General features: G+C 32.8%; 9 protein-coding genes and 1 pseudogene across 20 annotated transcripts; 5 read left to right on the top strand and 5 right to left on the bottom strand.

The window, feature by feature from the left end:
• Nucleotides 1-18,361: 18,361 nt before the first annotated feature.
• LOC142520754 (transcription factor BIM1) lies at nt 18,362-23,324 on the top strand. Of its 5 annotated transcripts, XM_075623868.1 has the most exons (13): nt 18,363-18,645; nt 18,790-18,841; nt 18,924-19,087; nt 19,251-19,334; nt 19,951-20,310; nt 21,016-21,130; nt 21,251-21,381; nt 21,460-21,568; nt 21,674-21,743; nt 21,831-21,926; nt 22,146-22,597; nt 22,707-22,833; nt 22,947-23,324. In XM_075623868.1, exons 3-13 carry the CDS (start codon nt 19,051-19,053, stop codon nt 23,019-23,021), a joined length of 1,656 nt encoding a protein of 551 aa, XP_075479983.1. In that variant the 5' UTR covers nt 18,363-18,645; nt 18,790-18,841; nt 18,924-19,050; the 3' UTR covers nt 23,022-23,324. The 5 variants fall into 5 exon arrangements, with proteins under 5 accessions (XP_075479986.1, XP_075479984.1, XP_075479983.1 ...); XM_075623871.1 differs by having other exon boundaries at nt 18,362-18,645; nt 18,790-19,087; nt 21,022-21,130; XM_075623869.1 differs by having other exon boundaries at nt 18,362-18,645; nt 18,790-19,087; nt 22,950-23,324.
• Nucleotides 23,325-24,350: 1,026 nt separating this feature from the next.
• LOC142520638 (rhamnogalacturonan I rhamnosyltransferase 1-like) lies at nt 24,351-28,109 on the bottom strand. Its single transcript, XM_075623702.1, has 8 exons — nt 27,225-28,109; nt 26,506-26,573; nt 26,307-26,395; nt 26,039-26,204; nt 25,658-25,947; nt 25,364-25,568; nt 25,110-25,267; nt 24,351-24,930 (listed from the first exon to the last, which is right to left on the bottom strand). The coding sequence occupies exons 1-8, from the start codon at nt 27,547-27,549 to the stop codon at nt 24,684-24,686; spliced, it is 1,548 nt and encodes a 515-aa protein (XP_075479817.1). The 5' UTR covers nt 27,550-28,109; the 3' UTR covers nt 24,351-24,683.
• A 6,357-nt stretch (nt 28,110-34,466) lies between these two features.
• On the bottom strand, nt 34,467-37,809 carry LOC142521193 (uncharacterized). Its single transcript, XM_075624419.1, has 5 exons — nt 37,334-37,809; nt 36,009-36,109; nt 35,179-35,276; nt 34,824-35,035; nt 34,467-34,704 (listed from the first exon to the last, which is right to left on the bottom strand). The coding sequence occupies exons 1-5, from the start codon at nt 37,725-37,727 to the stop codon at nt 34,661-34,663; spliced, it is 849 nt and encodes a 282-aa protein (XP_075480534.1). The 5' UTR covers nt 37,728-37,809; the 3' UTR covers nt 34,467-34,660.
• Nucleotides 37,810-42,461: 4,652 nt separating this feature from the next.
• LOC142521290 (dof zinc finger protein DOF5.4-like) lies at nt 42,462-43,733 on the bottom strand. Its single transcript, XM_075624513.1, has one exon. It carries the CDS (start codon nt 43,609-43,611, stop codon nt 42,742-42,744), a length of 870 nt encoding a protein of 289 aa, XP_075480628.1. The 5' UTR covers nt 43,612-43,733; the 3' UTR covers nt 42,462-42,741.
• Nucleotides 43,734-49,069: 5,336 nt separating this feature from the next.
• On the top strand, nt 49,070-75,085 carry LOC142520108 (uncharacterized). 6 transcript variants are annotated; one of them, XM_075623081.1, is made up of 25 exons: nt 49,070-49,298; nt 49,591-49,896; nt 50,043-50,201; nt 51,714-51,782; nt 51,934-52,056; nt 52,150-52,299; nt 52,454-52,585; nt 52,681-52,760; nt 67,815-67,933; nt 68,034-68,101; nt 68,460-68,561; nt 68,674-68,747; nt 69,102-69,209; nt 69,308-69,383; nt 69,710-69,846; nt 69,935-70,094; nt 70,188-70,367; nt 70,640-70,756; nt 71,402-71,557; nt 72,122-72,289; nt 72,387-72,499; nt 72,642-72,765; nt 74,318-74,413; nt 74,488-74,550; nt 74,627-75,085. In XM_075623081.1, the coding sequence occupies exons 1-25, from the start codon at nt 49,143-49,145 to the stop codon at nt 74,684-74,686; spliced, it is 3,096 nt and encodes a 1,031-aa protein (XP_075479196.1). In that variant the 5' UTR covers nt 49,070-49,142; the 3' UTR covers nt 74,687-75,085. The 6 variants fall into 6 exon arrangements, with proteins under 6 accessions (XP_075479196.1, XP_075479200.1, XP_075479197.1 ...); XM_075623085.1 differs by having other exon boundaries at nt 67,824-67,918; nt 74,627-75,084; XM_075623082.1 differs by having other exon boundaries at nt 67,824-67,933; nt 74,627-75,084.
• A 922-nt stretch (nt 75,086-76,007) lies between these two features.
• Nucleotides 76,008-79,564, top strand: LOC142520749 (phosphoserine phosphatase, chloroplastic-like). 2 transcript variants are annotated; one of them, XM_075623858.1, is made up of 8 exons: nt 76,008-76,188; nt 76,692-76,932; nt 77,273-77,405; nt 77,526-77,633; nt 77,923-78,016; nt 78,606-78,755; nt 78,838-78,891; nt 79,201-79,539. In XM_075623858.1, exons 2-8 carry the CDS (start codon nt 76,701-76,703, stop codon nt 79,324-79,326), a joined length of 897 nt encoding a protein of 298 aa, XP_075479973.1. In that variant the 5' UTR covers nt 76,008-76,188; nt 76,692-76,700; the 3' UTR covers nt 79,327-79,539. The 2 variants fall into 2 exon arrangements, with proteins under 2 accessions (XP_075479973.1, XP_075479972.1); XM_075623857.1 differs by having other exon boundaries at nt 76,013-76,188; nt 76,696-76,932; nt 79,201-79,564.
• A 621-nt stretch (nt 79,565-80,185) lies between these two features.
• Nucleotides 80,186-82,919, top strand: LOC142521434 (transcription initiation factor TFIID subunit 11). 2 transcript variants are annotated; one of them, XR_012814187.1, is made up of 6 exons: nt 80,186-80,315; nt 81,048-81,367; nt 81,552-81,639; nt 81,798-81,897; nt 82,206-82,506; nt 82,647-82,918. XR_012814187.1 is itself a non-coding variant. In XM_075624638.1 (5 exons), exons 2-5 carry the CDS (start codon nt 81,057-81,059, stop codon nt 82,331-82,333), a joined length of 627 nt encoding a protein of 208 aa, XP_075480753.1. In that variant the 5' UTR covers nt 80,186-80,315; nt 81,048-81,056; the 3' UTR covers nt 82,334-82,919. The 2 variants fall into 2 exon arrangements, 1 of the variants encoding a protein (XP_075480753.1); XM_075624638.1 differs by having other exon boundaries at nt 82,206-82,919.
• A 12,441-nt stretch (nt 82,920-95,360) lies between these two features.
• Nucleotides 95,361-98,393, bottom strand: LOC142520584 (putative late blight resistance protein homolog R1C-3). The gene has a single exon (XM_075623630.1). The coding sequence runs from the start codon at nt 98,345-98,347 to the stop codon at nt 95,672-95,674; it is 2,676 nt and encodes an 891-aa protein (XP_075479745.1). The 5' UTR covers nt 98,348-98,393; the 3' UTR covers nt 95,361-95,671.
• A 6,668-nt stretch (nt 98,394-105,061) lies between these two features.
• On the bottom strand, nt 105,062-106,458 carry LOC142520411 (hexosyltransferase GAUT11-like; annotated as a pseudogene).
• Nucleotides 106,459-107,698: 1,240 nt separating this feature from the next.
• On the top strand, nt 107,699-117,608 carry LOC142520834 (uncharacterized). Its single transcript, XM_075623989.1, has 6 exons — nt 107,699-107,776; nt 107,952-108,004; nt 108,093-108,140; nt 108,255-109,136; nt 116,854-116,974; nt 117,066-117,608. The coding sequence occupies exons 1-5, from the start codon at nt 107,730-107,732 to the stop codon at nt 116,931-116,933; spliced, it is 1,110 nt and encodes a 369-aa protein (XP_075480104.1). The 5' UTR covers nt 107,699-107,729; the 3' UTR covers nt 116,934-116,974; nt 117,066-117,608.
• Nucleotides 117,609-123,200: the final 5,592 nt, after the last annotated feature.

The following is a 123,200-nucleotide window of genomic DNA, read 5'->3' as shown; positions in this document are numbered from 1 at the left end:
CATGAAATAGTACCTTTTGTGAACTGAAGCTACTGCCTCCATGGACTAATGCAAATTCTTTCTCTGTGGCAACCACACTGCTAACTTCCAATACTGCTGAACATAAAAGGGAAATCAAGACAGTCAATATTATAGCTAAACTTTTAACTTGAACCGATACCTTCGTCCCAAATCTTGCACGCATGCGCGTAAATTAATCGAGATCATGAGTTGAAGAACACGACGAACAATCACCTGGACGAGCATGCGAAAAAGACTTCCCAAATGTAAGCGAAACGAGAGTCAAAATTGCTAGCAACTGGGGAAAGCTAGTAACCATTTCTGCTCACTTTTTTTTCCTTTAGGGTTCCTTCCGCATATATATAGAAGATTATGGAATTATATATGTGTCTTTATTATAGAGTGTGGAAAGTGTAAAATCAAGTCAAATCTTGGTAAATTCAAACACATAAAATATGGGTTTTATAGTACAAATAACACTTTGGGAGAAAACAAATTCAAATGTTAATATAATAATATTTAGGTTGTAGTAAAGGAAAGGAGATGAATTTTCTTGGTCGGTTCGCTATGTTAGGGAAAAGGCAAATACGGGTGTTTTGGGTATGTTTGCCGCCATGCATGTTATGAGGGAACATTACATTATTCATTCTTAATATTTTATTTTCAGAGGTTGATTATATTATTTTTTCTAAAATCTCAATCTGATGTTATTTGCGATTTTAGTCATTTATGTTGTCGAACATTCAATTTTTAGCAATTTAATCATGTTTCGTCGGAAATTATTTGTGTCAGAGCCATGTATGCACCACGATAGGTTCCACGAACTAAAATTGCAGAAATAATGAAAATGTGGATCGAGACTGAAATTTAACAAGATAGTTGGCCGAAATAGCAGTAGAAAAAATTGATATTTAAAAATCTATGCATAATGTTTACTTATAACAATATTGAAGTAGTCGTCCAAAATCACATAAATACCGAACTTTGTGTGATCTACTAGACGCAAATAGTAAACATCACACAATGGTTAACATTCAGGAAAACACAACGGTCAACTTTATCAACTGTACTTGAACTATTAAATAATCATAGTCGACGCTAACATCAAAGATTACATTATATAGACAAGCTATATCACATGCAAGTACGTTGACATCGATCTTGTTGAGCAGCAATAACTGTCTTTGATAGAAGAACGATTGAAACAACATTTGAATTGTTCTACGATTTAAAATTTTGGAATTACACACATATTATTATCATGTTCGATCATATAACTTTTGATAAAACGATAAACGTGAGGTGCATGAAAAACAATACAAATCCAACCGGAATTGAAGAACATGGGGGGCAAAGTGGGGACGTGCCCGCATCGAATTGCAGACCTATCATATGACTTACCATAACAAACACAGACATTTTTTACTTTTATTAATTTGTCAAATTTACTGTCAGAAAATTACAGAGCACGAGGCCATGTTTTTAGACTTTAGTAATATGGGTTGCATGCCCCTTTGGTAATTGGGTCGATTTAAGTAAAATAAAAAAAAAATTTACCTTTGTTCATTTTGTGTTTATCTTCAGACAAATTTGCCATGTGCAAGAGCGTAAACAGCCAAAGATAAAAATTTGATATTCACTAGGATACAAATTGCATTCCCAACTTGTATGCCAAGTTAATTGGCTAGTGATCTTATTATACAATCGCGCCGATGTGGACGTGGACGACTAAAAATCAAGCATGTGATAGCTAGCGTCAAAAATATGCACCAGAACAATCATTCCCAAGATTTTTGAGTTGGACGGAGCAAGACGTTGCCGACATGGCCAATGACAGAAGCTGGAGCGAAGGGGAGCCGGTAGCACCGGCCGGCTAGGTTTTATTTTTATAATTCATATATGTTTCGAAAAATATATTAGTGTTTCCCAATTTCGTCACAGACATTTACATGGTGGATTTATAGATGCTTGCCATATGATTTAAAATAAAGGGGCATTTAAATATATATATATATATATATATATATATATATATATATATATATATAATTAATTAGATAGTTCAGCTACACTTGAGACAACCTACATTACCTAACAATCTAACGTTGGAAATTGTTGGAATTTAGTTGAATGCCATCGGGCTTCGCATAATTTATTTCCTAGTACACACATATATATATTAATTACCAAAAAAATATATTTATATAAAACGACCTCACGGATCATTTTGTAAGACAAATATTTTATTTCGGTCATTCATGAAAAAATATTACTTTTATTATAAATATAGGCAGGGTTGACTCGTCTCACGAAGGAGAGTACTTATGGCACAAACGGGCCAAAGTTAGAACTAGATTGAAAAGCGGAAGGAATAAAATCCGTGAGACCGTCTCGCAAAACAAATATTCATTCATTGTATCAATTTTTGAGTTGTGAGTCTAAATTGTAATTTTGTTTTAGAAAATTTGAGTTTCCTCGATAAAATCATAGAATTATTTTAAACTTTTTATATAAAAAAATTATGATATGGAACTCGTAATCGTTTCGTGTGCATCGGGTAAACTCTTAGAATCTTTTGCTTACCGGCATCTTGGTCCAATGGGTGAATAGTATTTTGTTTATAGGGCCCAACTCAGCTTCTGTCAAATTTTCACAAGGCTAAGCTCCAATGCTCCATCCTAGTAAAGTAGCAAAGCCCGCCCATTAAAGAGAATTAAAGTTTACACAAATTTGTAATGATTAAATATACATATGTGCCGATAATTTGTAATTCATCTAATACCAATATCTCAAGTTTGGGACGAGATTTCGAATGTGAGACTAATATAAATCTTAATTTTTGAATGCTCCAAAATTGTTTTCAAGCTAAACAATATGAGTAGGTCTCTTGTGAGACGGTCTCACGAATTTTTATCTGTTAGACGGGTCAACCCCACCGATATTGATAATAAAAAGTAATACTCTTAGCATAAAAAGTAATATTTTTCATGAATGACTCAAATAAAATATCCGTCTCACAAAATACGACCGTGAGATCGTCTCACATACGTTTTAACCATCAAGAAAGGAAATTTTACAATATCACCCTCATATGACAATTATAGTGTTACGGCTACCCCAATTGTGGGCCAGCCCAATTGAAAAACGTCGCATTAACAAAGCCAACTAACTGTGTCCCTTTAAGGGCATCCGCATCCGTAGTAATTAATGTATGTTATTAACTTTCCATCTCTTCAAAAAGTGTGGGGTCCACAAGACACATAATCATTATATTAACACTTTCTCATCATTAATACACACTCACATTCATTTAATATCAACTTTCATTATTTATGGATCTCACTGTCCACTTATTCATTTTTTTTATTTTACATTAATTAAATATCTTTCTAATTTTGTTTAAAATGTACAATAAATATTCTTGAAAATAAATAGTATTATTATTTTAAAAATAACTTAATTTCAATATTGATTAAAATATTATTAAAAAAATGAAAAGAGTCGTTTGATATATATATATAGTCAAAAGAGTCATTTGATTTTTTTGTTTTATGTGAATTAATGAGATTAATATTGATGAATTTTTATGCTGACATGACAGCCAAGATTAATAATGTGTATCTCCACATTGGTGCATGAATATTAATTGATATTAATAATTACCTATTAATGCACCAATCTGAATGCTCTAACACCGCCCAGAGTGCACGGGGACATGCAGCACGTGACATCGCCACGTCATCATCGCAACAATTTAGACTTTTTAATATTTAATTCATGAAAAATAATTATATATTTAATCGTCCCAAATCTTTTGTGAAAAGTCTAAAAAAAATTTAAAATCTAAGTATAATTAATTTCGAGTTAAAAAAATCGAGCATGTTTGCGATATTTATAAAGGCAAAAACTTGTGTGAGACGATCTCACGGGTCGTATTTTGTGAAACGGATATCTTATTTGGGTAATCCATGAAAAAATATTACTTTTTATTGTGAATATCAGTAGGATTGACCCATCTCACAGATAAAAATTCGTAAGATCGTCTCATAAAATATCGACTCTTTTGCAGAGAGCGTCGATGCAATTTACCCAACATTCATTTGGAAGTGGAAGATGAACGTATAATATAAAATACAAGTACAAAGAATATCTATTCCAATAACAACAAGAAAATAGGGTATTTTAGGAATTTTATAATAAAATCGACTGTAAAATAAATTGTGGTTACTGTATTTCCATCCTGTTTGAAACGATAGATATTATTGAATAGACTCATATGCCCCTACTTTGAAAAAATTTATACCGAGGATCAAATTTAATACAAGGGAATCTCTTATAGCATTCGTTCTCCATTCAAGTCTAAATTAATTTTAAGTTGACCAATTTGTTTCGTGAGTCTAGTTAATTGACCAATAAATATAATAGTTATTGTAATTGACTGCTCCTTGTTTGATATGTTTTTTTTAATATGAAATAAAGTAAAATTAAATTAATTTTTTTAAAAAAAATTAAAATTTAAGCATAAAATTGAGTAGTTTCATTGACTTATTGCTCATCGACAATAATTCTTCCAATAATTACATCGACTTTAAATTTATATTAATCGAGCACATACTTTAGTCATAATGTCGAAAGTAAGATGTAATATATCTCACGTTATCAAAAAAACTATAGTTGTTGATAAGAGTGTAGTTGAATAACCGCTTGTAAGAGAAATAGTTTATCTCAAACAACTCGAAAGTTAGACGATGTGTGATTAAGGGAAAACAAATAAATTGCATTAAAATATAAATTTGGATCATCTATCGTGGAGGTAAAAAAATGTAGATATGTGTACTTTTTTTTATACAAAATCATAAATTGATAATCTTGCGCACCCTTCATATTGTCAGATGAGTTGTGTGATGCTCGGGGCCGAAGAGGACAGGGTGCCAAGAGATTGCAAGGACATTGAGCGGCTTGTGGCATGTTTATAATGGAAGAAACATGGATGAAACAATCTAACATCGAAATGAGATATATTACAAGACTGTACAGGCATGGACTGTATAGTCGATGATGATTTAAAATATTTGATAGGTATTATTCATATCAAAAAAATATATTTTGTATTGGTATAAGCCCAAAGTTAAGTGTACTTGACTTGGAAAAATTATGAGATGTGTGACCCTCTGCAAAGTTTCATAGGATGCGTGCGAGTTACGACATAAGCGCGATGGACAGTTGTCGAGTTTGAGGTGTTACATGAATTGAGATGATCAATAACATCACCTGTTGTGCTTACTCACACATAATAATATCCACATATATATGAGAGATTATTGTTTTTTTATGGGATAGAACCTGCAGCCACGGCCTTTCGATGCATGTTAGGTAAATTTCTCAATTGATGCAGTAACTTGTAAATCACGCTACTCAAGTAAATCGTACTAGACAAATCTTTTATAGCAAACTCCTCTAGTAAAATATAGACAGAAGAAATCAAACTCACAACTAGTTACTAAAATCTGATAGAGAAATATTATTGTTATTATTTAGAAACAAGGCAAAAACTTATGTGAGACGGTCTCACGGGTTGTATTTTGTGAGACTAATATCTTATTTTGATCATCCATGAAAAAGTATTACTTTCTATGCTAAGAGTATCATTTTTTATTGTTAATATCGATAGGATTGACCCGTCTCACAGATAAATATTCGTGAGACCGTTTCACAAGAGATCTACTCCGGAAACACAGGTGCAAAACAACCGATGAAACATTGGTTCAATGATTAAGATTGATGTATAGAGACTTCTTGTTGTTAGATTCAGAGTTTAGTTGATTATGACTATTTTTTTAATTTATTTAAATTGATTTAATTATTTATTTATATTTTTTTCTCGAAATAAAACAAGTTTAGAGTCCCGCCAGGACAATGCTTTTCCTCCAAAAAAAAATGCCAAAAACCGTCCGTTTCTTGTATACATTGACTCCCACGTGACTTTGTCACGCGAATGAAAGCGACGCACCGCCTGCCCATCTTACCCCCACGTGCTTTCATCGGTTTCGCCTCCAAATTCAATAATATTTTTTTAAAAATAAAAAAATGTATATTTTCATTACTTATTTATATATATGCTATATTGTATATTTAATTTATTTTATTTTTATATACCATTATAGCTTTAAATTTAGAAAATCTTAATTACAACTCAATAAAAGTAATTTTTTGGTTAAATAAAAAAATTTAGAAAATACAGAAAAAAATATGCAACAAATAATATTGTGTAATTAATTGATTATTACTGAAATATCTGACATTAAAATTTTATATTTGAGATGATATTTTGGATTCGAAATCTCAGTAGACAATTTTTTTTTTCCGACTCAAAAAAACAAAATGCAATTTCACCCTTGAAATTTGGTGTTTTCATTTTCTTGGCATCTCACATTCTCTATTATAATAGTTCTGTGAGACGGTTTCACGAATCTTTATCTGTGAGACGGGTCGATCCTATAGATATTTACAATAAAAATAACACTTTTAGCATAAAAAATAATATTTTTTCATTGATGACCCAAATAAAATATCAGTCTCGCAAAATACGACTTATAAGATCATCTCACACAAGTTTTTGTCTCTCTATTATACTTAAAAAATGGAAGAAAAAATATTTAAAATATGAATTGATTTTCTTTATGCTGACTATTTGGTGCACGTAGTGTGTGCTATATTATATTTTTAAAATATATTTATTATATAAAATACTTAATTTAATCATTAGAAAAACTAAAAAAATTATCATGTGAACTTTATTAAATAAATATATAAATTCTAGTTTTTTTTCCTGATTTTGTTATTTCAATTTTTTTAAGATAAAAATTTAGTTAGCTTGATATTTTGATTAAAAAAAAATCATTAGATTTGTTTACTTTGCAAATATTTCTGTGCTTAAAACTTCGATATCTAATATGAAAGTACAAACTTGTTATTTTAATGTTTTCAATGTCCGGTAGTTCATCTAATTTCAAGATCTTAGGTTCGAAACGAAATATCGAATTTAAGACCAAATTATAGGCAAAAACTTATCTGAGACGGTCTCACGGATCGTATTTTTTGAGACGGATCTCTTATTTGGGTCATCCATAAAAAATATTATTTTTTTGCTAAGAATATTAATTTTTATTGTGAATATAAGTAGGATTGATTTGTCTCACAGATAAAGATTCGTAAGATCGTCTCACAGAAGATCCGGTCATTATGAAATTATATCAGTTTTTCATTTAATGGGGGTTATTATAGTGTCCGGAGAAAAACCTGACGCCGTTAAATTAGACGGGATTGGGAGGTGGGCCCCACCGCACGCGAGACGTAATGCTGAGGGTGGGCGCACGTGACCTGTTGCTCGTTTCCCTTATTCCTCTCACCTCACGTGTTACTGTTCTTTTCTTCTTCTACTTTTTTTTTCCTTTCAAATTTATCTCCTAACAAAAATAAATAATAAAAACAACCAAAATATGGTTTTTCTATAATTAAAAAACTCTCAATATTTATTTTAATTAGATCTCGAACTCGATATTCATTTCAGATTAAAATTTTGGGCAAAAATTTGTGTGAGACGGTTTCACGAGTCGTATTTTATGAGACAAATATTTTATTTGGTTCATCTATGAAAAAGTATTACTTTTATGCTAAGAGTATTACTTTTTATTGTCAATATCAGTAGAGTTGATCCGTCTCACAGATAAGATTCGTGAGACCGTCTCACAAAAAACCTACTCAAAATCTTGATATCACATAAACTACAAGTCACGGAGGTTTTTAAAAAGGTATTTTTGTTATTCCATCATATTACTCTTCTTGTCTTTTCCTTATTTAGTTTTAATTTTTCTATCTATTTTAGTTTTTCTCGATAAAAATTAGCTTTCAGCGTTTAGATCATCGAAAATGACATCAAATTTCAATTAAAAAACATGTACTCACGTGATTTAACGATGTTGTAAATTTTAAAAAATAATCTAAGTAAAAACATAGAATATCTAATCGACTAATTTAACATTTAATAATTTACAACACGGTCGACTTAAATGAAGAAAATTTATTACTAATAAAACATATAAATAAAATAACAATTATTATTTGTATTTTCTTTAAAATAGTATGAAAGTTAATAAAGAGTGAAATTTGTTTTAGGAAAAAACATAAAACAATTCATTTCTAAGGATCTCTTCCTTCATTTATAACTGGTGATTGCCTACATGCAATTAGTGTTTATATATTTAAATTTTCATTACTAAATATAAAATGATATCACGAATCAATTTTGTGAGAAAGGTATTTGATTCAAACAGACTCATAAAAAATATTATTTTTCATTACAAATATGGGTCAGATCGACTTATCTCATGGATATAAACTCGTAAAAAATATTTTATTATTATTTAAAGTATAATCATACTCGACCGCATATTTTCCTATTTGATTTTTGATTTGGTACGTAAACAATATTATCAATGTAGATGGATAACTATTATATTGTTTAACTATAAAATCTCTATAAGAACTACTTTTCTATAAAAAAAAATGATGCCAACCCTAAAATTTGTTTTTTGTAAAATATATACAAAGAGCGACATCCAAAGCTTTCAAAATTGGCTGTTGGGTGCAATAATTGTCTATGTTTAGTAGAGCGATCGAACCGTGGTGCTTGAGCTGCTGTGCGGTTTAAAAGATTTGAGCTGCACCATTACCACCAGCTATAGCTTTTGGTAAAGCGGCAAGCGCTCGGTCCTACAATTGGTATCAGAGCCGAGGTCACGAGTTCGATTTCCATTGATTGCAAAGAGTGCAATTATTGGGAGAGAGATTGTTGGGTGCAATAATTGTCCATGCTTGGTAGAGCGATCGAACCGTGTTGCTTGAGCTGCTGTGCGGTTTAAAAGATTTGAGTTGTGCCATTACCATCAGTTATAACTTTTGGTAAAGCGGTAAGCGCTCGGTCCTACATTGGCAGAGACACCTCAATCAGAAAACCGAAAATCAAAAACGTCAAAGTTGACAGAAATATCCCGTCTCAAAAACCGACATCTAAATGCGTCAAATTTGCCATAGACACTTCGACCTAAAGATCGACATCCAAAACATTCAAATTTATCATAATTTCGTCACAAATCATTAAAAATCTTTAGATTTGTTAAGTTTCTTTTGCTTTGAAATTTTCGTTCAGCCCCAAAAAAACGAAAATTTCAATAATACGACTATTGACTCACATTTCTACTTAAAAATTAACTAATATAACTCTATTAACTAAGTATTGAATAAAATGCAACAATTTATCTGTTTGTAGGTTTCATTCCGGTGATTTTTAAAACTTATGCGAAAATTTTTAAAAAAAATTATATATTTGAAACGAAGTTAATATTATTTAGACAAAAACTTGTGTGAGACGATCAAACGGATCGTATTTTGTGAGACAGATATCTTATTTGAATCATTCATGAAAAAGTATTACTTTTTATGCTAAGAATATTACTTTTTATTGTGAATATCGATAGGGTTGACCCGTCTCACAAATAAAAATTCGTGAGACCGTCTCTTAAGAGACCTACTCATTTATTTATAGATAATATAATGATTTATAATTCTGATTCCTTTAGTATAGTTTGGGAATAGTTAAAATCTGATTTTAGGTTATCTATAGTATCTATACTATCTATATTTATATACTATATTATTAAGTGTGAGTGGGTTAGAAAAACTGCTTGAGGATGACACCAAATTTTCTTCCCTTTTTACCCTCCTCTTCAACACCACTTATAATAATTCCAACCACGTCAATCTCACGTCCAAAATCTTCCCAAAAAATGGAAGCCCTAACCGTACCAACACATTTGAAAACTTCTCAATTTAAAAAAACCTTACGGTTAGTATTTTTAACGCAAAAAATCTTTCTTTTTTCTATCATAATATTATTATTATTTTATATTGAAATTATATTTAATAGAAAAATAAAATTTTTTGCCATAACAAAAATGTGTACAAACATTATTAAGTGTTATTTTACACGCAACGTATGTGTCTCAGCCGCTAGTTTAAATCAAGAGCATGTGTCTTATGAGACAATTATCGTAAACAAATCGACCAAGTTCGTACTTATCGTGAAAAATAATATTTTTCTTACATAAAAAATAACACAATTTCATGAGTTGAGTTTAGTCGAATCTCGATCTCATAAAATTGACACATAAAACAAAAGTTTTTTGTGTTAAAATAATGATAATACAATAATCAATTTGGTACATGCACGTAATACGTCAACATGAATTTATATTTTGTTATTGTAATTGTTTTTGCCAAAGAAATATGTCCTTTTTAAGTTGCGTAAGACGGTGGTGGCCTATCTCCACCCACTGTCATGTCCAACCTACTCTCGAACAATTTTTTTAATATAAAATTTTATTTGAAATCGTTTCACGAATCAATTTCATGAGATATATATCTAATTCGAATCTAATAATAAAAAATATTAGATTTTATAGTAAAAAATATTATTTTTTATTTTTGAAATTGATCAAGTCGATTCGTCTAACGTATTATCTAATGCGAATTCACTTACAAGTAATTCGATTGCGTAGATTTTTAACTTGATTGATTATTTATAAAAAAAGTTAAGTTAATGATTATAATTAACAAATTACTGAGTTATTTTTAGAATTTACAAAATATGGTAGTTTAATAAATTTATTAAATGATCGAAGGGATATTTTTCTACGTCTCCTAAAATAGCATGACAATTATTATAAAATTTGACGTATTATTATAATATAATAATAAGTATATATATTGTAATAAATACATCTAAAACTTATTTTATTTCCCATCTTAAGTAGTAAAAGATTATTAATTTTTTTATTAGAAATATCCAAAATTTATAAAAATAAGTTAATAAAAAATTAATTTGTATAACTAACGGAATTGAGCAGGTCTCTCGTGAGACGGTATCGAGAATATTTATCTATAAGAAGGGTCAACTCTACCTATATTTACAATAAAAATTATCTCTTAGTCTAAAAAATAATACTTTTTCATGGATGACCTAAATAAGATATCCGTCTCACAAAATACGACTCATCAGATCGTATCACACAAGTTTTTACCAGCGGAATTATACCCAAAAATAATATAACGAGTATTTAAAATAATAAAAGATTTATTAAATATAATTCTGTTTTTCTAAAAAAAAAATAATAAATGAATGTAAAGAGTGTGGATCGTGTCCTAAGTGGTGGGGCCCACTCGTCACGATGCCTTTAGTTGGCCACGTGATTTGGGAGGCGGATGTGGTAGGCATACTTTTTTAATCACGTGTCTATCCCGGGTTACACGGACTATTCTCCACGTGGCATTTTTATTTATTAAATACAGACTATATGTATAATTTATTTTTTTAGATTTATATAAAAGTACTTTGTATATTTCTCAATACATAAAAATTTTTTAAAGAATTTTTAAATAAATTTTGTGCCAAACAAAATGTAAATGACTTCACCAAAAATTAGTTTATACATACATACACACGCTGCAATATGTGAATATTTTGTATTCATTTTTTGGGGGTTTATTAAAAGAATATGTTTTATGTGAGACGATTTTATGGAGCTATATTCGTGAGACGGGTCGACCTGATTAATACAAGGAGTAAAAATTAGTTTTTTTTACATAAAAATTAATATTTTTCATAGATTAGGTAGAAAATTCATAAAAATATTATAATATTTTTTTAAAAAATACATTACTTATTGTGTAACATGATATATATTTCTTTGTTGAATGAGGTATTTTTTTCATTTGTAGATGTCATTTCATTTAAGAATATGTTTGAGTTATTAACTCTTTGTAATAATCTGTGTATTTTTTAAAATTTAAAAACAATTTATTGGATTAATATTATATTATAATATTTTGAAAAATACACAGATTTTGAAAAATCTGTTTTTTTTTTTTTGGTTTCGTTTTCAAAACAAAAAAAAAAGAAGCTTTTGAAAATGGAATCAGGCGTAGCGTATTCACTAACCACACCACTTAATATAATGTATTATTTTTTTAGATAGTTTTTTTATCAAATATGATATATATACATATATATATATACACACAAGTATATGAATACTATATTATTAAGTAGAATATCCATATAAAGATGTTCACAATTCGGTTAACTAAATTGAACTGAACCAAAAATCTGGTTTTTAGCTTTAAGATTATCGATTTTCTGTTCGGTTCAGTTATTTAGGGCGGTTCAGTTATTTAGCTCGGTTCATCGAATAAAAAACGATTTTTTTTTCTATTTTTAAAAATCATTTTAAATATTTTTAATAAAATAAATAAAAATTTAAAATAACCATAAATTCGGTTTAACTGAAAAACCGAACCATTGAATTCGATTCGAACTAACACCCCTGGATCCCTATAACAATACCTTTTGGACTTCATAGCATATTACATATGTTTGTTTGTTTGTTTTTTATATTGGTCATCTATTGTGTCAATTTTCAATCTTAATACGGTATTTTTGATTTTTGACAAATTTATTTATTTTTAATCAAATTTGCTGATATGATATCATACACGTCAACATCATGTCACAAAAAATAATAAAATGGCAAAAAAACATAGATAATACAATAAGATTAAAATTTGACAACGTAAATAACAAAAATCGCTAATGAGCGACAAATATACGAAACCAAAAATGAAAATTTTCTAAAAAAAATTAAAATAAATTAGAAAAAAAATAATCCACGTATGTTATTATATTAAGAGAATAATTGAAATGCATATTAATGGGGAGTGTTAAAGCTAGATGAGTGAAACACAAAAATTTTTATGAGATTGTCTCACAGATCAGTTATGTGAGACACCCGACCTGATATATTAAAAATTATTATATGTTATGTCAAGTTATTACTTTTACTGTAAGTATAAACCAAATTGACCTGTATCACAAATAATTATATATGAAACCGTACCATAAAGAGTATGTCTCTTGTGAGACGGTCCCACGAATCTTTATCTGTGAGACGGGTCAACCCTATGATATTCACAATAAAAAGTACTACTCTTTCATGAATGACCCAAATTAGATATATGTCTCACAAAATACGATCCGTAAAACCGTCTCACACAAGTTTTTGCGTACAATAAAAAAATATACTTTTAATGAAACTATATTATCTTAATCTGTGAAGGTAAAAGACAGCATATAATAATTGTTAACTGATCCCAAAGCTGATACCTAAAGAAAAGAATGTTAATGTTAGAGGGGAACCATCTTGCAATTTAATTAATTAAAAACCATACTTAATTTTAAATTAATCACCTTCGTCATTTAATTAAAAGTCGCAGCATAACAAATCATTGAAGCCTGCCATGTGCCCGTTTGTATATAATTGAGTGATTAATTAAAGGAGCTAATGCGCTTTTACGTGGCATCGTGACGCTTTTGCTTTAACCATGGTTAAGATTATGAATAATAACAACATATGTCTAGGAAAAAATAATAGAAATCGAGCGTCTGAATGGTGTTCAAGTTCGTGGATTATGTGTAATTGTTAAAAATTGGTCACAATTTCTATTCCCTATCAACATATTATTGGGCGAGCTTCTCGCACAAGATTTGCCCAATATGATTTACCTGATTGACATAGTTTGCAGGCTCCTGAGTTCAGCTCGAAAATTTATCAAATACGTACCTACGAGCATCAGCTGCGAGTTTACCTGATAAAAAATTAATAAATACCAAGCAAATCGGGAAAAACGGAGATATGCCTAGGAATGTGAACGAACGGAGCCAATTCACAATCTTTTTTCGAGTCGGTTCGAAAAATATTTGCTTCATACTCGAACTTATCGAATTTGAACCGAACTCATAAGTGTTCCAACTTTTTTCGAGCCGAAATCGAGCTCAAATTACTGTGTTCGATAGTTCGTGAGCCGCTCGCGAGCCTTAATATTTTGATAACAATATAATTACATATTAAATAAATAATTTTCGAGTCTTTTGATCACTTATGTTCGAGCAATAGTTCACGAATATGTTCAAATATTTCGAGCCGAACTCAAAATCGAGCTTTAATTTGAGCCAAAAATTTTAAAATATTCGAACTTCGAATATAACTAATTTGATCTGAATCCAACATTTCAAATTTCCGTCATATTCGACTCGATTCGATTCGTTTGCACCTCTTAACCTCCCCCCGATCTGGCATAGTTCATAGCCTTAACATCTCACAAGAGCATCGTTGTTGAGCACTTACAGGGGCCTAATTGTTTGATTGTCGTTAATGAGCCTACTTTGTTATTAATTAGAGGCAAAAACTAATGTGAGACGGTCTCACGAGTCGTATTTTGTGAGACATATCTTTTATTTGGGTCATACATGAAGAGTATTACTTTTTATGCTAAGACTATTAATTTTTATTGTGAATATCGGTAGGTTGACCCGTCTCACATATAAAGAATCGTGAGACCATCTCACAAGAGATCTACTCTTAATTAAAAGTATAATCTATGTGCAATCCATGTTTAGTTGTATTGATATTTAAAATGGACGGCTAAGATTTAGTGGAATCGGTTGCGAACCATGCACATCGTAGTTAGCCAGCCTGTTTCAGCTAACCTACGGTTATAGACATTAATGTGAAAGCTTACCTTAATTATCGGATAAACAAACAATTATTTATCCATTAAACATGCTTTCCTTTATAATTAATCAATCAGCTACTTAATAAAATTTACCCAGCATGTTTTACCTGATTGACGTAATTTACATACTATTGCATTACAACAAACAATTCGAAATATCTCGACTTTTTTAGAAATGTCCGAGTCAAATAACAATGATTCAGATGAGATTTCCGTTATATAAAAAAGGTGAAAAAATAAAAAGTTAAATATGATTAATTTTGTGAGACAGATATCTTATTTGAGTAATCCTATCTCTTATTTGGGTCATCTATAAAAAAATATTATTTTTTATGCTAAGAATGTTATTTTTTATTGTGAATATCGATAGGGTTGAATCGTTTCACATATAAAGATTCGTGAAACTGTATTACAAAAAAGCTATTCAATTTAATTTTATTTGTTATTAAAAAAATATAAATAGAATAGAAGAAAATGATAAAAAGAAAGATCACGTGGGTGAGTAAGGTCCCGCATTTTGCTGAAAGGCCAATGCAACTCACACTCAAAAGGCATGCACCACGTGACTTTACTTCCTTTCAGGGCCGATCCTAACAATATTTGGGTCTGAGTCTAACTTTTAAAAAAAGGTCTCTGAATCGTAATGTGTGTTCATATTTTTTTTTAGTTTCATAGTAATTTTTCAAATTAAATCAATACGTCAAAGACAATATAAAAAATTAAAAGAATAAAAATATCAACTATGTCCAAAATGATCACTAAAAAACAACCCGCCTAACAGTTTTAAAGCTTAAAATACTTATCAAGTCTGTATAATCAAGTTGTTCAGTAATTTCTTTATCAATCGATAACATAGCCAATCCATTCAATATTTCTTGTGACATGGTTGATCGGAGAAAAGTTTTGATGAGCTTTATCTTTGAGAAACTTCGCTCTGCACTTGCTACTGTGACCGGGACAGTCAACAAGATTTTATAAGCAACATGAACATTTGAAAGCCGGATAACCATTACATCCACCAAAATTTCAGTCAAAAAGCATAGATTATAGACACCACATAAAGCCCCGAAGAAAGTAAAAAACTACAATAAAAAATTAGAAGCCCGAACAAAGCAAATACAAGAAAATAGACTTATAGCTCCTCACGGGTCTTTCAATCAAACCTAGAGACGACGCAACGACTGGAGTCGATTAAGGCTTGTCCGCAGATGAATATTGGGGAATAAATCGATAACAGGCTAAACAAATTCCATTTAATAAATACTTGATTTTGGGCTATCTAGTAACTGGTATTATATATAATAATTTTTTTTTTAAATTTTTGGGCCCCAAAAAAGAGATGGGCCTTAGTCACTGGACTCATTTGCCTCTTAATAGGCACGGCCCTGCTTCCTTTGCTACCAATATCAAATTTTTATTATTTTATTATCATATATAATTAAAAATATTATACTTTTCAACGTAGTAAACATGGCATAAAATTTGAAATAATTAAAATTTCGATTGAACGGGATGCAATAACGTAGATTAATATCGTAATATTTAAAAAATTGAGATTACACCGTTACTATTAGTTATATCATTTAGTAAACTTAACCGGCAAACGAGTCAATCCTAAAATTTAATTAAGACGGTCTATCGTCACGGAGAACTTGTGAATATTTTTATAACCATGCTGTTGAAAACCTTGGATTCCGAAAGTTGGAATACAAGAGCACTCGTCTTGATTACCTAACGTTTACCGTGAACATGATATACTTTGATTAAGACATTTATCAATGATACAAAATTAAATCAAAAGCGAAAAATAATTATTATTATTATAAAAATAGTAGATCTCTTGTGAGACGGTCTCACGGATCTTTATCTGTGAGAAGGGTCAACACTACCGATGTTCACAATAAAAAGTAATACTATTATCATAAAAAATAATATTTTTTCATGGATGACCTAAATAAGATATCCGTCTAACAAATACGACCCGTGAGACCATCTCACACAAATTTTTGCCTAAAAAAAGGATGAGATAGTAAAATTAATTGATGGGATTTGTGATCCAATGATTGTATTTATATTAAAATTTTTGTTGTTAATGTCAACGGGTTCAACTGTTTAGTAAGCTTTCATATGCAACTTCTCTTCCCCACGTGACATGCTAACCCAATCCATTAACTAATGCAATTACACTCTATTATCATTTATTTAGTAGGAATAAGTAGATCGATCATACATATCCTTGTTCGTGAGACAATACAATAAAAATTTATATTTTTCACGAGTGATCTTAATAGATGATCTGTCTCATAAAATTGACTCGTCAAATCATTTCACGAGTACTTTTGTTTTGTAGAACAACGTGTTCAATTATATCACTGAGTCTCACAAAAATTTGAATTTATAAATGCCTTAGTTTGAGATCATGTAAAAGAAATACATAAAAACTAATATGAAAAACTCTCGTAAATCAATTTTGTGACATGAATTAAAAATACTACTTTTCATTTCAAATATGTATCAGGTTGACCCGTATTATATATATAGGTATGTGAGATAGTCTTATAAAAAACTTGCTCGAAGAAAAATAATTTTAATAACCTCAAATACAATCGTCTGATTAGATAACAACACATATAAAATATAATCATTAACCGATGTTTGTCACTAAATTGACATCAAGATCTTAAATTTGAGACGAGTTCGAGGATTCTTAGAAAAATAGTCATACGGTGGTGGGAATGTATTTCTGGGAGGGGACAAAGGTGGTCGAGAATGCACTGGAATTAAAGTCCTTTAGAAAGAATTCTATATTGTTTAAAAGTAATAATCAATTTGAAAATTTTATAATTTAAATTTTATTGAAAAAATATATATGTTATATGTGAACCTATGAGCTTTCAAAAAATATTTGATAATTTTTTTTAAAAATATTTTATAAAATATCAAAATAAAATTTTATCTTTTTTTACATCAAATTCTCCTTATATCAATTTTCATGAATATATAATTTTATTTCAAACAATAAAAAATTATAAATCTTATATAAGATTATTTTTTTAGTTTTTCAATTATTTTGAATATATACTCAGTTCGATGACATTTTTTAACAATATATTAATATTAACTAATTTGGGCAAAGATTTGTGTGAGACGGTCTCATGGATCGTATTTTGTGAGACAGATATCTTATTTGGGTCATCAATGAAAAAATATTACTTTTTATACTAAAAGTATTACTTTTTATTGTGAATATTTGTAGGTTGACACGTCTAACATATAAAGATTCGCGAGACCATCTCAAGAGACCTACTCAACTACCTATTGGAAAAAAAATGTAATAATTTTTTAATGAATTAAATAAAAATGAAATATAAAATTTTTTTATAAGGATTTTTTTTATTTGTTGTGTAAAAACAAATAAATATATATATGTAATATTTATTGATCATGAATTTTTTTTATTTATATGAAAAAACAAATAATTAAATATAATATTTAATAATAATTACCCCAAAGCAATTTATGCTCGGATTCCCACAAGATTTAGCTTCAGTAAATAAGGAGTATTAATCGGGATCACCAAAATATTCGCCAACGCCGTTAATTAACGTCGTTAAATTCCTAACGGCAACAACCCCATCTCTCCAAAACGGAGAACGAGGAACAAAAACCCTGTTCTTCGACTCTCTCTGTGTGTGTATATATATAATGGAGAAAAATATTCTCGCCATCTTCGGGAGGAAGAAGTTTTAGTGAGAGAGTTCGCTCGTTGTTTCTCTCACCTTCTTCCACCGAACACGATTTCCTCCTCCTTTTCTGGGTGTTCGGGAATTGTGTTGTTTCGAACTGGGCCTGCCGGCAATCTGAGAAAGTTTCTGCTTCGTATTGCTTTCATCTTAAATTTCTGGACTTTCGGAGAATCTGAGCTGAATTATGCGTTATTCGCCTTAATTGTGATTCTGGGTATGCGTCTTTTTTTTGTCTCCAGCTTTTCTTTTTTCTCGACCTTTCTTTCTGCTTTGTCCGATCTTCTGTTCGCGGTTCAATGGCTACGTAACGTGTTTTTAGTTGCATTATGAGAATAACAGTTGAGTTCTTTGCCTGCAGATTTGATGAAGAAGTGAACAAGGAATGGAGTAATGAACTGAATGGTCCGATATGAGATTTGAGCTGAATTCTTATGGCGATATGTTCACATGAAATTTTCTTCGTCAATGCTAATACGATCTCCACCGTGCAGACGGATCTGATTTAATTCACACCGTTAAGTTTGAATTCTGAATTACCCGTTCGAAAGGATTTTGAATTCATTTCCGTTATCTGGTTGAGAAAATCTCCACAATTCAGCTGAATTTTGGTTCGCTTCTCATGGAATTGCCTCGACCCAGAGCTCTTGAAACTGAAGGTAAACAAAGAATTTCTCAACAAAAACTTCTGGTTTTAATCTGAATCAGGGTATTTATTTTTTATTTTGTTCGTGTATGAAAGAAAAGAAGAAATTATATCCGAGATTTTCTTATTATGGATTCGTGTAACTGATTGAGACATGATTTTTGTTACATGAACAGGTAGAAAGGCAACCCATGACTTTCTCTCACTGTACTCATCGTCTCCACCGGTCCAGCAAGATCCAACACCTCAACAGGGTAAAAGTATTTGATCTCCACTCACGCAGAAATCCCATCAGAATTTTTCTGTTTAAATTTTATTCCAGCAGAAAAATCACTGTTTATCTTGGAAATTGTGTAGATTATCGTTTATACACCAGGCATATTTTCTAGATTTTTTCTTTTCGTTTTATTCTTATATAAATTTCAAGGCGTGCGAGGAGAAATAAAATAAAGAAAGAAAGAAAGAACAAAGAAAACCTGAATCGCAGATAACAATTTGCTAGATTGGGGACTGGTGAAATTTGCATGATTGTGGGTGGGGAAGAGGAAATGTCTGATGGCAAGCCACGAGTGCCATGATCCATCATGTTCGAATCACTGGTAATCATGGTATTTCATCGGTAGAATCGAACCGAGGAATTTGGCTGGGCATACCATATTTTGGATATGGAATTTATATTAAAAACAAATTCGTGTTCAATCTTTACTGGACTAGATCATGCTGGCTAACTTCAGTTTATATATTGCTAGGTAAGTAATATGGGTTTCATCTGGATTTATAGATTATGGATTTAAAAATTCAATATATATATATACACACACATACATATTCCCTATTGTTATGCTTAATCATCATCACGATAATCACAAATGGCAGGTGGCTGTCTTGAAACACATGACTTTTTACTACCACTGGAACGGGTGGGGAAGAATGGGACAAAAGAGGAAAACAAAGTTGAAATGAGTGTCGTCGATAAGCTTCCAACGCCAGCAGCGGAGCATCTTCTTCCTGGCGGAGTTGGCTCATACAGCATCTCTTATTTTAACCAAAGAGGTTTAAAGCTAGAAGGAGAAGGAAGCTTATATACGATGCAGGCAAGTAGTGCCATAAGAAATGATGAAAACTCAAACAGCAGTTCTCATATAGGGAGTGGTTTCACTCTGTGGGATGAATCTGCAGTTAAAAAGGGAAAGACAGGGAAGGAGAATTTTTCCGCACAAAGACATGTTCTGCAAGGTAACCCGTTTATATTCTGAATACGGGAATGAATAATAGGCACTTGCTGTGGGAATACTGAATAGAGCTTAGTTCATGCATGCGAATATGGTATCAAGATACATTTTTTTGCCATACGCAGTCCATGGTGGATAAACCCTTAATTGATTTTTTTTTAAATAAATCAATTTTAACTTGGCATTGTATTTTTGTGACCCTTCAAACATTATGAAAAGTGTTGGTTAAAAATTTTACTCCCTCGACCTCAGAACGCTAGCTCCGCTCCTCATGGTAGCCCTTGGAACTTTCCTAGTAATAAATAGGTTCTATAAAATGCTTGGCCTGAGGATCAGCATTACAATTTCAGTTTTGGGTTAGATCTTTTCGTTTACAATCAAGCCTCATGCTTCTCAAGAAGTCATGCAGCTACATGATCAAGAACTGCTACCATTTCTATTCCACCAGTTTCAAAGTTTCGTTGTCCTCAACATTGATATGTGGCAAGTTATCTCAACTGTGGGATGGATTTTAAGAATTTTCTCTATGTCAAGCGATAGACTTTTCTTATCTCAAGCTTGAAGTTTAAATTTTTTAGTACTTGGCCTAACCGAATGTCAGCGAATTGTCTCTTTGTTTGTTTGCAGTGGTCTTCATGTTGTACTAATGATGAAATTTAAAATTGAACCTTCATGATCTCCATCTCAAAATTGATTTAATGTTTGGCAGAAGCAGGTCTGAATATGGTGGGTGGGCAATGGACACCAGCGTTGGAAAGGCCATCACAATCATCTTCTAACAATAAGCAGAACACCGCAACCTTGGGCTCTTTCTCATCTTCTCAGTTAGTCATTTTTGTTTATCAATTTTCATAAATTTTTAAATGTTTTAGATATCAAGAACATATATTGTTTACTTTTCAACTTTTTAAAGTCGTCTATGAATTTTTGATGTCATTTTATAGGCCAACGTCGTCTCAGAAGAACCACTGTTTCATGAGTGTGATAAAATCGTCTAAAAATGATGAAGAGGAGTGTGATGACGACGACGACAAAGAGTTCGTTATTAAGAAAGCGCCTTCATTTCAATCAAAAGGTCTCCTTTTATTTTGTATAATGGTCATTGACTGCCAAGTGCTTGTGTTTGCACTTGTGATTAGATAAAATTTTGCAGGTAATTTATCAGTGAAAACTGAAGCAAGGACCATAGATCAGATGCCTAACACACCACGTTCGAAACACTCAGCAACTGAGCAACGTAGGAGAAGCAAGATTAATGACAGGCATGTCTACGAGCTCTCAAACTTCAAACATGAGCATGCTTGCATCCCAATGTGTACTCAGATTTTTAACTCTAGCTTGTATGATAATTTTTCCGTGTAACTCAGATTTCAAAATCTAAGGGAGATAGTTCCTAACAACGACCAGAAGAGAGACAAAGCATCGTTCTTATTAGAGGTGCAGATCTTAAAATAAAATTTTCTTCTAACATCAGATATATATGATTCTTGGCTTTCAAAATTGAAGTTCACAATATATTTGCAGGTTATTGAGTATATTCAGTTCTTGCAAGAAAAAGTAATCAAATATGAAAGTTCATACAGTGTCTGGAACCACGAAACATCCAAGATCATCCAAAGAGTAAGCTTATATTTTCCAAATAGCATTTTTTTGCTTTCTCGGATACAAAATTTTCAGGTAATCCGGATGATTGTGAGTTCTATGCTTAATATAGTGTTGCATTTGTAATAAGAAAAAAATACTCACTTTGCCTATAGCTTGAACGAAAGAATCTGCTTGTCGATGCTCTTAACATCTGCAACCAAATTAAATTAGTAATTTCATTTCACTGGTAAACAGAGGAACTGTCATATGGGTGAAGGTGTTATTGATCATTCACAATGGGCGAACACTGGTTCTGGCCCAGCATCAGCGTTCGCTGTGAGGTTTGAGGAGAATAAAATCCGAGTCTCCCCTGCTATGCCAATCAACGGACAAAATTTAGTTGAATCGGACACAAGCACTGCTACCACATTCAAAGAGAAGGCTCAGCAACCTGAATTGACTTCTAAGGCAGCACCAGTTCATTTACCAATGCAACCAAGCATTTTCAATTCAGGCAGAACAAGCGCTGTAGCTTCCCCGCTCTCACCGCAACATGCATCAGATATGAATAAAGCCACATCATGGATCCCATCTCATGTTCTTCAGAACAGGTCATGTACAGATTACTGGACCGGAGATAAGCTCAAAGACCAGAATTTGGCCATTGAAAGTGGTACTATCAGCATCTCAAGTGCCTATTCACAGAGGTGAGCCTCTTTAGTTCTTTCTGTCTTTTTTGATGGAATGAGCCTCTTAGTTGTGATAGTGTGGCTTCTATGATTTGGTGATAACTTCATGAGTTTATTGTATCAACAGGTTGTTGAGTACACTTACACTAGCGTTACAGGAATCGGGAATCGATCTTTCTCAGGCCAGCATCTCGGTGCAGATTGATCTGGGAAAGAGATCTGACGGTGCTAATTCTTCCACATCCACTGTCAAGGTTAGGTGCTTGGGCACCTCATTCACGTAATCTTAGCAACAAAAATGATCTCATCCTACTGCTTTGCTCTTCTTTTCACCCCATAAACTTTCGAATTATTGCACATTTTGCAGCAGGATGATGTTCCACGAGATGCAAGTATGGGCGATGAATTCGGCCAAGCTTTAAAGAGGCTTAAAACTATCTGAACTGAATCCTAATGCAAGTGTAACAGTACAGTAATATTCTTTTGTGCTTTTATTTATTTTCCTTTTCCATCTTGACAGAGAGAAACTCCTAACTGTATCAGGAGCTGCTGTACATGTATTTTTGTGTATCTATATATATTTTTCCCAGGAGTCTTGGGGGATGCACAGATTCTCCGAGCACACATTATATACTACCTTTAATATTATTATTTTCATTACTGATATTATTAGTAATATCTATTTTGTTGTAACATGGACAAACCCTTCTTTCTGTTTCAAGTTCTAAATATGAAGTTTCCTATATTTTTGTCGTAGGCCCTTCTTTCAGCATTATACATGCATGGTGAGTCTACATATTCAACGAAGAACTGTTGTGATTAATGATTTATGTATTTATTGAAAATGGGAAAAAGGACTTTTTTTTTAACTCAAATTTGTATCCTCTGCTCATTCTCGGCCATATCGATAATAGTCAAAATGGTCATGTAAATTTGTTCATTTTATATTTTGATCATGTAAATATCCAATTTTGGGTTTTGGTACCGTAAGTTATGTTATATTTTGGATTTTAGTTTTTTCATTGAGAGATGACTTGTCACAGAACACATCAGCATTTCTCGATGTCACATTATTTTATGATGCCACGTCAGCACTCCACGAAAAAAGACTAAAAACCAAAATATAACATAATTTATCGGGCCAAAAATAAAATGTACAAATTTACAAGACCATTTTGGTTATTTTATCTTGTTTATACAAAAATATTAAGTTGTTACTTATATCATTTGGCGCAAAAGATCACACTTTAAATAATTGGGTAGTTCACATTTGCCTTCCTTATATTTTATGTATTTGATACTCACATCTCTCGACATGTTATAGTTTTTACATTTGATAAAGGATACAAGTATCAAATGCTTAAAATATAAAAGAGGTGAATATAAATAACCCTTAAATGATTACACATGTTTGTTTCATTAAATGATTAACTTAAAATCTTTAAATGATCAGATTCACATTATTTTATTATTCATGTATAAATTTATCATTCATATATTATGCATCATTCATTATATTATTACATAAACCAAGCGGTTCATGTTACTTGGATGGTCTTACATCACATTTAGTATATTTTTAAAATTCTCTTTTTATATCTATTTAGGTATATTCATAATTATATAAAATAAAAAAATTATTTGATAATATTTAACCTAAAATAGAACACCAAAAGTATCAAGACTTCCAGTTCAATATATAGATATTAGTACTTGCCAATTATCTTTATCCAAAACAAATTTGAAGATGAGAATAAGAGACAAAGGTCACAAAGCAGAAGAAAAGAATTGTGATAAAGCTTCAATGAGTCAAAAGCTATATGTGCAATAATCCGTGTACAAAGCAGACAAGTTTATGAACCCCTTCAATTACAGGGTAGATTCTATACATGAATTGAAACAGTGTTATTGACATACAAAAACATGAACCAATCGGACCACCATTCGAACCCTCTCTCGGTTCGTTCAGAATCATCTCATCCCCCTAGAAACTTGAAGAAAATACCCATATCTTCAAGATCATGTTGAGAACTAGAGTCCCCGATTTCGACACAACTTTCATGTATTTTCTGATCAAACACATCAAAGAAGGTTTCATAATATTCTACTTAAGGGGCTCATCTTGATCCATCGGTTGCAAACACTCGGATGGGTTGGCATAGAAGTAGTCCTCTTCTTTAGGTCTATCCGGAATTACCAACCTTTTGGTTGGGTTGCCCATGCGTTCAGCGTGAGCATCCTTGACTGCAGCAGAGAACTCGTCCCAATTCAGTAATCCTGAATTGTATCGATCTATTAGATTGACTAGCAGCCTTCGGTCGAGTAAAATTGTTTTCTTGTACCCAAGATATCTGAAAGCAAAAAAAATCAGACGTGAGCAGAGAAAAACATTAATTTCATAGGCCAACCAAGATTCCCGAACGGCACTTTTCTGTGTCATTACTGGCAAGGCAAGTACCAAATTAAGGCGAGCAGTCATAGCATTCTCGCGGATAAGGAACTAAAGTAACTAATTTACCAGAATTAGTACCTGCGATGGCCTTCAACGACCTTAGCCATGTTCCCATCATAGGTAGGAACAAAAATATCGCTTTGCAGCGAAACAAGATAATCCAGCGCTGCCATTTGAGATGAGTGGTTTTGAAAAAATTTAAGATCTGATGGCTCCAATAGAGTCTCCTTCCTGACCTGAGACAAGACGACAAAGACATCAGAGATCAGACCAATACAAGATAGTGAACCCATAGAAGGCCTATAACTATAGCTTCTGCACCATCTACTGACCAAATTTGGATAAGATGATTCAAGACTACGCAATCTTCTCTGTCCGCCGTATATTTCTCCAGCTGCTATGTAAATCTGGATATTATGATCGATGTCCAACGCTCTTAATGTTAGCACAGTTTCCTCTGGAGTCAAAGGACAGAGACCGTCTTTCCTTTTCAAATCGGAGTCGATGATCTTCTCTTTCCACCAGGGATACGCATATCTACAATTTAAGGATAATTTAGCAGGAGAACTAAAATTTAGTTTGTATGTCGGATTATATACTAGAAAAATACCCAGAAAGAGGCGCACCTCATTCTTGTCAACTCTTCCACCTCCTCGGTATTGCAACCCTGAGTACAGCCAGAAAAGGCCAACATATCCATTTCGTACCGGAGATGAAGTACCAAAACAGGGCCTTTTTTCCTGAGCAATTTCACAACTTTTCTACCCAATTCTTCTATTTCAGGCGTAAACTTTAAAACATTAAAGTTTACACGGCAACGAAGCTTTTGAATCTCTAAAGGCAGGCCATTATTGGCTAGACGAGCATCAGTTCTGTTCAGATGTACGACTTTATACTTCTGGATGAGAGGAAGAATCTGCATGTAAGGGAAAAAATATAACTTAAAACCATAAATCATAAGAGGGACAAAAATGGAATCAAAGAAACGCCATAAAAAACCTGCCGACCTGAGTCTGATAATAAGAGATGTCAGACCAACTAATAGGGGGCATGTTATAGATTATTCCTTGCTCTACTCTCTTCTTCACCCTTGCTGGTAGATCCTTAAGTATCCGAACTTCGTCTCTCAGGGACGTAACAAAATGATCGATGTCAAATATGTCGTGGAACTCACTGAGCAATCCAGACAATTTTGTTTAGAATGGACAAATACAATCTTGAAACGCTTGAAGAAAGTATCAAATTTCAAAAGAGTTATTCATCAGTTGGACAAACCTCGGATCATTCCAAAAGGAAGTTCTATCGAGTTCAGGAACTATGAGGGTAACATTCAAATATCTTGCAATTGCTACCATGTCACATATCTGTTCGCAAATGATAACAATGTCAGCCATTTGATTTGGTAAACTAACTCAAGACATCAAATATTTTGACACGCGTCAATATGTCATTTAATAATAAAAAAACAACCTACCGCTGCCCTCATTTGATTGAGCCCTCCATTGCATGAAACCATCAAGTAGCCGTTGTTCTTGTAAACTCCTAAAGTTGAAAATTCGAGTTCAAATTGAAGATTTAACACACCATAATTAATGGAGGAAAAGAGATAGCTGCTGTTAAAAATGTAATATCACGCAAAAAAAAGTTAAAAAACACATGACCGTCGATGAAAACAATATCCAGCTAACAAACATTTAAACATATATATAAACCCAATTTTGGAAAAAGGTCAAAGACTCAAGGCCTGCAACACATGACAAACAAAAATTTGCAGAATTATAAAGCACCACACAGCATCTATATGAACAAGCACCATCCAACAAAAAGGAGAATTTGAATGGTTAGCAACTTAAGCTAACAAAACACATTTCACACTAAAATCTTTTCGCTGAAGCTAGCAGATTTGCAGTAAGTAACAGAAGTGCTACATACTCCACAGCAAGCAATAAACAACAAACTAAACATATCCAAGGTTACAGACAACTCAAATTTGTAGAAAGAAAATAATCAAGGCATACAATAAGGCATCTAATAACCCAAAACCACAAAGAAAAACCTCTCGGAAGAACATTTTTTACCAAAATTTTGCCAAACATTCTATGCACTAAATCAATCATCTTCCTTTTATGTCATCTAAACAACAAATAATTCCAAGAATTCTAACGCGGAACAGTAGAGCCTTGATATACTAACTCTTTGGTGGAAGAACTCTAACGGGGAGCTCGGGCGATGAATAAGCATTCAAGGCAACCGATTCTTGTGAAAAGCAAGATGGCCATCCATTCAACACGAGAGGCCCCCACGATTCACCCAATGCCGTCAACTGAACAATGCAAGTCCACAGCAAAACCGTGGTCGTTGCCCTTATGATCCAGAGCTTGATTCTCGACCGTGACACCACCCCACTATTCCTCAGTTTTTCCAATCTTTGCCTACCAAATGCCGCCGGTTTCATCCCCATTATCCCCCAACGTCTCCTCCTTCTATTGCTCTCCTGACAACCCTCTATTCTGCACATTTCACCAACCCATACACACTCCACTATTCCACCCAAACAACAGCAATTAGCTCGAATTTCGTCGTTCTTGGATCTATCTTACGATCCCAACGTTGGCCCTTCTTGTCAAGGAAACAGTCCTATTAATTAATACCAAGGAATGGGAAGAAGGGAAGTTAAAATGTCAAAATCTACAGGGACAAAGAAACAAAAATTGTTCCATGATTACCCCAAGATTCCTTCCCCTAAAAAAACACCAATAACAAACGCGTATTATTCCAGGGATAAACAAAACAAAAGTCACGATCTTGAGCAATCCCAGGTCAAAACATTGAAATGTTCAATGCTTTTACGGACAAAAATGAAAAGGGCCGAAGCAAAATGAACGACGTAAGAGATCCGGGTCAAATCCCAGCAAGATTATAGGATTCACGGCGGCGGAAGATTGTGGGTAAGCCGATGATGCGACTGCGAATTGAGGACTCCTGTTCCCATCGTATTCTTAACCATGACAGCCTATCTGGTTACTACGAGCTCCGATCCAGTGTGGGAAGCTCCTCCTAAAAAGAATCACCTCCGATTTAATAGAAATTAATTCATTTTATTTTGCGCAATTTTTCTATATTTCTTCATATTTAATAGGTGAGTGACATCTAATCGGTATTCATATAGATGTACACGATAGGTATACAATATATCAAAACTGTATATATAAATATATATGAGTATGTAATACTTAGACTGGAATGATTTCGACTATATGATTTAGCTTTTATTATAATCAGTAGCTCTTCTGTGAGACGGTTCTACGAATTTTTTTTCGTGAGATTAGTCAACCATGTTCATATCTACAATAAAATTAATAATTTTTCGCGAATGACTTAAATAGAAGATTCGTCTCACAAAATTGATCAATATGACTATTTCATGGAATTTTTGTGTATGCTAATTATTTTTTGTTTAAACATATCAAATTTTATCCTCGCAAATCCATAATTTTGTTATATGCAAAACTATAATGTTTTATATATGATGTAGCCAAATAAAGATGTTATTTACTGCGTTTTTAACGTATTGCTCGTGATATAGGTATATATATATATAATGAGTATATATTCGATCAAAATAAAATAGAACTCCATTATACAATTAATATCCAATTGTTATTTGATATAGAGTTTCGACTTTGTCAAAAACTTTAGTGTTTTATCTTTACCGTTGACAGTTGAGACTGATACCGGAGGTATTCCCGTTGTCAACCAATACATTTAAACAAATGCAACATTAAATTAATTAATCCAATAAATTATAGGTCAAATTAGAGTTTCATAGTAAATTAAATCGAGTTCTCTTAAAATGGTCCTTAAAAATAGTTAGTCAGAGTTTTGAGTAGGTCTATTGTGAGTCGATCTCACAAATCTTTATCTGTGAGACGAGTCAACTCTACCGATAGTCACAATAAAAAGTAATACTCTTAGCATAAAAAGTACTACTTTTTCATCGATGACCTAAATAAGATATATGTCTCACAAAATACAACCTGTGAGACCGTTTCACACAAGTTTTTGTCATTTTCATATATATTAAGAAAATCATTCGAAAAACAATGTTAGAAGCAAGCTTCTTGTTTTGTCACTATTTAATTTACAAGAAAAAATGCTGCTAAATGTAGAAACTTTACTATATATTAGAGACAACCGAAAAATGAAAGAAAACTTATATAATTGAGACGTATGGAGTATCATTAAACATATTTTCCAATTTTTTTTTAAAAAAAAACGAATAATTCAAGCTAATTTTAATTGTCCCGATAACCATGATTTGAAAACCACAAGACTCTTAATATATATCGTAATTATTGTATAAATATAAATAATAATGTTGGGTGCAATAATTGTTCTTACTTGGTAAAGCGATCAAACCGTGGTGCTTGAGCTGCTGTGCGGTTTAAAAGATTTGAGTTGTTCAATTACCACCAGCTATAGCTTTTGATAAAGCAGTAAGCACTCGGTCAGTGCAATTATTGGGAGGGAGATCGTTGGGTGCAATAATTGTCCTTGCTTGGTAGAGCGGTGTTTGAGCTGCTGTGCGATTTAAAAGATTTGAGTTGCATCATTAACACCAGCTATAACTTTTGGTAAAGCGGTAAGCACTCGATCCTACAAATAAGTGGTCTATTTTCGATTTTGAATTAATTATGTAATTAATGATTTTCATTAAATCAAATTTATGGCTATTGTCGGTAGGATAATAAATATTCAAATTCAGGACCATTAATAAATTAATTTTCAAATGAAATTTTCATTTTCAATTATTAGTTTTCGTTCAAATGTCGAAAAAAAAAGAAAAGAAAAGAAGAGAATGTGATATTTAAAATTTTGAATTTATAATTATTTCCGATTATCGACAAATGTCGAAAAAAAAGAAAAGAAAAGAAAAGAAAAGAAGAAAATGTGATATTTAAAATGTTGAATTTATAATTATTTCCGATTGTCGATTTTTATTTCTAATGTCGACTAATAATTAATATATATATATATATATAATTTATTATGATTATTAAACTTCCATTACCATATTTTCATGTACTTTTTGACTTGTAGTTACACACGCAAGAAATATGTGTCAAATAGTCGATAAAATATAAATTCATGCACATATTTATTCATATATTAACTTTTTTATGCTATAAATAAAGGGAAGAAATTTATTATTATTATTATTATCAGAGAGAAATAATATAAACACTATAAATGATTGACTATTTTAGATAATTTGAAAATAATTATTAATATTAACTTCTTTAAAATAAAATTTGAAGTATAAAAACTTATTCTTATAAGAGTAGGTCTCTTGTGAGACGGTCTCACGAATGTTTATCTGTGAGACGGGTCAATCATACCGATATTCACAATAAAAAGTAATACTCTTAGCATAAAAAGTTATACTTTTTCAAGGATAATCCAAATAAGATATATGTCTCACAAAATACGACATGTGAGACCGTCTCACACAAATTTTTGTCTCGTTATAAAAATGTATATAACAAATTTCCCATGATAATTTTTTTTATTGATTATATTTTATAGGGTGAAAGTAGTGGAGTATTTTAATAATTAAATTTCAATTATTGATGAGATTATTAAACTAAAAAATAAAAATATTTTAAATTTTAATTTCGACATATCATATTCATTTTTAAATAAATTGTATTATCACTATAATTCTATAAAACAGTGAAATTTATGATAATTAAATAGTTTTGTTTACTTTTTTATTTTTTTTAAATATTTTCTCATTTCCACTTTCATTTATGATTTTTTTTCTCAAAAATAAAAAATCATTAATTGGATGCTATTAATTAAAATGTTAGAAAAAAAAACTGGAGCTTGCCGCACCTGATAGATACCCACTGCCAACTAAGGGGTTGGAATACAGCCAATAAATTACAGCCACCTAATCATGCAGGTCCCACCAGAATAATATCCGTCAGACGTGTCAAACATTGAGCCGTTGCACGCCACGTGGCGGTATTTGATAGGGGGTGGTACAAGTTTCCAATATCGTCGAGTTATGGTGCCGACAATTTCTCGTGATAAATCGGGCCCTACATATAATTAATTAAGTGATTAAACACGATTATCTTGGAAAATATTTGTTTAGAAGTTAAAGTCGACATGATAAACGAATCATCGTCAATCAAATATTACATAACGAGTTATCTCGACGACGTTAGAATCATATTCATGATTTCGTAAGATCATAGAGTAAAAAAATTCATCTTTCATTTAAGGCAAAAACTTGTGTGAGACGATCTCACATGTTGTATTTTATGATACATATATCTTGTTTGGGTCATCCATGAAAAAATATTACTTTTTAAACTAAGAGTGTTATTTTTTATTGTGAATATCGGCAGGGTTGACTCGTCTCACAGATCGTGAGACCGTCTCATAAGAGACTTACTCTTCATTTAATCTTCGGATATGTCCCCTTGCTAAAATGAGATCGAATGCTTTTTATGTCTAATTTATGAAGAATGGGTGCTTTTATAGGAGGCAAAAAGATGTTGTAAGAAGATCAAGTTTTATACAATAGATTATGCATGTAAATATATATATGACGAAGTTTTTTGAATATATATCCGACCTGATTCGATTCATGAAAAATATTACTCATTATGTGAAAAGTATTATCTTCATTACAGATATGGATCAGATCGATATGTCTAAAGTGTATAAGTCCGTGAAATCGTCTAATAATATTAAGAGTATGTCTCTTGTGAGACGGTCTCACGAATCTTTATCTGTGAGACGAGTCAACCATGCCGATATTCACAATAAAAAGTAACACTCTTAGCATAAAAAATATTACTTTTTCATGAATGACTCAAATAAGAGATCTGTCTCACAAAATACGATCCATGAGATCGTTTAATACAAGTTTTTGTCTAATATTAATATTTTGTTTTATTTGAAGTAATTTAAGAGTGGTCACATCCAATGTTTATGTGTGTGTGATCCATGCCAATCTGCCGTGAGACAAAGGTACTTCAACGAAGCAAGTTCTACTTTTTACAACGTAAGATACCTTTGGTGGTAATTTTAATGCGAAATATAAATTTTTATTTTTGAAAAAATATACCATTTTAATTTTTTTTCCCCAACTTCCATATAATTTGAATTTTCAAAATATTTATAATACTCTAGACTGATTTTACGCCTCTTCTTTTTATTATATGTACTAGTTTTCTTCGATCGATATAATTAAATATTTAGTTTTTTTAAAAAAAATTTATGCAAGAATATATCATCCTATAATATTTATATTTATTACGCAAGCATCGAGTATTTATTTTAGTTGAGGGAGTGTATTTTGATCGATGTGAATTAAATAAAAAACCGAAAATCGGGGTAGACAAATTTAAATATTTCTACATTTGATTTATTAGTCCTAAATAAGGCCATAAATAATCTGAAGAACGATTTTACAAGTACTTATCGTGTGCATAAGAGCAATAGTAGTTCTAAAACAGGTTGTGACATTATGGCTCGACCCACCTATTTTGAAGTAGGTCTCTTGTGAGACGGTCTCGCGAATTTTATCTGTGAGACGGGTTAACTCTACCGATATTCACAATAAAAAGGTATTACTCTTAGCATAAAAAGTGCTAATTTTTCATGGATGACCTAAATAAGAGACTCATATTACAAAATACGACCCATGAGACCGTCTCACACAATTTTTTGCCAATATTTTGACATCACATATATACTTCTGTCAGATTATAAATTTTACTCATACAAATCAAGCCATATGAATTCTATTATTTTTCTTCTTTTTTAAAAAAAAAAATCCATGGGAATTCTATTCTAGTATTTTACCATTTATTTAAATATGTAAATTTTGAATACTTTTTAATGTGAAAATTTAGAACTTCACATGGACCAAAGCAATAAGGGGCATGTGATATGTTGGCCCCAGTACTGAAAGAGAAGAATCTATGCCTATTTTCATGTCTGAGGCATTGTACCATAGGACCTCCGTAAAAAACAATAATAACTTCTTACTCATTAGACTTGCATGCTATTCTTAGTTTTTCTCCCCCTTATTTTCTTATATTTACCATCCGGGCGTGTTTTTTTTAATGACGTGAGAACCCACAATTAATATTCTTCGGTGCTTACTGAGTAAACCCTGATATTAACGCAATAGCTTACAAACCATGTTAGTCAGATAAACTGCATAGAGCAAGTCATGTGTGACAAGTTCGTCCAAAAGAATGTTGGCATGAGGAATCAAACTCCTGATTATTGATCAAGTGCTCACCTAACACACCAACTAAACACTCGTTCTTCATGTTTCTTGAACACATTTATTGTTGATTTCAATATATTTTAGGTCCTTAGATAGAATTTTCAGGTATGTGAAAACTTCATTACCTTTGTTGATATCGAGTGAAGTAAATAATCTTGAATTCTCGTCCCACATACAAGTAGGACATGGGAACTGTGAGATATTTATGGATAAAAATGATCAGAAATAATACCATACAAAATAGACAATTATTTTATTTTATTTTTTGAAGAGAGAAAATGGACAAAATTTTCATCATCGTCAATATTTTTGCATATTCATCATTATAAATAGTAATTTGGCATCAACAAAAAAAAAATTAACCAAAGATAAGTTTGTTACAATTAGATCTCGATTTATTACAATTAGATATCAAATATAACATCGGTGTTATACACAAGAGTACGTCTCTTGTGAGGCGATCTCACGAATCACGAATCTTTAACTGTGAAACGGGTCAACCCTACCAATGTTCACAATAAAAAATAATTCTCTTACATTAAAAAATAATATTTTTTCATTAATGATCCAAATAAGAAATTCGTCTCACAAAATACGACCCGTGAGACTGTCTCACACAAATTTTCACATGTACGTGATGATAAGAAGGGTAGTTTGAAGCTGATAATAATAGAAAAATTCCAAAAAGAAAGGGGACCTCATTTCAAAAAATTAAAATATTATTTGACTTGTAATGGATGTTCCGTCCTTGATAAGGAAGACCGAAAGCCAAATGAAAGAAACCGGTAGCCTGGAAATTGAGCATTGGGGCTTGGGTCCAGCCAGATTTCGTCTCGAGTCGGATCTTCAACTGGGGTATGGGTATGGGTATGGGTATGGGTTAGACAACACTACCCGGGGAAATTTGAGTTCATCAACGGCAGAGATTTATTCGGCCACATGAGACCCATCTATGGCCAAAGAAATCTTGGCCATCCATTATAGTCGGAGCCGTTACCCACCCACGGCCAGCATTTGTAAGTATGGATGGACCCGGCAAATATGAGAACAAATCCAGTGGTAAAGGGCGAAACTTACATTTTTGTACAAAAATAATACAGAACTCTAATTAAACTCCTGCGTGAAAATAAAATCATTTCTGGAACATTCAATTAAAATTATGGCTTGAAAATTCGCATTAATTGAAATTTTCTTGCTAAAAAATATAATCCATTATTCCATTGCTTGAATTCCAACTTACTAACTTCATATTTAAATGTTGTGTGGCGGAAATTTGGCAAAGACATACATGTAACTGCTTCACTTCACTCCCAAACTATATCTTGTCAAAATCATCGTCAATGTCGTCGCCAGCATCATCTGAATAAACCAAACAAGAAGGATGTGAGCCAGCAGAGTGTAAAAGAAAAGTAAAAAATTAGGAACAAATAGCAAGGGCAAAAGCAGAAAGTAATTTAGTTTGTGGTATGTTCGGATACCTGGACCATCGTCGCTATCCCCGAGATCTCCGAGGAGAAAGACATCTAAATCTTGTTCAGAAGTTGATGATTTAGCATTATTGCTATTTTGTTTTGAAATCCCCTCTCCCTTTTTAGATGATGTTCCGTCCGACGAAACCTCCTTCACTTCAGTATCTTTTGCCTTTTCCTCAGATTTCAGCTTTAAATCATCCAGGTATCTTTTTTCATACCTATAGCAGATTTAAGTTAGACAAGTTCAAGGTAGAGCCAACTGATTCAAGACACATCAGATATTTAAATGATGAGTTTGATGGTTAATAATACTCTAAAAAATTTCTTAAATAAAGGACACTGCTATGGGGAAGTAACTTACGGTGCCACGTGGCTGTTAACAAGAATGAAGTATATCCTCCAAAACTTCCTCTCTTTCATCGCTTTTGGGCATAACTGATACCTTAGCTTTGACATCTCCTGAAAGAGAGAGGGAAAAAAGGAAGTGAGAATTGAACCAGACTGATGTTAGGATACAGCTTGAGGTCATTTCCAATTTATTCATATTAAACCATATCAGAAATAGAAATATTGGCATGCACGCTCTGCCTGCCTGCCTCCCTCCCTCCCTCTCAAGGTTGTTCACATGATATATATGATATCTTTCGGTGCCAAAATCAATGATAGGTAAAGCCTCACAACATTCATATGAATTCATAAACATGCGGATAGCATATGCTGTTGAATTTCGTAGGAACTTCAATATACTCATTCATGCCATGTTAAGGTCATATTCACACAATTCTTTATATGCGGTACAGGTTAAGATAATGTTTGAAGTTCTGAATCTGAGCCCTTCGGCCAATTCGTAGTTAAGCATATTATGATCTTGAGCTCAAACAATAACCGAGCAATTTTATCATGAGAAGAAATTTAAGTTAATTGTTAATGTTAAGAAAAGTGCAAGAGGAAAAATTTCATTGATTTTTGAAAGAATATAAAGTTCATTCATCGTATACTCGTACGCTATTCATCCATAGAGATAAAGTAACAATGAAATCCCCAAGCCAGTCCATAAAACTTTTGAAACATAAAATAAAAACTCAAGCTCAGCTCAGTTTCTGAGTGGAACATCTACTAATAAAAAGTTATTTGTTTTTTCTTTTTCTCTCCTATTCAGCTACAGAAACAAAGAGGCAAGAAAAATCTAACCTTCACCGTAGAGAGAACAAGTTTTGCATGCCTTTCTTGCCATTCATTGAGATCCTGTCGAACATTTGAAACTGCAGGAATATCTATCATCTCTGAGTCATCTGCAAATGCAAAATGGTTACAAATATAAGCTTTTGCATCAAAGTCAATCAGCCTTTATGAAATGAGATGGTGATTTTGGTACACCCATATTCCAAGTTGGTTGATCTACCCTTCTAAAAAAGTTGCTTAATTTAAAGTTAAATTTACCCAAATGGTGAAAGCCTGTCTGCAAGAAAATGCAAAATAAGTTGGTGAAAGTTAATGAGTGCTTCTGCCTAATCCTTGTGATTTAAAGCGCACACTCATATTTTACTTTATTTTCTTTCATTTTCAGTTCCAGAATTTCTCCTGTTCTTCGACCTATTTGACTTGACACTAGATTTGAGTAGCAGCATGCATTACCCGAGACTGTTCCACATCAGCGTGGAGCCATTAATGACTTTAGTTTGATGGTTCAAGACACCATAACCAAGATCTATTGATGCTACAGATCATTCTTTTATGTCATTCATTAACCATGTGATGCTACCTCTGAAGATGGACATCAGTCACTACATCGAGAGGTTTGTTTGCGGTAAGACTGGAAATCTGATTATTTCATTTTGCATATGATATTAGTATATAATCCTAGTTGATCACACCTTCATTTTACATATGCCATTGGTCCCATCAGTAAGGCAAAGATCACCATTTTTTATAAATATATCACACAAAGTCCACAAAAGCATGTGGCTCTTTGTTCCTAATTGACTGTCTATGGCTCTATACATCTTCACTTGTAGTTTGGTATGGTCGTCACATATTGATATCAATGTTCAAATTGCTTTCTATTTTGATGTTCTCCTTTTGTCTCATCAATAAACCAAAACTTCCTAGGACCTGACATAAAAAGGAGGAATGCCATACTGATTAACTTTCAAAACGGATCAATACATTAATAGTGCTTCCCCGTTAGTGTGACTCTCAACAATAGCATAAATATAGCAGTGATCGAACTACAAATAGTATCCACTGAGTTCTTTCTGTGTCTACTCGGAGGCAGAAACCAGAACCACATTTGTTAAAACAGGATCAATTCGCTGAAAAGCAGCAGAGAACATCATGATACATCACAATCAAACGGAAAATTCAACAACCTTCTCTAATATCGATTAAACACGCAAACGGATGATTTTCCAACCCCGATAATTTCAAAAAGAAAAAACACATTTACCAGCATATAAAGCAATTCACCACAAAAAAAAAAGAGCAGATAGATCAGGTAGTAAACGAAAGAACAACACCTTCAAGCGGGAAATCCTGGAAAGTACCGATCGTAATCCCTTTAATGAAATCCCTCAAATCATCCGTAATCCCAAACTTGTCCAGATCAGCAGCCTCATTGCCCTTATGAGACGAATCCACGAGATTAGTGAGCACCGTGGCGGCAGGGGGAATCTGAGCCGTGAGCTGATCGGCGCGCTTAATAGCCTCAGCTGCGAATTCTTTCGACTTCTTCGACGCCTCGTTGGCAAACTCCTTCGACCTCTTGGACGCCTCGGTGGCGAACTCCTGGGATCTCTTCGAAGCCTCGGAGACTACGTCTGAGAAATTCATGGAGCCAATGCCCTGCGTCAACTCCTGAGATCTCTTGGCGGTTTCCTCCGCCAAGCTCCGAGCTCTCTGCCACAAATCCATGGCAGACAATTCGCAGAAACGGAATTCAGCAGCTAGATTTTACGATCAATATATATATAGGAGAATGAAATGGAATGGTGGAACCGAGTCTAAGTAAATACTCCTCATCTCACCGAAGTCAAAATAAAATTTAATTCTATTTGCAAATAAATGTGATTATGATAAATAAAATAATCAAATAATGGCGTGTTAATGTTAAATTGGTTGTTTAAAGTTGATTCAAATAACTGCAATCGCGTTTATTGGATTGTTGCTATCAATGACCAGTATTTGGAGATTGCTTAAATCTGAAACAACGAGGAAGCGTAGAAGAAAATGCGTTGCCCAAGAGATGACTTAAGATACTTGAGTAAGCGATGAACAACTGTCGGATGTGGGAGACGCGGTTGAGCAACAAATCTACTCAACTTATGTACAACATATGTAACGTCAGGACGTGAGATGGTGAGATATAAAAGATGACCAATGAGACGTCTATAGAGCGAAGCATCTTTCATGGGATCGCCTTCAATAGTAAAAAGTGTAATTGTTGGATTCATAGGTGCACTTGTTGGCTTGTCGGCAAGAAAACCAGTATCTTGCAAGAGTTTCAATATATAATGGTGTTGGCATAACTAAATTCCATGCTTTGAACCAGCAATTTCCATCCCTAAAAAATATTTCAAAGGCCCTAAATCCTTCAACTTAGTCTGACTTTTTAAAAAAGCCTTTAAATAATCAATGACCAATAATGATAATATCATCCACATATATACACCTTTGGTATGGACTCTGGATATGTATAAAATATATACATGTATGGACATTTATAATTTATTATAGAATAATGTCAAATAATATAATTATGTTAAAAGTAAATCAATATATTGCTATATTGATATTTATATCATTATATCATGAGATTTTTATTCAATATATTAAGAGATTTTTAATACAAGAATTTTATTTGTTTTTCAATTAGAAAAAATGAATTATATATATATTTGAATAAATTAAATTAAATAAATATTAGTTTGATTTATTTATATTGTGTATTATGCTCTCAAAATAGAAAATGAAATAAATTTACGTAAATTAACATTTCATTATGTAAAAAAGTAAACATATATATCTAATTTGAAAGAAGTGTCGTTTTTTGTTACATGATGACTTCCAGGAAAATGAGTTGTAATTATATAATTTTTACAAGGTAGTTTGGTCATCTTAGATATGAGTGCAAAAAATTGATGTACATGTAACATCACTTATTATTATAAATTATATTTATGTTATATTATACAAGGTATAGTTTGGTACATGGGATAAGTATCTCATGCTTGGTACCTTTTTAGAAAGCTCATTATAATATCATGGGCCCGTGATAAATAATTTTATATAATGATAAAATTTATCTTTTATGAGATATGATAATTTTAATCTAATGATAAAGACACCACAAATGACTTAAGTGTCCTCAATATATAAAAATTCTAAGCCCTATTGTTCTCTCATTTCACTTGTAGATAGAAATTAAAATCAAATAAATATTTTTATATATTATATAATATGATAATTATATAAATGAACTCGAGATAATTATATAAATGAATTGTATAAATCTCAATAAAATTATTAGTGTCACTCAATTAACCTTAAAAATTTATATTTGACCTGACACACAAAATTAAGGCCTCAATTATCATATTATATAATATATAAATTAGGTCAAATAAAAAATAAATCATGCAAACACTGTCGGCGCATGAACAAATAATAAATATGAACTCAAGAAACAACTTTGAAATTATAAAATTTATTATGATAAGGTTAATTTTGTCGTTACAATCTAATATATAAATTTAATCACTCTCATTAAAATCGTAACAAACATTAAATATAATATCATACATATTATTTATCATTAACTTATCCTTATATTATATATCACATGTTTATCTTATATGTGTACCAAACTATGATATATGTATTATTTTTATATTTTCTTTGTATTTTCTGCCCTTAAGAGTGAGTGAATTCATTTTTAGGTTTTCAAAAATTCTATTCATTTTTAGCTCAACATTGAACTTTATTGGATTCTGCAAATTATGAAATAATAATAATAGCTATATATATTGCCAGCTAATTTATATGCTACAGATGGAGAGCAAAAATCATGTATTAATCATATTATCCTCCTCTTTTTTCCTATTAACATTTAACAACGAGTTAACAAAAGGGTGTCGGGTTTCATAGCGTAATTTTCTCTCTTTGCAAATTTGTTATTCTATATTGCTAAAATTGGATTTTAGTGATATATATTATAATTTTTAATAATTTTTATTTTTTGTATATCAATATATATATAACACAACATCTGAAAAATGACCGAGATCGAAAAAAGATCGAGTGAACATTAAAATTTTCCCTCAACTCTATCATCCACGTTCTCTGGTCACATTAATTTGAATAAATTAGAAGGGCGCATCCGAAACGGTAGCACAGATTTATTCCGTCAGATGACTCAATTCGATTCATACATAAAGTGAAAAGTAATATTTTTATAATAATAAATAATATTTTTTCATGAATTATATCGGGTTGAAAATTTGTCTCACAAATTTGATTTTTAAAATCATTTCATATGAGTTTTTGTACGGACCATGATCATTTACAATGACGTCTGCATGGACTTGGGCTGATTGAAGGCAATTCATTCTGTATCCAATTTAATACATTATCAAATGTATTAAAAAATACACAAATTTTTCCTATAAATGTGGGAAATATTTAGATGGAGACGGCACGCCGCCCCCGGACAAACAAATCGACCAGAACGTAATCACCAATCACATAACGACACGTTATGATCTGGCGATGCAGGTATGGTCTCTCCATATGCCGATTCCCGGAAATACCCCTACCCCTTGCATTTTTTCCCCAATCACCCCTATAATATATGTATTGACTGATAAGGGTTGTGTCGTCGCTCCACGATTACATCATCCCCTCGTCTCCCATCTTATCTAGACACAAATTTATGTGAGACGATATCATAAATCGTATTTTGTGAGACAAATATTTTATTTGAGTCATCCATGAAAAAATACTATTTTTTATGCTAAGAGTATTATTTTTTATTATAAATCTCGGTATGGTTGATCCGTCTCACAGATAAAGATTCGTGAGACCGTCTCACAAAAAACCTACACTTTTATCTAATTAGGGAATCCATATTCATGACTTAGTAAGATTAAATATGTATTTTCTGCATTATTTATAAAAAAATATTGATATAATATAATTCAATTATATATAAATACTAATATACTTAAACAATACATATAATAACATTAATTATTATATTATTGTTAATATCGACACTGATTTGAACCCATCTTTTTCCAGGTTCGAGCGTGGGAAAAATTATCATCTCTAATAGCAAGAAAGACATGTATTTTGTCATTTAGAACTTCTCATTTATTTTTTTAAAAAATCACTCTCCAAATATATTGAAATATAGTACAAAAAGATCAATTTTCAAATTGAAAAGTTGACCGAGATTGGATAACAAAATACCCAAAGACATTAAAAAATCTCATGGGAGACGATCTTACGGGTCAATTTTGTGAGACAAATATTCTATTTAAGTCATTAATGAAAATAATATTATTTTTTATTGTAAATATGGACAAAATTGACATATCTCACAAGACAAAAACTTGTGTGAGACGGTCTCACGGGTCGTATTTTGTGATACAGATATCTTATTAGGGTTATCCATTACTTTTTATTGTTAATATCGGTAGGATTGAGTTGTCTCACAAATAACGATTCGTGATATCGTCTCACAAAAGACCTACTTATCTCACAAATAAACATCTGTAAAATCTTCTCACGTGAAAACTACTCAAAACATATAAAAATAATATTAATTATGATAAATCATAGAATCTCATCAACTTTCTAACCAGAGGAATTTAAGGCTAAATTTGGACCATGTGTGGAACATGTGGAGATGCACGATGCTCGTGCCTAAAAATATCACTGCTTTGAAAATATCAATCTATTTAAAGCACTCGGTCTAATAATAATAATCGATATTTATATTATGCATATGGTGGTTAGAGGAACTAAATCAGACAGCACTTTTCGAGTAAAAATATCCTCAAATTCGAAAAATAACTGTCTTTAAATAAATTGGTTTTCAGCTTTGCCAAAATATGTCCTAGATCCACATCCTAAGATGGGATCGAAATTGTTAAAAATCTTCAGAAAAAAAAAACCTTAAATCAAGATATTTGACAATTATCTTATTTTCCATAAAATATTTTGTTTTAGTATAGTGAAAAACCAAAACATCCCCACAAATTTTGTATTACCGTAAAGATACGGAACTAAAACTCAATAACCCCATGTCCAAAATAAAGCAAAAACTTGTATGAAACGATCTCACATGTCGTATTTTGTGAGACAGATCTTTTATTTGGGTCATCTATGAAAAAAATATTACTTTTTATTGTGACACGTCTCACAGATAAAGATTCGTGAGACCGTCTCACGAGAGACCTACTCCCAAAACACGTGGAAGAATAATATTTATTTACTATTTTTTTAACTGTGATGATAAATCTATTTAACACTAACAAATGTATCTAGTCTAGGTTTTAAAAAGAAAGTATCTTATATTATCGAACATTTTGTTATATTATACATCGTAAATAAAAAAAACGTCAAATGTCAAGATGAAACAAAGATATGTACAAATAAGTGAAATACAACACAACTCAGCCATTTAAGCAAATTAAAACACAGCCAAACAACCTTATGTATATTTGATGAACTCAATCCTGAATGCACCAGAAAACAAGATATATCTATCTGCAAGTTAGTTTATATGATGAAATATTATAATATATATTGACCAAATTCACCCAAATTGAAATGAAGTAAATGTTGGAAAATAAATTTGGTTTTTTTTTTTTAAAAAGAAAATATTTGTATTTGAAAATGTTAATAAAAAGGTGAGAAATTGGGATTATGGGAGGTAAGGTAGGGAATGGTCACTGTCACTCCACTGGGGTTGACTCCAGTATGAAGGATCAAGGGCAGCCGTTAGATCAAACATGCATTGATCTCCGCCGTAGCTCCCCCAATCCAGCGCCGCCGTCAGTCCGTCGCTGTTTGTGTCCTGCATCCTGAACTCGTCTGCCTCTGGACCTGGATGCATTCTGTCATACGACGTGGTGGGAATGTCGGCCATGCTGAACCCGATCATGCTCGCCGTATTATCCGAGGAAGTCATGAGTCCGTCGAAACTCTCGATCTCAGTGAATATCTGGCTGTCGGCGGAGGTGGGGTGGTGGTTCTTCAACGGCGCCTGGCGGTCGTGATCATCGAAGTTGGGGTTCGTAGAAAGATTCGCGTCGTAGAATATCGCGCCTGAGAAACCGTACTTCTTCGTAGAGTCCGATGCAGCAGCGCTCAGTGCCGATCCTTCCTCCGCCACGGCAGAGGCTGCGGCGGAGGAAGGTGTAGCGGCGGTGAGGCTGGAGCTATCTGTACTGCTCGGACTCTGAGCTTTCGATTTGCGTTCTCTCGACCCATCCCCCGCGCCGCTTTTAGACTTCGAACGCTTGGTCTTCCGGCAGCTACCACCGACAGGAACGCTGCGGAGCACTCCGCCTTTGGTCCAGTAACGTCGGCAGGCCTTACAGAAATGCCGCGGCTGGGAGAGATTGTAGTTATTATAATAGCAAAACTTGGTATTAAGCGAGTCGCAGCGAGGACACTTCAAGGCCTGCTGTGCCAAGATGTGGCCGTGCACTCGCAGCCTCCGGTCCCCACCTCCGCCGCCGAAAAACCTCCCGCCGCCACCTCCAACTCCGATGGAGTGAAAATCTTGCATTATTATCTTATAATTCTCTGAAAAATCCCACTCCCCGATGAAAAATCCGCAGCATTGATTTGCTGAAACAATTCGAGTAACTGAGCTTTCTCTGGCAAACGAATATCCCCAACAAATCTTTCAACTTCAACTAATAATTCATTACAAGCAAATAAAATAATGATGATATCGGTCCTACATGAAATGACGATATTATCCTTACAAACAGTCCAGATGACATTGAAAGCAACGTAACAACGAAATTACCAATAAACTCTATCATAATCAATTTTGTTAAATGAATTTTCGATCCCATTTATAAAAAAATAATATATTTTTATTTTATATATGAACCGAGTCGATGATATCGGGATAAACCGTCTCATATGAAGTTTACTCGTTAAATATTTATTACATATCAATCAAATAGTTCACCGTAAAATCAAAACAATATCCTTTGTATTTTTTATTTTTTTATATTTATTAATTATCTAGAATAATAAAATTATAATTTATCATCTTCTCTCAAATTTAATCCATCAAAATAAATATATTATTTATTGATATTATTCTAATCATAGTTAAATTTTTTAATATTCTCTGTTGATATCCCGGTGATATTTCTAGTCCTGACATGGAGCATGACAATTTAAAAAAAAAAGTGTGTCCTATATATGCATGAGCAAATCTTGGTCATTCATCTTATCATGGAAGCAATGCCCACATGGGTAGGATGAAATAAACCCTTCGAAGATCGAGGGGTGAGAAATAAAGAATGGTTTTATATTAGATCCAATATTTCCTTATCAAGCTATCTTCGGATCAAATTCACGTCCTTATTTATTATATTTATTTTCATCGAGTTTTCAATTTCATTCACGTCCCTTATTCATCGGAGGATTGGATATTCAGACCGTATCTAAATACCATGTTACCACATATAATTATTTTTCTCAAATTTAAATTATTTCGAGTAATCTATACAAATTTACTAAACTGTTGAAAATAATAAAGGAAAAAATATAAAAACTAACAAACTAAAAATTATAGAAAAAATAACAAAACATAAAAAATAATCTATCTCAACGTCATTATCCAACAAAAATAGCATAAACTATGTACTAATAATTTTCTTAATTTCATCCAGCTAATATCATTCAACAAAAACATATTAGAATTAATACAATGAACGAAAAATCATATTCGAATTGTTTATGAGTATGATCATTAAGATCCGTCTATATCCTCGTACCTGAAAATCCCCGTACCCAATTACCCATTTATTTAATCGGGAAAAAAAATAATCTTCCCATATCCTTTTTCATTCTGGTCAAGTATCGGATTTTCTATCGGATTCGGAAAACATCATCATCCTTAATTATGATGCAGGGTGTTGCAAAGATTTCAGAATCAGGTAGGAAAAAACATTTTTTCCCCAGTAAGCATAAAATAATATTTATATCATTTCAATTTATTTTACCACATAACAATACAATTATTAAGGTAAAATTATAATATTTAAATATTTTTATGTCAAAGATAAAAACATAAATAATAATTTTCAGAGGACAAACTATAATTTTTTTATTATTTTCGAATGTTTTCGGACAAAATAACAAGATTGTATAGTAAAAAATGATACCATTTAAAAATTTTCCTACCCAATAAACAAACTTAAATAATATTTTCAGTAATTAGAATATAATATTTTTGTTATTTTCAATTTTTTGTTACTACAAAAAAAAAAAAAAAAGTACAAAACCAAATACTTTTTGTAAAGAATTTATGTCGGGCAGGCTTTGCCCAGAAAGGAAATACGCCCCTGTCAAGATGTGAAACAATATCAAATAAATAATAATATGTTTATTTTGATTGATTGAATTTGAGATCAATATATAAAATCTTAACCAAACATTAATCAGATTGGATTATTAAACAATTCAATCAAACACGAGGAAGGTAATTTTAATCGACATGATTTTATCGTGTAAGGAAAATAATCATAATTTTTTTAACGAAAAAGATCTCTGAGAATTATTTTCATAGTAATACTCGGGGGCGGAGCTACATAGGTATATACCCCGGGCTAAAGTCCGGGTAACCCAATTTTTTTTTTAAAAAAAATTATATGTAAATTTTGTATAATTTTGAAATAATATGATTTTAGTCCGGATAGATCAATTTAAAATATTAAAAGATTTTAGATTTTAAAATTTTAGTCCGGACAAAGCTATATTTCTGACTGACTGACTTCGCCACTGGTAATACTTGAGTTAAATTTTGTATAATTTTGAAATAATATGATTTTAGTCCGAATAGATCAATTTAAAATATTAAAAGATTTTAGATTTTAAAATTCTAGTCCGCACAAAGCTATATTTTTGACTGACTGACTGACTCCGCCACTGGTAATACTCGAGTTCTCCCGATAACTAAAATTATTTGAAGACGCATGGGAGTGTGGGAGCAGTGTTTTTATAACCGAACCGTTAATCGAACCGGTCAAGCCTTAAAAAATGGTTCAACCGGTTCAACTGAACGGTCGAACCGGATCAATAAAATTAATATTTTATTTATTTTATATAATAAATAAAATAGTAAATTATTGATTATTTATGTTTTTATAGTTTTTACTTAATTTTTAAGATGAAAATTACAACAAATATCCAAATAAACATCACTTTTCAAATTCAAAAATCCAAATTACATCTAACATGTAACCAAATAGTGATGACCAAGTTTAAGTGCCCAAGAAAACATCAAGTTTAATTATACAAAAAAGTAGCAAACATCAAGTTTCTTATACAAAAAAGTATCAAACATCCAGTTTCAACTTTCAAGTTGCATCCTTTGATGCCCACACCGCATCCAATTCTTGAAGTGTTTTTTCATAGTCATTATCATCTTCATCCCCACCATCCAATTTTTTTTTATAATTTCACAGACCCGTGTGGTTCCTAAAGACCGGCCGGTTTCCGGTTTTTCCGGTTTAACCGGGTTTTAACCGATTTTTTCCGGTTAAACCTGTTTTCCGGGTTTTTACTTATCTCCGGACTGGTTTGGAGGCCGGTTCGCGGTTGAACCGGTCCGACCGGCCGGTCCGGTCTGGTTTGGAGAACATTGTGTGGGAGTATGTATGTGTGCGTGTGATATAGTAAGAGCATCAATGGATGATAATGGTTATATGATAGTAATGAAGCAAGTGGTTGAATGATGCTGGAACATAGATGGCCTCGATGCACATGGCTCTTGTGGGGGCATACTTCTGGAACTTGTCCACATCTGCCGTTATATATACTAATATTCGACGTACGTAACACAAACGATTTTTTCAACAAAATCTCATAAGTCATCCTTTCATGTCTTTTCGAGTCTCAAATAACGTGTTGCATTAAACGTTTCCGCGATATTCACATGAACATCTTTGCGGTACTGATATTCGTCGTACGCAACACGGTCCATTTTTTTCAACAAAATCACATTACCATCCTTTCATATATCTTTTCGAGTCTCGGATAATGTTTTGCATTAAATGCTTCCGCGATATTCACATGAATATCTTTCTGGTTCTAGTATTCGATGTACATAACACGGTTCATTTTTTTCAAAAAAATCACATAAGCCATCCTTTCATATTTCTTTTCGAGTTTGGAATAATTTGTTGTATTAAACGTTTCTGCAATATTCACGTGAACATCTTTGTAGTGCTAGTATTTGATGTACGTAAGTTCATTTTTTTAAAAAAATCAGATCACCGTCATTTCATGTATCTTTTCGAGCCTCGAATAACGTATTACATGGAGCGCTTCCGCGATATTCACATGAATATCTTTGCGGTGCTAGTATTCGATGTACGTAACACATTTCATTTTTTTCAACAAAATCACATCAGCCATCCTTTATATATCTTTTCGAGTTTGGAATAATAATTGTATCAAACGTTTATGCGATATTCACATGAACATCTTTGCCGTGCTAGTATTCGACTTACGTAACACAGTTCATTTTTTCAACAAAATCACATCAGCGGTCCTTTCATGTACCTTTTCGAGTCTCAAATAACGTTTTGCATTAAATACTTCCGCGATATTCACATGAATATCTTTGTTGTGCTAGTATTCGACGTAGGTAACACATTTCATTGTTTTCAACAAAATCACATCAGCCTTCTTTTCATATATCTTTTCGAGTTTCGAATAACATGTTGCATTAAAGGCTTCCATGATAGTCATGTGAACATCTTTACATTTATCACGTCAGTCCAACAAGTAGCGTCCAAAATATAAAATATAAATATATATATATATATATATATATATATATATATATATATATAAAATAGTTTTTCTATTTATTATCATTAAATTATCAAGTTCTAATTTTAATGAATTGATAGAGATGCATGGTTGAGTTTACAATGGAAGTCTCCCTCAGATTTTTGGGCTGCTAGCCAGCTTTCAAGCCTAGTTGGTTGGAATGTTGACATATCCTGCAAACGGGCCCACCAATTTAATCAATTGTCTCCTTGGGCTGATGGGCCCGTTGACTCTAGCCCAACCAAATTTAAGCTTCCACTAGGGATTTTTTTTTTTGGAATTTGAGTAGGAGAAATTGAACCATATTACCAAAAATCAAAAGATTGGGACCAAACTCAAGAGGTTTTGGTTCGATTCACCGACAGTCGAGTTGTCGCTATGAGTGTAATTTTGCGATCGGTAATATTCTATTTAAACAATCAATTAAAAAGTACTACTTTTTATGAAAAAAATATTTTTTATTGTAAATACGAGAAGAGTTGATCCGATTCACGAAAAAATATATGTGAAAAGACCTACTCATTATTACGATTGTAAACCATATTTGGTTTTTCTAGTGAAACATAAATGAAATAAAAGATTAGAGAGAATATTTTGGAATAAGAATTTGATTTGTGAAATTTCTTGAATAACGTAATTCACGTAATACAAAAACCGAGTGTATTTAAAATTATTATCAAATCGACATAAATTGAAAATCATTTCGATTAAATTTAGTCAACCAATATATATTTTAAATCAATAAATTTAAAATCGTTTCGATTAAATTTAGTCAACCAATATATATATTTTAAATCAATTGACTTGATTTAACTAACATAAAAACATTTGTAAGACGGTCTCGCGAGTCGATTTTGTAAAAATAATATCTTATTTGGGTCATCTATAAAAAAATTACTTATTATTGTAAATATGAGCATAATTGACCCATCTTACGTAAGACTTATTAACTCATTTGAGAGAATTAAATAAGTATCCAACTGGGAAACGTAATATGTGAATATATTATGTATTAATATTAAGAAATTATTCAGTTTATCATCACTTTCATTATTATTTTTTATTTCATCAATATTATTAGATTTTTTTTAAATTTAAATAATAAATAATATTTATCAAAATATAAAAACTTTTTATATTTTGATACATGTAAATATATAAGCACGTGAGATTCTCCAACGAACTCTTCCCCGCCAAATCGTAGGGTTTTGGTTTTTGACAATTTGCAGAAAAGAAATGGAGAATGGGAGGGAAATTGAAGTCCGTAGCTTAACCGGTGAATCTGTTCGGGTGCGAATTGATCCGAACAAGACCGTCCAAGATCTCAAGCTCCTCCTCAAGCAATGCTTCTCCCCAGCTACTTCATCCAGCAATTTCCATCTTTTCCTCAAGGCAATTTCGAAATCCCCCTTCCTTCTTATAATGGGGTGTACTTTTATGCAATGCTGATGTTAAATACTTGATTTGTTCCAAGAAATGTTAGATCTTGGTATACCAATGATTGTGCTTTGGAAAGATTGAAAATTTAACTGAATTTGAATTTAGCGCTTCATTTGTCTTTCCGTGTGACAAGACTGACTGGGTTGTCTTTGTGTTCAGTTTATTTATGGGTTTTGTTCAGTATTTTTACGTTATATTGTGTAAAATCTCTGAGTCTCTCTCTCTCTTTTTTCGGGCAGTGTAGGGTGAGAAATTGAAATTGCACAGTCAGATTAGTAGCTACTCGATTGGGGATGAGGAATTTTTAGTTGTAACTCCTTTCTTGAAGAAGGATAGGCTGCAGGGAGCTGATGCAAGACTTTCAGAAAACCTGAATGCCAGCGAGAGCTTGGAAAATGAATCAGCTGATTCAGCTTGGGTTGAATTGATGGAAGACTTGTCGTCTCTGCGTGATGCTTCCAATCTTGACACTCCTCCTGGAGAAGAGATGGAATCTGTTCACTTTGTGAATGTTGATGCTCAGGGTCTGAGGATTTCTTCCAGGCCTGGGGTAAGGTCACCTCCTATTTCTTTTTCTTGGTGACCTGGATCTGAGGAGAAAAAATTATATTTGCTCAATTTTGAAGTCGTGCTTGTCTTCTTATAAAAAAAAAAAACCATTCTGAAGTTTCTTAATGCTCAACTGATTTACTGCAGTTTTCAAATGGAAAGATGAAGGTCAAGTGCGGTTCATTAGAAGATCATATTATTGCTATGAAGAAAGTAGATACCGTGGCAACTGAAACTGAAATAAAACGAGGGAGGAGAAGATGCGCCGATGCATCATGCTCTCGTTCATATGAAGTAAAGTGTCATGTAAGACCCTTGTTATTATTCACGTTCTCCTTCACTAGTGCTCCACTCGCCAGAGTACGTTAGCATCTGACAATTTAAGGATATTTATATTTAAATAGTAGAATAAGCTAGCATCTCATTGTTCGAATTTTTCATCTTTCTGTTTTGAAATGGAATTCATCTTTTGTATTGATTTGTTGTGCACCTTATTGTGCATGATATATTATTTGTCGACCTAGTTAATATTTTGCCAAGTATAACTTTCGATTCGTGTCCTCCAAAAATTGAGTATCTATCCAAGTAAATTTCAGCTTTATGTCTATAAGGTTTGATGTTATAAGTCACTTAAATCATTTAATGGATCCCACATGGCTATTTAATATATCCTTTTGTTTTGTTAAAAACATCTATCCATTTATTCGTGATTTCCTTTTATCATTGTGAATTCTTGAATACTCAGTTCATCAGTGCTTCAGTAACATTATATTCGTTTGAGATATTGGTCCAACTTAAATCTCCGTGACCCACTTGCAATGGTTAAATAACTTTTTCAACTAATTATTTGTATCGAAGAAAATTTCTTACCGTTCCCTTCTTTGTAAAACAAAAACATGTTCCTATGACATCAAAATAACAAGGTCTTCACTGCCTACACGCTGTTGCGGAGAGAGGAACATCAATTGATGTTTCAAGAGCTACAGGCAAAGAAAGAATTGTGAGGAGTTCATTTCAGTAAATATTAAAGTAGTTTGGTTGCAGGCCACTGATGTGGTGACAGCGGCGGCAGTAGTAAAGGTTTTTTGATAGTGCGGTTCGGGATGGGCCTTGGAAGATGAGTAGCAAACAGAAATTTTAGTGGGGAACTTTGTTCTTATGATGATGATAATCTAATTTTGAACTTCAGAATAAGCTGAAAGGGTGAGAAATACTCCCGCTAACAGAAATAGATATATTCACCATAAATTCGGGTCCATATCTATGCTTTAGTATTTAGTCAGATTGATATTCAATCTTTTTGATGATTTCTAAGCTTCCAGTTCAATTTGTGTCGTAAGCTTATCTACATGATTCAACGGCAAAGATGATAATTTATGAAGTTGATGATCACCTAAGACAGGAGAGAATTTTCTATAATCCTCAGTTAGTTCATTTAAGTTAATCACCACCCAGCTTCCTCTAGTATCATCGTCAACTTGAATATTACAGGAAATTTACATGAGGTTTCTCTGCCAATTTTTGTGTGCATGTTCCACTTCATGGCTCTTCAAATATACCCTGTGCATTATGTGTTGGAGTGTGATCTGATAGGGTTGTGTTTATATTTCATGGTTATCAATCTTACCGGAACAGTGCCTTATGATTATTGTTGGAAGAATATGAAAGCCCATTGTTTAGTTGCCTAAATGATTGCTATCTATGCAATTTAACTATAATTCAGGGGTGGTCCACTTAATCATCAAGCTGTTACGATTTGATAGTCAAATCACCCCCATCCCAACAGATACTATGACTTCTATGCTCCTGAAATGACAGGACACAAGTTCATTGCTGGCTGAGGAAATGGTGGGGCATCTAAAGAGCAGCATAGGATATCAAGGACAGGTTATTATTTTGTCAAATCCCTTTTCCTATCATGATAATAAAGCCCCTCCATGATTTGGATACGACAAACAAATGGATTTATGATAGCACCTTTTTAGTGTTCATGCGGAAGCTCACATCTGTACTATGTGCTGATTGCTACATGGTACAGGTCGTTCATATTGAAGAGATTAAAGCCCGGAATGCCAAGTATGTTGAAATTCCACGTCAGCTCTCTGAAAGTGTTAAATCTGCACTCAACCGTGTGGGAATTACAAAATTGTATAGCCACCAGGTGACTATTTATGAAAATTTTAATTTCACCCCTTCAAATTCCGGGTTTTCTTTTCCTTTTTCTGTGTGTGCCTAATTTCTTCAAATTTTACAGGCAGAATCAATTCAAGCTTCCCTTGCTGGAAAAAATGTAATTGTGGCAACCATGACATCTAGTGGGAAATCCCTTTGTTACAATGTTCCAGTTTTGGAAGTATTATCCTGCAATACATCAGCTTGTGCTTTGTATCTCTTTCCTACAAAGGTTTACTTCGTATGGTCTCCATTCACGATTTACTGGTTCTATCACGAGTATGTGATTTGGATTTGGCTGAATATGATCAATACAGGGGAACGAAACTTGCATTCCTTGTGGTTTTATGCTTCAGGATCTTTAATTGATTCAAACTCGCCTGCAGGCATTAGCACAAGATCAGCTAAGAGCTTTGTCGTCTATGGCTCACGAGCTTGGTGATAGCCTCAATATTGGTATATATGATGGAGACACTTCTCGGGAAGATAGATTGTGGCTAAGAGACAGCGCCCGACTGGTATGCTACCTGGTTTGTTTGTCTCAGATAGGATAGAACGAGTTCTTGTGGATATTTATCTCATTTTATTTTAATTTCCTTTAGTTAATGTGCAGTTGATTACAAATCCAGATATGTTACATGTCTCAATCCTACCATACCATGGGCAGTTTAGCCGAATATTGTCACATCTTAGGTATTGATTTTTGTTGCGTATTTTCTTGATTGCTCGCAAGTGCACGACATCAAGCTATAGTAAAAATGAAGTTTTGAGTACGAGTGTCGATCCCACGAGGAGTGTAAACTAAAATTATATCAATACTTGTAATTATAATAGTTTCAACTTTATTTAGAAAAATCAAAAGATATTTGGTTTGCTTAATCGAATTAATTGAAAACAAAGAATTAATCTAATCACCGAGTTGAGAAATAACAATGAGAGAAAGTATCTAGATAAATGATTTCATCAAGTTTCCACGATAATTATTTCCAGTTAAATTTATATTCATGAATTCTAATTATTTAATGACCAAGAACACTTAATTATTTTATTCCCCCTTTCCCAAGTGACGAATAAAATGTATCAATCAAACTTCGATGCAATTATTCCTAATAAAATCTAAGGGGGGTGTATTGGTTATAGACTTTTAATGACTTTTATGGAGTTTAAAAGTCTAGAGGTATTCAAACTAGATTTTTATATACTCCGTAAAAGTTTAGTGGTATTCAATGTAAACTTTTGTAGAATTTTAAAAAGTCATGTGGTATTCAAACTTGACTTTTAAAAACTCGACAAAAGTCTATAGGTATTCAAAATGTCAATAGACTTTTAATGACTCTATGGAATTCTATTAAGTACAAGAATTATAGCCTAAGGTACAACAATAAAATGTCAACAAAAGTCTTTGATTCAACCTAAAGATTTGGATGTACATTTAATTGAGAAATCTCCCAAATTCAATACAAACTTTCATTCTTTTCTCATCTATTTATTTTTCCTTTTATTTGTATTTTTAAAAACATAATTAAAATTTAATTTTTTATTAATTATTATATAACATTTTATTTTTAATTATTTTCTTTAATTTTAGTTAATCTATATATTAAATTATTGTATAAGCAAATTCATACCGATAATATACCAAAATTTTCGGTATACCGAACCAAAAAAACCTTATTTTTGTATATTTTTCCGGTATTTTAAAAAAATTTATTATTTATTGTTTTAAAATATTATATATTTTAAAATTTTTGTATATTTTTCCGGTATTTCGGTATATATCAAAATTTTCAAATTGGATATCGTTACCGTACCGAAAAATTCGGTATTGTTACCGTACCGTATCGAAATCTTCGGTATACTTAAAATTCGGTAAATTCAATATTTTTTAGTTATGGTAATCTCGGTATACCGAAAATTCGGTATTTTTTCCCACTCCTAACAGGGCTTGTATTGACATGTGCTATATTACACAATTTTCTTTGAAAGAAGTGTCAATTTGATGAATTTCAAATTGAACTAGATAATGATGCTGAATTGTCTTTATCCGCACAAGCTTATGAAGGTGACGACTTTGATCAGTTATTTAATACTCAAAAACAACGAGCAAATGCTAATGTATGGAGGGATATCATAGCCAATGGAATGTAGAACGATGTTGATCAAATTGTCAGTAATGATTAGATTTTTTTTTATAAAAGACTACTCATTATTTTGAGTGTTCTTTTAATAAAATTTTATTATGAACTTATAAAAATATTATTCATTAATATGTTGAATTGACATAAAGAATTGAAATTTTGATTTCAATAAATTGGATAGTTCATTTGTCGTTTTTCACAAATTAAATTGATTTAACTTTTAAGTAAGTAAAATTCATTTACATTCATAAATAAAAAAAATAATTTAAAATTGAAGAGGTTATCTATGTCCAATAATTATTTTAAAAAAATTAATAAAAAATAAATCACAATTATAAACTACAAAATTCACATAATTCTATGAAAAAGTTTACAAAAGTCTACAAAAATCTTGAAAAAAATCTATAAGAGTCTATAAAATTTGTTTTACCATTCTATGAGATTCCATAAAAGTCAATAAAAATCTATCAACTCCATAAAAGTCCATCATTTAAAAAAAGTCATTAAAAATATTTGAAAGTATAGAATGAATACACCCCATAAATTTAATTGATAAATGCAACCAATGTTCTTACCTAAGCCTCGCTAAAGTTATACGCCTTCCGAACGATATAAACATTCAACGATGTGTCTCTAATGATCTATAATCCTAGTCACTCTCCCGAGTTGTAGAATTAATCAGACAATACACAATTTATGGCCAGTAAATTGCAGTAGAAATAAACACAAAGAAACACAATTAAATACAAAATGGAATTCAATCATATAAAATAACTACGTCAAATTATCGTATCCACAAAGCTACATCATTCTCTAGACTGCAGAATTAGTTCATCACGAAATCCAAGCGAAAACAAGACATGTTCAACATTTTAGACATCGCAACACAATAAAATATGGAAAGCTAAAGAAGAGATGACAAATCAGAAGTGGCGTCTTCGTCCCTAGATTCGTTGTTCTTCGTCTTCGTGATCTCTATTCGTGCTTCTTTCCGTTTTGTGCGTGTGCTCTGCGGCTCTCGTGTGTCAATTTCTCTCACGGCGGCTGACTCTCGTGTTGTGACCTAGGACGCGCAATTTATAGTTTTCTGGATGCTCGTCGCGCGCGGTCGCGCATGAGCTTCTGCTTGATGGTTCGTGTCTGCGCACTTCTTGGTCGATGTCTTGCATGTATGCGCGCGCGGCTGCGCGTGAAGTGGCGCGGTCTCGCGCGAGCTTCTGTCTGATGGCGTTCTCGCGGCTGTGCACTTCTTGGTGCGTTTTTGCGTACCGCTCTGTTTTCTTGGTCCATTTGGCTCCGTTTCCACTTTTTCTCCATTCCTGAAATGACAACAAAAACAAAACTATAAACGCATAATTCCGTTCGAAACTAAGATAATTCAATATGGATTCTTATATAAATTAAGTGCAAATCTTGCACTTATCAAACCCCCCAAACCTGAACTTTTGCTAGTCCCGAGCAAAATAAAATGAAAGCAAATACTCAAGGAAAGAAATAACGCTAACGACTATAGTCATGGATATGCAAAAAGTGATATTGACCTCCGACTTGCCTAATTTCATGTAATTCACGATTTCCCAAGAATCACGTGCGTGTGTGATATGTCAATGTTTATTTACCCAATCAAATGCTCAAATAGAGTTGTCATACCCATTCTACTTACAAATTCAAGAAATCCTCAGCTCAGTTCAACTCACATTTCATTAAAATACAAATTCACATTCACAGATCACCTAAGACTTTATCGGTGATTAATTGGTTCAATAAATATTCAACACAAGTATACCAAAAATGAAATCACATAATGAGATGCTTGCATGCACATGATTAAAGTTTATACTCGTTAACCATGTTTCTCAGGCATCCATAAGCTTGATTTGAACAATTTTTCTCCACTAGTATATTGGATAAATGTGACAAGGTTAATAGGCCTTGTAAGCTTGTAACGTTAGGCTATGACTTTTGACTACAATAGAAAGTATGAAAATCAAAATTTGAGAGAAATAATCGAATTTTCATCATCTTCACTTTCATTTTATTCACCATCCCTTTATTGTTTTCTTTCCAATCATATCCTCCATTTCCCATATTTTCTTTCTTTTTCATCACTTTTGATTCATTCTTTTCATCGTTTTTCTTCTTCTTCTCCTTGCCAACTCCTTTATACACATTTAATTTTTTTTGAAGGAGTATTGGAATCATTACAACACCAATGAACTTATTTATCTCAAAATTCAGGTAGGATAATAAGTGTATAAGTTTCATTAGGTAGTTGTTGTTGGATGTAGAATAGATACAAGTGGAGGCTAATTGTATGTCATAGACACACACCACTTGATTTTTTTTAAATAGGCTCAAAATGGGACACTAGGGATATTTCATGTTGATTTGGTAGGCTCAAAGGCTCAAAAGGTTCTAAAGATTGCCTAAATCATTCATTTGTCACATATTATCCGTATTTCGCCTCGAAAAGTGTTCAAGCAAGTTCTAGATTTTCGTCAATCCATAAGTTAACTCATACAACCCAATCACATGCATTTTTCAATAAAAAAGATTTATGAGATAGATGTACAAAGAAAAATCAAGCATCTCAACTACTCGAGGCTCAATGGGCTAACGAACGATAATAACAATGAAACAGACCCAAAGACATTGAGAAAGATTACCTAGGTCATTTTTGTGTTTGCAAATATGCCAAGCAAGAATTATTAAAAATCAGATCTCCATCGCTTATTTAGCATCACAGGCATGCAACTTGTCTCTAAGCATCAATAGTATCAACAAACATGACCGTGCAAAGATATTTGTGATTCCCAAGTTATCATGAATACGTATATGCATTACAACCACGATTTCATTTTCATCATCGGCCACACAATGACGTATCCATGACTCTTTCTAACAAAACTAGCAAGTTTTTTTTTACTACTGCGAAATACGAAAATTCTAGCTACTGTGCAGAAAATAACTAAACTAACAATGAATTAACCACTAAACTAAAAATGAATTAACAACTCAAACAATCAATACGCAAAGCAAATGACCCCCCAAACTTACAATATGCATTGTCCTCAATGTATAATTTAAACGATAAATGTGACAACACATACATCACGCACGAGTGTCAGAACTCATTGCTCAAGTTTTCGTCCGCAGCATCTTCATCACCCTCGTCCATGGGCTGCGGCGGTGGTAGATCTGGTGGTGGGTACTGTGGTGGCCAGTCTGGTGCACATTTGTTAATAGCGCTTGTAGCGCTCGCTATCGCGTGTAGCGAGGCGTAGCGACGCCCGGTCGCTACAGGGGGCTATGCGCAAGCCACTTTCAAATAGCGAGCGCTATCGTCGGTATCGGCGCTATTTCTGTATGGCTATAGCGAGTAAATAGCGCGCTATGTTGAAGAAAAGCTTGGACAGTTTTTCCACCCAAATTTCGGCCCATTTTCCACCCAATTTTCGGCCCAATTTTTCCACCCAATTTGCAGCCCAATTTTCGGCCCATTCAGCACACCCTACCAAGCAGAAACAGCGCGTATCTTCTTCCCTTCTCCACTTCTACAAGCATCAACAACACGCTCAAGAAATCTTCCCTTGCACCGCCGACCGCCGACCGCCGGACTTCAGGCCACCGCTTGCATCCCCCCACTTCGGTAATAATCTGCTCTTTTCTTTTCTTTTCTTTTTTCCTTTTTTTCTGGTTTTTGATTTTTTTTGGGCATTTGATTACTGCCATTTGTTTATTGCCATTTGGACATTCGGTAATATGTTACTGCTCTTATAAGTTACTGCCATTTGATTTTTTTGAACATTTGATTACTGTCCAAAATTGACATTAATATGTTTCTGCCATTTGATTTTTTTGGACATTGATTACTGCCATTTGATTTTTTTGGACATTTGGACATTTGATTATTGCCATTTGCTTATTGGATTTCCTCAATGTATAATCAATTTTTTTCTTAATTTCAGAGTTTATAAGATGGAAAACCTACAAGAAGAATTGAGAAAAAAAGATATTGGATGGAACTATGGGAGGATGGTTAATCCAGACAAGATTTCTGATGGAATATTATGCAATTTTTGCCAAAAAGTTACAAAAGGTGGGATAACAAGGCTCAAACAACATCTTGCGGGAGGATTTAAAAATACAAAACTTTGTCCAAAAGCCCCGGCATGTGTTAAACAAGAAATGAAAGATCACTTTGAAGAAAAGTTGGCCCAAAAAACTGTCATGGATTCCATGCCTCACTTTGATAATGTTTTTGATATAGAAGAGCAAGGAGATGATATTGATCCACACGGGGATCCATCTTCTCATGGAAAGCGGTCGGCATCTATTTCTTCCTCGGGCAACTCGTCAATGTTAATGCCCAAAAAACCACGGTCGTTGGGTCCTATAAATGCTTTCTTTAAGCTAGACGCAAAGAATCAAGGTGGTAAAGCACCCCAATTTAAAGAAGTTCAGAAAAAGTTGAGGTCTGATGCAGTTCAAAAATTTGCAAGGTGGATGTATGATGCAGGGATCGCATTCAATGCGGTCAAATATGACAGCTTGAAGCCAATGATCGGAGCTATTGGACAATATGGTCCTGGGATGAAACCACCTAGTTACCATGAGGTGAGAGAACCACTTTTAAAGGAGGAGATCAACCATACAAAGCTGATTTTGAAACAAAATGAAGAGGAGATGGCGAAGAATGGTTGTACTTTGATGGCTGATGGGTGGAGAGATAGAAAGGGGAGATCACTTATCAATTTCTTGGTGAATACCCCAAAAGGCAGCATGTTTATTGAATCAGTTGATGCATCTAGCTACTCTCACACGGGTGAGAAGATGTTTGAGTTGCTTGACAAGTTTGTGCAAAAAGTTGGGGTGAATAATATTGTTCAAGTGGTCACCGACAGTGCATCAAATAATGTTTATGCGGGTTAGAAAATCTAATATACTAAGTTACAACGTCTTTGAACTTTCGTTGATTAGTTTCATTTTCATTAACTATCATTTTATTCTCTTGTTCTTTACAGGAAAGAAGTTGATGGATAAATATCCAAACTTGTATTGGGCCCCGTGTGCAGCACATTGTTTGGATTTGATGTTTGAGGACATATTCAAAATGCCAGATTTGAAGAGGGCACTTGAGCGGGCAATTAATGTTAACGGATATATTTACAACCGAACTATGGTGTTGAACATGATGAGAGAGTTCATCGGCCAAAGAGACCTTATCAGGCCAGCTAAAACTCCTTTTGCCACCGCTTTCTTGACTATGAGAAGCTTTCAGCAGCATAAGCAACATTTGAGAAAGATGTTTACTTCAGAAAATTGGAGTAAAAGCAAATTTGCGAAGGAACAGACTGGTAAGCAAGCACAGAAAATTATTTTGATGCCTTCATTTTGGAATTCTATCATTTATGCTATGAAAGTTGGTGGCCCATTATTGGAGGTACTTCGGTTGGTGGATGGGGAGAAGAAGCCTGCCATGGGTTATATATACGAGGCAATGGATAGGGCTAAGGAGAAAATAGCAAAAGCCTTTGGTAATAACGAAGATAGGTACAAGGAGGTTTTTGAGATAATCGACAATAGGTGGCAGTTGCAACTCCATCAAGATTTGCATGCGGCGGGTTATTTCTTGAACCCTCAGTTCTTTTACTCAAATTCTGATATAGAACAAGATGAGGAAGTAGTTACGGGGTTGTACAATGCAATCAGTAGATTGACTTTTGATGGTGAGACGGATAGGAAAATACATACAGAGTTGTTAAAATACAAACAAGCCGAAGGTCTTTTTGGGAAGGAAGTTGCAATCCAAATGAGAAAGGTTGTATCACTAGGTATGAAAATCAAGTTTTTCCTTATTTTTTTGAAATAAATTCAATGAGAAATATTAATATAACTATTGTTATTAACTAGCTGCATGGTGGAACTCATATGGAGCTTCGACATCAAAGTTGCAAAAACTTGCCCAAAAGATACTCAGTCTCACTTGTAGCTCCTCTGGTTGCGAGCGCAATTGGAGTGTGTTTGAACATGTAAGTTTTTATAATATTACAATTTTTATTTTCTATTACTGTGAAGTTTTAAGAATTTGTTCTCGTGCCACGTGCCTTGATAAACATATATAAATAAATGCAGCTCCATTCCAAGAAAAAGAATAGATTGGAGCAAAAACGACTGAATGATTTGGTGTTCATCAAATACAACAGAGCTCTGAGGCGTAGATACGATAGTCGTGATACCATCGATCCTATCATATTGACTGAAGTGGATGATGGCAATGAATGGTTGCTAGGGAGACTGGAGGATGAAGAGCCTGACTTTGTTCATGATGGTGATTATTTGACTTGGCAAGATGTTGCAGATGTTGTTGGAGTAGATGAAGAAAAGGCCAATAGAAACATCTACCACACATAATTTTATAGATGATGATGAATTTGAATTTGATGAAGAAAGTGAAGAAGAGAATGACGCCGAACGTTATGCAATTTCAAATGAAGAAGATGGTCTCGATCTTGATGAAGATTAAGAAGATGAAGATGGATTTTAAATTTTGTTTTTCTAGTTTTAGAATTGAGGTTTTATATGCTTTGAACTTATATATTTGTTATTTAAGAATGAAAGATTGAATTGATGTTAGCATATGCTATATATTATATATTTATATGTTTGTGGCGCTTTACTTTCAAATAGCCCTCGTTACGCGCTTCGCTATGCGCTATAGCCACGGGCAACCTCTGCGCTACGGGGCGCTACGCGCGATTGACAACTATGGTCTGGTGGTAGAGGAAAGGGAGCATCCTCGGGTCCAATAGGTGGAAAGCGCTGGGCGAGCATCGATGTGAAGTCCATCATATAAGACATGAAAGTATGAGTAGTGTGTCGGTGTTCGGCCAACTCTTGGCGCTGAGCCCGCATATCATGTTCCATTCGGAACATCCTGTCTCGCAAACTGACTCGAGGGATAGATGGTGGTGGCGGCTCTTGGCGTTCTCTGGCCCTCTGGTTGTAAGCTGCCCGAGCAGCTTGTCGTTCTAACTCTCGTCCTCCGCGCAAGCGGTCTGCAGCATATACCGTGATTGGGCCCTTGTCTTTCAAAACTTGTTCATCCGCGCCCATTGGTACACCAGCATGAAGACATAAAGCAGTGATAGTGTGTGGACAAGGGAGGCTGACGGTCATGAGTCCCGTACCAGCACGCATAATGAAACTATTAATTATCTTCCCAAGATCCACTGTCTTCCCAGTCATGATGGCGTAAATCAATGCCACTTTGTCTTTGGTGATTTCTGTCTGATGAGAAGATGGCATGATTCGTGATAGGATGAATGAGGCCCAACATCGTGGGTCATGAAGTAATTCAGATTTTTTTAGAGTGACTGGGGAGCCTTGATTCAAACGCCACTCTGCACCCTCGATACACAATTCCCTGATAATAGCATCATAATCTACAGTGCCAATAATAAAAGCAGTATACTCGTCGTTTTCAAAACTCTGCAGATTATAGATAGCATTAATGGTTGCCGAATCAAAAGAGACCAGTTTTCCTCGCACCAAAACTCTATAGACCTCATGTTTAATTCTCAAATTGGCATAAAATTCACGGACTACAGAAATAACTGCGTTTGGCGGTGACTGGGCTATATCCAACCACCCATTTTGCTCAACTTTCTCAATTATGTCACGGTCAGGGTTGGTCAGATCTAGCCCTCTTTCTTTGATAATAGACCTAGACAAGGTGGCCTCATAAATTCTGAAGGCTTCCTCGTTCCAAAATTTATTGGCATCATAGGAACGAGAAGAGGAAGCCACGTTTTTCGATCTCTTTCTAGGTGGCATGATGTTCCAACAATATCCACACTTACAATCAACAATTATAGAACAATATTGGTGGCCAAAATATCTTGATTGCTAGAAGTTAACTCAAATAGTAACAAAGAAGAAGATTCTGAAACCTCGAGTGTAGAAAAAATAATGGCAGATGACCGGCGGCGGCGTTGGAGGTTGGTGGTGTGGAGATGTTGAGTGGTGGTTGAGTGTAGATGATGATTGTTTTTGGAGTTGAAAGGTTGTGGAAGTTTTGTGTGGATTTTTTTTGGAAGAGAAGAGATAAGAGGCGGTGGATTTGTGAGAAGGAGGCGTGCAGATTTAAAATATATAGTGTCCTGGTACGCTGCGCGCGCGGTTGCGCGTGATGTGGCGCGGCCGCGCGCGCGTCTCTGGCGTGTTGCAATGATTGAGAGCGCGCGGTGGCGCGAGTTGTGGCACGGTGGCGCGCGAGCCTCTGACTTTCGGTTCTGATCAGGGCGCGCTTATGCGCGTGATCTTGCACGGCCGCGCGGGCCTCTCTGTTTCGATGCTCACTGAGTCTGAGCGCGCTGCTGCGCGTGATGTGGCGCGGTGGCGCGCTTGAGTCTGCAAAAAAACACTTAAATTAATACTTGACTAGAGAAAATTAAAATTAACAACTAAGGAATTAAATCAAATAAAAAACAAAACAAATGCAAAAAATAAACGTGGGTTGCCTCCCACAAAGCGCTTGGTTTAACGTCATCAGCCCGACTGTCACTACTCCTGTTCATGGTGGGTCGTATGATTTCTTGGATGCCTTTATTGCCACCATTTGACCTTCAACTTCCATGGTCAACTTTCCTCGTTTCACGTCAATGATGGCTCCAACAGTAGCCAATAATGGTCGTCCTAGATTGACGTGAACGTTCTGACTATTCTCAATATCAAGTACAACGAACTCTGCTAGAATCTTCAATTTATCGATTCGAAGTTTAACATCTTCCACTATACCCAATGGTGTCCTGATCGATTTATCTGTCATCTGTAAGCTTAGTCCTGTGGGCTTCATCTTGCTTAATCCAAGTTTCTCGTAGAGAGAACTTGGTATTATATTCACGCTCGCTCCTGAGTCACAGATAGCTTTCTCCACCAATTTACCCCATATTTCACATGGTACAACAAATTCCCCGGGGTCTTGCAGCTTCTGAGGAAGATTTCCTTGCCTCCCCTTATCATCTCCTCCGGTAAATGCCACCTCTACCTGCTCTGCAGACTGAATGTTAGAGTGTAGGTTCTTGAGATTTTCAAGACCTTTCTTCTTTTGAAACTCAGCCTTCAGTTGTAAAAATCTTTGGGGATAGGGAAGTAAAGAAATATCAATGCATTGATCAAAATCATAACTCTTACCTTTCTTACCTCGATTCCCTTTGCTTGGAGTCGGCTTATCCTCCCAGCTGGGTTTATGATCAACTTTTTTCTCTTCTGCTTCCATCATTCCAATCTCCTCTTGCTGTATAAAAACGGCATTCACTTCTCAGATTTGGTTTTGCAGTCTTTTGTACTGTGCCTGACGGTTGAGACGTGAGTTGCTTCGTTATCTGCCCCACTTGCGATTCAAGGATTTTCAAGGAAGCACCAATATTCGCCATGTGTGTCTCAAGGTTGTCCAGTCTAGACTCAGTTCTAGACATCCTCTTACCAGATTCAACAACAAATGTTCCAACCAAGTCTTCAAATGATGGCTTCCCTTCCCCATTTGATGTATTAAACCCCGGTGGAGGATTCAATACATTCTTATTATTTGCGTAAGAGAAATTTTCATGGTTTCTCAAACCAGGATGGTAAGCGTTAGGGGGAGGGTTACCTCGATATCCTCCCTAGCCTCCAAAATTCTTCTTGTTGATATATTGCACTTCTTCATGAATTTGCGATTCTTCAACAACAAACGATGGTCCCTCAGTGTTTGATGTACTCACTTTATTCATAATTGCGATCTGTGTAGTCAATGCTGATACTTGCGCAGTGAGTGATGTGATAGGATCCACAACATAAACTCCAGCTGTCCTCGGTACTCCTGACCTCTCAGACGGCCATTAGTAGCTATTAATAGTCATCTGCTCAAGCAAGTCATAGGCTTGAGCAGGAGACTTGGCAAAGATCGTGCCACCCGCCGCTGCATCTACTGTTGTCCGTGTCTGATCATTCAACCCGTTATAGAAAAGCTCAATTTGTACCCAGTCTTCAAAACCATGATTCGGGCACCTCCGCAACTACTCCTTGTACCTTTCCCACGCCTCATAGAGCTGCTCAAAGTCAGTCTGCCTGAACGTACTAATCTCAATCTTCAACTGGGCAAAGGGAAAATATTTAGAAAGGAACTTTGTTGCCAACTCTTGCCACGTCGTGATGCTTCCCAATGGAAGTGATTGGAGCCATCCTCTTGCTTGATCCCTAAGAGAAAACGGAAACAAACGTAGTCTAATAATATCATCATGAACATTATTAATTTTTACCGTATCCGTGATCTCCAGGAAAGTTCTCAAATGAACGTGAGGATCAGCAGTGGCGGTTCCCGCAAATTGGTTCTGTTGAACCATATTTATCAGTGCAGGCTTCAACTCGAAATTGTTGGCATTTATGGTCCCCCGAGCAATGCAAGAATAATGTGCGTTGATCACTGGTTTCTTTTGATTCGGCAACCATTAATGCTATCTATAATCTGCAGAGTTTTGAAAACGACGAGTATACTGCTTTTATTATTGGCACTGTAGATTATGATGCTATTATCAGGGAATTGTGTATCGAGGGTGCAGAGTGGCGTTTGAATCAAGGCTCCCCAGTCACTCTAAAAAAATCTGAATTACTTCATGACCCACGATGTTGGGCCTCATTCATCCTATCACGAATCATGCCATCTTCTCATCAGATAGAAATCATCAAAAACAAAGTGGCATTGATTTACGCCATCAATACTGGGAAGACAGTGGATCTTGGGAAGATAATTAATAGTTTCATTATGCGTGCTGGTACGGGACTCATGACCGTCAGCCTCCCTTGTCCACACACTATCACTGCTTTATGTCTTCATGCTGGTGTACCAATGGGCGCGGATGAACAAGTTTTGAAAGACAAGGGCCCAATCACGGTATATGCTGCAGACCGCTTGTGCGGAGGACGAGAGTTAGAACGACAAGCTGCTCGGGCAGCTTACAACCAGAGGGCCAGAGAACGCCAAGAGCCTCCACCACCATCAATCCTCGAGTCAGGTTGCGAGACAGGGTGTTCCGAATAGAACATGATATGCGGGCTCAGCGCCAAGAGTTGGCCGAACACCGACACACTACTCATACTTTCATTCTTATATGATGGACTTCACATCGGTGCTCGCCCAGTGCTTTCCACCTATTGGACCCGAGGATGCGCTCTTTCCACCACCACCAGACTGGCCACCACAGTACCCACCACCAGATCTACCACCGCCGCAGCCCATGGACGAGGGTGATGAAGATGCTGCGGACGAAAACTTGAGCAATGAGTTCTGACACTCGTGCGTGAGGTATGTGTTGTCACATTTATCGTTTAAATTATACATTGAGGACAATGCATACTGTAAGTTTGGGGGGTCATTTGCTTTGCGTATTGATTGTTTGAGTTGTTATCATTCACCCATGCCTGATTGGTCATTAATTGATCAGCAAAAATCGGTTCATTCTCTTGGCGGATTTCAAAAACTGGTTGCATTAGAAGCTCAATCTGTTCATCGATGAAACACAAAGAGTTGACCATCTTCTCCCACTGGGCCATGATTTCATCTAAATGTGCACTACGTTCTTCTTGTTGCTCAAATGGTTGGTTTACAAAATCGGGGCAAAATTGTGGAGGATATTGGTGACTCCAACCCTGCAGTGAAGGATCACAATGTCAGTGGTAGTCGAAATCTGTCATAGTGCCATATCATCTAACAAGTGCATCGCACTGTTGTATTCTCTATTAAATAAGTGACTATCAGTTGCCAAAGCTCCATAATTTACCCAACTTCTTGTTGCCTCATCCAAACCAAAATAGAAAATTTGAATAAGAGTGTAGTTTGACAAATCATGAAACTGAAAGTTGTTTGCCAGATCATTGAATCTCCCCCAAACAGCGTAGAATGGTTCTGAGTATCGTTGCGCAAAATTCGTGAACACTCCCCGATGATCCATCTTGAAGTACATCGCAATAAAACAAATAAATTAGGAAAAAAACATATGATTTTTTTTATCTTTTTTTTTTGGCAAAAAATGTCTAGTCTCAATAAAGCAATTTATTCCAATATTAAATAAATTAGTCCCCGGCAACGGCGCCAAAAACTTGTTGCGTATTTTCTTGATTGCTCGCAAGCGCACGACGTCAAGTTATCGTAAAAATGAAGTTTTGAGTACGAGTGGCGATCCCACGAGGAGTGTAAACTAAAATTATATCAATACTTGTAATTATGTCTCAACTTTATTTAGAAAAATCAAAAGAGATTTGGTTTGCTTAATCGAATTAATTGAAAACAAAGAATTAATCTAATCACCGAGTTGAGAAATAACAATGAGAGAAAGTATATAGAGAAATGATTTTACCAAGTTTCCACGATAATTATTCCCAGTTAAATTTATATTCATGAATTCCAATTATTTAATGACCAAGAACACTTAATTATTTTATTCCCCCTTTCCCAAGTGACGAATAAAATGTATCCATCAAACTTCGATTCAATTATTACTAATAAAATCTAAGTTTAATTGATAAATGCAAACAATGTTCTTACCTAAGCCTCGCTAAAGTTATACGCCTTCCGAACGATATAAACATTCAACGATGTGTCTCTAATGATCTATAATCCTAGTCCCTTTCCCGAGTTGTATAATTAATCAGACAATACACAATTTATGGCCAGTAAATTGCAGTAGAAATAAACACAAAGAAACACAATTAAATACAAAATGGAATTCAATCATATAAAATAACTACGTCAAATTATCGTATCCACAAAGCTACATCATTCTCTAGACTGCAGAATTAGTTCATCACGAAATCCAAGCGAAAACAAGACATGTTCAACATGTTAGACATCGCAACACAATAAAATATGGAAAGCTAAAGAAGAGATGACAAATCAGAAGTGGCGTCTCCGTCCCTAGATTCGTTGTTCTTCGTCTTCGTGATCTCTATTCGTGCTTCTTTCCGTTTTGTGTGTGTGCTCTGCGGCTCTCGTGTGTCAATTTCTCTCACGGCGGCTGACTCTCGTGTTGTGACCTAGGACGCGCAATTTATAGTTTTCTGGACGCTCGGCTCGCGCGGTTGCGCGTGAAGTCGCGCGGTCGCGCGCGAGTTTCTGCTTGATGGCTCGTGTCTGCGCACTTCTTGGTCGATGTCTTTCATGTATGCGCGCGCGGCTGCGCGTGAAGTGGCGCGGCTGCGCGCGAGCTTCTGTCCGATGGCGTTCTCGCGGCTGTGCACTTCTTGGTGCGTTTTTGCGCACCGCTCTGTTTTCTTGGTCCACTTGGCTCCGTTTCCTCTTTTTCTCCATTCCTGAAATGACAACAAAAACAAAACCAAAAACGCATAATTCCGTTCGAAATTAACATAATTCAATATGGATTCTTATATAAATTAAGTGCAAATCTTGCACTTATCAATTTTTCTGTTTGTTCTACCTTTATGACTTTTTGAGTGATCTCGCGTGTTTATTCTTCAATTAATCCAGTGATTTTCCTTCCTCTCATGTTTTACTTTTCATCTATGTAATACCAATTATTTCAATATTCGGTGTAGAAACTATTAAATGGTTTAGTGATGGCAGGTTTGTTGTTATTGATGAAGCTCATGCTTATAAGGGGACTTTCGGTTCTCACGCTGCTCTGATATTTAGAAGGCTTCGTCGAATATGTTCTCATGGTTGGCTCCATGCTTGTAATTAAGGCTGGCCACTCGTTTCTTTTCATTCTTCTTATGTATTTCTTGAAAACAATGAATCTCACATTCAAACAATCAAACCTAACTTCATCTACAGTGTATGGCAGCGATCCTTCTTTCATTTTCAGCACTGCCACTTCTGCTAACCCCAGAGAGCATGCTATGGTAATTTTTATCGCTGATTTGAGCTCCTATATTGCATACAATGTTTAAAAGCTCATCAATGAGAGGTTTGATTCTTCACCTGATCATAGACTTGGACAGCCACTGTAGTGAACCGATGGTGGCACTTCTCCAAAATCCTACAAGTGCACTCATATTATGCGTGTTAGTGTAATGGCGTTTTTATTGTGCGTTAACAAACAACCATTCTGTGCTAAACCTTATAGTTGATTCAATGCAAATTACTACAGTCAACTCATCTCCAACCCCTTTAAACAGTGGAAGCACAATCAGACCAAATTCATGACCTCTTTGCTGTACTTGCCTTCTTTATTTTAGTCATCTTCCAATGAAATTACAGGAACTAGCAAATCTTCCAACAGTTGAGTTGATTGAGAACGATGGCAGCCCTTCCGCTTTGAAGCTTTTTATGCTCTGGAATCCACCCTTGTACCTGAAAACAGTGAGTTCTTGTTTAGTGGGTTGCCGAAATTCCATTTAATATATAGTTAAGTGAAATTTTGGTAATAGCTTCCTCCAAAATTTTTACTAGACTTCAAAATTTTATTTTATAGGTTTGGAAGAGAACAAAGACCAGCTTGGAAGCTAAAAAATCTGTCGACAAAAATGTGGTCACTGGACGCTCAAGGTTTGCATATTTTATCTTCACAGTCCTGGCAAATGTTGACTTTTTGTTTTAATATTGTCTTCATAATGCCCTTGTCTTAACGATAACTGAGAATGATTTGAGACTGTTGTAGTTTATTCTCAATTTAGCATCACCCTGATTATCATTAGCAAAGAGGTTTCATATCAGTGTTGGTCATATACAATTGAAAGCATGAGAACCCTGTGATGGACTTAGATTAGCAGTTTATTTAGGAACATACTGGACTTAAATTAGCAGTTCATTTAGGACATAAATTAACGATTTCAATTTTGTTTTCCATCATTTGTGAGAAAAATTGATGATGTCCTCATAACTGTGATCCTTATCTTGCAGTCCTATTTTAGAGGTTGCTTACCTCTTTGCTGAAATGATCCAGCATGGTCTACGATGTATTGCATTTTGCAAAACGAGGAAACTCTGTGAACTTGTTCTTTGCTACACGTGTGTATAATATTTCATCTTTTAGACTATCTGTGAGCTTTTCGTGCTATGTCATTTTGATGGACGTAATGACTCTTCATATCTTTTGTCTTTGTAAGGCGTGAAATTCTTCATCAATCAGCACCTCATCTGGTTAGCAAAATATCTGCTTACCGTGCTGGCTATATTGCTGAGGTCAGTCACTTGTTTTTCTTAAACTATTAAAGATATTTAAATTGTATGTTTATGCCTCTACTTTTGGCTTTTCAATTTGTTACACTTGTACTTCAGCATTTGCGGTTCTTTTATGTTAGTACATGTACATGCGTGATAAAATGCTATTTTATCTGATTTTTTCTTTTTTACCTGTGGATATACACCCCCAACAATCATTTGAGTGATCCCTCCAGCTTATCATTTTTTTCTTTATTCTTTTTGGAAGGTGGGGGGTGGACAAAAAATACTATTTTTAGTGGTAGGCGGTATCTGCCGCCATCACATTTCGCTATATTGTGTAACAGGACAGGAGAAGAATTGAGAGTGACTTCTTCAATGGTAATTTATGTGGAATTGCTGCTACAAATGCCCTTGAGTTAGGTATTGATGTAGGTCACATTGACATCACCTTGCATCTTGGGTTTCCTGGTAGTATATCAAGGTAAATCTTTATTTCATCTCTGTTTTATGGTTTTCATGTCCGTTTTAGTCTATTAGTCAAATTTATTTTTATTTGTATCTGAATTTAGTCTGTGGCAACAAGCTGGGAGGTCTGGAAGAAGAGAAAAACTATCACTCGCTATATACGTTGCATTTGAAGGGCCTTTAGATCAGTACTTTATGAAGTTTCCGCATAAACTCTTCAGGGGTCCAATCGAGTGTTGCCATGTCGATGCTAAAAATGAGCAGGTTTGTTATAATATATCATATAAATTCTATGTTGTCATGTAGAGCTAGTTTTTTTGGGTAATGGTTGAATATTGCAAGTGCTTGTCTTCCTAGGTGCTTCAGCAGCACTTATCATGCGCTGCTCTTGAACACCCATTGAGTTTGCTTCACGATGAGAAGTATTTTGGTCCTGGCATAGAGAGTGCCGTTATGAATCTAAAAAACAAGGGATTGTTGAGCACTGACCTGTCACGTAATTCCGCTGCCAGGATGTGGACTTACATTGGGCATGAGGTAATTGTTTTGGTAAACGTATCCTAGATTTAGTCTTCTTTCTAGTAAAAATTGGTTCAACTGTGCTAGATTAATGTCTAACCTAAGACTTCAACAGTTTGTTAGTATTTGATGTTTCATAGCCATTTTGTAATAGATACTTTTACATGTTGCAACCCCCCACTCCGAGACTTGGATTCTTAACTTGATGTTTGGATAATTCAACCTTGTCTTTCTATCTCTTAGTAACTCTGTATTTAAAAATCTCAGTTGATATCTAATCATCTCGACAGAAATCTCCTTCAGCTGTTGTTAACGTCAGGGCCATAGAAACTGTGCGGTATAAAGTCACCGACAAGATGAAAAACGAAGTCCTTGAAGAAATTGAGGAAAGCAGAGCTTTCTTTCAGGTTAGAAAATTTTGGAAATTATTATGACATTTTATCTTAATGATTTGAAGTAGGAATCTATTGATGTTTTTAGTCAACTTAGTCATCTGAGAAATATCTTGCGTTGGCTATTTCTTGGTCTGGTAAATTATTGTTCGTTGGTTTTGCTATGCCTAAAACTTATTAAAAACGCGATGATTTGTTTGACTCCATATGATGCCACAATTTTGTTAATGAATATTCTCATTATTCTCAAAATACATGTATATACACCAAAAATCAATCACCACCTTCACTTTCATTAAAAGGAAAAGATGATTTATTTGATGATAAAAAGACTGATAGACTAATTATCACAAGAAAACGCCTGTTTCAATCCTCATAATGTACTTGCTAAGCAGCTGGATCAAACTAGTAGCACCTGTACATTAGAGTCTTTGTGGCCTTGTGGATGTAATATTTATGATTTTTTAAATAAGGGTTTACCGAAATGCTTTGACCTCACTTTTTGGCTTGACTGCTGTATTTACCAAATTATTTACCGTCTTTCAGCAATCTTTTTACTCTTCTTTTTCTGTACCTTAAAAAGTGATTTGAACTTTGAAGATACTATCTAATTTGTGTTGGTTGTTGCCATTGTGATCTGATGTCTTGACTGATATGCAGGTTTATGAAGGTGCTGTCTACATGAATCAAGGGAAAACTTATCTTGTAAATCATTTGGATTTATCGAGTAAAATTGCTTGGTGCCAAGAAGCCGAATTGAACTATTATACAAAAACGCGTGATTACACAGATGTTCACGTAATTGGAAGTCATATTGTATGTCTAAAGTTTGCCTTCCCATTTTCTTTTGTCGGTTTTTTTTGTGTTTGTGTGTGCCCGGGGGGAGGGGGGTTGCGGTTGCTTTTTGTTTTTTCTTTTCATCTTTAGTTTTGCCGCCATGGCGTGGAATGATTGCAAATTGCTATTGAGAACTACCTTGTAGAACAAATGCATCTTCTGGTTTATAAAATATAATCTGTCTCCCTCTGATAATTTTAACTCACGAGCTCAAATTTGAGTAGTTTCCTGTTCAAGCTTGAGTTCTCACAAGTCAGTGTTCATTGATATTTTTCATCGTTGTTTAACTAACTATTAACCTATTTGGGGAGTGCTTAAGAAGAAAAAATATCGCTGCTTCTCATTTTTGTTCGGGAATATAACCTTTAGTTGCAGTAAACCAGTTTTTTTCCATCTTTGTATTCTTATCCATTGTTTTTTAAGATTCAGTTATCCACTTCAGTTTTCAATACCCACATCTGAATTGCTTTTTAATTGCAGAATACTTAGCATATCTGTTACGGCCATGTATTATAACCCATTGCATGCCTGCCAAATTTATAGGCTTATCCAGCGAGGATCACTACTAATCATTCTGTGAGGACAACTGCTCAAACACATATTTGCAAAGTAACAACCACTTGGTTTGGGTTTCGCCGCTTGTGGAAAAGAAGCAATCAAGTTTTTGATACTGTGGAACTGTCCCTTCCAAATTTTTCCTATGAATCACAGGTACATGGTTCTATAGATTGACTATTTTGATACTTTGCAAATGCAATTTTCATGTTTTGACTCTTCAATTTTTTCTTCCAACTTCTTTTGGTTGTAGGCTGCTTGGATTCGAGTTCCACAATCATTGAAGACAGCTGTTGAGACTTTGCATTACTCATTTCGTGGGGGCTTACATGCTGCTGGGCATGCTATTCTTAATGCCGTTCCTCTGTGAGTTCTCTCCATTTGCAGAATGAAACATGTGTTCCTGTAACCTTTTCAGAGCATGTCTTTTGAATCTGGTATTATGGTGTTCTTGTTCATCATCTCCATAATCCCGTGTTTAACTTCCTCGTCATAACATGGTTTGTAGATTTATCATATGCAACCTGTCTGATTTAGCTTCGGAATGTGCAAACCCACATGATGCTCGCTATGTTCCAGAAAGAATTCTGCTTTACGATCCTCATCCTGGAGGGACAGGCATTTCAGCGCAGGTATAAATAATTTTTTCCTCTTATTTCCTTCTCTTTTTCATGTTTTATAACAAGTTATAGAAGGTGCCTTTCACATAAATTGGGGATGAGTATATTCGACGTTTGCAAGTCAACCAACTGCTTCCGATAAATTTAACACCATCGAGATGGTTAATATTGTTAATTTATCCTACAATTTGGATGAGAACTATGTGATAAGACTTTAGTTTACATGTATGGTGCAATTTTGTTGCAGTACACAAATACTCGGTTCTAGAGACGAAGTGCAATCAGTGGGCTATATTCCCCTTTGCACCATAATACCCATTCATCAATTTTGTATTAAAATTTATTCAAACAAACTTTGAACTCATGTCAGATACCAAACATAAATGCACGTCTCCGGAACTACTTGCCATTCTTATGGACCCAAGCCTCATACAGAGGCAATTAAACATGGGCCTCTACACCGTAGGTAGGGAATGCCATCAGATTTTAAAAATTCCATCCGTATTTGATGGACTGAAACTGTCATCAGACAAGGCAAAACACGCGCCAAGGAGTTAGGTTTCTAATCCTTCTTGCAGAATAAGTTAGGAACTCTCTGGCACCAGGGGCAATTATGGTCATGCATATTGCAGGAGGGTTAATGGTTATGGTAACAATTGTCAGCACTTGAGTCAATTATGATACGATCATCTGCAATAAGATTATGTTTCTGTTACCCTTGCCCTGTGAACGAAATAACAGCGTCAAATGTGCTCAGAATTGCTTTTAGATAATATGAAATGATACGAACATAAGCTATAAAGTGTGGAGAACGGAGTTACTGCTACTGTATATTAAAAAAATGACAATTTTATAAATTTCTGGATTTCCATTTCATTTCAATTCAATTCCATTCAAGCCTACATTCGTTAATGGACAGGAGAAGAATGGTGGGAAATTTACGCGAGTACCTTTTTTTTGTTTTCCCTGTACTTTACCTTACTAGATGTGGAGAACCTCTGTTTGAACAGGTAATATTTAAGTGTGACTTACCTGTCTCTTAGAATTAGCCTCTCATAGCATGTGCTATTAGCCACTGTTTAATGTCTGGAATGAATTGGCTTAGTTCCGTGAATCAGCCTTTGTAATGAGGTAAAACTGCAGGGATCATGGAGTTGTGTCCTCAAATTGTTCAGTTCTATCAAAATGGAAGCAAATGCCTTAAGAAGCATTATGCTTTCCAATCTGTACTCCTAAGTTTGATGTCTATAACTATACTAATTAACAAAATTCTCTGAGAAATTTGCTACAAATTCTGAAATTCAACCATTACTTTGGAATGAGGATGGACACATAAATGGAGAGGCATTGGTTGATTTAACATGAGATTCCATGCCATCTAACTAACCTGTTTGTTCATTTTTTATTTCAACTATTAAATTTTTTTGTTCTGCAAGTACGAAGAGACATATCATATTTTTCCTTGGAACTGTCGTCAATATATGTTTTTTGTTCCTTAGCTTTGAGACATCCATAAAGCCATAATTACATGTTCTTATTAACAAAACTATTTAAATTTCTCCAGGTTCAGCCTCTTTTCAATGAGCTGCTAACTGCTGCTTTAGAACTCCTTACTTCATGCCGTTGCTCAGGAGATACCGGTTGCCCAAATTGTGTACAAGTCAGTCCTATATCCTTTTGAATCATTTTAATCATTCTTGTTGGGGCTTAATCTCTTGATTTTGACTTTTCCAGAACACCGCATGTCGCGAATATAACGAGGTTCTACACAAGGATGCTGCCATAATGATCATCAAGGTTTGACATAAGAACTTTGAATATAAAATTATAGTGGTTATCTAGATGTTATTGAAATTCCATCGCTTTCACTCAGGGCGTTCTAGCTGAGGAGCAATCCCACTTCGAACAGAATGCCGAGTTTCCCAAAGCATGATTGAAGCATTTTGAAGTTTACTCGTCTTCTTAGCTTAGGAAAGATTTGATTATGAATTAGAGGAAGCATGATTAATCTTTGTACATAAAGGGTTCATTAGACTTACAAGTCATACTGTCAATTCTTAGATCACACATATGTATAACGTTATTTTAAGTTGGGTGAGGTTTTTTTTTCCGTTACTGTAGTGTCTAAAATTTGAGACATCGTTTTGAACTTGAGATCTTGGTGTCAGATTTTCGTGGAGTCAAAACTTGGATGTCATAAACCACGAGAGCTTAATCATTGACTAAACTAGGAAAATAGTTTTGCAAGTTGCCAAAGATGGTGTGAGAATATTTTAATGTTGTCTTGCGTTTTCTGATGCGTAGCCTGAAGGGAAGTGATTTGGAGGGTATTTACCATCTTGCCACTTAATACTCAATTTCAACATGCATCGATCAATAGTTATATTACTTTTCGTTTCCTACTATTCTGTTTTTTCTTTTAATAAAAAAACTATGTTGGATAATCTGATATTTTAATATATATATAATTCCTTTAATATAATCAACTTTTCTAGTCATATAATATGAATATCCACTTAAATTTCTATAAATTGATAATGTTAGATTGATTTATACGAGAAGCATTAAGTTGGGTAAAGAACATACATATTTCGCACTTAATTATCAGGACCCAAATAAGATATTCGTTCCACAAAATAAGACTTATGAAATCGTTTCACACAAGTTTTTGTCTTTTGTTTTTTCGAAAAGATCAACGAACAAAGCTGTCCATGATCTTGTCGGAGGTTGTTTTAATAATTAAATAATTTTGGTTGTATTGACTAATCAAATAAAATTAAATTTATAACGGGACTACAAATATCAATGGAGCCAAGGCATGTAAGGAAACACTCATAGCGATAACTCTTCACAATTTTGTTGCAGTTTGATAATATTTTGGATGTAATAAGAAAAATTAGAGATTAAATTCAACTAAATTAAAATAAAGAAAACCAAATAAAAATACAATCATACTTTATTAAATGATTTTAGATATTTGTAAATAATTAATTTATGAACAAAATTATTATCTAATTAACTTATCAAATTTTTGATTTAGCAAATTGATCAAGTCGAGAAAAAAATATTAGTTTAAAAAATATTATTAATTTATTTAGTTAATAGTAATAAAATTAGAGGTCAAAATGACGAGTAGATCTCTTGTGAGATGGTCTCACGAATCTTTATTTGTGAGACGGTCAATTCTACCGACATTCATAATAAAAAATAATACTCTTGTCATGAAAAATAATATTTTTTCGTAAACCACCTACATTTTGGTATGAATCTGGCAGCGGGCGCATGTCGCTTTCAAATGCGGTGGGTAGATCTAGCTTCCAGTCCCCAAATCGGGATATTCTCTAATCTCTGTGGTTTCCATGTCCTTCACTGATCCTTTTTCAATCTATATGAACGGTTGCAGAGGCTCACAATTTCACCCAGAAGGGAACCAATGTAATCTCTCTTTATGCTTTCTTGTTTGCAGAATTGTTGTTGTTATTTCTGCACGTTATAATCCTTCAAGAACACCCTTTTGCCTATTTTTGAATCTTGGAAATGTGGTTGCCTCAGTTGTTAATTCGTTTGATTTTTACAAATTTTTTTTTAAAAATTTGTTGGGTATGAACTGGTTTTATGATTTTGTGGTTGCTTGTTATTTAGGAATTATAATGAAAGGAACAAAAGTTTGTGCTTTCTGAGTTTATATATATATATATAGATATCAACGTGTAATTCAAGCTTATTGACGTTGCATCATAGCGGATACAATGATAAATTGTATGCCGGTGTGCCTTTATCATTCATATTAGTATCTTGCTCTACGCATCTTTACCTCATAATATAACATAGACACGATTATTGTTTTTGTCGTCATTGCTTCTCTGACTCTTCTTTTTGATTCATTTTATGTTATTTTCTTCTACATCTATGATGATGCATACCTGTCTGACAATCAGATAGTTTTGATGGAGAGCTTGATGAGTGCTGGGATAAAATTGAACCCTGTATGCTCCTTTCGTGATCTAAAACAAAATTCTACATTTTTTCCGACGTTAAAGTCAAGTGCTGCCAGGAGATATTTTATTAGTCCTACCAGGCTAGTAAGTAGTTCCAAGTCCTTTTGTTCGGTTGCTGTTTCTCTTCGACCACAAGAGGCCTCGACGATGGAACATTTTGACAACACAGTTCCGTCCAAAGGTACAACTTAGTTTAACTATATAGTTTTCTTTTCAGGGGTACAGCTTAATTTAACTTTGTAGTTCTCCTTTTATGTTGCAACATGCACATAATGTAATATAATTTGTTCAATATAATGGCACAAGATTGCATTTTGAATCTAGATATTTTGCCAAAAGTTTGAGCACTCTGACCAGAACCCATAAGCCTTTACTGACATTTATGGCACGAATTCGGTGTCAATCACACGCTTTTTATTTTGATAAATTTACCTTGCGTGTTATTGCTCATAACGACAAAAGTTTTACTCTGATGAATGCCTATCATATGTTATTGCTTATGGATGGTGTTTATCTGTAAGAGATCCTTGAGGTATGGAGAGCTGCAAATGCTGTATGCTTTGATGTGGATAGCACCGTTTGTTTGGATGAGGGTATTGATGAGCTAGCAGAGTTCTGTGGAGCTGGAAAAACAGTTGCTGAATGGACTGCCAGGTTAAATCACATTCTTTGTGCTGCAGTTCTCTTTGAAATTTTTGCTGCCATTTTTTTTTTGTCATTTTTGCTTCCCCATCTATGGAATTTGAGTTTGTTTCATTTTGTTGGTTCTGCTAGGGCAATGAGTGGCTCCGTTCCTTTTGAGCAAGCATTAGCTGCCAGATTATCTCTTTTCAATCCATCACTCTCTCAGGTGCAAGATTTCCTTGAGAAGAGACCTCCAAAGTACGAACCTTGCAGGCTATTTTCTGTTTTTCCCCTTTTAAGTTACTTTTGGAATATATTGAAAATAATGAGTTGGATATAAAATGACTGTGTATTTACATGCATTTTGAGTGAGAAATTATTACCTTGTTATGTATGTGCTTTTCTTTTTTCGATACATATTAGAGGCAAATAGATATTTTATATGCTCTGTACATCTGAAAGTAACAATATAACCATCTAGGTTCATGATAAGAAGAATAAATGATATATTTCTTAACAAAAAGTATTGATGTGTGTGTTTTTTTAGGCTTTCTCCTGGAATTGATGCATTGGTGAAGAAACTGAAGGACAAAAATAAAGATGTTTATCTGATCTCTGGTGGTTTTCGTCAAATGATAAACGTAAGCTGTTAATTTTAGTCTGTGGACTCAGTTGATTACTTGTATATTTTGTGTTCTGAAAATCTGTTCCGTGAAATTTTTTAGTTGACAATGAAGTGAGTGATTTAGTTTGGAATTTCCAGTATTTGTACTAATGAATGGAGGTCGGGAGCCTGCAGAGAAGTAATAGGTTTAATATTTGCTTAAACTTTTAATATGGTAACTCAGTATGTGATAGTGCCCTGCATTGTTAAGTAGGCTGGATTATAATAAAACATATATCGGCCTCCGTAAAATAAATATCTTCAGAGGGTCAATGAGGACAAAGCGCAGATTTTCACTTCTAAATAAAAAAGGGCCAAGGTATGTGTAGTTGAATGCTAAAGTACACTACCTTGTAATTACTATTATTTTTTTGGTTCCATCAAGTTAACTCATGGAGGTAGGAGATTGCACGATGGTGCTTAGAATTCACATTGTTGTTCACTACTCTTTTTCTATCCATTCACTAACTGCAACCTCAGCAAGATATATTGGATTTATGTATAAGCATATAGCTGTGGAAACATATTGCACGACTTTATTTTTAATCTTCAATATTTCTTTAAAGCCGGTTGCTTCCATCCTTGGTATACCCCTTGAAAGCATATATGCGAATCAACTTTTGTTTGGAAGCTCTGGTGAGTTTTTAGGATTTGATGCTGATGAGCCAACTTCAAGGAGCGGAGGGAAAGCCACTGCTGTTGCAAATGTTAGGAAGGTTGGTTTCATTGTTGGTGTATCTTTATGTTACAATATCTCTCCAAAAGCCTAATGATTTTTATTTTATTTTTTGGGTCCAGGCACGTGGATATTCGTCATTAGTCATGATTGGAGATGGTGCAACCGATCTAGAGGTGAGAAAAATTTATGTTTCTTGTTAGTAGAGTACTCATGATCTCCTTCCAAATAGTTTCATTTCAAAAATTGAAATGACGGCCTAGTTATATAGTGACGTATTATTTATGTCCCAAGATATTTCGAGCATGTATTTATTTTGAGAGTTGGTGCCAACAATTACCTCCGTCACGCTCTCTAACTCAAGTTCTTGGCGTAATCATATGACTATCTTAAAAATTTTGACCTCTCTTACTGACATTGAGTCTCTTATTGATGTCATGGTATAAGATCCTGTCAACTAGATTCTCTTGTATCTCTTGCTGCAGGCTCGTAAACCAGGAGGTGCTGATTTGTTCATATGCTACGGCGGAGTTCAGCTTCGACAGACAGTTGCTGCCAAAGCCGATTGGCTGGTATTCAATTTCAAAGACTTGATCAACACTTTGGACTAGTTTCTTGTACCCACATCTTCCTCGATTCTCCGCCGAAATCCATTGTCTAGTGTGAAGCCGTGTCTCTGGAAGACCTGCAACTCTTATCTCCTGCTAAATAAATGCATCATTTTTTGGGACGGAGTTCTAGACTATAATCGAAAAAAGTTTGCTTGAATAAGAACGCGACCCAACTAAAAAGAAGTTATTATGTGTCGACTTAATTTGTAATCATATCATTTGGCTGTGTTTTATGGTTTTTTTTCCAGATTTTTTTACTTGCAAGATCCACAAGCACACCAATACCTTCTTAGTTTCTATGTTAAAAATTACTGTTTACATTTTAAAGAATATTTTTGGAGTCATTTTAAAACCTTTGAGTTGTATTTAAGTGTTGTATGACCATTTTCTTAATGATCATTTTTATATCCCTACAAAAAGATGTAAAATAATTTAATTTAGCAGAATAAAAAATAAAAAATAAAAATGTAAACCTTGTTTTCTTGTTCGAGTTCAGTTCAATGCTTAATTGCTAAATATATATATATATATATATATATATATATATATATATATATATTTTATCTAATTCGATTTGAATTATAGCTTGAGTTTGATTTTCGCTCCAAAGATTTGGATATATTGTTAGATATTTGAATAATCACTAAAAAAAAATAAAAATTTGAAAAATTTTAAATATATTTTATTAATTATATAATTATGTTATATCTTCATAGACTCGAATTCATGTTACAAACATTTATATAATATATATTTGAGTTGGCCCAATTACAGGTTTTTTTAAAATTGAATAAAAAACTCGTGAACAACTCAATTTGATTCGACGTAAAAAAAGGCTGTCTGGACAATGCTGAAATTATACTTTTTTTGATTGAATTTTGACCATAAAATATATATTGGTATGCAGACAACACAGCCCAGCCCGTGGCTTCTTAGCGATGAAATTCTTAAAGAGTTGACGAGCGTTGGTGATTTTAATTGAATTTGGGGTATGTGTTTTATGTTCTATTTTCAAAATTGTGCCTTTTGAGGTTTAATGCGAGTTTACTTTAATGCTCGGTGTGTATTGCATCTCTTGGAAGGATTCAAATTAAACGTTTTTGTAATTGCTAGGTCCACTTTTAAATTGCAGCGTAGGTGTTCGAGAAATTGCTTAGACGAGATATTTCAGTCAACTTTGACGTGTTTTCTGTTCTAACCTGGTCGGGTTTTTGTTTTCCTTCGCCCTTTTATAAATTGGCTGTGTTTGAGAAGTTCATTCCACCCTTCTCGCTTTACTTTCTTTGGGTTTTGAATTTCATGGAATAATTTTATTATTATTAGTTTTGAACTTCTGAGCATATCGAGATTTAATGCAAAACATAGGAGAAAGACGAGACTTGTTTGTTGGTGACCTACTAATATTTATACAGAGGTGCTGTTTTAGGTACCACAAGGCACAGTGTCAGTGTGTAGAAGTGAAGTGATATTTATGTTCCATAAATAATATCAATTTGGCGCATCATGTAATTGACATCACAGTAATTGCATCTTGCAGTTCATGAACTGCTTACTTCCTGATTTTGTATGTCCATTGATGACGTTTATAGGCCACCGGCATGAATAAATTCCATAAATAATATCAATTGGCACATCATGTAATTGACATCACAGTAATTGCATCTTGCAGTTCATAAACTGCTTACTTCCTGATTTTCTATGTCCATTGATGACGTTTACAGGCCACCGGCATGAACAAATCAAAGGATCCATTTGAGATTGCTTTTGAGGAACAAGAGGAATCACCACCGGATTCCCCTGTTGGTCTTGATGAGAATGAAGCACAAACTTCATTGGGTCACGTTCGTGGAGATGTTGATGTCAGTGCTAATGTTCATACCTCGCAGCCTTCAACATCTTCAGCTGTAACAGTAGCCATAGCCACTGCCGGTTCAGTTGGCAAACCTAAGGAAGACGATGATGATGAGGAAGAAGAGAACATGGACGTTGAGCTTGGAAAGCTGCAATCTAGTGGCGATCCTGATAAAGTGGCTAAGATGCAGTGAGTTGAATTATTCAGTTTTTGTCATATGCTTTATGTAGTGATGCTTTCTTGATGGACAATTGATTCCAACGTACAAGTGGTTCAATTGGCTGATTGTTATTTATAATATGCACTGCACTAGCCTTTTGGATTTGTATTACTTCGTTCCTTGTCTAGTTTTTAATTTCATCCGATGCTCTAGGACTCTTTTAGCTAAGTTTACGGATGGGCAAATGAGTCGGTATGAGTCATTTAGAAGATCTGGATTTCAGAAATCTAATATGAGAAGGGTAAGCATTGCCTTCTTATTTCAATGCATGTTAATGCTTTTATCACAAAACAGTTTTGATGAGCCTTTAGTCGTGCTTGCTATTGTGTTTGAAATAATCTCCCAATTACTGGTTTCGTTTCTTTAACGGCACCATTTTTGTTCGTATTTTTAATGCAGCTACTAACAAGCATAACTGGAAGCGCAAAAATTTCAGTACCCATGACCATTGTTGTATCTGGAATAGGAAAAATGTTTGTTGGGGAGATTATTGAAACAGGTATGACAACCTGCACTTATCCATATAGGATATATAAATATTCTGGAGCTGCATCATCACCATGGATCCCTCTCATCCATTATGCCCATTTTCTAACCGAAGATTCAATAATCTTCAAATTGTTTAAATCATACGTGATACTTTTATACTAAGTTAATCTTGATAGTCCTCGATTCTTTCAATCTCCTGGTAATTTTTTTTCTCATACTTGGGAAATTGAAAGTAAAACGTGCTTTGTTACTGTAGTAATGTGTATATAGCTCTAATAATTGTTGTATAAGTTGGACTGAAGCGCAAGTGAATTGCAGCAAGAATGGTAATGTCAGAGAGAAAGGAGACTGGACAGATCAGGCCATGCCACATTAGAGAAGCATATAGAAGATTGAAACTCGAGGGCAAGATCCCTAAAAGATCAGTTCCAAGGCTTTTCCGATGACAGAATCTTGAAGTACTTTGAACTAATCAGCTGAGAATTTCCAAATTCTCTCTTCTCAGTGGAATTTCTCAACTAGTTTATGCTTTAGCTTTAGCATTTGCCATGAAAGCTCAAGATTTTGCACCCATTTGCTCGTTTGGTTCTCTCTATAACAAGCGTCAATCTCGCTCCTGGTAATTCCTAATACTTCTTAATCATAAGCTCACTTATTTGAGTAAAAAAAGTTTCTTTGAAGAGACTAGAAAACTTGTCTTGAGAAATCTGTGTTCTGTATAAATCTGATTTATTTTTTTGGAATGGTTATAAATTTTAGAGATTTCATATTGAAGGAACAAGATTGAAGTTTGAATTTGGTCGAATCTTGGGTAATAGAATGAAGCTCTTTTAGTGGTTGTAAAGGCGATTTCGAAAGAAAGCGAAAGCAGCTTAAGTTACATCCACCTCTCAAATTTCTTTTGGAAAACAATAGCATCATAGATTACATTATTCCATGGTATTACAAAATCATAGTTTCATGTTCATAAATCATGTTTGAGTACATTATATTAGTGTGGATTAGATTAAACATGATGTTGAAAGATCACAAACATTTACGTTTGAAGGAAATGAAATGATTTTTTTTTTTTTTTTTTGGGAAAGCAAATTAGTTCAGGTTATATGGGTACTTAATGTTCAAATCCATATTCTCTAATTTGAATTTTAAGTTGTATTTTGTTGTCTTAAATACTCGATTTGTAAAGTTTTTGTGGAATCCATTTTCTAAAATCAAATTTCAAATGCTCTAGTTGAGTTCTTATAAAATTTACACTAACGAGTATAAATCTTTATGGCTTGATTGATCTTGTGTGTGATATTTTGTACAACACAATTTCAATTTTAAATTATTAAACAACAATTTTAATCTTGTCTCTTATTTTAAAATTCAATATCTACAACAAGAAATATAATATAATAAAAAATAATTAGACTTTTAAAATAATAAAATAAAAAAAAATGAAAGAATGAACATAAGGTGAATCCGTTTTTAAAAATAAAACATTAAGTCCAAGGAGAAATAAATGTGTCTTAGTTTTTATAACATAGAGATAAAATATGTTTGAATTTAAATAAATTAAAAATATTTTAATTTATTGATACTTTTTAAGGGATTTTATGTTTTTATGGTACCTAATTTTTTTTTAACAAAGTTATATAGGATGAAATTCGTAATTTGATAAATATAGGGTTGTGATTTGGCAGGCCATTTTTTTGAAGAAGCTCGTTAATTCTCTCTCTCTCTCTCTTTTTTTTTTTTTTAATGTAATGGAGGGGATTTTTTTATTAAGATTTGAAGCTGATTCACTTCAGTGATGTTCGTTATGTGATTGCATTTTGACAAATTGTTGATTTCTTGATTATATGTAGTATTTAATTGCAATGTTGTAAATGGCTGGAGGTCGTGGTGTGGCGGTTGAGAGCCTCAGTCGCTTAGGTGGTTGATTTTTTAACAATTTTTTATAGATAATTACATATAATCATACAATTTAATTACAAATAATCATATTTTTATGTAATATATATAATTAAATATTGTTTATACATAAAAAGCTTTATACAATAAAATGCAAATAAATATATAAAAACAAACTAACAAGTTAACTAGAATTTAAAAATCATCGATTGCCTCTGCCGTCGCCAGGTTATGGTGGCCAGACCAAGCCTGTCTTTCACAAGAAAGTGAAAAATGTTCACGTTATAATTGTTGGGAAAGATAGCCAACTAAATAACTTTTCTTACAGTTGAAGGGTTGATTCTTTTCCCTTTAGCGGTAATATTGGATCAAAATATTTTCACGATATCAACAATGATAATAATTATGAAAAAACGATACAAGGATTTTTACGTGGAAAACCCAAATTAGGGAAAAACCACGAGACCGAAGTCCAACAAAAGAACTTTCCACTATATCAATAATGGGTATAAATCGTTCCTACAACAATAGAAGATAACAACAACTCTCCCTATAACAACTTAGGGGACACCAAGAACTTCAAGAATAATTATTCTTGGATGACATACTCAATCTCACTTTCCAAGTGGAACTCACTCAACTCTAATCACATAGAAGATGTGGAAGATCGGACATTGTCACAACCACAGAGCATACTAAAATTTATCTAAATAACTAGGCTATACAACACTCAGTTGCTTGTATTTTTGCTTGTTTTGGGATGAATGGATGAATGCAAATGTATGGCTATTTATAGGAAAAATTTTGGGTTTGGTGAAGTGTGAATGATGGATGTATTTTCAAAGTTTGGTAGTCTAATTTTGAACCATACTTTGAAAAATGGTTTGAATCTACAAAATGAAGCTTGAAGGGGAGAATTGTTGAAAATTCAAGCCTAATTTGTATTCAAACCATTTTTCGAAGTTTAGTTCAAAGTTAGACTACCAAACTTTGAAAATTGGTTTGAATACAATTCTGATCATTCAAACCAATTTTCAAAGTTTGGTAGCCTAACTTTGAACCAAACTTTGAAAAATGGTTTGAATACAAATTATGCTTGAATTTTCAACAGTTCTCCCCCTCAAGCTTCATTTTGTAGATTCAAACAGACCTGTCACATTTCTACAGTTTTTCAGCTTTTCTTTGGACAATGACTTCGTAAACATATCAGAACCATTATCATCGGTATGTATCTTCTCAAGATGTAACAATTTCTCGTTTAACGCATCTCGGATCCAATGATACCTTACATCAATATGCTTTGACCATGAGTGTAAACTAGAGTTCTTACTCAGATGAATTGCACTCTGACTATCATAGTAGAGCGTAAATTTGTATCGTCTCAAGCCTAACTCTTGTAGAAACTTCTTCAACCATAGTAGTTCTTACATGCTTCAGTTGTGGCTATGTACTCGGCTTCTGTTGTGGACAATGCCACACACTTTTGAAGTTTTGATTGCCATGAGACTGTTCCCCCTGCAAATGTCATCAAGTATCCGGATGTGGACTTTCTAGAATCAACATCACCAGCCATATCTGCATCAATATAACCTTCTAACACAGTTTGACTAGTTTCGAATCTCAAACAAAGCCTAGAAGTACCTCTCAAATATCGGAATATCCATTTCACTGCTGACCAGTGATCTTTGCCAGGATTCGAGAGAAATCGACTTACCATGCCGACTGCGTGAGCAATGTCAGGTCTCGTACATTCCATCGCATACATCAAACTGCCGACTGCTGAAGCATAAGGAACCCTTTCCATTTCTTTCTCACTTGTGGGACATTGAATGGAACTTAGTTTGAAATGACCTGCAATTGGAGTACCAACAACCTTTGCTTTATCCATTTTGAATCTTTCAAAAACTTTCTCAATGTATTGTTCTTTAGATAACCATATTTTCTTATTGGCCATATCCCAAGAGATTTTCATTCCAAGAATCTGTTTTGCTGGTCCTAAGTCTTTCATTGCAAAAGACTTGTTAAGCTCCCCCTTAAGCTTTTCTATCTTGCTTGGATCATGACCAATGATCAACAAATCATCAACATACAACAATAATATGATGATATTATTCTGATCATATTTCTTAACAAATACACAATGATCAGAGTTGGTTCTGCTGTACCCATGATTCATCATGAATGTATCAAACTTCTTGTACCACTGTCTTGGAGCTTGTTTCAACCCATACAAACTTTTGTTTAGTCAACACACCATATCCTCTTTGCCTTTAACTATGAATCCTTTCGGTTGCTCCATATATATTTCTTCATCCAGATCACCCTGAAGAAATGCAGTCTTAACATCGAGTTGTTCTATTTCTAGATCCATATTGGCTGCAAGTCCCAGAACAACTATGATAGAGGACATCTTCATCACTGGTGAGAAAATTTCATCAAAATCAACACTTTTCTTCTGGCTGAAACCCTTCACAACTAGCCTCACTTTGTACCTTAGCCGTGATTTATTTTCTTGAGTCTTCAACCTATAAACCCATTTATTTTTTAGTGCTTTCTTATCTTTTGGTAGCTTTACTAAGTTGTAGGTGTGATTTTCATGAAGCGATTGCATCTCTTCTTTCATCGCTTCGATCCACTTATCTTTTTGTGTACTTGATACAGCTTCTTTGAAAGTCTCTGGTTCTCCGCCATCAGTGATCATCACATACCCATGTGGGTTGTATCTCGTAGAAGGTATTCTTTGTCTGGTGGACCTTCTGATCTCTGTTTCTGAAGGTGGAGTTGAAGACTTGTTTTGAGCATTTATTGGCTCAACTAACTCGTCATGCTCAGTTTGTGTTTATCCCCCGTGACCTTGAATTGTGGGGAAATAAACTGGATCTAAATTTACAGGAATTTCTAAATTGGATGGTTGTGATTGTTTGTTGTGTTCCACATCAGAACCAATTTCATATTCGAGGAATACAACATCTCGGCTTCTAACAATCTTTTGAGTCAATGGATCCCATAATCTGTATTCGAACTCTTCATGGCCATAACCCAAAAATATGTACTTTTTGGATTTGTCATCAAGCTTGGTCTTTCATCTTTTGGTATATGAACAAAGGCTTTGCAACCAAACACTCTCAAGTGTTTGTATGAGACATCTTTCCCTGTCCAAACTTTGTTAGGAACATCATCATCTAACGAAGCTGATGGAGAAAGGTTGATCAAATCAATTGCAGTTCTCATAGCTTCGCCCCAAAAAGAATTGGGCAATTTGGAGTGTGATAACATATACTTTATCCTTTCACAAATTGTCCTGTTCATTCTTTCAGCTACACCATTGTGCTGAGGGGTTTTTGGAACACTTTTCTCAAGCCTGATACCATGAGTTATACAGTATTGCTCAAACGGACCCCTTCATTCACCACCATTGTCAGAACGAATACACTTCAGTTTCTTTCCTGTTTCTCTTTCTACTTTTGCGTGAAAATGCTTAAAGACCTCAAGGAAATAATCTTTAGATTTCAGCGCAAAGCACCAGACCTTTCGTGAGAAATCATCAATAAAGGTCACAAAATACAGCGCACCACCGAGAGTTCTGTCTTTCGTGTAACACAAATCTGTGTGTACTAACTCCAAGCATTGAGTTTTTCTCGATGAAGAAAAACTTTGAAATACAACTCTGTGTTGTTTTCCGGCCAAACAATCAACACAAGTTTCCAAATGCATACCAGATACTTCAGGAAGAAGTTTTCTCTTAGCCAATGTTTCCATTCCCTTCTGGCTAATATGTCCAAGTCTCTTGTGCCACAACTCAATGGATGAGGTTTTTGTAGATGCATGAACCTCTCCCTTTGATATTTTTGCTTGCATGAGGTAAAGAGAATTTTGCTTCATACCTCTAACAATAATAAGAGATCCTTTGGTGAGTTTCCATTTTCCTTCACCAAAGTGACTGGAGCAACCATCATCATCAAGCTTTCCTACATAGATGATGTTAAATCGAATATCTGGAACATGTCGACCATCTCTGAGAATGAGATGACACCATGTATCTGTCTCCAAGACAATGCTCCCCATACCAACGACCTCAATCAATCCTTGATTGGCCATTCTAACTTTGCCAAAGTTTCCACTTGAGTAGGATGCAAACATATCTCTGTGTGGAGTAATATGAAATGAAGCTCCCGAGTCAATAATTTAATCAGTTTGCTGGTATGATATACTGACATATGCATCATCACCAAGGATGATAATATCTCCATCAGATGTAATTGCAGCCGTGTCTTTCTCTTCCGACTTTGTCTCATTCCTTTGATTTCTATTCTTTTTTTTGCATTCTCTTTCATAGTGATTTGGACCTCCACAATAATGAGACTTGAATTCTTTTCCGGTCTTGGATTTTCCTCTGGATTTGTCTCTTCCTTTATGAGGTCCTCTGGTGTAATTTCTTCCTCGATTATCAACAATTTCTGTAACTAATGCCTTAATTTTAGAGTTGGCTTCTTGCTCCTTTCTTCAAAGGACAATCTTTGACTGTTTGTAATGTCAGTTTTCCATCAGGAGCAGAATTACTGAGCGACACCACAAGAGTATCCCAACTATCTGGCAAGGAGCTCAGTAATAATAGTGCCGTAACTTCATCATCCCGGGTAATCCTCATGGTGATAGATTGGTTGATTAGACCCTGGTAAGCATTCAGATTCTCTGTCATATTTGCATTTTCTTTGTATCTCAGTCGTTGAAGATTTCTGATAATCGAAGCTTTGTTCAATCCATTCTTTCTCTCAAACATAGCTTCAATTTTGGTCCACAGAGTATCAACTTTATTATCGTTCGCGAAGTGATGAAAGATACTTTGTTCGATAAAACATCGTATGAAACCGACAACTTTTCGATGCAGTATAGTCCATTCTTCGTTTGATAGGTTTTCTGGCTTGTCACTATCACCACTCAATGGCAAATACAGATATTTGCAATATAGCAGGTCCAACATGTTTGCCTTCCATATGAAATAATTTGATCCGTTGAGTTTAAACATCCCTCCAATAGATTCTTCCATATATCCTAATGTGGCTCTGATACCATTTGTTGGGAAAGATAGCCAATTAAATAACTTTTCTTACAGCGGAAGGGTTGATTCTTTTCCCTTTAGCGGTAATATCAGATCAAAATATTTTAACGATATCAACAATGATAATAATTATGAAGAAAACGACACAATGATTTTTACGTGAAAAACCGAAATTAGGGAAAAACCACGAGACCGAAGTCCAACAAAACAAAATCTCCACTATATCAATAATGAGTACAAATTGTTCCTACAACAATATGAGATAACAACAAATCTCCCTATAACAACTTAGGGGACACCAAAAACTTCAAGAATAATTATTCTTGGATGACATACTCAATCTCACTTTCAAAGTGGAACTCAATCAACTCTAATCACATAGAAAATTCTTTCTGATGTGGAAGATCGGACGTTGCCGCAACCACAGAGCATACTAAAATTTATCTAAATGACTAGGTTATACAACACTAAATTGCTTGTGTTTTTGCTTGTCTTGAGATGAATGGATGAATGCAAATGTATGGCTATTTATAGGAAAAAATTTGAGTTTGGTGAAGTGTGAATGATGGATGTATTTTCAAAGTTTGGTAGCCTAACTTTGAACTAAACTTTGAAAAATGGTTTGAATACAAATTAAGCTTGAATTTTCAACAGTTCTCCCCGTCAAGCTTCATTTTGTAGATTCAAACAGACCTGCCAGATTTCTACAGTTTTCCAGCTTTTCTTTGGACAATGACTTCGAGAGTCGTAAAATTGAATTCAAAATTAAATATATTGGAAAATGGAAAAAAAATTAAAATCAACATTATTACTTTTAATTTAAATAAAATGAATTGAATTGAAAAGAAAATAATATTTAATCAATTTTTTTAAACCAAAACTTGAATTCAACTCAATTAGGCTAGAGCTAATATTCTCTCTTTATTTTTCAAACTATCTTCTTCTCTGCCTCAACACAAATCATATTATATGCAATTCCTAGAAAACTTCAACATCAAGTGTAGGACCGAGTGCTTACCGCTTTATTAAAAGCTATAGCTAGTGGTAATGGTGCAACTCAAATCTTTTAAACCGCACAGCAGCTCAAGCACTACGGTTCGATCGCTCTACCAATCAAGGACAATTATTGCACCCAACAATCCCCCTCCCAATAATTGCACTTCTTGCAATCAATGAGAATCGAACCCGTGACCTTGGCTCTGATACCAATTGTAGGATTGAGTGCTTATCGCTTTATCAAAAGCTATATCTAGTGTTAATGATGCAACTCAAATCTTTTAAACCACACAGCAGCTCAAGCACCACGGTTCGATCGGTCTACCAAGTAAGGACAATTATTGCACCCAACAACAAGCCTACCTCAAGTTCCAAATTGCATTTCAATTCCTTTCACCACCAGCTAAAACAAATTTTCATCTTTATATATGTAACATTAATACAAAATTCTATAAATTTGTATTGCCTTAATATTTATTTTAGTCAACACTATGAAACATCTAAAACATTAGATTAGTCTACTGACGGAGATAACAACATTTCAATGTATAAAACATATATTTTTTTAGTCAGTGGAGGAATTATGACGCTGAAATTACGGGGCTTCTAAGTGTTGAATGAATTTAATTAGCGTTGACTTTTTCTCACTCAAGTAAATTCGAAGACGACAATGCAAATTCTCAAATTCAATTTGAGGATGATTAAAAAATTGATACTTTTATAAAGAGAAAAAAAATTCAAAAAACTCCTACGTCCAATTCACGAAGCCAATAAAACAAAAAGAAATTAGATGATGGTGTCAAAGGAAGTACCCAAATCCTGATTGGTACGATCACAAGATTTTTTCTTTCACAAGAGAAAAAGACAAGTAAAAACTAAAAATGATACACAAAATGTGTCATTTGTGAAGATCAAGCAAGAAAAACTTTGAATCCATCATAACTTATTGCACTGTGTTTTTTTATTTTTTTATTTATGTCCTAAATTAATATTCCTATTAATAAATATTTGCTTTTACATTTTTAAAACATTTATTATTTTCATTAACTGATTATATATCAACATCATAATGTTTTATAAATAGTTTTTTATTATATGATTTAAGTTAAAGTCTACACACACACAAAAAAAAAAAAAAAAAACTTGAGCAATAATCATCCGGATATCACATGCAACGCACGTGCTACTTGTTAGTACCTATAAAAGTATGGATACTTGAAAAGTTTTCCAATTGTGATAGGACATAATTATCTTTACATGTTTTCTTATTTTCATTATCAAGTAACATATGTGGTAATTTCATACTTAGTCTATTAATTAATAATTAATCTACGTCTATATACCTATAAAAGTGTGGATACTTGAAATTTTTTCTAATTGTGAACGAATATAATTATCCTTAACATGTTTTCTTATTTTCATTATCAAATAACATATGTGGTAATTTCACACTTAACCTATTAATTAATAGTTAATACTAATTAACCACATTTTAAAGTTATTGTCTGTATTTTTGATTTTTTTTTTATTTTCATTATCAAGTAATATATGTGATAAATTATGGTTTTGTATTTTTGATTTTCTACCATTATCTTTTTTTCGTTATAATATTTAATTATGTCATATTTCATTCTATTTTATTTTAAAAAAAACAATATTTCATCCTATATATACATATAAATGTGTGGATTTTTCTAATTGTAAACGAGCGCGAAGGAAATAAAGTTGAGTTATATTCATAATGAAATGACTCATTATAAAGTATATAGATTTTTAAAAAAACTTCAAAAAATCATATATATGAAGGACCCATGATATAATCCAATCCAATTATGAAAAGACACAAATGTCCTCTTTATTAATAAAAATCCAAAAACTCAATAAGGATATATATATGTAAAATTCTAACAAATTGTTAATGAATTATCACTACAACTACATTGATCGTAATAATTAATATCATTTAGAATAAAATGTAACTCCAATTTAATTTTCTCAAATAATTCATCTTTATACTACTTTTAAATGTTTTATCTTTTTAATTTTCTCTCTCTATATCATATTTTATTATTTTAATACAAATTTATAATTATATTTTAATGCATTTTTAATTAAATAATAAATTATAATATCACAAGAAGTAATATAAAAAATTTTATATGTAATAAATAGAATAACATAATAAATATATAATAATATAAATTTTAATATTAACATATTTTTTGGTTTTTAACTTTGAAAATAAAGAGTTTAATAAATTGTTTAGAGATATTTTTATCAATAATTATGATGTTAATATATTAATAATACATAAAATATGAATACCTTAGAAGAATTCAGACAGTTTAGTTATAATAAGTAAATTAAAAGATTTTAGTAACACTTTTTTTAAAAAATTATACATCAAACAAATTTATATATTCAATAAACAAAAATTTGGTAGCATTTGAAATATTTACCAAGTATGTTTAAGATTTAGATAATAAAAGTCCGAAGGTAAATCGACCATGGTTTTCAGGAACACTGAAACCAAAATCAGAACTAATTTTGATTGATTTGAGTTCCTAAATCAGCTATCATAACATATAAATTTAAGGCATAACTGTTAAACAATTATTTTCATTGTCTCACATATTGTATAACTATTTTATTTAATAATTAAAAATGGATGATAATAGTAATTTTTTAAAAAATAATATGTAAGACAAATTATAAATTAAATACACAAAATTTGGTAGTATGCGATTTTTTGATTTATAATTTCTAATTTATATATATGTTTTTTTTAATTATTCATGAAATTTAAAAAAAAAACTTAAAAAATATACAATCAAGTAGGTGACATAAATATTGCATATAATATATCAAAGTATTAGAGCTTTTGCATATGATATTTTAACATCTTTATTTATTTTGAAATCAAACTAACTAATTCAACAAATACAAAAAAATAACATTCTTTATGCAAGTAATTTCTTTGGTTATATTTCAAATTTTTATGTGAAAATCATACTTGTAGTTTAAAATTTATATTTAATAATTATTCTATGAGTTTATTATATTTTATTTGATATTTATCATGTAATCTTATTTAAATGTGTATTTCATTACGTATATTGATTTATTTATTATTTTAAAATTATATTTAACAAAAAAATAATAATAATCGATGTAATTTATAAAAGATAGATTTTGATATAAAATTAGTTTATCTATGATATACAGTTCTAAAAACAGAAGTAAAAAAATTATATAGGTGTTTAAATATTATTTAAATGAAATATTATGAGTTATATTTTATTATCAATATTATTATTTCATTATTTTTGATGTTGTTTTGATGAGTTAGTCACGTTATTTTAAATTGATAATTATTTATCGTTAATGTGCTTAATTTATGTAAATTATGATTTATGCATTGATAAAGTCCACAATTTGATTGATTTTTAGTTTATTATGCCTTATACGTAGTGTTTAGATATATTTTTTAAAAAAATTGTTTCAGTTGATTTGGTTCTATATATTATGCTAATTATAATTTATTATATATCATAAAATTAACAATTTGAATTTTAATTTTGCAAAAAATTCAAAAGTAAATTATATAAGTTCTTAATTAATTTTAAGAGATTAAACTCAAATAAATAACAAAATGATTCAAATTATTTTTTTAGAAAATCAAATTTTTTATTTTTATCACATAATTGTTGTTTACGCGGCTCGCACGTGCTTCATGCTAGTAACACCTAAATATATATATATATATATAATAATTTGATATACTTTTAAGCAATGCATCAAAGTAAATAACAAAAATTGACTATCATTGTAATTGTAATGTAAGAACTGAGGGAAAAAATACAACCATGAGTTACCCATAACCAAGAGGAATTCCAAGAAAAAAAAACAATGTAAGCATCCAAGGAAAAACATAAAAAAAAATTATTTGATGGAAATGTGGTGTTGAATTTTAGTAATTGATATTGCATGATAGAAATGTTCTAAATTTTAATTTAAGCATTAATATCTTAATAGTTTTATATTGTTAAAAATTTTGTTAATTGAAAAAGAAAATTATTAATACTCATCAAATTTGAAAAAAATTATACGGTTTTTCACATGTAAAAATTTAATATAGTAATTTTTAATTGCAAAATTATAAATTTAACATAAAAAAATTAAAATGTTTATATTATTTTATATAAAATTGTCCGCTAATGTTTGTGGAAGAAAGAAAAAAAAATAGGGAAAAATGGTAGGAAAACAAAAGAGAAAAAGAATGGGAAAAAAATAGAAAAAAAGAGAAGAATAAAAAAAATAAAAAAAATTGCCATGTAAAAAGCACAGCAATATTTGCTGTGGTGTAAACCAGTGTAGGTGATCCGGGTCCTGGTTTTAGTAGGAATGAGATGACTTCGCTTCACTTCCAGGCAAAACAAAAAGGAATATCACTTCCCCTGCTGGGTTAATTGATGCATTGATGGGCGGCGCTTTACAAGCCCGGACCAGTTCGACTCCTACCCGAATCGTCCAGCTCATTTACATGATCAGTAGTATGAGATAGACTATGGTTCGAATAATACCATAATGTGCAACAGCAAATGAAGTTGAAGAGCTGGATATGAGAACTCAAGCATTTCAATCCAGTACTTGAAGAGTAAGGAAGGATTCAATTCACGTGATGAAGATGTATTCACACAATACACATTAACAGTGGAATGTTGAATCCTAATCCGATTATCAGCAGTTGAACAGGCATGAGTGTCATCCAACTGAAGAGAAACGAATTCGAGAGAAAAGAAGAGAGACACTCGAGCACAACAAAATAACACAGAATTGTCCATTACTAAAACCATGCATGACTATATTTTAAGAAGAAAACGGCATAAACCATCAAAAGATGAAGAAGGGAGTTGTCAGGAGAATAACCAGTAAATATTGCTTTCTTGCTCCCTACCACATATTGTGGGAACATAATGAGGACGCCAATAGGTTTCATAAAGGGACATTAAAAAAATGAGTGAATATAATTTTACATGGAAAGCACATCAAAACAATAACAATTGCTTAATCTTACCCTTGCTGCTGCACCCCACAGATTCTCTTTACCACCGAGGTACCAAGACTCGCTGTACTCAAGAAATGGAGCCAAGAGAATGTGCACTCACATGCTCAATAAGACATTTCATCGAAGCCGCAGTCATAGAACGAACTTTGCTATCTCCATTATTGGCCAACGAAAAAACCAAATGAATGAAAATGTTTGAGATTATTCATCTACTATCTTATGAGGAAATTTCTAAACTCTGGCATGGAGCATCTCTAGGACATCTTCTCTTAAACACACACACTTACACAAAATACATCAGTCATTTTTTCAGCTCAGATAGCTGATAAAGTAACTCTAGTGCTTCGCCAAAGTGTTATCAACTTCTTAATGCAGAGCAAGGATTTTGTAATGACACAATGACACCTAAATGTATATATAATAATTTGATATACTTTTAAGCAATGCATCAAAGTAAATAACAAAAATTGACTATCATTGTAATTGTAATGTAAGAACTGAGGGAAAAAATACAACCATGAGTACCCATAACCAAGGGGAAAATGCAGGCAATAAAACGATAGGACACAAACCATAATAAACATGAAAATAACAACCATAAACAATAAACGACGAGAAATGCTTTATACAATGTTAATGACAATCAAGTGTCAATCAAGAGGAATTCCAAGGAAAAAAACAATGTAAGCATCCATGGAAAAACATAAAACAGAATTTATTTGATTTCAAAAGATAGATCTTTATTTAATTTACAAATTACAGCAATCATCTCGTCTCGTACCCCACCCAGCTAACAGGAACCTGAACCAGAAGTTCATAATTTCCAAGGTTTTGTTGTTCCTCTTGTATCTTCTTTGCAGAAGAATAGGCTGATTCACTACAGAGTACTAATGAAATTGATCGAAGTGTTGGTATTTCTCCAATATCTTCTGGGATTTCCTTTAAGCTTCTAAGACACCGAAGCTCCAGTTTCTCAAGGCCAGGAAAGTGAGAGCGGTCTGCTTTCCACTCCACAAGATCTGTAAGTTCAATTCTTAAGGACTTCAATTCAAGGAATTGTCCTTCTACAGGATTCCATTCACGCCCTTTAGCTGCATAATGCATCAAATCAAGAACTTCAAGATGACGCAGTGAACCAACCACCGTCAAATCTTCCCATGACACTCCGCACCTTTCCAATGTCAACTTCTTGAGAGATTGTGGAAAGCGGAGATTTCGCAGCACATTCTCGTGACTGTCAAAGATAAGTGATTCCAGATTATGTAAATTGGAAAGATTGTAAACTTCATGGTAATCCCATCCAATGCCACTGGAGAATGGCTTGTAAGTAATTCCCAGTTTTTTTAAGTTTGGGATTCTGTGAACTACCTCATCTGTACACCTGAAATTCCTTATCTTATAGAGTGTTTGCAGGTTTTCCAGAATAATAATATCTGCCCTGCCATTTTTTATGTTGGTGCTCGGAGGATCAGGCAAATTAAAGAATCCTTCTTCCCTTTTTAGATGCCTGAGTTGTGGCATTTTCCATATTTCTTCAGGTAGATTTATTGGCATCACACCAGCAATGGTAACAGTCTGCAGATTCCATAGTTGGGATAGAGATTCTAAGGTATTCAACAGACTTGAAAAAATTCCAGCATCGTAATCTATGAATCTAGAGTTTACTAATCGCACAATTTCTTCATCAGTGAAGATATAATTTTTTTTTTGTACTTTTCGGAAACCACTCAGCTTTGAAAACGTGGATTTTAACTCCTCTTCGTCGGAGCTTCGCTTACTAATAAGCCGACGATTATTATCAATGATTCTGCTATGATTGTCGAGGCTATTCATCATAGTGAGACAAACAAATTTCTCCTTTTGAGCTTCTCTGCGGCATAGGTCTCTGAAGAGATCATGGATGGTGCAAGTTTTGATTTTGTTTCTAGACCCATAATCATGAACCTGAACGAGATTTCTATCAATCAGATCTTTTAAATTATCCTCTGCAATTTCCTCCAAACTTCTATATCTCATAGGTTTAAGAATCGCCTCCGCTGTCCAAAGTTTAACGACCCTTGAAATTCTAATCTTATGGTGTTCCGGAAACATCGCCATATAAAGAAAACATGGTTTTAGATGAACAGGTAAGTGCTTATAACTTAAAGAGAATACCTCAAAACAGAGCCCATCACCTCCCATAGTCAATTCCGAATATGTGTTTTTAGCAACATACTCCCAATATTCAACTGTGGGACTAGACTTAGCAAGAAGTCCACTAATGGCAACAATGGCTAGAGGAAGTCCTCTACAATTTCTCACAATTGTCTTTCCTACTTCCTCTAACTCAGGAGGGCAACAACTTTCTTTTCCAAAAACCTTGTCACAAAACAAAACCCAACTTTGATCCTTGTCTAGAAAATGTAGTTGATGAGGGGTACACGATAGAAAATTTTCAGCAACATTTGACAGTCTCGTGGTGACCATGACTCGACTACCATTGCCATTATCGGGCAAAAAACTCTTTATGCCATCCCAAACCTTTATACTCCACATGTCATCCATCACAATGAAATATCTTCTATTAAACAAACTTTTATGTAGACTCAATCCTAATTCATCATCATGATCTTGAGTGATATCTTCAACTCCAATCTCTTTTAATAGGCCTAAAAGGATTTTTTGCTCACTATATTGTTGAGATATTGTAACCCAAGCACGAAGATCAAAGTGGTTCACAATTAATGGATTTTTGAGAACATTTTTAGCAAGGGTAGTCTTGCCGATGCCACCCATCCCGACTATGGAGAGAATTTGGAGATTTGATTCGTCCCCGGTGAGTGTCTCCATTATTTGAATCAAATCTTCATCAAATCCCACCATAGTATTCTTTCTATCAGATGCACCTTGTAGGAAAGAACTAGCAGTCGCAGCATTTCTTGGCTGCTCCACGATTTTGATCCCTTCAGTTTCCTTAATCTTCATCACATCTTTCTTCAGAGAACAGAATTCTTCTATTACTTTCTCCAAATGTCGACTAAACAGAGTGGAGCTGCTCGATACAAACGGGAGGTTCGTTTTCTTTAAAACAACGTTGAAATGACTAAATGTCCCTCTCTTTCTCCTTTCGGCTTCAGAATTTCGAAGAATTTGCAAATCTTGACGGGACAGAGTGGAGCTCCTTTGACTTCCAGCTTCAGCATTTCCAAGAATTAGATCCACCACACGACTTCCAATCATATCTTCTGCTGCATGTGCTGATCTTGCGATTTTTTCCTCCAATGCCTGAATCTCGTTCCCCCTTGTCAGCGAAAATTCTTCAAGGAAATCTTGCAGGAAAGTGATATTTTGAAGCAGAGAATGGATATGGGCTTCGTCAAGAACAGCCCTTTGGCGCGGTGGGTGTTGAATTAAGTGGTCAAGAATATGTCCGAGAGAAAGAAGAGATGCATAAGCTGCCATTGTTGATCACTGATGATTTCTCAGTGCCCAAACTCAATCAATGTGATTTCTCAGTGCCCAAACTCAATCAATGTGATTTCTATGCATTAGGGTTGACTATTTGACTTCAGTATCATCTACTTTGATTCATTACCAATAGTTTTAATTGTCAATTTATTTGAAATGAACTAGAAAAATGTACGAGCAACTAAACTGTTGAAAATATATGTACGAAATTTTGATAATATTTAAATGAATTAAAACATGGTTAATAACATTTATCAACTGAAACAAACTAAGCCATAAAAAATAAAAAATCATGACCATAGACGGTATATGAATCAGATAAATTATCTTATCCACTTGACACACTTTTCAATATGCTTCTTGGTTGATTTTGACAACTCAACAACTCTTTGTCGTAGTTTGTTATAATATGCATATAACTATTTTGGTATGTTCAGCAAGTATCTGATCATCTTTAACATCTATTATGTTATTTACAATCTTTATCGGGGATCTGACATGCTCGTAGTTTGCTTCTTTATCACGCCATTTTTTCTGTTTTCTACATTGTTTTTATCTGATAATCTTATTTTCCCGACTATATTTTTATTGTTAAATGATTTTTCCGCTTTTGACAATCATCAACTATAACTCTTAAGAAAAAATGCTTTTTCTCGTGATAAGTTTTCACTTGTGACTAAAAATATGTATAACCTATATATTCTTCAACAACATAACCAATGAATGATGTTGCACCTTCTTCAAATATTGTGATATTTGTGATATCATTTTTATATATTTAGTATCAATATTATCAACATATAGCTATAAGGTTAATAAATTTTTAACAACTATTTCTCAATCACTGTGAGAAAAATACTTGCAATCTCTTCAAATGACTATATCTTAGAATTGTGTCCTCATTTAATTTGACGCAATTGAAGAAAGTCATCTTGATCGTCATTTTTGGAAGCTTTGAAATAATGATTGCGTGCATCATGTCATGAGGATGATATAGTTTCAATCTCATTTGTTGCGTTTAGAACATAATATTATATTATTCATTGAAACTAAACAAATTTTCTTCTATCGAGTTTATATTTTGTTTTATAATATTTTATATCTTGTGGAACGGTATATAAAATTAATTATTGTATTTTAAAAATCTTGAGAAGAGATACGAATAATGTAATTAAGATATGCATATGAGATATCATTCAAATATATGTCAAAGTATTTGTCTCATTCAATATCTCATGATTCTCATCTAATAATATAACCATTTAGATTTCATGAGCATTTTATGATAGTCAAAATTAATTTGATGAAATATTGTAGAGTTTTATTTGAATTTCAATAATTGGCTAAGTGAATTTATTTGACGAGGGATTTTCTATGCTACCATCATATATGTTATGAATTAGCTGGTTAGACACTTTGACTAAAAAAAGAGACAAAAACAATCTTGTTGTCACCTCGAAATATATCGAGATAATATTGGAGGAAGTCACACAATTTTTCTTAAACCATAGAAAAATATTAGGCATGTGTTAACTTGTGACATAATAAAAATTTAGAATCATGCATAATCATTGAATTAGAACAAAATCGCATGCCAAAAATCTACTGGATATTATATATTTTAATAATTTATTCATATTTGTCGTTCACCAGAGGACTCTTAGACCTACCAAATTTTGTAGTTCACCTATTATTTTCATAATAAATAATGTTACAAAAATAATATAAGAAAATACATAAAAACTCAAACTAAAATGCCTTCTATCAATCTAAGTAAAACAAATTGATTAGAGAATATAATAATGTCGTAAAAATTTTAAATATTGATTTATAGACAGAAGTTTGGAAATACATTTGCCCCAATAAATAAAAAATATTATCTCTTGATATTCTGAGACATAAAGTAAAAACGAAGAAATATTTCAATTTTTTTAATATTTTCTAAGTCACTTCAAACCAGATAATCTAAGCAAACAGAAAACATGCATTATGTGTTTAAAAATTAACAAAATATCTCAACAATAAAAAATTGAAAAATAACCATTTTTGTTGGATATTTGATTTTGTTTTCTCTTTTCTTTGTGTAAACAAACAAATCACATAAACAATCCAAACACAATTACATGATCAATACAAATGACATATAACAATCAAACATGTTAACGCTAGGGTAAAAAAACTCCTCTAATTGCAATTGCCCCAATAAATAAAAAATATTATCTCTTGATATTCTGATACATAAGGTAAAAACGAAGAAATATTTTAATTTTTTTAATATTTTCTAAGTCACTTCAAACCAGGTAATCTAAGCAAACAGAAAACATGCATTATGTGTTTAAAAATTAACAAAATATCTCAACAATAAAAAATTGAAAAATAATTATTTTTGTTGGATATTTGATTTTGTTCTCTCTTTTCTTTGTGCAAACAAACAAATCACATAAACAATCCAAACACAATTACATGATCAATACAAATGACATATAACAATCAAACATGTTAACGCTAGGGTAAAAAAACTCCTCTCATTGCAAGAATACAAAATGGTCAAATGAAGCATATTATTTATAATATTTATTTAGCATCATTTATAAAAAAATTGACTAAATATTTATTAATAATTTATTTTTATTCAATCCGACTCATCTCCCTTTGTCTTCTTATTATTATTTGACGGCAATGTATAAATTTAAGTAATTAAAATTAAATTTAAAAGTAAATTAAAATAATAATTAGTTTGATTGAGTTAAATACAGTATTAATGATCTTATTAAACTAAGATAAAAAATGACTTAAATAACACCATTAACATGACAAATTGTAAAACAAAAAAATAATATAATAGTAAGCTCACAAATGAAAGTCATATATTTAATAGATTAATAGATAATATATTATTTAGTAATATGTATTTAACATCATATATTGAAAATTGATTAAATAACTTAAATGTTTGCAATGAAATCACTTACATACAAATATTTTCTATCAATCACGTATTTTTGTTGATACATAAGTAATCTAAATATATCTACATTCTAAATGGGAAAAAAATGTGTTATATGACCTTAATATTTATTAATAATTTAATTTTATTTAATCACACTCATCTCTATTCGTCTTCTCATTATTACCTTAATGTTCGTAATACTAACAATTTATAACATTATGATAGTGATTTTCTGTGAATTTGATCTCGAATGTGAATTGTAGATATATTTAGATTCACAATTCACATTCATATATTTATATAGATAGATTATTATTAAAATAATATATGAAAAAAAAAACATGTATTAATTTATGTGAATTTTAAATTTAAAAATAATAATGTATTAATGATTATTATTAAAAGAATATATGAAAAAGAAAACATGTATTAATGATTATTATTAAATGAAGGTAAGGATAATAGAGATATAGATATAGAATATTATTAAAAGAATATATGAAAAGGGTAAATTTTAAATTTAAAAATAAAAATGTATTAATGATTATTATTAAAAGAATATATGGAAAAAAATAAAAATGTATTAATGATTATTATTAAAAGAATATATGAAAAAGAAAACATGTATTAATGATTATTATTAAATGAAGGTAAAGATATTTATGTAAATTCACAATTCACATTTATATATTTATATAGATATAGATAAAAGAATATATGAAAAAGAAAACATGTATTAATTTATGTAAATTTTAAATTTAAAAATAAAAATGTATTAATGATTATTATTAAAAGAATATATGAAAAAGAAAACATGTAGTAATGATTATTATTAAATGAAGATAAGGATAATAGTGATATAGATATAGAATATTATTAAAAAAATATATGAAAAAAGGTAAATTTTAAATTTAAAAATAAAAATGTATTAATGATTATTATTAAAAGAATATATGAAAAAAAATAAAAATGTATTAATGATTGTTATTAAAAGAATATATGAAAAAGAAAACATGTATTAATGATTATTATTAAATGAAGGTAAGGATATTTATGTAAATTCACAATTCACATTCATATATTTATATAGATATAGATAATAATGGGATACATAAAATTGCACAGAAAAACCTTTTTTCAAAACTGTATTATAATTTAATTAGTTTTTCAAAATTTTAGATAAATGTGTTAATCTATTATTATATTAAAGTCCGGACATGAATTGAACTTTCATATTACCTCTATTTTTATTTAAAACACAAAACTATCCTCATATTCTATAATCTATTTATATAAAGACAAAAACTTGTGTGAAACGATCTCACGGGTCGTATTTTGTGTGACAAATATCTTATTTGGATCATCCATGAAAAAGTATTATTTTTTATGCTAAGAGTATTACTTTTTATTGTGAATATCGGCAGGATCGACCCATCTCACAGATAAAGATTCGTGAGACCGTCTCATCAGACATATAAATTGATTAAAAAATCAAATTAGAAACAAAATCACAATTGTAAAAGAACGCAACGCTCTGGACGACTAGTATTTATTATTGTTTACTATCATGCCTAATTTGAAATAATGGCTTTATTATTATTTTTTGTTAAATAAAAAGTTAGACTTCAACAAAATGTATATATTTACAAACAAAATTTAAGAAAAAATGTTATAATTTTTGGTATAAAATGAGTAACAAACATATTTGACTATTTAAATATATGGTCAAGAACTTCAATTAACAAGTTCAAACAGATATAAAATTTTTTATTACTGAAGAATAACAAATATGAAAAATAACCTTTTTTCATTTTTAAATAAAAAGTTAGACTTCAACAAAATGTATAGATTAACAATACATCAGTAAATAAAAAAAATTGAACAAAAGACCAAATATTGCGGAATTGCAAGTAAACCCTATGGACAACATTTTCGATACTATCTAGAAGTGTAAACGAATGAACACCACTTAAAAAATATTTAATTCATATTCGAAAGTTTTGAATTCGAGTTGAACTCGAACTCGAACTCGAACTCAAATATTTTGTTCGGTAGTTTGCGAGGTGTCACGAGCTTTAATATTCAATTAATATAATACAATTATATATTAAATAAATATATTTCGAGCATTTATTTTCAAGAAGCTCGAGAATATGTTTGAATATTTCGAGTCGAACTCAAACTAAGCAAATAATATTAAATTGAATTCATCTTGTGCAATATGATAAAAACAGACCGGACCCCCTGGTGTTTTACAACAGAGGATGTTCACTGTTTAACACGAGACATGCAACAAATATATTAGAGTGTGCAACTCTTAAAAGTATAAGAAAGAATTGAAATCTTCAAAACAAGAAAAAAGAATTGTAAGTGCTCTAAACTTGGCTGCTACCGATACTATCAGCAGGGACGGAGTCAGGATCATTATTCAGTGTAGACAATAATATACTACAATTAATAAAGCAAAAAAAAAAAGACTAGTTAAAAAAAAATTATAAATAATGTGTTCTAAGGTTAGAACACAAGCTACACAAAGTCAGAAGCATCTGTTAGTTGATGGAAAACGTCGGAAAAATGACAAAAAACATTGCGTACAAAACCAACAATCAAAACAAAATCTGATAAAAAATATAAATTTTACAGACGAAAAATATGGATGAATTCATTCTCGATTGCAAAAAATACAACAGTTGAATGATCGAATAATATTGAATGAAAAAACTGATCTTAAATTTCATAAAATTCTGGATTTTGTTGGGAATATAAAAAAAATGAGACATTAGGTAATATGAATTGGAATGATCATTAATCAAATCATATGAAATATGGGGCTTATGTAGAAAAAAATTGTATAGAATATTACATATTGTCAATCAGAATAGTACTATCAAGTAAAAAATTTAAAATTTGGGTCTATAAATTATTAAATAAATTTTTTTGTTGTTTTTTAAGCTAAGTTTGGGGAATTACACAATATTAGAAGATCAAAATTTAAAATTTTTGATTTAAAACTTATAATATATATATACTTAATTTTTTCCCTAAAAATTATAATATATACATAATTTTTTTTTGGGCCTTAGCTGCTCCGCCCATGACTATCAGCTGCCAACCAAGTAACAAAATTATCTTTTAAAACTAAAAAGATAATAATAGCAAGATTCACAACCTAAGGAGTAAACTAGGGATAATTGAAGGTTATTCTGCAGTCATAAAATCTGCACTCCAAGAAGAACATCGGAGAGTACATGATGAAAGAATGGTAACCGAAAATCATGCAGCAGATGTAATTCAAGATTATTTGGACTCGAGTTTTAACTGATAAAATGAACTATCTCATGTAGAACATGCGTTAAAGAACGTTATAGAGTACAAGAAATACCAAGAATTGAAGAGATTCTGTAAGTTTGAAACATATATCACATACAAATGATAATACTAACTTGAAATGGCTAACTACAAAAGATTTCAGGATACACGCTTGCAAAGAATTTTTCTTCGTTGTTATGGAAATAATGGCGCACTTGCTATGACAGTTGCATTGACTAGTTAATGAAAAAGTAACCATAACAAAAACATCAATGCAGAAATGTAATCCTCAACAAAAATTCTTCCCATTATGTGAACAAATTTCCCTCGAATGGGAAGTGAGTAGACAAAACCTCCTCATAAATGTCAAAATCATCTGCTCTAACTCTACAGTGATGCCATCGCACTTCACAAAAGTTAACCAATGTACATCAAACTTAAAAGATCATCTATCGACTTGTGGCGCAATCCCGGATATAAAACGATGATCTCGATCCACACCTTTCCCAAAGTGGCCTGTACCCGTCTATACTCCACTTCAGTCAAGGCTTACTGTTGTCATTAAAGTGAATCACAGCAGCAGTCTCGATCAAATGGTTATCGATATTCATGTCACGCCCTGATCCTAAAACAGGCCATCGCAGATCAAGTGGTTCTGTTATTCCATAGAAAGCTAAAAGGTCAGGAGGAAGAGTGCCAAAGCTTCCAGAGTGACTTATTAGCATTTTGTTCTTGCTAATGTTGGTATTTTGTAGTCACATTAGCGTTTTTCCAATAAATCAAATCGAAAACGTTCATGCCAAACGCCCATCCACATTCTTGAGGATCGAATTTCTTGCTGATCAATGTGTTTGGAAAATTTAGGTAGTTATAGTATCGGTGAAAAGCTTCGAGACAAGTTTCAACCGTCCCATTTACATTTCAGTGTAAATCTATTGAAAAGAGAGGTACCAAATCCTTTTGAACAACAATGTCATCTTCGAGGAAAACCACCTTCTCCAGCTGGGGATAAATCTCTGGGACGTAGAACCGAAGGTAGTTCAGTAAAGAAAGATTCTTTGGACCACGAAACTTCAGCTCAAGACTAGCGGCAACACGAATGAATTTGTTTTACTACAGGAGAATATGATGCATTCAACCAAGTGAAATCTTCGAGACTCTGAACTTCTATGGCAGCACCTTTTAAATCATTACTGAGGAACCAAGCCCGAATCCCCCCGTATGTTACTCCATTTGTTACAAATGGAAAACAAGTTGTTTTGGATGTTCAGCATTTGAAACAGTAGAATTTACAACGACTGAAACGGCCATCAGATTGTCTGAAAATATACAGAAGTGGTAAAGATTTATGTCCGTTAATCGTGGTGAGTTCTTGTTTTCGTCTGCAAGAACCTGCATAGACTTTCTCTGAAGTCAACCAGAAGTGAGTTGAATCTCAATGCAATGAAGATTCTTGGGTAGTGATTCGGCAGCCAATCGTCCATACATTGTTCTTTGAACAGTCATGGCACTTCGGTGTTCTTTGAGAACTTGAATTTGAGAATTCCTTGTCATTATACATTATAGTTGTTGCAATATCGCAATGTGCATCCTGTGCTTTAAAAAAGATGGAAGATGAACTTTTAATGATTGGTTCAGCTTCCTCTAGAGATACGGACTCGTCTCTCTTTGCAGCCTCGGAGTGTTTCTTTGCAGCCTTGGAGAACACGGATTGACAACTTTTTATTTTGGAACTAAGCTCCCAAGCAAGACGAAGGTTATCACGCTCCTTTGCAATAATAACATAAGCTTTGACAAGGGTCATTTGCTGTGCTAATTGTCTGGCATATGATCCAGAACTCGACATTTCTTGTGAACCATACGGCCACTCACAGCACTTGTCTCCTATAAAAAAGAGAGGCATGCATTTATCAAACTACAAGTCTTCGAATCATAGGCAATACAATTTAATATCTGAAAAACAAGTAAAACAAGCAAAGAATGAAGACTCAAACTCGGAAATGCATAGCTTAAATATGCAAACTTTGTGGCTGGTTGAGGCTCTATTCGGAGGCAAAAAATCTATATCTATATCTATATACTTATAAATATAGCAGTTTTAATTGTGTTTTTACCTTATTGTCCTTTTCTTCTTCCAACTTTTTAAGTATTATTATTTATTTATTGTCCTTTTCCTCTTCCAATTTTTTAAGTATTATTATTTATTTATTGTCCTTTTCCTCTTCCAACTTTTTAAGCATTATTATTTATTTATTAACTTATTAATATAGCACCTCATTGCCCTTTTAGTAATTGTGTTTTTACCTCATTTTCCTTTTCTTCCAAAATATTCCAACACTTTAATATCCCAATATTTTAAGTATTTACGTATTATTATTTATTAATGCACTTTTACTTTTTAAGTATTATTATTTAATTATTATCCAATATTTTATTTTAAGTATTTAAATATTATTATTATTATTTATTAATTTAATATTCGAATATTTTAAGTATTTACGTATTATTATTTATTAATGCAGTTTTACTCTTTTCCTCTTCTAATTTTTTAAGTTAATATTCCAACACTTTAATATCCCAATATTTTAAGTATTTACGTATTATTATTTATTAATGCAGTTTTACTTTTTAAGTATTATTATTTAATTATTATTAATATTCCAACACTTTAATATTCCAATATTTTAAGTATTTAAATATTATTATTTATTAATTGTGTTTTAATAATAATAGTAATTATTAATTAATTATTATGTAATTATCCGAATTTAATAATAGTAGTAATTATTAATTAATTATTATGTAATTATCCGACTTGTTGGCTTCCCTTCACTGTAAGAGCTTTCTGTTTTCCCTACAGTTTCAGTATTACTAATTAATATTATTAATACCCATATTAATTATTAATCAATAAATAATATTTGTGTGATAATGAGTAATTAATATTTTTGTTTAAGTCCTGACTCTTTATTCTCGTTATGTTTGTTGTACGTGTATTTGCCTCCCGTGTTTCCCCAGCACCTCATACATAAATTCGTTTTGTTCCTTGGCTGCATGTGGCTTCTTCTTCTTTTCCGTCACTCCACCCCGTTTCACGCTTGCCTTTTGTTGCCAGTCATGGCTCGTGGTCGAAAGCCTAGACCGACTTCTGCTTTCGTCTCCAGGTATTGCTCTCGTTTACTTTGTTTCATTCATTTTTATGGCTTCCCGTTGTTTTCGATTTTTAGAACCAACAGTTGGTGTGTTACTTTCTCCCATTCTCTTGCTCGCATCTTCCTTGGTGTTGTACTGGTTTTTATTCTTTAGTTCTTCCTTACTCATTCCCTCGTGTTTTGGCAGTGAAATGTTGGACAGTTCGTCGAGTTGCGAGAACACACTTTCTACTACGACTGGTTAGCTTCTGTAATTATAGTTCTTAAAATTCGAAATGGATTCATGGGTTTTACAAATGCTTTCATCTCTGTTATCTGCAAATCACAGGTTGTGCAATTGGTAGTTCGTCCATTGGTCGGGGATGCTTAAGCCATTGTATGTTTTGTTTTCGTATTCTTGGTATTGGTTGATTTCCTTGTTTTTTCATATGAAGGCTGTTTTTCTGGAATCCCTCCTTGTATATTTTATCACTTTTTTGTTTTCCTCAAGTTACCGAGCAGGACATCGATCACTTGCAGAATTTTCCCGTGGTTCCAAAATGTCGCTATTGTGGAGCATGGAGGTTTCCACATGAATCCCCTACATTTTGTTGTGGTTCTGGAAAAATTCAGCTCACTTCCCCTATTATCCCGTCGCGTCTTCGTGATTTATTTACTTATATATCGTGTCCTTCAGCTATTTCGTTTCGCCGAAAAATTCGGTTGTATAATAGTTTGTTTTCATTCACATCATTCGTAGTTCGCCTTGATAAAGATCTTGCGTCTCTTAATCGTGGAGTGTATACATTTCGTGTATCGGGACAGGTGTTTCATTCTTTGCCACCTCTTGTGCCCAGCGATGATGGTCCTAAATATTTCCAACTTTATTTTTGGGACAGTGACAATGAGCTGCGTAATAGAATATCTGTTGTTGGTGAAGAAGCCGTCAATGAATCTACCATGGCTTTGTTGATGGATATATTAAAAGTGAATCCCTATGCTCAGCTCCTAAAGAGGATTAAGCAATATCCTTCTGTAAAGAATCTGAGGTTGCATATTTGCAAAGATGTATCTATCGATCATAGGCGTTATAATAGCCCATCCGCCGATCAGGTTGCTGCTATATGGGTGGAGGGTAATGACAATGCTAATATTCCTTATGACCGAGATATTGTTGTTCACGCATATGATGGACATATGCATATGATAAAACCTTACTTTGGCTGCTATGATCCACTACAATATCCGTTGTTTTTCCCCTATGGTGATGTTGGTTGGCAACAACACATTTTGAAATCTGGAATTGATCATAGTCCTGCTTCTTTTGGCAATAACTTGGCATCTACTTCTGGATTTCCTTCTCTTCCTCAGTATGTTGGCGGTGAAAGCCGAGGTGAGTTTATGAGAAATTTAATATAAAGTAGAAAATATTTAAAATTACGTCATTATATGGTGTAGTTGATAATTATTATAAATCAAATTTTCAATTGTGCTTTTTAAACAACTGAAATTGAATAATTACTTGAACAAATTACATCTGCATATTAACGTGTAAATTAATTTACTTATGTCATAATGTGAATAATTACCTCCGCAAATTTTATTCTAATAAAATACTTCAGCATATCAATTTGTTTTCCAATATTTGTTCTTTGAACAATGGAGTTACCCTTAAATTTTTTAGGTATATAGAATGCAACTAAAATTTCAATTTTTTAAAATATGACCAACATTTAAAATTACATAGAAAAACCAATCCTTTAATATATTTAAAAAAACGAGAAGAAATTAGTTGGCCATTAGTTAGACAAACAAGAAGGTGTATTGCGAAACAATTATATTATTAAAATAAAATATAATATGACATATTAATAGAGATATTAGCAAAATAGAAAGATCAGCATGGAGTATTTCTATCATTTTCAAGATTGAAATATATGTGAAGTAATCTAGGATGCAAAATAGGTAGCCCTGTATTTTTATATAATTTCCAAGATTAAAATATATTATCATGACATAAAAGACAATTATAAGTTCCCTATTTTAGCCAACAATTTTTTACAGTATAAATTTAGCCCAAAAGAAATATAAATGAGTTGCCCAACACCGAGGTAAAAAACTGAGCTCGTCCTTGATAAATTAAGTTATTTACATATTTGCTTATACTAATTGAATATGTTGTTCAACGATTGATATCTTCTCTCTTTTTCCAAACATACTTTCATTTTGCAATTTTAATATGTGTTCTTTTGATTGTAGCGATTATTCGTGGCAAAAACGATCGAATGGTGTCATGCAGGGAGTATTATTGCTATCGGATACAAATCAGAGATAATGATTCATCTATTCTGTTATATGGTGGTAGACTGTTGCAACAATATATTGTTGATATGTACATTAAATTGGAGACAACTCGCCTCGACTACTACAGACGAAATCAAACAGAAATCAGATCAGAGATGTATCAAGGGATAGTCGACAGCGTTGTTGGTGGAGAGACCCGCGGTAGCGAGATTGGTCACCGTATTGTTCTCCCTACATCGTTTATTGGAGGCCCAAGAGATATGCGCAAAAGATATCTTGATGCTATTGCCTTGGTCAAAGCGTTTGGGAAACCAGACTTGTTTCTTACGATTACTTGCAATCCCGAATGGAAAGAAATTAAAGAAAATCTATTTGATGGTCAAGTTGCCCATGATCGGCCGGATCTTGTTTCGCGAGTTTTTTGTTCGAAGTTGATTGATCTAAAAGACCAAGTCCTCAAAAAATGTATATTCGGCCGCGTTGCTGCATATGTTTATGTTATTGAATTCCAGAAACGAGGTCTGCCACATTGCCACATGCTTCTTATCTTATCCACTGATTCCAAGATTAGTTCGCCTGAAATGTTTGATTCATATGTTGTTGCTGAGATTCCGGATGAGAATCGTTTCCCAAAGCTCTTTCATTTGGTGACGAGGCATATGATGCATGGCCCGTGTGGCTTGCTGGACAAAAAATGTCCTTGTATGATAAATGGAAAATGCAAAAGCCATTATCCTCGTCCTTTTTCAGATCAATCAATGCAAGGGAGAGATGGGTATCCAATATACCGAAGAAGAAACGATGGAAGAATTGTTGAAGTCCGCCGTCGCACATTGAATTCACAGTGGGTTGTTCCATATAATCCATTTTTGTTGTATAGGTATGACTGTCATATAAACGTTGAGATTTGTTCCGGACTCACAGCTGTTAAATACCTTTACAAGTATATATATAAAGGTCATGACAAGATATATGTTAATATTTCATCGCATTGACGAGATCAAGGCGTATCAAGATGCTCGGTGGGTCTCGGCTCCAGAGGCGATTTGGAGAATTTACGAGTTTGATTTGAATGAAATATCTCCGCCGGTCATAAATTTACCCCTTCACTTACCTAACAAACAATGTGTTACTTTCTGGAACAATCAAGATTTACAGACAGTGTTGGAATCTGACAAAATTGGCAAAACTATGTTGACCGAGTATTTTGAAACATGCTGCCGTGATGTGGAGGCAAGAAAATATTTGTATTCAGAATTTCCGCAGCATTATGTCTGGGATAGAAAAACAAAGGCTTGGAATGAAAGAAGGCAGAGACAAGTTATCGGCCGTGTTAATTCTGCGAATCCAATTGAAGGAGAAAGGTATTATTTGCGTGTATTGTTGCTTAATATTCGTGGGCCAATTTCATATGATGATTTGCTCACAGTTGGTGAGCGAAAGTGTTTTTCCTTCAAGGAAGCAGCACAATGTAGACGATTATTGGAATCTGACAATACTAATTTCGAGTGTTTAAATGAGGCTATAAGCTTTCATATGCCATATGCCTTGCGTCGATTGTTTGCGACAATTTTAGTGTATTGTGAGCCATCTGATGTTAGGAGCTTGTGGGATAAATTTTACAATCATTTATCTGAAGACTTCACAAGACATGGTACCGCTGGTGATGTAGAGGTGTTGAGTGAGACACTTGTATCTGTGAATTCTTTTCTTGAGAGTATGGGCAAGGATATTTGTATGTATGATTTTCCTAGAATCACAACCATACCGGAATGCTCCGCACTGAAATGCTCTAGAGAAATTCTAGACGAATTATCAATTAGTGTTTCATCAGACGATTTGGTTGGGCCCCTGCAACTTAATGCTGGTCAGCATATGGCTTATGATTTGATTATGGAGCATCTAGATAACAATAGGAGTGGTGTATTCTTTATCAGTGGTCCTGGTGGTACTGGGAAAACATTTTTATATCGTGCTCTTCTTTCAACAGTTCGCTCACGGTCCATGATCGCTCTAGCAACAGCAACGTCAGGTGTTTCCGCATCTATTCTACCAGGTGGCCGGACAGCGCATTCGCGGTTTAGAATTCCCATTGAACCACATGAGAACAGCTTTTGTGCTATTTCAAAGCAGAGTTGCTTAGCAGAGTTGTTACGCCAGGCAAAACTTATTATTTGGGACGAGGCTCCTATGTGTAAAAGATTTGCCATCGAGGCGGTTGATCGTACTTTAAAAGATCTTGTTGGGAATAACGAAGCTTTTGGTGGAAAAGTAGTTGTTTTAGGAGGTGATTTCATGCAAGTCTTGCCTGTTATTCCAAAAGAAACTGTTCGAGAAACCATCGATGGGAGCTTGATTAAATCGTACTTGTACCAATCGTTGCAGATAATAACATTGACCGAAAACATGCGTGCAAGGAGTGATCCTCAATTCTGCGAGTTTTTGTTGCACATAGGTAAAGGTGTTGAACCAGTAGACGAAAATGGGAATATTCGTCTTCCAAGCGAGATGCTGATTAATTTTAGTACTGAATCTCCCGAGTTGTCCGAGCAAAGATTGATTGATTACGTTTATTCAGAACTTGCTGTTAGTTATTCCTCGGCTTCATATTTGACAGAGCGAGCCATTCTTGCAACAAAGAATACTCATGTTGACAAGTTAAACGACAAAATAATTTCATTGTTTCCTGGAGTTGCAAAAACTTTTCTAAGTTTTGATGATGCTACTGACGATACGCAAAATTTTTACCCGGTTGAGTTTTTGAATAGCTTAACACCCAACGGCTTACCTCCTCATACTTTGATGTTGAAAAAAAACTGTCCTATCATGCTCCTTCGAAATCTAGATCCATCTAATGGTATGTGTAATGGCACAAGAATGGTCTGTAGAGACTTCAAAGACAATGTGATACAAGCAGAGATAACGATTGGTCATCATGCCGGAAAGATGGTATTAATACCTCGAATACCTTTGTCTCCGGCCGAGAACGAAGGATATCCATTTCAATTTAGACGAAAGCAATTCCCAATCCGGCTGTGTTTTGCCATGACCATTAACAAGTCTCAAGGCCAAACTATTCCAATTGTTGGTGTATATTTGCCCGAACCTGTTTTCTCACATGGTCAGTTATATGTTGCTCTGTCAAGAGGTGTTTCTATGAAATTTACAAAAGTATTGGTTAAACCAGATGTTAACAACGGAGATGATGGCACACTAACAAGAAACATCGTATACAAAGAAGTACTTGCTGGCCTTGTTTGAACTTGAAATCAACTTTATTTGATGTCGTTAAACTGCAGATTCCAGTAAATTCCGATGGTATAATCTTTTCTCCAAACCTTTTCTTTATAAAAATAAAATAAAATAAAGCACCTTTTGTTTTTGTTTACTCCATTATTTTCTTATGTGGTTGTTTCGCCTCAAACAATTAAGTTTTCCATTATCACCTAATGTTTATTATAGTTTATTAATATATTTTACTTCCCAATTATCTTGTTTGTTCACTATGAATAATTACATTGAATTCGGTGATATATAATCTATTTATATTTTCAAACAAACTAGAAAATAATCAATCAAACGTTGGCTGATGTTTATTCATACGACTTTGAAAAACACTATTTTTACTAATTCTTCAAAATAATTAAGAATTCAAATATCAAATGGCTATTAAAACACATTTGTTTAATAAATAATTCGCCCAATAAAAAAATATTAACAAATAATTTCATAGGTAAACAATCAAAGATAAAACTTCTGATCGAAATGACGACAAATCTTTCAGTTTTATTCATCAAAAATGATTTTTCGGCGTTGGTTGAATCAAGATATACATGACTTGTGCTTACAAAATTCTACAATTTCTATTATTCAATATTTTCTCCAAAGTTATTATCAAATTTTACAATTAAGTACTCAACTCTTTCCTTTTGGCTGTGCACTTGTTTTTTTTTTTTTTTAAAAAATACAAATTACCAAAATAAATCAAGGCTAAAAAAACAGTTTCTAAATAAATATAATCAAACATTGAACCATAAAATATTTGAGATATGCATTTCAATTTCACCCAAATACGGAAAAAACTTATGAGCTTTGACGAACAAATTTCACATGTTAGATTTTTAATTTGACCTACCATACATAAATATATAAATATATATATATATTATATTTAATCGCAAAGAGAACAAAACCAATACATGAATACTACGATGAATCGGTTAATTCATTTTGACGAATAACGATATAACTTGACCCATTCGTTATAAAGTGCATAAATCTGTCATGGGGAAAAAATAGCATTACAAGAATCAAGCGTTTGAATAATCATTATCTCGTAAATCATAACATCTTTATTATATTTTTTTTAGATAAAATATTATATTTTATATAAACATATTATCAATTAAATTTAAGTGAACAATATCATATTTATATTCAAAAAAAATTCCATATGTGAATGTAATATTGTTATATTAATACGATATTAGATTAAAAATACCAAATACATAAAATAAAAAACTGGCAAAAAAATATAAATGTATATCCTGGTAAGTCTTTTCCTCTACTCTCAACATACATGTATTTGTAAACCTTCTCAATTATCATTTACACCAATATAAATAATTCAATACAATGGAGTCTTTTTTCCCGTACGTTATATGAATATACATAATTTATACATTGTACATTAAATAGAAAGAGTAAATACACATAATGCTTTTAATCACACAATCAATTACGGAGAATGTGAAAAGTGGCAACTTTTGGAGTGGTTCAGTTAAGTTATAAATTACACATTCCACACTTCAAGAAACCAAAAGTTTTCCATAGCATCTGCACGTGGTTTCACATATCACCTACATATTATTATTTGCTTATCTAAACTACAACAATAAGATGGAAAAAGTTAAGCACACGTCACTCAAAGAACTCAAGCTAAACAACAGTGCAATTGCTGTTAAGGTTCTTATTCTTCAACAAGGATCCGAAATCACAACCAAACAAGGAAAGATGATCCGAAAAATGATTCTCGTCGATGAAGAGGTTCATACTTTGATTTGCTACTGTTGCTTTACAATTTCACATTTTCACTTGTGATTTACATTGGTTTTTCCTCATTGTGTTACGTTATGTCTCATTCTGAATTATCTCATTATACTCTAACAGTAATCTGCATAATATTTATTTACTTCACTCTACGGTATTTTTGTAGGGGACATTTATTCATGGGCTGATATTCTCGAAACTTATAAAGCAATTTCAAGGAATAATGGAGACAGATAAATCTTATATTATCTATAATGCGTTTGTTAAGGTCATCAACTCGAATTACGAAAATGTTCACTCAAGTTTTGAACTCTTATTCCAACGAGGTACCGTCGTTACAGAGCTACCAGAAAAACTAGCAATACAGCAACTGCACTTGGCTTTCAGGCGATTTACTGAAATAACACCTCAACTAAGCGATAAAGAAAATCAACGTAAGCAATTATACGTATATTATTCTTACTTTTCATAGCTTTAAAATAATTTATCCTTGTGAAAATCACCTTTTGCCTACAGATGTAATAGGTGTACTGAAAAAGGTCAAGCAACTGATTGTTTTTACAAAACCAGAAGGTATCATGGTATACAAAAGAGACATTGTTTTATTGGATACGACGTAAGCACAATTATATTATTTGTGTATTTAAAAACCTTTTGCGATCAAGCTAAGTATGTTTTCAATGCTAGGCTAACATCCATTAATATTAATCTATGGGACGACCTTGCTTTGAATGAGGCACAAATGATGAAGCATATGGAATCGAAGAACCCAATAATCATTTTTACCAACCTGAGGATGCAAGAATACAACAGTAAAATTCATTATGTTAATTGTTTATTTGTTTGTTATGAACAAACCCAATCAATTTTCCCATCTAATATCAAACAGGAGTATATCAGTTGAAATCAACGCAAACTACATCTGTTTTTTTTCAACCCTCCATGCACCCAGACAGATGCTGCAAACTCATGGTAAATTACAACTTCTCTATATCAACTATCATGGATCTGATAACTCATAAAAAAAAAAATAAATTTCTTCTCATTTTAACAGTTTCAAATTTGGCATTTAAATCTCCGCATTAACATTAATATATGTGTCAAAAGATATTAATCATCATTTTTGTCTATCACCAATAATTATGAATTTAATTTCCTCGTATATTCAGACTACTCCATCTCTTTTTCCTAAAAAAATCTATTCCTTGTTTTCAAACAAATATTAATCAACAGGTTGGACGCAGAAGAGAGGCGAGAAAAACTATTTACTATTTGGATGAAGAAAATGTTTGTTGACTCTAAGTGTGTAACAATTGACGAAGTGATTAAAAAGGAGGCAACTTTAATAGAGGTTTGAATATTTATTTCTACACGTCTTATTGAATTTAGTCTGCTTATTCCAGTTGTAGAGAACTCATATTTATTAATCGGTGTTAATGATCATCCTTAAATAAAACAAAAAACATTACAATTTCAAATTATCATTAATGATCGAACTTTTTTTCAAATATAGAATGCATATTACTATTTGCAAGGAACTATCAAGGAGATTGAGAATGGTTCTTTACCATACTACGAAGCTTGTGATCATTGTCTCAAAGCGGGTACAAAAATGTCAAGTGGCCTTGCGTGTCTAAATTGCTTAAAATTACAAGTCCGGATAGTTCCCCGGTAATACTATGTATTCAAATTTTTACATCTGCCATATATTTATTTATCTAACATTGATATTGAACACTACAAATTCAATCTTCCAGGTATAGATTATCATTTTTGTTGGATGATGGAACAAATATTGCTAGGATTACAATCTTTGAAGAAGTTGTTGAGGCATTAATTGGATATCCTGTTGAAGACTACATAAAGATTCATAATCAAGTAAAAACAAAATATTACAATTTATTTCATATAGGTAATAATTCTTATCATCACAATAAATCTATACATTTTTGTTTCTTATTGCCTTCAGCTTGCCCCTGATACCACAATTACAAATCTCGTTGATACATTGCTGAATGAAAACTACAAAGTCTTGTTTAAATTAAATCACTTCATCGACAAACGTGGTCCTATATGTTCTATAGAAGCTGAAGGTGTTGACAAAATCGATGACACTTTGAACAGAGAAAGGAAGATCAGCAAACGGAAATTGACGAAGAAAAGTAAGCAAGAATCTCGATCTATCATCATAGAAGACAAGAAGGGAACAAATGCATCATCAATAAAACTCGCCAAAACCACCAAAGGAAATAAGAAGCAAATAGAGATCAACGACGATGAACCATTGAGAGATTATACAAAAAGGATAAGATCGCAAGCTACGTCAAATTCAAGGGATTTGCTAGGAAAATTTCAAATCAAACAAGAAAAATAGGAAAAATAACTTTTGGAGCATTACATATGTATGTATGCAAATTATATGGAGGATACCAATCAAGCCATTTGCAAATTATATTGAGCATATCAATCAAGCCATTTGTAAGAGCCTCTTTCAACTTTTGTTGCTTAAAAAAACATAATTACTCATAATCCAACGTTCCTAATATATTACATGAAATTTCATTATCATTAAGAAAAAAGTTAATATTACTCAAACTCGGAAAATACACATATTTATGTATACTCCTTTCAAATAAATCACCGACAATTACATTTCACGTGCAACGCACGTGCACCATCCTAGTCTATATAAATATATGAATGTGAATTGTGAATTTACATAAATGACCTTATCTTCATTTAATAATAATAATTAATAAATGTTTATTTTTTTGTAAATTTACAAACTCTATTTTTAGTTTTTTTTGTTTTCTATTTTTTCATCTATTAAGTAAGTAACTATTAATTAACGAAATAAAATAAACTGAAGAGGTTAATAATTAATACATGTTTATTTTTTTGTGAATTTACACACTTCATTTTTTATTTTATTTTCTATCTTTTTCATCTATTAATTAATGAAATTTAAAATAAATTGAAGAAAAATGAATTTTAGTCTTTTCCAATCTGTTAATTAATGAATTAAAATAAACTGAAGAGGAATGAAATTTAGCCTTTTCTGTTGTAATGAAATTTGCACTCTATTTTTTAAATTTTACGATAAAACTCATACGATATAGCTAATACGAAAGTCACAACTAACGAGTTGAATTCGATTAAAGAAAATGAACAAGTATATGATGTTATGATGTGATGTTTTGACACGTTATGTTATTTTATGACATGTTTACGCTTATACTAAGATCATGAAATGTATGTTTAGTACAATACTTTTCATTGTTGAATGTTATGTATATGTATTCGTTATTAAGTTACATGTGTTGAGTCTTTAAACTCACTAAGTGTGATTGATGCAGGTGAGCATATTGATCAGGAGATCGAATGTGCCGAAAACTGAGTAAGGGGGTTGGATGTGCTCACGCTAACCCGAGGACCTTATTTTTTCCGCACGTTTTCATCTTTTAATTAATGAAATCTAAACTAAATTGAAGAAAAATAAAATTAGCATTATTTTTTGTGATGAAATTTGCAATCCATTTTTTTTAAAAAAATTATATCTATAATAAAATTCATTTTATTATCTATCTATTATTATTATTATTACTTATTACTTACTACTATAAATATATGATTTTGAATTGTGATTTTACATCTGTCCTTATCTTCATTAAATAATGTATTCATTAATACATATCGTTTTGTTTGTTTTCTTTTCATCTATTAATTAATGGAATCTAAACTAAATTGAAGCAAAATAAAATTTAGCATCAACTTTCATTCTTCAGTAATATATGTTTCTTTTTTGTTTTTTTCATATAGAAGAAAAATGAAATTTAACCTTCATTTTTTGTGATGAAATTTGCACTCCATTTTTTATTTATTTTTTGTTTTCCATGTTTTTCATTTATTAACTAATGAAATTTAAAATAAATTGAAGAGAAATGAATTTTAGCCTTCATTTTTTGTGATGAAATTTGTACTCCATTTAAAAAAAACATATCTTTAATGAAATTCGAAACGATATTATTAATAAATATTTTTTTTTATTTTCTATCAGCTATTAATTACTTCTAAAATAAATTAAAGAAAAATGAAATTTAGCCACCATTTTTTGGAATAAAATTTAAATTTATCTTTCATTTTTTGAAATAAAATTTACACTCTATTTTTATATATATATATATATATATATATATATATATATATATATATATATATATCTTTAATGAAATTTAAATTAAATAAAAGAATAATGAAATTTGCATTTTTGTTTGATTTCTATTTTTTATTAATTAAGGAATTTTAAATAAATTGAATACAAATGAAATGTACACTATTGTTCAAAATTTTATAGTTCTCCAATTTTTAATAGGTTTTATGTAAAATAGTTTCATTGTTATATAGTCTTTGAGAGGGGCTGACCCAGTTATTTCAGAAGTGAAAAATAATTTTTTTCACGATTCAAGTCGGATATGACATGTTTCACAAAAGTTACTCGTGAAACAATCTATAGGAGTTTCTGTGTCAATTTTATTTTTAACTTATATAAATTAACATCTATGAATAACGTAAATAATAATAATTAATATACTTCTCTTCGCTTGTTTGTTTTTTCATCTATTATTTAACATATTCTAAAATAAATTGAAAAAAAATAAAATTTAGCCACCAGTTTTTAGAATGAAATTTAAATTAAGCCTTCGTTTTTTGGAATGAAATTTATACATCATTTTCTTTTAAAAATAATATATTTAATAAAATGTAAAATAATAATAATAAATACTTATTTTATTGTTTTTTTTCCCCCAACTATCAATTAATTCTAAATAAAATTGAACAAAATGAAATTTAGCCACCATTTTTTGAAATGAAATTTATACTTTATTTGTTTTAAAAAATATATCTTTAATATAATTTAAAATGAATAAAAGAATAATAAAATTTACAATATATTTTCACAGAATGAATTATATCTTTATTTTAAAAATAATTATTTTTGTTTGATTTCTCTTTTTTTTATTTATTAATTTTATAATTCTCCAATTTTTGAATTGGTCTTATGTGAGTCGGTCTCATGAATATATCTTTTAGATGGGCCAACCGGTCAATTTTTAGAGTGAAAAACATTGATTTTTCATGATCATGGTAGGATATGAGACATGTTCCCATGAAACAGCCTCGTAGAAGTTTGTATGCAATTTTTATTTTAAACTTGAGTAAATTAACATCCATTAATAACGTAAATAATACACGACTAATAAATTTGAAAATTATAATAAAATTGTGTGAATTTACATATATGTCCTTATTTTTATTAAATAATATTAATAAATACATGTCTATTTTTGTTTGTTTTCAGGTATTAATGAATTTTTTAATAATTGAAGAAAAATGAAATTTTATTTTTGGAATGAAATTTACAGTTTTTTTTAAAAAATTATATCTTTAATGAAATTTAAAATAAGCGACACAATGTCAGCAGCTTAACTCACGAAAAATTCACAGGAGTTCACTCATTCCAATACTACCTTCACTCTTGCACGCTTAACTTAACAAAACTGAATGATAGTGAAAGATTATCTTTTAGTTCGAATGTTGCTTAATCTTTATGTCAAAAGTTATATTTGTTAACCACGACGCAATATTTATTTCTTATAATTGTGATTTACCGTGCAAAGCCCTATACTAAGCAAATGGTGAACATAATGAGGATTGAATTGACGTGGCTGTCAATTTGCCAAATTGTAAAACCCTATGCATGACAAACACAAATAATTGTTTGGTACAATAAGAAAACACTTCAAAATAATCAAAATGAGTTTAAATTAATTTTATGTGTAATAATTACTCTTCTATACATCAAATGGATATAAAAGATAAATAAAAATGAATTCAAATTGTTTTTATGTAAAAAAAATTATCAATACACAAACCAAGTTTTAGATCACACTAAAAAAAAGGTGATCATTACTTTATTTCTTTATGTTACAGGTATAGAATAACAATCACAATTGAAGATGAGAATGAGATGGCAAGAATAACATTTTTTGGAAAAGTTGCAGCATCTTTTGTTGGATGTTCTATTGAAGATTTCATTCAAATTTATGACAAAGTATAAGATAAAACAAACAAATGATTTTATATCTACATAAATATTGCATCTAACAATAAAAAATTTCAATGCAGAATTTACCAAATAACTCATGTAAAGATTCGCTAAATCAACCAAGCTCCAAGCTCCACACATTCTTGTTCATGTTAGATAATTTAGTGGAAAAACGTGATGAAGTGTTAAAAATTATGGCAGAAGCTATTGAGATACATGATAATTATCCAACAACAAATGTCAATATCAAGAAACGGAGATCTCGGAAAATTATCAAGCCAACTAAACAAAGCAGTGTACCACCAAAGGTAGAAAAATCAAATGAAATAAACATCAACAAAAACATGAAGATCCATGAAGACGAAGATGAAATAGAGATTCGAGATGAAGAACCAATTGCTGAGTACAAAAAAATAGATAAGAAGATAAAAACCGACATACACAAAAAGATTTCAAGAGATCTTCAAATCAAAAACAAGAAAATGTGATGATTTCATTTGTAACCAAATAATTAATTATTTATCTATTAAAAGTTATTCTTATTTCAAAAATAATTTAAACATATTTAAGTAAAATTATTATATACAAATTATCGCTATTTCTCAACGTGCAAACGCACGTGCATTTATCTAGTGTAATAAAAAACTTCTTGAGAAAGGTTCAAATTTCAAACAGAACTCATTAAGGGCTTGAAATAATAGGACATGACAAAAAAATACTCTAATGAAGCATTGAAGTAATGAGACTATAATGATGTATCATTTCAGGAGAAACAAGGCAGTATTTCATTTCATGCTGAACAAGAAAACAAATAAGTTGTCGAATGCTCTCTTCCTTTATCCCAGCAATCCAAATCTGCACAATCTTAGCCATATTCAGGTACCAAATAGAAACAGACCAAACTGGCTTCTCATGCCACAAAAAACTTTCTGATACATTATAAAATGTGTATTCTTAAACTGCGAAAATGTGCACTAGTTTAGTTCCTCTTTCTTAAGATGTTTTCTTGCTGGTTGGCAAAGTACATTGGTATCCAATCAACGATTTCAACTCCGTATTGAGTGAAATCTCCACTAAAAGTACTAAGCTCCATGAACCTAACAAATGGTTTTTGGCCTCAATGTTAATAGCCACAAAACTAATCTTTTATGCAAGATTGATCTGACATAGCAAAGGTGGAGTGATCCAAATCTCTGGCTACATGGATGACAAAGGCTCATATGCACACAAGCTGCTGTGGAAGTCATTTTCAAGGTCAAGAATCTCGATACAAGGATAGATTGATTCATCATTCTTGAGCGAAAAAGACTAGAATTTGCCTATCTAGAAAATAAATAATTTCCTTTAATAGACACTATTATTTCGACCAAAGTTATCGTGGTTTTTACTTTTCATATCCGTACGACATAAAAAATAATAGCTTTTCAGGAGTTGAGTCGGATGGGGTCAGCCGGAAATGTGTCTCATAAAATTAATACGTAAAAATGTCTAATATGATATCTTTGTGTTTTTATTTTAAATAGCATTTCAAAAATTTCATCCAATAAAAAAATGTTTTTTCAATTATATATTATCATTCTTTATTTTATCAATTAAATAAATTTCATAAATCAAAATATGAAAATAAATACAACCCGTACTAAGTTGGAAATACAATGTCATTTGCAATTACATCCATGTTAGTGTCAAATAGATATCAAGAACATAAGCTCTAAAGCACGTATTTATTTGAATGTAAAAACTCTTATGAGATTATCTTACAGATCAATTTTATGAGACCAATAACTTATTTGACTCGACTATAAGAAAATATTATTTTTTATACAGAAAAATATTATTTTTCACGGCAATTATAAATCGGATCATATTTGAATCACCCTAAACTTGTCTTATATTTTGATGGTGCAACATTTTAACAGTGAGATTTATTATATATTATTTTAAAGAAAAAATCAATTTATTTACCAATATAATATAAACCACCGAAATAATTTTAAT

The sequence above is a fragment of the Primulina tabacum genome, chromosome 12 (genome assembly GCF_025594145.1).
Source record: "Primulina tabacum isolate GXHZ01 chromosome 12, ASM2559414v2, whole genome shotgun sequence".
NCBI classification, from domain to species: Eukaryota; Viridiplantae; Streptophyta; class Magnoliopsida; order Lamiales; family Gesneriaceae; genus Primulina; species Primulina tabacum.
Note: the sequence above shows the minus strand (reverse complement) of the source record. Positions and strands in the feature narration are given on the sequence as shown.

Coding starts and splice junctions, on each gene's coding strand:
- LOC142520754 (XM_075623868.1), top strand. CDS start 19,051: ATGGAATTGCCTCGACCCAGAGCTCTTGAAACTGAAG. Junction 21,131..21,250: donor GGCTCTTTCTCATCTTCTCA/GTTAGTCATTTT, acceptor GTCATTTTATAG/GCCAACGTCGTCTCAGAAGA. Junction 21,927..22,145: donor CATCCAAGATCATCCAAAGA/GTAAGCTTATAT, acceptor ACTGGTAAACAG/AGGAACTGTCATATGGGTGA.
- LOC142520638 (XM_075623702.1), bottom strand. CDS start 27,549: ATGTGCAGAATAGAGGGTTGTCAGGAGAGCAATAGAAGGAGGAGACGT. Junction 25,569..25,657: donor GAAGAGTTGACAAGAATGAG/GTGCGCCTCTTT, acceptor CTTAAATTGTAG/ATATGCGTATCCCTGGTGGA. Junction 25,268..25,363: donor AATCATCTTATCCAAATTTG/GTCAGTAGATGG, acceptor GTCTTGTCTCAG/GTCAGGAAGGAGACTCTATT.
- LOC142521193 (XM_075624419.1), bottom strand. CDS start 37,727: ATGGATTTGTGGCAGAGAGCTCGGAGCTTGGCGGAGGAAACCGCCAAG. Junction 35,036..35,178: donor GTTAACAGCCACGTGGCACC/GTAAGTTACTTC, acceptor AATCTGCTATAG/GTATGAAAAAAGATACCTGG. Junction 34,705..34,823: donor GGATAGCGACGATGGTCCAG/GTATCCGAACAT, acceptor TGGTTTATTCAG/ATGATGCTGGCGACGACATT.
- LOC142521290 (XM_075624513.1), bottom strand. CDS start 43,611: ATGCAAGATTTTCACTCCATCGGAGTTGGAGGTGGCGGCGGGAGGTTT.
- LOC142520108 (XM_075623081.1), top strand. CDS start 49,143: ATGGAGAATGGGAGGGAAATTGAAGTCCGTAGCTTAACCGGTGAATCT. Junction 49,299..49,590: donor ATTTCCATCTTTTCCTCAAG/GCAATTTCGAAA, acceptor CGGGCAGTGTAG/GGTGAGAAATTGAAATTGCA. Junction 68,562..68,673: donor CACCCTTGTACCTGAAAACA/GTGAGTTCTTGT, acceptor TTTATTTTATAG/GTTTGGAAGAGAACAAAGAC.
- LOC142520749 (XM_075623857.1), top strand. CDS start 76,113: ATGTCCTTCACTGATCCTTTTTCAATCTATATGAACGGTTGCAGAGGC. Junction 78,017..78,605: donor GTTTTCGTCAAATGATAAAC/GTAAGCTGTTAA, acceptor ATTTCTTTAAAG/CCGGTTGCTTCCATCCTTGG. Junction 78,756..78,837: donor CTGTTGCAAATGTTAGGAAG/GTTGGTTTCATT, acceptor TTTTGGGTCCAG/GCACGTGGATATTCGTCATT.
- LOC142521434 (XM_075624638.1), top strand. CDS start 81,057: ATGAACAAATCAAAGGATCCATTTGAGATTGCTTTTGAGGAACAAGAG. Junction 81,368..81,551: donor GATAAAGTGGCTAAGATGCA/GTGAGTTGAATT, acceptor CCGATGCTCTAG/GACTCTTTTAGCTAAGTTTA. Junction 81,640..81,797: donor AGAAATCTAATATGAGAAGG/GTAAGCATTGCC, acceptor TTTTTAATGCAG/CTACTAACAAGCATAACTGG.
- LOC142520584 (XM_075623630.1), bottom strand. CDS start 98,347: ATGGCAGCTTATGCATCTCTTCTTTCTCTCGGACATATTCTTGACCAC.
- LOC142520834 (XM_075623989.1), top strand. CDS start 107,730: ATGGCTCGTGGTCGAAAGCCTAGACCGACTTCTGCTTTCGTCTCCAG. Junction 108,005..108,092: donor CACACTTTCTACTACGACTG/GTTAGCTTCTGT, acceptor TGCAAATCACAG/GTTGTGCAATTGGTAGTTCG. Junction 109,137..116,853: donor TGTTGGCGGTGAAAGCCGAG/GTGAGTTTATGA, acceptor TCAATCTTCCAG/GTATAGATTATCATTTTTGT.